Genomic DNA, 123,241 nt, shown 5'->3' on the forward strand with positions numbered 1-123,241 from the left:
CATCTGTATCCAGGATAGATGTATACAGCTTTCTTATTTCTGCAGCCTGAGTTCTCTGGTGCAGAACAGGCAACCATTCACCAGTACTACAGGACTCAGCATCTGATCACATCAAATTCCTAATGCAGAGCTTTGTTTATTTCAACCATTCAACTTCAACAATTTTACAAAGTACAGACAAAATTCTAGCATCTATAGACGTGCATTTTTCAAGGGGCTTAAAATTTTGTGCCTATTTTTGACTAGAACCATTCATAAAGCTTCCCTATTGCTATTATTTGTAATGAAAAGGGGACTCAGGATAACAACAAATCTGCAAATGAGCCCTAACACTTTACAATGATATTACAGAAGATTGGCCTCTATCTGAAAATAAAGAGACAGCTTTCCATGAACCACTGGCAGTACCTGATGCTCTCTGAACTCGGATCAGCACCCAAAAGTTTGCACTGTTTGGTAGGCCATGCTGTATGACTCAGCCTCTTCATAAGAAGAGACAAAGGTAGGACTACAACCAAACCAGGGCATGAGAGGAAAGCTTGCCCTGAGGTCCAACCATCCCAGTGAGTTAGTTTGTGACTTTACCTGCAGCTGATACACCAGTTCACTCTGGAGACATGACACTTCAGGTGACAGGTTTTCTCAACAGTTATAAAACAGGCTTATTTCAAGCACCAAAAATCTCCTAGAAGGTTTTGCTATTACCCACTCTATTGCAGGTTTTCACTGAGATACTCAGAGGGAGAAGACACATCACAGACAGAAGTGATGCTTTTACTCTATACTTACTTTGACTGCATATTCTTTCCCAGTTTGGAGACTGACAGCACCCTGAACTTTAGCATATGCTCCCTCACCAAGCAGCTCAGCAGTCAGCTTGTACAAGTCTGCCAAAGAAATCCAGAAGAAAGGACACATCCATCAAAGTGAATTTTGAAAGTTATTTTAGTGAATAACATCAAGACAAGCTCTTCATCTGATAAGCATCCCTCAGATTTATGCAGTATTAAAGCAGACATGCCAGTCTTAACTATACTTCATTTCTCACCTCCCTCTTTCAAGTACCAGAAAAATTAAACTTCATTACAGCATCAAAATGACACATTTGTTCACACTAGAAATGTTTTGTATGTCAGCAATATCTAGGACCTCAGCCACCTTCCCTGTCTTCGTGTAAAACTCAGGAACAATTTTTTCAGGTGGAAAACAATTCTCTCCTTGCTCAGAAACTGCCTACCACACATAATCTACTTGCACAGATAGTGCTTTAAGTGTAACAAACTTGAGCATTTAAACCTAGAAGGCTACTACCACCTCTATTTGCACTTGCCCACTAAGAAGTTTTGTACTGCTCCGTTTTCTCACTGAACTATATTTCACTTACAAAGCTTCACAGTGTTTATGCTCACATCTATTCAGTCAAAACATTTTGACATCAGCACTGTTCCTACCAAAAAAAAAAGCAATGTTTAGCTAAGAAAACTGAGAAAAACCGCAGAAGCAAAGCAGACTGTAACAATTAAAAGCTTTTAAATTGTCACCAACCTTCAAACTTCCCAGGGACCTGATCTGTGGCTCTGGTTCTTTTTTTCTTTTTCCTTTTCCCACTGTCTGCTATGGGGACAGGCTGACTGCTGACCATCTCTGTGTGGCAGAACATAGAGGTGACTTTAACAACCAATTACTTTAGGAGGAAATGCACATGCTCTTGTGTGTTTAGTTTCTCATCCATCCAAAAGTTTCTCTGCTTTTCTTCATCACAGGCTGCCACCTCTTTTCCAAATATCAGAGGAAACCCAAAAAGGCAATTCTTGGATGCCAATTAATAGTTATGGGGAGACTTGATAAACAAATGTAAAAACAGGAGGAAACAATAATGCATCTATACTGAATCCTTACCTCACAGCCAAAGCACAGAAATAACCCACAACAGAACACGTACCCTGATACCAGACAGCACTAACAGCCCTCACAAGGGCACTCTTCTCTGAGCTGTTCTTCTGTTTTGCAAATAGATTTTTTTCAAATCAGCTCAAGAAAATGAGCCTCCAAAACAGCAGGAAGGTGTGGGGAAGTTTCAAACCACTCAGTGAAACAAAGCAACCACAGGAGTTAAGAGAGCAGAGGAGCAATCTAGGTCAGTTTATTCTGCCATAAGGCCAGAAAGAAAACCATTTCTCACAGAACCATAATGTACCTTTCTAAACCACAGATCAGTGGGTAGTTTATGCTCCAAAGCAAGAAGTATTTATGGCATTTAGATTTTTTCCTACATTACTAGCTGCAGATACTACAAGAGCTTAGTCAGAGATAACAATTCACTGATGCCAGATAATATGGCAGAAAAAACCACCTGCATATTGTTACTGAAGGCCTAAAGAAAAAGACTGCCATATTTGTACAGCTAACCTATCTCCAAAAAGGTTAAATGATTCCACACTGAGGTTTTAGGAGGGAGCACTTCACACCAGTCACATCCAGTCAAGTTTGCCTTAACAGTTTAAAATCTCAGCTCAAAGTCTTCAGGGCAGCAGCAAAGTACAGCTAAGACATTTTACAGCCAGGAGGAATTCTGATAAAATTAACTTTTAAAGATCTTGTACTAGAGAAATAGCTAAATCCACAGAAAAAATGTAATTATGACAACACTGATAATGAAAGAGCAAGTCCCAAAAATTCCATCAATTCTCTTTTAACAGAGATTGTGAATAGCAGTTTCTCTGCCTTTCACTGTTTCTAAAGTACTCAAAACATGGGAGAAGCTCCAAGGCAGAAAACATTCCACAACAATCTACCAATACATGAAATGCTTTTTCTTTGCTCCATTACATTTTTCTTGTTCATATCTGTCAGTAATAGCTGACTGTGAATGTCACTTAGAACCCACATGTCTGAAAATTTAGGACGTGTTATTTTGAAAGTCCTTTCTCCTTAACAACTTAGTAAAACACTTAAAAATGTATCACCGAAAGCTTCAAGACAAGAGTAAATCCTCATTTTCAAGTCTTAGGCAGAATGTGTTCAGAAATCATCATGATGGATGACATATGTGCCTTCTTAAATACAGTAATATAAAGCACATTTTACCAACTTCTGAAGAAACAGCTTCTTTTGAACTCAAACTGACACACATACAGCTTCAAATTTTAACATAAAGGGAAGGTGAGCCTTTGATAGCTAATTCCAGCTCTCCTCTTTTTCAATTCCATCTGCATCAGGAATTATTCAGAACTGGGACTGAAATGACACACATGAAACTGCTCAGAGAGAGGGCTGCTCTGCTTGAAGGAGGTCCTTGATTTCCACAAGGTGTTGAACGAGTAACTTTAATGCCCTGACCTCCTACAAGTCACAGCTAGATAGGTTCTATTCTATTTCAAATATCACAGTTTCAGAGCTTGTAATAGACTAAAAATCAGCAAAAAACCCAGGATGTGAACCCCCTATCTTAGCACAGCTGATGTATGTCTTCACAACCAGCTCCTGCACTCTACCAGCTGACTCTGATATTTACAGTCGGCTGTTTAATAACTCACTACATTATTTAAATTCCCTTTAGTCTGACTCAATTCCTAAATTACAAAGAATTGTTTCCCTGAAAACAGGAAGTTCACTAGTCATGTATACAGAAACCAAATGGCTGAAAAGTTGGTATTTTTAACCTGTAATCTTGACTAAATTTACCATCAGACTAAAGCATGAAACGTTTGCTGTATTAAGATTCTTATTACTGCTCTGGTCTGCTATTTCACATCATTGTGTAGCTCATTTCTGTCAACACAGCTTATCCTTTAAAGGTATCCCAGCTTCACTCTCATTACTCACTTTGTTATAATGAACAACACTTAAGTAACAGCTGGTACTACAAGCAAATACCTTTAGTCCAGCCAAAGAGACTTTTCAAGCTTTCAAAGAAATGCTTTTTTTCTGCAACTGTATAACCAAAGAGTTTCTGGTGACACTGAAGGACAGTGTGCCTCAACCATTCAAGCAGTGCTGAGGTGTTCTGCATACTGCAGGAGTGCTTCTGGTGACAGGGACACTGTGGGCTCTGAGGCAGCTCACCCTGCCAGACACAGAGCTCAGGGACAGGACAGACTGCTCTGGAGGGAAATGGCCCATGGACACATCAGGGCCAAGACTGATATCTTCAAATTCTGATCTGTCCTTCTTCAGTCAGGTTAGGATTATTACTCACAGGGTAATGGAACCAGTAGAATCCACATGGTAAGTAAAATGAGAGCAAGTTTCTGTCTTAGCTGTGGTTTTGTTGAAGCCCCTGAATTTTATTATCATCATCATAACTCTGCGTTGAGGCAATATTTAACACACACATTATTCAGAGCCTGTGTGGGATGGTAGTTACAGCCTTTCCCTTTTGCTGTAAAGAAAACTTGTGAACAAAGCCAAGAGAAGAAGAAAGGGAACAATTACCACAAGTTTCACTTCATTCAGACCTTAAGTTGTCTTTCGTCTCACTTCCTAACACTCCATATATGAACATGCCAAAATCCACTACCCAGACCTAACTCCCCTCTCATTCTAATCTGCTTCCCAAAGGAAGGAAGGGTATATTTGGAAAACAAGCACATGTGTGTAACAGGAAGCACTTGGAGAACACAGCAGAGATGCCTTTTTCTATCAAGAAGAAAATACCTTGTTTGTGTGTTTGAACTCAGTGGAAGAAAGCAGAGTCCAGGTACTACCACTGCTTCAAAACTGACTCTTGCTTGAGCCAAGTTGTTCTGGAGCTGAAAAGAAACACCACCACGTTACCAGTCAGAAATCATGAAAACACTGCTACACATATTCAGCGTGCCCAGAGCCTAAAGGCATTGCAAGGACCTGTTGTGGTGGGCTTCACATGAACGCACAGCGAAAGCACACCCCTACAATTTCAATGGAACAAAATGAAAACAGCCTTCAGTCCAGTTTTCCTCCCAGCTCAGTGTCTCCCATTGTTCCTGGACCCTCCCTTCTCCATCAACTCTGATTCCTGTAGATGTGGCTTATAATGAAACTGGATGCACTCAGCAGGTGCTGATTCTACAAAAACCATGTGGTTGCAGGAAGCTCAGAACAACCCAAGCTACCCTTATAAAGCAACTACATAGTGATTAATTGTGTTTGCAACGTTACACATCAAGGGAGATACAATTTGAAGAGGACAAATGTGCAGTGTTGTATGACAGTCCTGTGTCAAATCAGAGACATTATTTTATACTCATTCTGTATTAAGTATACTAATTTCAAATTCTAAGAAGTGAATATTCATACTTGATTTTTGCACTGGTTTGCCACAATTCGTTCTCAGCTGTCAAAAGTTACCTTCTCATTCCACTTACAATAAAACCTTTAATTTCATTTAATTTGAGTTATCCATGAAGGGAGAGGAACTTAAAAACATTCCAACATCTTCTCAATATACAGGAGCATTAGCATTTTCAAACGAACACCTGAAAGTTCAGAGGAAGCCCAAGCAATCCAATTTCAGGAAAGAGCAAATCTGACAAAATTATTGATCCAGCCTTATCACAGCATTACTGTGACAACTCACAGTGTCACAGCTGCCACCACCTGTCTGAAACCCTTCATGCTGGGGAAAAGGTTACAGCAACCTTTCTCTTTAGCTCCATACTTCCCTCTGCCATTCCCTCTGCCACACTTCCAGGAGATCAGTGTCGCATCATCCCCGGCTTGCGTAATTTGCAGAGTAACTTTTCGGTACTCCCAGCTAACACTTCCCTCACAAACTAAGGGGGTTTTCTGAAGTTCCAAGTCAAACCCTCCAGCAGTGAGTGGATCTCACTTTTCAGGACAGCACATCAAGTTATTCCAAATAGATTCCTCCCACCCCAGTTTCTTACTTCACCAGGGTTACTGCTGGGGAAGCAGGGAGAACCTTAATGGAGAGGAGAGCACACAGCATTCCTTTCCCTCTCTGTTGGAGAAAACAGCTCATTTTGACACACATGCTGCAGACATGAGATCTCCTGAAATCAGCCTGTGTTGCCCCAGGCACACATGCATTTCTTTAAAAGCATTAGTTATCATTCGGAATGACAGCAAAAGAACTATTATCATCCCCACTGCAAAGCCAAAGGCAAACAAAAGAAGTATCCTGACCCAGCCAGGAGTTAACAAGTAAGTACTACAAATTAGCCTGAAGGTGGCTTAAAAACACACTGTAATCTTTTTTATTTCTTATTCAAGGACAACGTGTCACCAAGGCAGCCACATGGATGGGAGGATATAACAGGGTGTACTTCACAGGGCTAACAAATAGTTGTGAACAGTGAGCCCTGTGGGGAACAGCATGGCACACACACTGGTTACTGCACTAAAGAACATCTTCTCTCCTTCCACACCCAGCAGAACAGTCAAACAGGATATTTAGTGCTACTGACCACTGGCAGACAGTTCATATTTAAGACTTACCATCACAGGGCAGTAAGAACTTAGCAACAAAGTTATTTTAAACTCCATCACGCATATTCTAAATGAGAAAACTCCTAGCAATAGCACATTGGCTCAACTACTTCAACTTCTCCAACCCCTAGAGCAGTTTTAAATTAAGGAGATATACAATGTAAGTAGGTTCTGAGGGCCAATTACTAAACAGCAAGCTGTTTACTCTCTTCTACAACTGATGGCATCAACAACTCTCAGAAGACTGTCTCTGCATCACCAATTAGCTCCTGTAATTCTCCTCAACTCCTTTGCTACTGTAAAACAAAGAGAAAAACTTCTCAGAAGACAACTTTTCATTTCCTACAGATACAAGATAAACATTTCCTGTTCTTGCTCCACACCCCACCAACGGTCAATGAGATCTGATCAATGACATCTGTCACTGGAAAAAAAAACCTACAGAACACACACCCTTAGCAGAAAGCAGCCTTGTTAGGAGAAGTTAATCTAACTTAATGGTTTTTTAAACTTTGAAGGAAGACTGATTTTTCTTTATTTTCCCCTCCTCTGTGCTTCCAACTGTAAAATTAAGTCATTAACCTCCACTGCATTGTCACATTTGATGTCACCTAAGATTTGTACCAGTGTTTTAACATTTGTTACCAGGAAGGTACTGGAAGGAGAGAGGAAATTCCTCATAGCAATAAATACTTTTTTTGAAGTACAGAGTACTGGTATAGCAATCATACCATGAAATAATGTCATAGAAGCATTTTGGTTGAAAAACACCTTTAAAGAACCAAGGAAGGTTCAAACGTACAAGGCACCCCACTTTACCTGGAAGGCTGCCAAACCCAAACACCTTTAGAACTGCAGTGAAAGAGGTTCAGCTCTGCGGGAGTGTTTTGCCTTGCTTCCATCCAGCACCTGGGAGGCATGAAGAGGAGCTCTGTTTAGTTTAAAAAAAAGGCAAACTACAGTTCTTTGAAGTTATCAGAATATACACCAATCTTCCCAAGCCAATTGTGAGGCGTAACATTTTATGATAAAGAGGCTTTTAGAAGCCACCAGCCTGTAAATGATTAAAAAAAAAAAAAAAAAAGCAGTGGCTTATTTCTAAACAAACCTGACACTTCACAGCCAAGTGCCAGTGGTGTCAGGGAATGGGCTGATTTTTGGCTATCACAAGTCCTGCTGATGCCAGCAGCCGAGCTGTCACCCAGGGCTGTCCCGCTGCTTCTCCTGCCTCAGAAGGTCATCCTGCTCAAACTAACTCCACAGAGCACACATTAGGCAGTTTTTCAGTGTTCCTCGGGGTTCACAACTCTCCCCGACTGATGCCAGCTGAACAACACAAGAACTAAAAGATTTCTCGTGATCACACCTACGAACCGGTTCATTCGCCTTTGCCTGCTCTTCTCCCACTCCAGCAATATCCTCAATAGAAAGCAGCTGCCGTAGGAGTGTAGAGACTTACCACCCTTTACTGAAAAACCCACTATGTACCAAACGCAGCACTTTAAAGCTTCGGCGAATAAAATTTCCAGCTCCAGACACGAGGAAACTCCCGCACTCCTTGGGCAGGGCCCCCAGACCCAAAGCTGCCGGCCGGAGGGCTGAGGCACCTTCCGGCCGTCCCGCAGCAGCCGGGGCTGCCGCCGCTCCCGGCGTCCGAGCGCTCTGCCCGCCACACTCCCGAACGAGCCGCGGGAGCCCAGCGTTTCCTGCGGGCACGGATCGCGCCCCTGAGGGCTCCCCTCCCTCGCCTCCCCTCAGCTGACCGAGCCGGGGAGCGCCCTGACCACAACCCCCCCCCTCACCTCCATGGCGGCCGCGGGTCCCTCCTCGGCGGGGCGGCACCGCCCGCCCCCACCCTGTGTGCGCCTGAGGAGCGGCGGGAGCGCGCGTGCGCGCGGCACCGCCCCCTCCGCACCCCCTGCCGGGAGCGCGCCCGGCCGCCCGCGCGGCCCGCTGGGCGCGTGCGCGCGAGGCGGGGCCGCGGCTCCTCTGAGGGGACGGGACGGGACGGGGAGCGTCGGTGGGGGACAGCGGGGAGCGGGACCTGCTCCCCAGGCTGGGCTGGCTGCTTGCAACCTTCTCCTTCCCCCGTGAGCGATATCACAGAATCACTTCGGTTGGAGAATGGAAGATCGAGTCCGGTCTATGACCAAACACCGCTGTGTCAACGGAGTGCCACGTCCAGTCTTTCCTTAAGCACCTCACATTCAGTAAGCCAGGTGTACGTTCAGGCAGGACAGACTAAGAACGGAAAGGAAAAATAACAACAACCAAGAGCTTGGATAAACGTCGGGAGGCAGAACATGGAAAGCCTGCTGTTGGACAAAGTGTCCACAGGACTCTGGAGGGTGGTGCTGAAAACCTCCTCAGCAGCAACTCTGTATCCCAGCCTCACTTGCTCGTAGCCCCTTTGGGATAATCACAGTCCTTCTGTATTTTTCCTACTCTTCCTTGAATAATTTAGATGCGGCCTATTTTCCTCCAGCTAATTCCTTACCTCCCCGGAACTGATCCCTCTTTTTACATTAGCAGGAAAGCTTATGTCCCCTTTGTGGCCAATACAGCTACAGAAGAGAGGCAGCAGTGTAAGAGAAGTGGGGAAAAGACAAACATGCCACTCAGGTACTATTAAAAATATTTTTTAACAATTGCGATTGAATTAGGCTTTTAATTTGTCAGTTTTATCCCTTTTCAGGTTGGTTATATTGCCTGAAAATATATTTGATTGGAAAAACTATCAGGTTTTCTTCTCAGCAGAGACCCAAGGCACCTGCTTTGTACAAGATCTCCAAGAGATAAAATAATAGCAGAAATCTTGCTTTGGAGTTTGCAGATGAGTCCCTTCTTTCAGTTTTACAAAGAAAAGTTCTGATCTACTTCACAGGTGTTAAAAAGGCTCAGGAAGAGACAGCTGCCAGTGCTATTTCCTACTGTAAGGCTGAACAAGAAGGTGGATTCATTTGTGGAGAGGGTGGCAAGAAACAGCTCTTTCCCATGTTAACTCAGATTGGCATTTTATGAGGTTATTCTCAGTTTGGGTGACATTTCAGCTCTCTCATTTTAGTAGAATAAATGAAAATATATAAAGTTGGTAAATTTAGAGTTTGTATTAAGGCAAAACGAATGGATGAACTCCTGTGAGATACTGCTCCCTGCCTCGTTTGTGATATAGTATCTTTTCTGTAAGGATTTCAAACATCCATGGAGATGCTGGCTTTGCTGGGAAGTGGGAGATGTTGATGCCTAGGGACTGCAAGCATTGCACTGTGTGGCTGCAGGTATCAGAATGATAATGGGAGACTTTGAAGCAGAACCTGATCATGCCTGGGAAAAAATCAAAGTCAATTGCAAGTTAGCAAGCTATCAGGACTTCAGAAATCACGTAGAGATGTTCTAGTTCATTTTAGTTTGCATTTGTGAAGATCTGGGAATTTTCAAACAGTGTTACCCCATTTCACCTGGGAGATGGAAACTGCCAAATGGCAAAAAGCCTTTAGGACAATGCATGGCAAAAACCCTTTCCACCTACAGAGCACCAGAAACCATCTTCAAGCTGCCATGAAGTGAGAACAACCTCTTTTAGCTCTACTGGCCCAAACCTTTCAACTCTGCTGCCACATATAGGGTCAGTAACTTGTTGATAACAGTATTTTTCACCCAAAGCTGTTCAATTCCAGCAGTGTTTGCTGTTGTTGAAATGGCTCAGGTTGAAACACAAAATTCAGCTTAGTTAATGAATTACAGCTTTAACCCATGAGCATCCCAGCACTGTACAGTTTCGGTTTGGACACGCAGCATGATATCCACAACTCTCAATGCCACAAGCTCAGCAAATCCAAGGCAAGTCAAGATGTATTTTACCTACTCTTGGTGCCTTCTCTGCCCAGGGGCCAGGAAGATGCACCACAGTTAGAGAGAGCTGCCAGTTCCTTGCCTGGGTTCAAAGGACACAGCTCAGAAGTAGAGCAATGCCCGAGACAGCCGAAGGCCCCAGGACCTGGAATGGGATGGGGTTACTGAACATCAGTGGTTTCTCTGTGGTATCCTCTCCCAGGATGAAAGCATCCTTTGTTCTTGCCACCAAGCTGGCAGTATAAACAGCAGAAGCATTGAAGCCTGTTTTCTGAGGGATGCACTCGTGCAAGTTGGTGCAGCATCTGATCTCTAACAAGGTGCAAGCCCAGGAATATTTCTCCACAGCAAAGCCTGTCCCAGCAGCTGTCCCCCACAGGAATCTCTGGTAGCCCATCCAGGTTGAGGATGCTCCCGTTTCCCTCTCTCCCCTCAGGGAAGGTATTAGTAGTCTTTGCTCTCCACTAGCTGCCCACCTATTTCCACAACACATCAAAACCTTTTATCCTTGAACGTTTCGGGGCTCAAGTCTGTAAAACTTCCCATGTAAATCTCCACTTGAACAGAAGTAAAGGGTAAACTGTGTGAGTAGCCCAAATCCACACAGCCACATTCAGACTCTCTGCATTCTTGAACAGTATAGATTCAGGGGAGGTCATGCCAAACTTCGGTAGAGTGTTTTCAAATTGAATTCATTTTGGCTTTTAATTCCCATCCATTGCTTTTTCTTCCACCTTTTTCTGCTGGGTTAAAGGGCTCTTACTCAAAACAGCATCTTCTTACTGTGGGAGCAGATGTCTGGTCTCAAAGCAAGGTGTATATACTTGAGTTGTTGTTTTTCTGCCCCTTTTGTTCCATGCAAGATAACCCAGCTGCACAACACACTTAACCAGAGGGCAAGTCTTGTTTCAGTCTAGTCTGTTATGAAGCAAGAGGGCAAAATAAAACAAATTTTAAAAACCTGTATTTTGATTTTCATTTTGTTGTTTTTAATAGAATAGGCATGGTATTTCTGGGAAATGTTTATGCTAATATTTCAGGGGTAAGTCCCATGTAAAGTGAAGACGAAAGCACCTCCTCAAACAGTATAATTAGCTTTTTAGCTACAATAAATTGTTCTTCCACATTACTTCTCCTTTTATTTTTAATAGCTTTTCAAGTGCATGGATGCTTTTTACCCATGCAGCATGCAGCAGAGAAGAGAAGGAGCCATCTGTGTTGGCTGTTAGGCAAAATAAGAAGTAATTACCAAAGCTAGTTTTGATTTAGCAGTGTTGCAAATGGATCACAGTACTTTGGCCTATGTTTTACTGCTGAAATTATTTCAAGCCTTGACTAGAATTACTCTGCTCTTATCTGCCCACAGCCAAGCACCTGAATCTATATTTAAGCACCTGCAATCTATTCTGATTTTCAGGACACACAGCATGTACCGTTCCCTCTGCTGTTCAAGGAATCTGTACAGGCTCAGCTTCTCTGAAAATTTAGGCAGTTAAACCCAGAGAGGGGCTTAGGCAATCACATTTGCCAGGATCAAGCTTCTGTGTCATTCCTTTGTTGTCAATGTCCCTTCTTCACCCCCACCCCACCTCCTAAAACACACCAGAAAAAAGAGAGAAAGCACTGTTTCTTGCAGGAAACCTTACAATTCCCATGTAGTGTTATCAGTAGCATGGGATAGCTCTACCCCTAGGGACCATGTTTCAGTGTTCCATCTGGCAAAGCTGTTCCCATCAGGGAACTGGGAAAAATTCTCAAAATGGGCATTAAAATATCTGTGTAGATGTGAATGCCAGGCTGAAACTTGCTTTTCCAAGGAGCCAAATGCATGAGGAGTACTCACAGCTTCACACAGTGCCACCCCTCTGGGACAGAGATCCTGAACTGACTCTGTTTAACAGAGAGTAACGTGGGACCTGGAAAATGTGGCCTTCTGGAGAGCAACAGACCAAACCTTCTGGAAACAAGCAGCAAAATGCTTGTGTCCACTGTTCAAGCTGGTCATTGGAGGCTGTTACTGTGCAGCTGTGAACTGCCCCATCTACCCCCAGCAGCTTCTCAGCTGCAGCAGTGACTTCTACTAGTCCAGACTGCATTTCATCTTCAACAGTTCCTCACTGGACAAAAGGGCTGAGACCTGGTGATGTTACACATGGTGTTTTGATGATATATTCCTATTAGAATGAACAGGGCTAAGCTGTCTCATGCCCTTGGGTTCCCTGGGATATTACCCAGATGAGTAAAAACCTCTTTGGCCAATTTTTTGGAGGCTGCAGTTTTATCCCATGACACTGTACATGCCACATCTCTCTGAGCTTCCCAGAGGTTTAGGCAGTATTTGCACATAGATAAAAGTCTTGGGGCCAGGGATGACCAACAGTCCAGAAAGTCCATTTGATGAGTGAGGGTTGATAACTTCATCCTAGCCAAGGGGTTCCTCAGACATGAGACATGCTGCTGTACAAGTGATCAGCACCAAACAAGGAGGCTCTCAGAGTCTTCTTTTTTGAGGTTTTGCAGGAGAAGGAGCTTCTTTAATCCTCCTATTGCTGTGGGCTTGTTACAAGACAGTGTAATATAAAAGTGTCTGTGAGCTTTAAGGAATTTGTAAGTCATAGCACAAAAAGGGTGTCTTGGGGAGAATACTGTTGTCACTGCTGGAAACAGAAGTGGGAAGATGATTTTCTCTCTGAGTGGTGACATTTTCAAATGCAAAATCCCAGTTTCATCTCATATTCCCGATCTATTTAGGTATTTGTTTTTGCATCAGAAAGCAGTAATACCCAGCAGATTGCTGCTGCAGGATTACCCAAATGGCAGTGAAGCTTCACCTTCTAACACAGGCTGAAGAGTTGTACACGTTGAAGAATCCTGAAAATTTGCATCCTCTTTCCTCATGATTATTTTTCCTGGCAGCAGATTGTTAAATGCATTCCACCACTTGCTAAATATGGAGTAACCTGTGTCAAACAGACAGTACCTGGACTCAGCTGCTCTGTTAGAAAAGCCCTACAATCCAGGATTCCTACAAAGTCCCAAAATTCCTTCAAGTTTTCCACAAAATACATGATGTGGGAGAACAAGTGCCAAATACATTTAAAAGCAGCAATTGTGGAGCTGCTGTACTCACTTAGTGTCCAGTGGGTATTGCCTGAACAGTGCTATCCTTGTTATCCTTGTTGCTGCTGAGAAACCTGTGGCTGGCCCCATTGGTGAGCCAGCCTGGATGGGTGAAAGGTTGGGTGAGCTCAGGCATTGGGAGAGACCAGACATGATGGGGCAGTCAAAGTGTGGCCAGCACTGAGTGACTACACAGGCAGTGAGTCCTGCCCTGTGGGCGTCAGTAGCAGATGGCATCACCTGGAATCCCCAGTGCATAACGTAAAGTGCCTCATTAGAGATGAATGGATTGTGTTCCACTGAAATCTTCAAGAAATTTGCAGGCAGACCATGCTTTTGTTTCCCTCACAGCCACCTCTACAGCAAGAAATTCTGTTGTGTGAAAGACCTCATGGTGCTCTGTTCTCCATGAAGACATGGCATTTCAGGGTCTCTTTACAAAAGGCACCTGGATGTTCCACTCTTGCTTTGGGGTTTTCTTGACATTTGTGAGTCATTTGTCCTTCTCTGACCTGCATGAGGGAACCTGGCTGACCAGGCTGTGTTAACAAAGCCATCGCTCCTCAGAAAGTAAAAGTTGCACACGTTCAAGAGAAACACTCTTGTTGCTAGTTGTGGAAGTCTTTTGAGTCATGTTAGCTCAGTTCCAAAAGAGTGAACAAAGAATTGTCAGTGTTGTAAGTGGTATTAACCTTACCGAGTGTTACTAACCCATCTCATCCCATTCTGATCCTGAGTGGATTCATGGTCATCTTCCAGCATGGACAGATTTTGAACCCTTGGAAACAACATATTCTAATTGTCTCCTTTTTTGCTCTTCCCAAGCCTTCTCTTACATTTTACAAACTTTTACCAGGAGAGGAAGAATATCTCAGCCCAGATTGTGTCATGGTTTTTGTGAGCATTTATCCACAGCTGTCCAGCCCTAGCTTGGGCAGGTTTAAATCCAGGAGCTGCCACTCAGAACAGCAAACCCTCCACCACCACTCCATGTCCTAACCCCACTGGGCTGCCAGTGGGGCTTCTGCCAGGGTAGGTCAGCCTTGACCCCTGCCTATGCCTGGCCAAAGGCACCTTGCTTCACTGAGCCCAAGCACTTCACTGAGCCCTCTCCATGTCACATCCCTGTGGCACTGGGACAGCAGCCATTACGTTCCACAAAGCCCTTTTTTTCCCATCCAAATGTATTCCTAAATTCCTCAGTGTCTGCAGATATTGCCTAGCACAGTCAGTCCCATGCCAGCCTCTATGTGACCTGGTGACCAGCACCACAGCCTTTTGTTCAGTCCCAAAGGAAATGCTGGCTGCAGAGACGAGAAACAAAATCCTGGCAGTAGCACATCTGCCCTTTATCAGAAGAACCAAGGAATTCTGCATAGGGACAAATGAGTCCCAAGCACCTGGCAGGCAGCTGAGCAGATGAGTCACTGGAGGAGCTGGGGCTACCAATTGATATGCGCATATTTAATGTAACCCAGGATTCCTGTCTGCGTTCAAATTGCTCGGGGATGTTTGTTGAAGCTCTGGGGATGTTGGAGCCTCACAGACACACTTGAGCCTCCTAAAAGGAGAAGTCTGACTCAGAAACTTATTTCAGCACTTTCTGCTTCATAAGTATCTCAGGCATGAAAGTCTTCAGGCTGGGAGGCACTCGGATGAGGACCTGGGGAATAGCTCAGTTGTCTTGGAGAGAAACAGAAAGACCTTTCTGCCAGTGAATGATCTCCCTGTCTCCTTTCTAAACTGCTTCAAGAATTAATAAAGAGAATTGTCACAGCACAGTCATGAGCTTTATTTCCTTGGGTAAACTAGATTAAAAAGGGAGAGACATGAAAAAAAAACCAAACCCCAAGACGTTTGAAATTCTTTGTAAATTGGTGCTTGAGGTAAGCCTGTGAGTTGATCTTTTAAAAACTGTGTTTTCTGTTCCACAGGAATCTATAGGAGATCCATGGTGTGGAGGAGATAAACAGGAAGCACTCCCAAAGCAGCAGGGTTGAAATCCTTAGACCCCCCCTGTTGGGGCAGCTTCCCCATAATTCCCAATCTTCCCAGCTCCCAGAGGGTGCTGTGCACTGTGTTCAGCCAGGCTTCACTCCTCAAAAGTAGCTGGAAAGAAGTTTCTTGACAGAGCTGTTGTCAACTCCTTCCTCTGCTCCACAAACAATTTGTGCCTGTGGTTCTGATTTATGAGAAGAGGCAGGAACACAGATCCCAGGACCTACATGCCTTTGCAAAAAATAATGAGTAAAGCTCACCACCATGAATTGCTGGGAAAATGCCTTCAGGGGGAATTCTGGTGGAAAGCCTGCAGGGGGAGGATGCGGACCAGCAACGCTGGCCTCCGTAAGCCGCTCTCTGAGATGCAAGCTGAGGTCTCAGCATGGCATCGGGATCCATCAGTTCTGCAGCTCTCAGGGGAAAGCCACTCTTCTATCCCTGTTCATTGGGCCTGTCTTAATACAGATGAATCAGGGAAGAATGAAGTACACCAAGCTTATTAATATTTCTTTAATTAGTAACAGAGCAAGTATGTCCGGACTTTGATTATTTTACACAGAGAGTATTGGAATGATGTATCTGGTGGTTTTATGTCCATTTTGCTCTGTTTTATTTCCATGTAAAAATATACATCTGGTATACAAGATTTTAAAAAAAAATAGATTTTCACAACAAAACAAGTGCTTTGAGCACTAAAAATTCACTTGTGCACTTTAATGTTGGCCTAAACATTTACATTTTCTAGCCACATCCCCTCCCTACCCCAAAAGTGGGCAAACCCCAGACTATAAATAGTATCTGTGTCAGATACAGAAAACTTTCCTAGAAAAAGAGCAGGAAACACAAACATAACAATTCTGTGGCTCAGACAAATTGATTTTCACTCCCTCAAAAGAGTAAAAAAGGAAAAATAAAAATATTTTTGTCCAAATTAAAATGGCACAGGGAACACAACACTAATTATCAGGCACTGCAAGCAGAAGGGGAGGAAATTTTGAGACATTATACCTTTCAGGAGAGTAGTGGCACAGACCAGGTAGCAATAGTATGCTTGCAGATGGTCAAAAAGGTTTAAGAATCACAGAATAATACTGGATTGGAAGTGGACCTCAAGAACAGAGTAGAGGAGATGTCTCTTGTGAGTCCTTCTTCACCTGCTGTAAGGTTGGGTGATGGAAAACCAACAATTTCTACAGCCAGCATCTGCCCATCTTGAGCCAAGACAACACATCAGGAAATGCTGACATGTTGAAAATGTTGTTTTCTGGCAACCATTTCTTTTCACCATCTTCTGAGACTTTCTCAGGTAGACTGTGCTGATCACACTGAATAGTGACCTCGTTCACCTCCTCGGTCATGGGGCCACCTTGCCATTAGTCCAAGCAGTGTTGGATGCATCTTAGAAGATCATCAAGTCCCCTCTTCCAAATGTGAAAAATCCCTTGAAGGGAAAAATGGTCCCTTTGGTAAAGCATGAATTAGGGCAGAAGGAGACATTCATAGCTCATGGTTAAAAACAGCACATCAACAACTAGGCACGTGAAGGCAGTGGGATGAAATGCCACCAGCTTTGCAGAGTTGATCTCAGGTGTTGTCACAAACCCACTGCATGGGTGGGAAAGGTAACAGGCACTACTTGGTAGCCAAGGCCAGACCTGATCAAGGGCAGGAATTGCTAATAATATATTTGGAGAGCACTACAGCTGAGGACAAAACAAGAGGGAAGGTCTCTGAAAATTTGACGTCAGACACGGGATCGAGTCTTAGAAATCAGAATGTGCAAAAGTAAACCAGCCTTGCCTCATTCTCCAGTAAGTCAGTGGCTTTCTAAAACAGGAACCATACAACAGAGATTGGGAACTATTAAAAGAAGAAAAATCTGTCCAGAGTTTCTTGGAAAACTTAGGATTCAGCCTTGGCCTGAAGAGGCTCTTCTGCAGTGTTCACAGGTCAGTGAGTTGGAATGCCCAGAGCAAGTCCTTGGGAAGAGGTCTTCCACCACCGGGTGTGTTGTCCCACCAGACTCTGAGTGAGCCAGCTGAGTTCACCGGCCAGAAGACTTCAGTGGCAAATTCGTTCTGTCATTTCTTTCTGCATTGAAGGGGGAGAGAAAAGAAAGGAACAGTAAGTGCAAAAGGCAGGTTTGAGTAGCATGGCGTGTCAGGCAGTTTGGGAGGTGTCCAAAACCAACCCAGGGAAGCAATTGTGGGAGTCTCAGGAAGCCTTTTTCTATTTCCCATGGCAGCCCTCCTGGGAACTCAGCTGCCTCAGCAGCTCCATGCTGGCACTCTCCCCAGTCTCTGTGGCACAAGGTTATTCTGGCTGTGCCCTAGCCTTGAGAGCAGTCCAAGGAAAGAGCTTTGGCTGTGATGTTGAAAGATGAAGGTCCCGCTCCTGGCTCAGCTGCAGAGCAGCCAGACAAGGTGATGCCACTCTCAGAGCCTCTCTTTGCAGCTGTCTTGGGAGATGGGACATGGAGCTGCTCCCAGTTCTCACTTCAGGAGCTGACCACAGCTCACACAGAGGACCTGTGGTTTCAGCAAGGGATCCCACAGTCACACTGCAATGCAAATGAGTGCTAATAACAGAGGCCACAGGAAACTTCCAGTGAGACCAAGCTCTGTTTAGGATGACAGACTTTTCTTCAGCCAGAATGGCATCATGCCAGCTACATTAGGAAGGTGTCCAGCTTTCAACTGGTGGAAGATGGTATTTGTCCTTGCCTTAGAAAGCTCAACTAATATCTTGTAAATCCTGCAGTGAGGAAAGTGTGATTCTGGCTCATAAGGTTTGTGGCTTGTGAATCTGTGTGTGCCCACGGGTCCCCTCATGCACCCCAGAGGAAAGTTTGCACATTAAAATCTACTCCTAAAATAGACTGGAAGTAGAACTGGTCCATGGAGAATGAAAAATGCTACTCTGAAAAAAAGAAGAACTAGGAAAAGAGGATGACCCTTTAATAACCCTGTAAAAGTCCCTTTTGTTATAAAACCAAGGGAGACAGAACCAGCAATCTCTGATCTTCAGTGCTGAGAACTTTGTTTTTCAAATCCATCAGGGACAGTGGCAAAGAGAGGGTTTTCCTGTAGGAGTAACATGCAAAATCACTCAAGTGCAGAACCTGGCCATCAAATGACAAGTTGATGCTTTGCCACAAAATCACATTGCAAACAGGAAATGTTTGCAACATCTTGGAAGGAAGAGGGTGAGAGGACTGTGAACATCCTCTTGCAACAGCATTGAGCCCACCCCACCAGCACAACACCAGGCACAAAAGCAGCCATGAACAGGAGGGATTGCAGTGACTAGTGGGCTGGTAAGTCATAAGTGAGCTCCTCAGACCGGCCCCAAATGTCCAAGGCATTCCTCACATTCAGGAAATCCCCACAGCTCTGCCTTAGTGCATAAGCAGCTGGACCCCTGCCAGTGCTGCAGCCCAGCACCACGAGCCGCCCTCATCAAGGAAGCAAGTGCATGGCTTCTCTCTGCCCCTGTGTTCCTTGATTTACTGAGAGAGTGAATCACTGCCTTTTGCTAGTACTGCTGTACAAAGGATCTTATTCTCAGCTCCCAAGATCTGCTGCTAAGAAATCACATCCCACAGAAGCTTGACAAAAGGGAAATTGAAGCAGCAAAGGGAGATTCAGCCAGAGGAAAGCTTAGAAGTCTGTCATGGGATTCATGGGGACTAACTAAATGCAAAGTTAGGACAGTGGTCTGGGCTCATGAGGCAGCCTGGTTGCAGGACAGTCTCATATACACCTAAAGCAACTCACTGCCTGAGGGAAGGAGGCCCTTCCTCCTCCCTGGTCCTTCCTCTCAACCCTGTAGTTGGGTCTGCTTGAGGCTTGGATGGCAGGCAATGAGACACAGATAGACCAAGGGCAAATGTGCCTCATTTCCTTGTAGTTTAACAGTGGTCGCATCACATGGAAAGAATCTGTTCACCTGAGATTTATGCAGACCCATCAATCATCTCATGCTGCATGTGAGTCACTGGCACTGAAAGCCCATTTAGCAATGTCAGCCTCTGCTTTGGCTACCAGGTGTTAATTATTGACATGAGCAAGCAGCAGTCCAAGGGGATGACACTTTCATGGACTGTACAGCCATGTTGAAGAAGTTTGTCATGAGGAACACTGATGGAGGACACACTGATGCTGAGCTGCCATTTTCAGGAGCTGAGGGCCATTGTGATAATATATGTCACAATCGAATTCTACAAAATAATTAAAGTCGATACTGCTGTCATTCAAGTCTCCCCTGATTAGATCATCATCTCTCCATCCCCCAAAATCATGATTAGAGGAGACAGGCAGCAAACTAAGACAAATGAAAGCAGAGGAGTAAAGTGCTTAGCACTTAGGCGCAGGGGCATCTCCCCCACCTCCAGATTCTAAGCAAGCAGTTGGGACTCTTCTCAGCTCTTTCTTGGATATCCTCTTGGTCTTCTCTGACTCTCTGCTGCTGGGTATGGACTTTTTTTCAGCCCAGCCCTTACCACAGCATGCAGACTACTGGGTTTCCTATTAATTCTTCTCCCCACTGCAACATGTCCTCCATAGGTCAGACTACACTCAACCTTGTCTGTGACAAACCTGCTTCTCTTACAAAACTTACTGTGTATTTTCTAGTTTATGTGTCCTGGGCTGTCTGGCCTCTGCTTCCCACCAATCCTGCTGTTCTCAAGGACTGTCACCTTCTGCCTGGCTAATTGCTTCCTAAGGAAGGTTGTTGGGAAACTGGGAGCTCCAGTGAGGCCTCTCCAGAGTGGCCTTGATAGCTGTTGTCTGAAGCTGTGTGTCCTATCAGGGCTTGCCTTTCCTGCAGCCTCAGTGTAATTCACACTAGGATCTCAAGCAGGGAATGCTAAAAGAAAAACTGTGGAGAAGAGACTTTGGCTCAAATCTGACTCCTGAAAGCCATGTGGGCAGAACTGGCTGGAAACACTTTGATGTGCAAATTGAATTAGAGCTACCAAGTCAGTAAGGGGACACCACCCTGTGGAGGCCCCGAGGGTACTGAAGAGGGATTCACAGACATGACAGCAGAGTCAAAGGTTAAGAAAGGGTCAATGGTTTCCTGGGTGCTGCTGGGAATTTCTCTCTTAGACCACTAAGGCTGACAGTCCCAGGACAGAAAACATGACTGTGTGTCTGAGGTAGGGTGGCCAAAAGAGTCCAGAGAGGGTCAGCACTGCTTAGAGTCCAGCCCCAACCTGAGTGCTGTGTCCAGCCCACGCCACTCTCACCCTCCGCCTCCCCACCCGTGGCCATCCTTACCAAAGGCTCCAGCTCCCGGTGGTCAATGAGGCTGAACTCCCTGATGAAGTAGTAAAAGTGCTTGTAGCAGGTGTTGACGTGAGCCTCAGCACCCATGTTGATGATGCTGTCAAAGTGGTGGATGTAGACATGGACAAAGACACGGAAGAGGCGGGTGAGGATCTTGGTGCAAACTTGCTGGAACTGCTTGGGGAAGGGAACACCTGCAAAGCAGAAGCAAATTGGAAGCCATTTGAATGTTTCCAAAAAAATCCCAGTTAGCGTTTAAATGCCTCTGTTATTCTTGACAGGCAGTCACAGATGACATGGAAGGACACCCTTGGCTAATGCCAAGAGTGACACTGGAGCAGTGTGTCATCGAGCTCTTCCCACATATTCCCTCATTGCCCAACTAGCAATTTCACACAGTGTAGTGGTTTGGTCCAAAATACTCATCACTTACTTATTTACCTTCTGTGAGATAAGAATTAGGAGAAAGCAAAGCAGGCACAAAACTTAAAAGAATATAAATAAGTTTATTAACAGACCTAAAAGGAAGGAAAAAAAAATCAGACCACACCTTCAGAACACTTCTCCTCCCCTTACCTTTCTCCCTTCTCCCACTGACAATGTAAAAAGACAACCCTTGAGATGTTCAGTCTGTTTACCACTTCTATAATTACCTTGTTCAGTTCACTTAGGGAGAGGAGTCTCTCTTGCTCATGCTATGGAGACATCTCCACAAGAAGTTCTCTCATGGCTTCAATGTCACAACAAGACAGCTGCCCGGGTTGGTTCTCTGCTCGCATGTGAGAGTCCCTTCCCCCGACTTACAGCTTTCCCCACAACTGCTTTTGAGGGTCCAGTCTTGAGCTACTGGGGTACCATTTTAAGGATGAGCTGTTCAGAAACAAAGGTTCTCTTCACCCATCTCTGGGAGCATCTTCATCTCTAGGAACAGAGGTCTTCTCCTTCCGATTTGGAGCAAGAGTCCTCATCACTTCCATCTCTTCCTTTTCAAACTTCTCATCAAATTACAGCTGCTTCAGCCTTTGCTTATTTCAGCACAGGTACTTTTGCTCACAATTACAGCCATTTGCTTGTTTCAGCACAGGTACTTTTGCTCACAATTGTGACTTGAACGCTCCACCCCCCCATGCTTTCATGAAATTACAACTGGTACTGATGTATCATAGTCTATCACCACCATAGCTTTACAACAGAATTTCAGCTTCTAAGCATCTCCTCTTTCTCCTCCCTCAGGGTTTCAGCTCTTCCTTCTTTACTGACTTTGGTGTCTCTATGGTGTTTTCCTCACCTTCCCTCTTCCTCAGACTCGGAAGAGGATTAATGTCTGCAGGCTTCATCTCTTCTGGAGGAAACTTACAGCACTAAAAAAGGGTTAATCTCACCCGGCCCCACAGCTGGAGTTTGCTTATTGCTGTTGGTCACACGATCTTTGCTGGACATCGGGGCAGCGGTCTCGGACGGAGCAGGGCTGTGGGGGCCGCCTGCACACAGCAGGGCTGGCGGGGGCCATGGGTGGAACAGGGCCACATGGCTCCAGGGTGGCTGTGTCCCAGCCTGGCCCTGCTGGGCTGCATGGGCCCCCCACCAGTTACCTGTCCCAAGGCCAGAAGCAAGAGAGAGCTTTCCCGGGGTTTGTTCATTCTTACATGTGGACCACAGAGGCGTGTCAAGCTCTTTAAGAGGCTTAAAAAGTTGTCAGTATTCAAACTAGCCAGTTGATCGGTTCTGTCAGGTCATAGAGGAAGCTGTAAGCACCTCTTTGCAAGAGAATCACTTCTGGAGCTATGCTAACCCATGACACACAGGCATGGGCTTAGGATTTGGAGGGTTGCCCTAGAAGACAAAATTTCTCATCCATTTGAGGAGGCCACAACTCTCCACATCTAGCTCAATCCAGAGCAATCTGGCAGAAGATCCTTCTGCTCTCTCTGCCTGCCTTTTCCCTACAAGCCTTTGCAGGCACAGCCAAAGTCGAATTGTATTTACCCAGGTCCATGAACAAAGCCAAACCATCTCCCAGAAGAAAAGATACCTTCCTCTGAACCCAAAAGCACAGCTCATACTGTTTTCCTTCCTCTTCACACCCTCAAACATCACTCCTGATGCATCAACAGAAATGGATGGGGTTTCTCCCTTTTTCCTGATCCTTATTTCAATAAAATGTCTCATTAAATCAGGAAGAAAACCGCCCATCTTAATGATCTTTGGGTTGCAATTTCATTGTGTCTGTATGAACCTGAGATGTCCTCACAGGATGGGACCCACCACACCTGGCTCTATACTTCCAGCTTTGTTCCACACAAGGACACAGAGTGGGGTATTTCCATCCTTGTTAAAATATGCCGCTGTCACAGTGAAAATCTCTGGGCGTGATACCATCACTGCCAGCAACCTTGGGGTAAATCTCTAAAGGAAACATGGCTTTGAAACACTAAACTTTTTGGTTGTTGCTTCTTTTTAGTGAGGAGGAGAATGAAACAACTGATATTTGTTTTCCTGAAGCTTCTTCCTCTCCCCAGAGCAATTCAATGCAAATACACAAAGAACAAAATAAAAACCTCCCTTCCCACGGTTGTACCAGCCTCCTCCCTGAGCTTCTTATTAATGCAGCACATAACCTCTTGAAAATCCTTCCAAACAAACTCTGCTCAACCATGGCCAGCTCACACATTTTGCACCCGGGAAAGCATCAGCAAATCTCTTAGCTAAAAAATTTCAAATGGTAATTTTATCTTTTAATCTTTCTCATCAGCCTTGCTAGGCAATTAAAACTGTTTTTTCCCAAAGGCTTCTGGCAGTTTTGTTTCCCAGCAGCAGTGCCGAGCCCCTCTCCTCCGTGGGTGGCAAATGCAAATGTTCCGTCCTTCCGACATCACGTGTGGAGCCTGTTTTCAATCGCCAGGCTTGGGCAGGTTTTGGGTTTGGAACTCATAAAAGAAAATTATTTTGGTGTAAAGCAGAGTCACCCTGAGCACAGCCCAGTCTCCCTTCCCTGCATGCACAGTGTTGGAGCAGCAGGCAGGGCTGAAGCATCTGTGCTCATGCCACATCTGGATGTCCCAGCCACCACTTAGAGAAGGACACAGATCTTGGCTCAGCGTCACACAGAGAGGTGGTTTTGAGACTGATTCGTGCCTACTGCTCTGCATAACCATGAGCACACCGCAGCCTCAGGGCTGTTCTGCAGCAGGGACCTCAGCATGACCTGTTTCACTGCCAGCTCTGACAGATCCCATTAGAACTTCCCAGAAAAGGTGTTCACATCTGGTAAAGTACAACCAGGCTGTCCCTATGCCAACACCTTAGAGATGTGACTGGAAATCTGCTTCTGCCCAGCACCCTTGGCTACAGAGCTCTCCTTGCCTGCTAGTCTGACACAGGCAGGGATCAGAGAGATCTCTGAGTTCCCCTGCAGTCAGGCGCTTTACAATGGCTTCATTTGAGCCTCCTGTGCTGACTGAGGATTCGCTGAGCAAATCAAAGCTGGAATCACCCAGCTGGGGACTCAGACATGCCATTAGGGTGGCCCCTGCAGACCAGCTTTGAAGAACTGGTCAAGAACTTTTTTTTTAATGAAGCTCATCACAGCAAATAATTTCTGCTGTATGCACATTTCTGGGATGTGGCTGGGGAATATCTACTGTTCTGGACAGCCTGACATTTCCCTGGGACCAGAGGAGAGCAGCTGGGATCTCAGCAAGTGCCCAGGAGCAGGCACAAATGCATTTGCTGCCTCCAGTTTGTCACACGTCCCAGTCACCAACTGTCTTCCTGGTCAAAGCAGGCAGTGAGGGAGAAATCAGACCTGATCATCACCAGGAATTTATTGCAAAACTGCAAAGAGTGATAGTGAAGGAAAGCAGCAATCCTCAACCCAGTCCTGAGCTGAGAAGGAAATAAGATCAGAGAGTGAACAGCAGATCAAACAGATTCAGTGTCCCAGGGCTGACAGCATCTATGGTGCAGATCCTGCTGTCAGATGAGCCACCTCCAGACATGGCAGATGGTGACAAGTGGCTTTCCACGGCTTTTGTCCTGAGGTTAGCCAGAAATTCTCTTTTCTTATACTTCTGTCACCAGCAAGTCCTCATGGACATGCTGGCAGCTGAGAGGCTTAGAGGGGAGACACCTCCAGCTACATTCTGAGTTCCCAAAAGTAGCTTTGGCATCAGGGAACAGAGGTTTAGCATAAACCACAGAATCAAAGAATAGTTTGAGTTACAAAGAATCTTGAAAGGTTATCTAATTAAAATCTCATGGTCATCAGCAACCACGGGACTCCTGAACTCCTATGCTTAATGACGTGTGGAAAGATACCATCAGGCTGCCAGGACCTCCAAGCACACTTCTGGACTACTCGACCCCTGTGTTTAACGTGAACCAGGAACATCGGAAGCCCCGGGGAGCTGAAGCTGAGCTGCCCGTCTTTGTGTCCATCACCAGGTGTCAGTGTGTGGCCGTCCCCTCCAGACATGGCCAGGCTGTAGTGGTGGCTGCCTGTCACTAATGAATTTCTACAGGTCCCATGTCAGGACACACCCCTCACTATGGTCCTTGGGGACCAGGGATCACTTGGATCCGGCTCTGACTCTTTCTCCCTGCAACACTCTCACTTGCACACCTGCCCAGGGAGGCACAGCAGGGTCCTGCTTCCTCCCCCTGTGCTGCCGCCGTGTCTGTCTCCTGTTCCAGCACCCTCGATACAGGCTAGAGATGCTTGACTGGACCCTGCATCTGGCACAGGGCTCTGTGCCAGCTGATCAAAGCACTTCCCCTCGGGAAGGAAGCAGGGCGGATATCTGATATGCAGATTGCCCCTGCCAGCAGTGGTGCCTCGATGCTGATCTCCAGTGACTTGGAAAGCAACCCACAGCAGCCCCAGCAGGCACTGGCCATGCTGGTGGGGAGCATTCCCCATCTCCTTGCCCAGAGCTGAAAGAAAAGGGCTCTGCAGTAAAGGCTGCATCTGAGAGCAGCAGAAGGATCCGGCATAAATCCGGCTTGCCCTGGGTCAGTGCTGCTGGTGCAGCGGATGTCCAGCAGACAACACATGTGACATCCTCTCCAGCACGTGAGGGGACCCAGCCAGGGCAGGCTGTGCCTCCTCCCTGCAGCCAGGCACACACTGCAGCCAGCACGTCCCAGCCAGGGGAAGGCCATGGGACAGGGATCTCTGGCCTGTCCTGCCCTTGCAGGTGTTCAGCTCTACGCCGAGCAGCCCAGCTCGCTGCCCTTCCCACCGGAGCTGTTCTGGCTGCTGGGAGGGGTCACTGCCACAGCGAGTGTGGAGCGATGGGGAGCATTCCCCACGCATGGAGGGGGGCAGCTGCTCCCCTCAGGGCTCCCACCTCCCTGCCGGGCTGGGCCAGGCAGATCAGCCTTATGGCCAGCACAGAGAGACCCCATCAGTGGCCAATGCACCAATAAATGGCATTTGAGAGTGGGGCAGTGGTGGCCCTTGCTTAGGGGACTTGCTCCATCTCGAACGTGGCACATCATGGTACAAACCAGGGACAGTAGCAGATGGATGAGACAGAGGGATGAGGCTAGTGGACAGACCCTGCATGGCTGAGATGTCCTCTTAGCAGAAATACAGCAGGCCAGGGGAAAGCCAGGATGGAGCCCCAAGCTTTGACAAACCACCTCAACAGGGTGATGCTGCTTGGGTTTGCTTGGCCGTCCCCAGTCCTACACACCTGCAGGGACCAATAAACACCATCCTAGTTCATCCCATTCTAACTTCCCCATGGGGACAGCAGAACACCACCAAACCCACCTGGGCTGATTTAAAAGCATTGAAATTACCTTTACATTTAATTCCCTGTTGCTCACCATCCAGCAACCTCAGAGAAAGCAACAGCAACCCCACAGTCTGGCAGGCAGTAGCCACCCTCTGACCCTTCTTGCATGAAGTTTAGTTTAGACATTAGAAAAAATCTCTTCACTGGAAGGGTGGTCAGGCATTGGAAGAGACTGCCCAGGGAAGTGGCGGAATCACCATCCCTGGGAGTGTTCCGAAGTCATGTGGATATAGGACTTGTGGATATGTTTTAGTACTGGACTCAATGATCTTAGAGGTCTTTTCCAAACTTAATGATTCTGTGGTTCTGTGAGTGATGAGCAGGGGACCACAGGATGCAATGTGAGCTTGCTCAAATGCCTGGAAAAAGATTTATACACAAGGTCAGCTCTTCTCTTCCATCTGTGATCACGGGTAGCACACAGACCAGCCCACATCTGGGAGCATCACCTGTCCCAGAGCAGAGACAGCCAGTCCCAGCAGGAGTGGGAGCAGAGCAACCATCCACAGCAGAGGAAAAGGGAGAACTTTACTCCTGCTCCAAGCCAAGGCAAAAGCTGTAAGTACAGCAGGTACAATTTCACTCCAAGCAGAGTGACTCACAGCCCTGAAATGAATTGGCACCTTTAGTTTGTCTTGGACGTTTTGCGTGAAAATCCCAAGATACGATTTAAAGCTCCAAGGAATCTGTTTTCCCCACTCTGTGCTGATTGCTTCAAAACATAAGGAAACCATGTGTAGAAAGGAAATGAAAATAAGAAGTAACAAAGTTACAGTAAGGGACTGCCAATGGGTCCTGGATCCTTCCTGCCATCTCCTATGCTTGACACTCATTCACCAGCCAATTTAAATTTTTCATGGTGAATCAGTGCTGGGAAGCTATTTTGCTTCTTGGCAATTGTATTTTTTTTCCTCTTCAAATGCAGTAATTCAGTGAACTTCATGATGAATTGTTGTTGTTATTTCTCAATTTCATTTTGGCCACTGTGGTGTTCGGTGATTCATTTTTCCTAAAAATAAGTCTTTAAAGCCCTGTTTAAAACTAATGGCATGATGGCAGCTGCAAGCTGGTGTGGTATTAATTTTGGAAGAAAAAAAACAGGGAAAAAAAACCCCGAATTATGTAAAAAAGAGCCAGCTGAGAGAACACCAATAATTAGCTGAATTCTGAACATTCTTCTCCTGTTGTTATGGCGAGAAAGTATCGGATAATTTCGCACCAGGTTTTCTCTGGTTTTTATAATTGTTTTGGGACTGTGCTTGAATGACAGGCTTGAGTTTTGAAAAGCTTTCCAAGAACTGTTACAAAACCTCCTGTGGCCGGTGCTCTCTGTCGAGCCACAGGCAAATCTGGCAGAGAGTGCGGGGTGTTTCCAGCGCTGGGGCTGCTCCAAACCCTGCGTCTGCACTCCTTTAACAACGGGGAGGTTTCAGCAGCCACGATGGGGCTGAGAGAGGACACCTGGCCCTGTGCAACCAGCAGCCTGATGCTGGGCTGACCAGTGCAGACACAGCCACGGGCCCTGGAAACCCCATCCAGCCAACCTTCTCCTCAGCACAGCACTGCCCAGCAGCAGCTCTCTAAGACCAGGCACCACAGGGCAGAACGATTACTGGGAGGAGATGATATTTTCCAGGTGATAATTTGTTCATGTGGCCACTCGCTGAATAAATCTACTGATATAGTTTTACCAGCTGGTGAAAGTACACCTGTAGAATCATTTATTCATCTCCCTGCATGGGAAAAATGCTTACTCTCCTTTTAAATGTATTTTTCAGGAATGCTACATTGGTTGGAAGAGTGGAAACAAAGCACTAGCACACACCAAATGATATGGGTTGTCTGGGAAAGCTGCTGCTTCTGTAGATTTATAGCCATCAGGTTGGCATAGCTCACCCCATGGAGGGATTTGTGTCATCTTAACTGGCTGACAAACAGGTTCCCACTCCAGAGAAAGGATTAGACAGTGGGACGGAGCCCTGGAGGTGGATTTCCCTGGGCATGGGGAAGACACAGTATCTCCCCCAACCCTTGCTGTGCAGGGGGCTTGGCAGCCCCCCCAGACCTGTTAATAATCACCATCGGGATTTTCCACTGGTGCCATCCAAGGGCTGTGGTCCTGCTGGTTAACTCTGCCAGGTCACAAACTGTCTGCTGGTGTCGGGCTCCCTTCCTGCCATGTCGGATGCCAGCTGTCCCTCTGGCCTCACTGCAGAGCTGGAAGGAGCTCTGCATCACAAAGACTGGCTAAACCAAAGGTGTTTGTCAGTCTGCTCCCCTCCCACCTCTGACATGTACTGAAGGAGCAGATGCTTTAATGTACAAATCAGCCCAGCTCTGCTCTGGTCACTGGAGCTGTGACCATTTACCCCAGCCAAGGCCTCCCCTGTGATGCCTAAGGACCCTGTGAGCCCACAAGCCAGTGAACCATCTCTGCTCATTTCCAGCTGAGCCTCTCACCCTGGGGTGAACCATTTCCCCCCTCTGACCCATGAGATGCCTCTCAACTGTCAGGAGACTACGAGCAAGCCCTGCTGAATCATGTGCTGCTTCAGGCTGTGTAGCTCTTGGATGGAGGAGGATGCTGAGGTTAGCCTCAGACAATGTTTGTGAGTTTGGGGAACACTTGCTGTGTCTAAGAAAAACAAATTTAGAAAAGAGAAAAGTCTGTTTTGTCTACGGTCAGGTGGCCTTAGCCAGGGAAATCTTTGTGCTGGGGCAGCTTTACTGCACATGGCAAAAAGGGGCCAGGAGGGAAAGCTGAGATGCACGAAGCTCATGAAACACCCGCTGAGGTGGTGGGCAGCTGTGCCCAGGGACCTCTCCAGCACAAGCAGGAGTGAAACAAACCTTCATGCTAAATCCCATCTCTGCTGCTAACATCCAAAAGTCTCACCACAACTCCAAAGCATGACATTTGTAATTTCCCCTCATCACCTCATCAAGCTCCTTTCTCCTCCTTAAAACAGCTCACATCTCCTCTGTATCCTCTCAGTGCCTTATTCCCCTTGCCCTGGGTCTTTTCCCAAGGGCTTGCTCTTTAGCAGAGTGGTAAAGCACCTCCGTTTGGTCACCCTGGCCACTGTCCCTGAGCCCCACATCCTGCCCAGCCTCCTCTGTCATCCAGTGCATTTCCCTTCAGCCAAACACTCCATCTTCTGAAATGCCAGAGCTGCCAAGCAATTACCCACGGAACAAGACAGGCCAGTGAAAGGCAGACAATTGGGGACACACTGATGACAAAGTGCCACCAGCTCCCTCCTCCCCCTGGCTCCCCCAGCAGCCTTTCATGTGTTTTAGAGTGCAACCTCAGCCTGAGCTCCCTTTCACATGTGTGGGGCCAAAACCACCAAGACATGCTGACACGGGGACTGAAGTCATTCAAGGGTCCCCACAACAAAGGGGCTTGGAAAAGGAATGCCAGGAACAGCCTTGGAAGGGAAAAAAAATGGATTTGACCCATGTTCACCTACAGTCAGCCTGGATCTCACCCAGCACTGCCCCCACACTGAAATGAAAGGAGAAGTGGAAACCAGAGGCATCCCTACCCACATCAGGATGTGCTCCAATTCAGAGGGAGAAGTGCCAGAAATGAGTTGAAAACCACCAGGGCCATGACTGTATTAGGCTTTTGTACCTCAGAGAGAGATGTGGGAGAGCAGAGGGTGCTGCAGTGTCCCCCCCATGGCTGCCTGCTTTCTGCAGAGCTAAGACTCCCTGTATACCTTCACTCCCCAGAGCAGTGTCAAGCAGCATCACATGCTAAATCCCACCTGAAAGCATGGAATTGGATCAGGACACTCTCCTTTCTGTCTGGAGGGAAAACAGAGTAAATCCACAGCTGTGCCTCTGCTTTTAATGGCATGCAGATCTTTTCCTTGGGGACAAGCCACATCACACACTCCCCAAAGGCATCCTGCCTGTCCTCCAGCATGAGGATCTGGCACTGTGCTACCCTCCCTGCCTGTCCCAGACTATCATCGAGGGGAAGAAGGCATGGAGTGCCTGCAGGTCTTGGTTTCAGAGAGTTGTCCCACCCAAACTCCAGGCAAAGCCAGAACAGCCAGATGAGATCAGTGGTCTGAGGGGGTCACTCCATCCCAAAGCCAAAATAGTTTGGCACAACCAGGCTGCAGGCACTGCCTCCCCTCTTGCTTCCAGAGCCCCACGACCCCTCTCAGACTCCAAGGGCCAGAGACTTTCCTTTAAAAGACACACAGCTACACGTACAGCACAGCCAAATGGGGCTACAACAGTGAGTAATGCCAGCAATCCCACACAGAACAGTTCCTTCAATGTTTCCCAGCACATTAATGAAAATCTTGATCATAAGCTGCACTGATTTCATACAGCTCTGTCTCCTTGGCAAACAAAAAAGGTCAAGCAGACTTGCAAAGCTATGCCTTTTTCCCCCCAAACCCCTTAAATCCTTTTTCACTTTCAAGTAGCTTCATGTTCCATCTGAAAAACAACCACTCCAAGGCACGACCTGAGATTCTGGAAGCCACATCAGCTCCAACCCTTGAACTCATCTCCCCAAATGACAAAAAACCAGCCAAGTAGCAGCTAATATCAGCCTTGGCAGCTGCTGAGCACTGCAGGTCAGCAGCAGAGGGGTTAGTTTGCAAGCTCTGTTGCCTTTGGCAGTAGCTGAGAGCTACTAAGGCCAAACGTTTTGAAGAGGTGTATTACACACCCTGGGCCTTGGCAGTGGAAAGGCCACATCCTGGGGATGGGCATCTCTGCTCAAGCGGTGCCTCAGCTACATAGCAAGATGTGATGTATTATCAGGGGTGAGATGGAAAGCATCTGAGGAGTGAAGCAGCAAGACTGGACAAGGGTTGGACCTTGGGACCATGAACCTACATGGAAAACCAGAAAGAAATTGAGTTGATTAGCTGAGAGAAGAGCAGGCATGTGATGACCACCTCTAACCAGCTCTGCAGCTCAACTTCTTGAGGAAAGGCAAGGAAGCTAATGACCTACCAGCCTTTATTTCTCACAAACACAGAATAAGTTCAAGCCCAGAAAAGGAGAACATTGTGCTCCACATCCCCTAGTAGCAGGATGAGAAATCCCAAATTCAGTTTGCAGCAAAAGGGTGTGGGACAGACACCGAGGAACACCTGGAACAGGAAAGGCCACAATACTTGGAATTGCAAAGTTCATCAAATACCAGCACTGAGGTGCACCAGCAGTTTGGGAACCTGCACCAGTTACAACCCAGCCTTCCTGCAGGGAACCAGAGCACACTCACCTATCCTGGTGGGGAAGATGTCCTCGTTGTTAATGAGCATCTCGATCCAGTCCATCAGCATGCACATGTACTGTGGAGCCGACAGCTTGGTCGGCTTCTTGTACTTGCTGTCATCCTGCCACCTGTACTCGTACTTGAGCCCCCCGGACATGATGGGGCAGCTCCTCTCCGTGCAGTATTCCGACATGGTGCCGTAGATGAGGTTGATGCGGTTGAAGAAGTCCACCACGTGCACGGCGATCCAGTCGTTGATGCTCTCGCCAGGAGGGAGCTGCACCACTGCCTTCAGGTCCAGCCCGGACTTGAGCGAGGCCTGGGCTTTCTTGTACAGCTCAAAGCGCTGCGTGCCCGGCTCAAACTTCTTTCGGGGACGGAACGTTTTGTCTTTGTTGAAGACTTGCTTGAGACACAGGGCCATTGCGGGCAGGGCCAGACAGGGTGAGGGCAGAGGCTCAGAGCGACATGAAACCCAAGGCTGGGGTCTTCAGGGGTGGAGGCTTCTGGGAGGAGAAAGAGACACATTTCAGTCACACATGAAGACAGCTGCATGTGCAGGGCTTCCCACCAGAATGCTGGCTGACCCCATTGCTCTGACAGGACATGGGGGCAGAGATTTGGAGTGAGCTTCTGGCCCCTCCACACCCACCAAGGTGAGCTGGAGCAGCTGCTGCCACCTCACAGAGCAGCTCCTGGCACTGGAGAGGGTGAGCCCTGCCACGTGTGCCCCACGCAAGGCTTGATGGCAGACAGAGCCCTTGCTCCCTCCTGAGCACCTGAGGATCTCACCAGGCTCCAGCGATCCTCTTCCCTCCAGGCTTTTACCTGGAGGTAAAAGCTACTGCAATAAAGTGAGAGCCGTGATATCAGCAGAGTTCACCAGCCCAGGCAGTCCCACCCTGGTGGCCTTCTCCCTTTCTGGCAAAGAGGAAGCATCTTTTTCCCAGGGACTTCTCAGTACAAATAACCCCTGACCCTGCAGCAGTGGCTGGCAGGCGACGCCCCGGGGACCACGCTGCGACTGCAGCTGGCTGCTGGTTCACACAGCCCCAGAGCCAGGATCAGTGGGAAAGGGGGGGATTATTTTTGTTGTTCTGCCCGGTGTGTTTGTCCAAAAGAACAAAACCCACATCCGAAGAAGGGAAACGCAGGCCAGCACAGCAGAACAACATTGCCAGGATGCCGCCAGCTCTCCAGGCATGCACACAATGCACACGGCAGCCCTCGGGGTGGTGGAGCTGATGCTCTGGGTGACTCCAGAGCTCAGCAAAGTGCTGAGCTCACCCCTTCCTGCCCAAGATTAGCAGCACAGATGAGGGCTGAAGTATTTTCCTTTTCCTCTCTCAAGTCCAGTGGAAATCCCATCCGCCCCAGGCTGTCCTGGACAGGCTGGAATTGTGCATTTCGTTACCTGCACTAATCGCCAGTGATGTTAATGTGAGACCAAGGCCTCCTTGTGCTAAATGCTTTGCTGAGGCTTAGGGAAGAGAAAGTCTCCTCCAACAGCCTCCCCCTGATGGGAGGAGATGGAGAAGCAGTTAAGAAAAAGGAAGGAAAATATTTATGGAAAAGGGAAGTGACTGACCCAAAGTCACAGTAGGAGGGAATGTTGCAAACCTTGGATGAACCTTCATCATTAAAAGACAACTTTAGCCAAAATCTTCTATTTAAACTCTGTTTTCTAAACTCAGTCCCGAAAATGTGTGGTTTTAGGTGCTTTCTGCCCCACGGAGAGGGTCACAGCCATCACACAGTGTTACGCAGTATGGCTTCAAAACCAGGGTATTGGCAGACCTTCCCCATCTCATGTGGTTGGGTTCGACTTTAATGGCCACATCCCTGTCACCCTCATGTATTGCCTCAGGGGGATTTTTATTGGATGCTTTTTTCTTGCCCTGCTCCAAGCAACTGGCTCCACCCATGGCAAAGAGCTTCAAAAAAAGAGCACAATCTCTCCAAAATGCCAACCAATGAAGCCAGCATGATGTCATGACTCCTATCTGTCCCTAGGGAATGTGCTACAGCAGTCCTTATGGATCCCACGGGAGGCCAGGGGTCTCTGGGCACAGTGAGGCTGTAAAGAAAAGCCCTTATCCAGGACTTCCTGGATTCCACATATTCAAGCACATCCTGTTGATAACACCTCTAAAAAAAGCCTTCTGGGGAGTTTGCTAACACGTAACACTTTCAAAAATATGTATGCATACATATATATTGATATATAACTACTGCAACAGGGATCCTAATCTAGTAATGTAGGAAGTGCTGGGATACCCTCGGGATGAGGCACTCAGCAGGCTTTGCCTGTAGTGCAAAGTAGGAATGATGGGGCTGAGCAGTGCCTGGCCCTGGAGCCAGGTTTCCCTGGAATTTCAACAAGGGAAGTCATGCCAACAGACATTTCTCTGTGTCACCATTCCTGCTGGCCTCGGCTCCATCTGCTCTGCTTCAGGAGCTGCTCCTGTTTGCAGACTCTTCCATGCAGAGACTGGGTTGTTCCATGGTGATGAGCAGCCACCCTGGCAGATGACAACCCATCAAACATGTCACTTGCAGGGGCTGACAGCAGTGAAATCAGTTCTCTTTGAGTGCCTCACACTGCAAGTCCTCTGCAAATATTGAGACACTGACTGGGAAATAAACACCTCATCTGCTGAAGCCAGACCTGTAACTCATCTACAACTGCATCCCTGCATCATCCACAGCTGGGTGTCTGTGTTACCCTGCAAGCTGCTCTCACTCATCAGGCAGGTGGGAATGCGCTTCGTGGTTCAGCACCATCAGAATAAAAAAAAAGAGCAACAAACCCGCTAAACATCTGCCAGATGTTTTCCTACCATGCGTCTGTTAGAGTGGGAATGGGGACTAAAACCCATTGCTACCCAAGTGCTGGGAGCTGACCTGTCCCTGAGCCTGCAGGATGCCAGCATGGCACTGCAGCCTCTCTGCTTCCCAGGCAGCAGTTTTCCTTTCAGGATCCTCGTCATCACCACTACCAAATCATCAAGTCATTAAAAGGCCTTGTTAATCTTTACCGGAGAAAAATGTTCTCCAGAAATTACATTTAATACAAAGCCAAAAATACATCCTGGGATTTATGACCTGAAGAAGCAGAGAGAGGCAGATTTGTTCTCTGCCTCGCTCCAGAGCTTTCAGTGCCCAGAGAGATTGATGTAGAGGGAAGGATGGGAGCAGTGGTGGCCAGGACCAGGACATGAAATCCCAGCTCTGGCCCTTGGAGCTGGGGCACTGAGATGGGATGCACCAGCTCGGAGCAAACAGGCTTTGCAAAGTCACCAATGCCTCAAATTCCCCTCAGGCAGAGACTCAGCACCCACCTGTTTTCTGGGAAGAAAAGAAAAATCCTCTCTGAATGGACCCGGACACATCCTGAGTCTAACTGGTGGAGAAGGGCCTCAGCCAATGCAAAATCAGATTTTCCCAGTTTCCACCTTTATGCATCCGACCTGACCGGTGCTCTTCCATCACTGACCAAGTATTTGGGGCAGATCCATGTAAAGAGACGGAAAATGGGAGATCTTCCAACATCAGCTGAGTCTGATGTTCAGAGCTGTTGTGTTCCTGGAAATCATGCTGTGGTCCACTGGGGCTTGGGGTGGGGCAGGAGACCCGTCCAAGTCCTAATTGCTACTCACACTGCCTGTTTTGGGAAATCCTAAGCGTGAGCTACCATCCAACAAGCTTAGACAGCAGCTTCCTACAACATGACCATACAGATCCCGCCCCAGCCGGCGTGGGCAGGGCCTGGGCCAGCGCCACAGCAGCAGCCTGCAGGTCTCTGCCTTCAGTTCCCACATCCAAAATCAAAGCTTTTCCAAGAGGAACCTTGGCAATGGCTGCAAATCCCCTTCCCCATGCCACAGCTCTCATTATGGGGTGGTGCTAGCACTCCAGGGGTCCACAAATCCCTTTCTGAAGTATCTGCAAACCCCCAAATCAAACCTCATCCTATGCTTGGGAGTGGACAAGGGGTGAAGTAGGTGGAGCTGGAGACCTTCCCTGCTGTCAGCCTGTGTCCCCACAGAGGATGGCTGGAAGAGGATGAGCGAAGCTTCTGGGAGGAAAGAGACTGCCATTTCCCATGGGACATCCACACCATGGCATCCTTAGTGCTTAACCCCATCCACACTCCAAAAATAGCCTTGGCTTTGAGGAGCTTGGCTACAAACCCAGCTGAGTGGCCACAAAATCCCATCCCTGCCCATGAAGGCTGCTGGGCTTCAGTCCTGCCCCTGTTTTTGCTGCTGGGTGCAGTCCTGCTGGTTTTAAAAGCAGCAGCAGAATCAAAACTCAGTGGGGTTTAGCAAGAACCAAACGAGCACAGGGTTAAGCTGTGCAAGGACAAGGCAGAGCTGCTGCTGGGGAGGTAGCAGGCACAGACATGTGAAAAACTGATGTCCTAGATCGCTGGCAAGTCCAGAGACGAAAGGAAATTAACTGGATGAGCGGGATGCAAGTTCAGGGTCAGACTGAGCCGCTAATTTCAGATTTGAGGGTTGGTTTTGTTTTTTATCTAAACTAGCTTTCTTTCTTTCTTTCTTATCATTTGAAAACCACAGAGGAACACATCAAGGCAATGGCTTTGTTGCAAATTAAAAACAACTCTGAAAGGTCTCTTTAGAAACTACAAAACAAAAGGGGAGGGCAGGCAGAGCTGTGGGAGAGGGGTTCCTCCCCCCAGTGCTGCAGGCGTGGGGGCAAGGTCACCAAAGAAAACCTCTGGTTTTGGCCCCAAATAAGCTTTGGTCAGAAACCCAGCAGGAAGGATCAGACAGATGCACTGCCAGACTGCTGGATGATGGTCACACTGATGATCCCTGGCTCCCTGCCTCGGTGTCCCCAATTTCAAAACTTCTCTCCCTCCCCAGGCTCCCTTTGTATTCAGGGCTGCAAAAGCAAAGACTTCAGGGAACAGGGAAAAGTGCTTTGCAAGTGTCCCTGGGAAGCACTAATGACCGTGAAGGGTAAGGAGAGAGGAAAGCTCCAACACCAGTACCTCCCATGGCTCCAGTGCCAAGTGCATCCTCCCTGGACCCATCCTGAGACAGTGCCATGCTTGCAGGAGCATCTGCCTGGAAGCTGCAGCATTAGCAGCACGCTCCAACCCTCGTGGGCAGTGCGACCACTGGGGAGCACAACGAGGGGTCCAGCGCTGTGGGCAGCCTGCAGGGAGACTCCAGCTCCCACGCCTTGGGAAGAGGCCAAGGAGGCAGAGCACAGCCCTGTCCAGCTCCAGGCGCCTTAGAGCAAAGTGTAAGTTAATTACCACCGGCTCTGCACTTCCCCTCGGGCTTCCCTGGGGGACCTTGCCTTTGGGGCACCCACATATCTACTGCTTCTCTGCTTTATGGGATTCCCTTCCCAGCCCCATCGCAGATGGAGGAGCAGGACAGTGTCAGCTCAGCCACCATGTGCCAGAGCCCTGAGACAGACAGACAGACAGACACAGCCTCCAGATGGACAGTCTGCCCAGAAACCTGCTGGCCCCAGCTGGCTTTTCACTCCTCTAGGAAGCCCCACCGCCTGGCTGAGGAGTCAGCAGCAAGCAGCCCTCTGAGCTTCCCTTCAAGCCCCAAAGAAGTCCAGATGCAGTTTGGTCTTCAGCCTGTCCTAGAGCATCTCTGCAACCAGAGCTACTTCTTGGGACTCATGCCCCAAAGACCAAGGCTGCTTCTCCCAAGCAACCCTTGAACTGCAGCCACTGCAGCCCTGACCCAGGGAGGGACTGTGGGCAAATGGTGCTTCCAGGGAAGGGAGCGCATTCCCTCTTTTCCAGCCTTTCCAGCCTTGTAATTGTCGAAGGAAGGGAGGGCTGCAGAAGGAGGGTGCTGGGGAGCAGAGTGCTGGGGCATTGGCCCCACTCTCTCTGTGCTTCCCGCTGGAGCCAAGGCCCAGCTGGGCTGTCCGTGAGAAACGGGGTTATTGGCTGCTGATCCCAAATATAACCCAAACGATAGAAAATTCCAGGAAATGAGCCAAGACAAGATGCAAGGAGGGGGATCAAGGCCCAGCACACGGGCTGGGGGAGCTTCAGAGAAGCCCTGGGCTCTCAGCAGCATCTCCCTGCTGCCAAACCCTCCTTGTGCAAACTCCCCTGGTGCCGCAGAGACCCATGAGAGCATCCATGAGCACAAATCCCTGGAGCAGAGCAGACTCAGACCCCCACACTCCAGCTGGGGACAGCTGCCAGCGGGAAGCTGTGCTGGTGCTTCCCCTAACTCACATGGTGCTTGGAAATCCCCAGCTCGTGAAAAACGGACCTGAATGGCTTCCAGGAACGGGACCGCTGACACCCACCCCACAGCTGTCCCCACTGTCCCTCTGCTCTGTCCTGCTCCTTGCCCTGCCTCCCTGCCACACCACTGGCAGAACAGCAGCTCTCTGGCCCAAAGGCACCAAAAAAGTTCTTCCCGAGTCACACAAGACACCTCCAAGCAGAAGAGCAAAGCACCATCTCTCCAGGATCGAGGCAGCATGTCCCGCTCATTTTAGGCGTGATACCCACTGGGGCTGGGGGCTTTTTGGGGTACCTCATTCCCGGGGGCTGAGATCTCGCTGCTGCTACCAGTAACTTGCTGCGAGCCCTGCAAGGAAGTGTCCAATGGCCTCAGTGGTGTCCAACAGCTCCGATTCAGTCCCGAGGGTGATTACTCTGCTGTCAGAGCCGTAATTCCAAACACCGGGAGCTCCAGGCCTGCAAGCTCAGGGAAGAAGAGAGGAGATAAGCCAGCTGCTGAAAACCCATCTCCGCCACTTGCTCTCACCCAGTTTCTCCACCCACAACTTTCCACCCTCCCTCCGACACCGGCAAAGCTGCTGCCGGGGCTGTCCCGTTCGGGAAGCGCGTGTGCTGCCTTCCCCTGCCTGTCCCCCTTCCCCTGCCTGTCCCCCTTTCTCTGCCGGCCGTTTGCATGGACCCCTGCCCAGCATCCCCAAACAGGCTCCCTGGTATTTACACACTGGCAGCTGAGCTGGGACACCCCAGAGGAAGGGGAAGAGCCTTCTGCAGGCGTCCATGGCCCGCCTGGGTGAAAAATTGCTCTTTCCCAGGCTAATGCCAAGCCAGGTCTTGCCTATCTCGTGCTTAAAAGCACCCCAGGAGCATCCTCAGGGGTGCGGCGCTGGCTTTTTACATCCCCAGGACTCACCTCATCCCCCGGCACGGCGGCTTCCAGTCTCAAATCCCTCCGCTGCACTTTCTGCTCTTATTCGGGGAAAATGAAAAAAAAAAAAAAAAATTAAAAAGATAAAAGTCCAAGCCAGGCTCTCTTTCGGGACTGCTGGCAGTTCGGGGATCGCAGCAGCAGCAGCAGGGAGAACTGCCTCGCTCCAGCGCTCACGGGGGTTTCGTTAGAGAAACCGGGGGCCGAGGGTTTTTCTCCGGTCAGTGATGTCACATCCTGACCCTGCCGGCAGCTCCAGCTGTCCCTGGAAAACCCGCTTGGAAGCGGGCCCGCCAGCCCCCACCATCCGCCGCCGTGGGCTCGCAGGCTCATGGGTGGGCACTCACACACACCCACACCCCCGCACCATTCCTGGATGCTGAGATCCTTCTTGGCGTGCAGTCCCGTGCCGCTGGCTGGCTCCGGCTTTCACAGGACAGCAGGGAGCTGGGGAAAGGAGATGAAATCCCGGAGTGTTTTCCCCTCCTCCCCCCATCTTTTCACAGTCCCTCTCCCTTCATCCTTCCCCGCTCTGCACGCACACAAAAAACCGCCGGGGGTTTCCATGCCAGGCCAAGCTGGATGCCATCCAAAACAGAAAAGCCGGAGAGAGGGGAAGAGAAAGAAAGAGGAAAACTTTCTCTGCACAGAGCACTTACTTTCCGTCTCTGTCGGAGGTGGGGTGAGTTCTGAAGCGCGTTGCGGTATTTAAATCCTGCTCAGCAAAGGCAAGCCTGAGCCAGCACGCTCGGCGCCGGCAGGAGCGGCCAGCCAGCGTGGGATGGCTTGGCAGGAGCCGGGCTCTGCTTTGGGGTCAGCCCCCTGGGTGGGGGTGTAACACCGGTGTGCACCCCGCGGGTGATGCTGGTGGCTGTCGCAGCAGGGGGAGGCAGAGCATGGCCCTGGCATTCACCGTTCCCTTCCTGGCACGGTGATGTGTCGCTCCCTGGGGATGAGATGTGATGCTCTGGCCTCACTAAAACGTCTGCAAATTATTTGGCACCGGGACAGTTCTAGCGAGGGAAATGTTTCTGGGCTTTCTTACATGTGTGTTAAACTCCGGTCCAGCCACGCGTTTGCAGGTGATGGGGATAGCTGGGGAGTGGGGCACAGGGCAAGGTGGGGTAAGGAGCAGCAGCAGTGTGAGAAAGGAAACCACAAGCCCAGCAGCCTGAGACGGCAGAAACATGTGGCTGCTGGGCACGTTTGCATAAAGCTGGAGGGTTTAGGGTGAGGGTTTGGTTCTCTGAACCCTGCCTGGCATCCCCTACTGCTGCAGCTGGGGATTTATCTCGTGACCCCGTGCAGCCTGTGCATCCAGCAGAATGTGTCTCTGCAGGATCCAGATTCCTTCCCCCCTTCCTTCCCACCCCCAGCTTCTCAGCTGCAGGTGATGCCAGGGTTTGATCTCAAGGCACAATGTTCAGAGGCAGTCTTTAAAAATAAGTTCATCCAACAGCCTCCTGGACCAAACAGCCATGAGGGAGCTCAGCCCAGCCCTGCAAGGAATTTGCTCTCCTTTCCTCCCTCTCTCTTTGAAGTTTGTTTGGTGCAGGTGCAATAGAAACTCTTTGGCACCTGCAGCAGCATCTTATTAGAAGTGAAGAAGAAAATTAGGGCCCATTTCATTGGGCAGCAGCCACTGGTGGATCACTTTTGACTGGAGCTGAAGGGAATCGGAGCTTGCACACCCCAGACGCCCCTTGCTTTTCTGCCTATCCCCATCTGGGACATGGCTGAAGGGCAGGTCCTGAAGCAGGTGATGGGAGAAGGACACACGAAGGACATGCAGGATTCACCTGTGCTCTGCATCCACTACAGCATGAGATGGCTGAGGTGCCTCACACCTTCAGAAAAGGTAAAACCTTGAGGTGAAGTGTCCTGCACAGCTCCTGAGGCAGGAGGGAAGTACAAGCTGTCAAATTCATCTGCCCAGCTGCTTCCCACCACCACCATCATCAGCTAACCCAGTACCACAGCCATAACCTCAGAGCTCGACTCTGTATGTGCATCCTCCCCAGGACCTGCTGAGAAGGCGGAGCCTTTTCCGCGTCAGCCTTGCCCTGCTCATGAGTGAATCTCTCACAGTCATTGCAGGTATTCTCAGGCCAAAGTAACAACCCTAAACTCAGGATCAAGCTCAAGTAATCCAGCAGACTCTTCCTGGTCACTGTCAAATCAGCCCCATTCCTAGCTCCAGCAGGTTCAGGCGAAGCCTTTCTTCATCCCAAATGCTGGATGCTCCCTGCTTGCACATTACAGCCACCCCAAGTCCCAGCAAGGGCTGAGCAACTCTGCTGTCCTCCATCCTGGGGACTCGTGCCCATGCTCCTCTCCAAGGGAAGCAGCAAACAACAGAATGTCCTCAGATCTTGTGAGCTGGAGGTGGAGCTCTGTGGAGCAGATGTAACTCCCAACAGCAAATGCCAAACTAGGAGGAAACTTTCAACTGAAATCTCAGCAAAAAATGGGCAGAAATCCAAAAGTGAAGAGGCTTGGCCAAATAGTAAAGATCCCAAAGGCAACTCATAGCCAGGATTTACATCCAGGCGAGATGGAGCCAAAATACTTGGAGGAGAGATGGGGTCCTCCCACCCTCAGCAGTCTGGAGCCACGGCAGAGGGGCCGGGAGAACAGCACAAGGGCTGGGGTCACATCAGCTGCAGCCCCACAAGTCCACAGAGGTGAGCAGCACCTCCTGCTCAGGAGTTACCCCCTTGCATGAGGTTTTGGAAACGTCACAGAGCAAAGAGCCCACGGTCCCAGAGCTAGCCGGTGCCCCAGCTGTGGGGAGGGAAGCAGGAATCTGTTGGGAGAGAGGAAAAGCTCCGAGGGACAGGTTTGGGGAAGGAGGGATGTGTTATTGTGAAGAGGGCATTTGTCTGCCCTGGAGGAAGGAAGAGGGGAATGCTGGCCTCGCTCCCGAAGGCAGGTGCATGGCTGAATTTATCGCGGGGAAGGAAGCAGGGACGGAAGCGAGTCCAGAGCACTGGGCGGCTCCATCGGAGCTCACGGGCAGTCACAGGAAGAGGCCCAGGGCAGCGAAGCAGCTTCGCAAGACTTGTCAGGACACGGCTGCACTGGGGGGAGGGTGGGGGAGCCCCCTGCCAGCCCCCACCACTAGGCTGGGCTCTCACACAATGCCCTGCACGGCACCGCACCGGCACAGCCCCTGCCGCAGCCGGGGAGATGCTTGTTCCCAGGCAGGGCTTGAAGGCTCTGAATGCCTGTGCACACCAGCAGACACTGCAAAGGGAGCAGTGGGTTTGCTCTGGTTGTTCCCAGAGGGGACAAGGACGTGCCCAGAAAAGCTGGCCTCAGCTAATGCAGGAACAGTCAGTTCCCCTGCTCTGCTCCACCATGTCCTGCATAAACTCACGAGTCAGGGAGTGAGAATTTCTTCAGCCGTGGATCAGAGGGCACTGGAGTCTTGCCATTTTCTACGGCACAGGGAAAAAAGCCAGGTGCCGATGAAAAAGCACTGGAGTCATCATTTTAAGTGAGGGTAAGAACGTCGCCTGTCAATGTGCACTTCCTTGATTGCCACCTTTCTCCCCGGGGAGCAGGACGGGCTCTGGGTTTGTCTCCCAGGGTATCAGGGGCGGGTGGGCAAGCCAGAGGTTTGAGATGCTGGTAACAATGGGCCTCTGCCTGCAAAGCTTGCTCCAGCACTCCTAGCGGGAATTCCTGCCACATCCCGGCCCTGGGCTCTCCTCCAGCTGGAGGCAAAGCACAGCCAGCACTGAGGGGGCTCCTACAGTACCTGCTTCTGCCAGCAAGTCCTTGCTGCAGGATGCTGCAGGGGCTGAAGTTTTACATGGGGCCACTGGGAGTCTTGGGCTTCTCTCTGAAAGTGCCCATTTGAGGGCTAAAAACCAGACACGTCCATCTTGGGAAGATCCTGGCCCAAAAATGACTGGCAATCAGCAAAACATGCTGGGAAATTACTGCAGGATGTTTGCCCTCCCCGAAGCAGCTCAGGTGGGATCTAGGACAGGGGGCTGGCAGAACTGTGGGCTGAACTCAGCGCAGCCCAGCTCTTTATGGACCATACAGGAGCAGCCTGGGCATTTAAAGGGTTCTCAGCACGCAACTCACGAAGTTCACAGAGCTGAGCAGACAGGCTCAGGCAAGCTGTGTGTGTGCCCAGAGCTCAGAATCAGGAGACAAACCTTCCCTCTAGTGGCTGGATGGCACATGAGTCCCACAGCCACCTTCTCTCTCTCTTACATCTCCCCCCATGCCAAGCCTAACAGCGTTATTTTTCACCAGCCCTCAGGCACAGGGCAGATCCTAAGGGCATCAAATCTTACAAATTCTATGTGAGTTTTTAGTGACTTAAAACTGGCGCAGCTCTGATTTGCACAAAGCCAGACAGTTCCGGGGGTCTGCGTCCACTCTGCAGCTTGCAATGCCCATCCATGCCCGTGGTCAGCCCATGCTGAGGCTGTGCCAGGCAGCACAGTTCACGCACAAGTGCATCCCAGGCACTGGAGAAGCCACACAGCCACGATTGCCGCTGGTTTCTGCAGCATGGGTGGTTTGTAGGGCCAGTTGGGTTTCTCCCCCTTGCAGCAGTCATTCACTGGGGCAGAGGATCAGACCTAGAGATTCTGTTGGACCTTTTTATTATGGGTCTTCATCCCAGTTTCAGGCTCACCACTGGCCATTTCTGTCTTTTTAAAAGCCCCAGAGAAGTTCTTATTTTAGGAAAAATCACATGATGAGTTGAAAAAAACACCACTCAAAATGGCAGCTAGTGATCACTAGAGCCTTATACATGAGAATTTGGTATTTTATGCTCAGAAAGAGGCTGAGGTGTAGATTTGGAAGCCCTGGATTTCACTCCCAGGGATGTTACATTATAGCTACATTAAAAATGAATGCAGCAACTTCGACTTCTTCAAAGCAGGAAGTGAATAATTAATCAAAACAGCTCTTCTATCAGCTAAGGAAAAATGATAAATGGAGCATGAACACTAAACCAGAAGTAGAAATGCTTTTTAATAAAAGTGATTTGCTGTTCAGAATATCACAGCTATCCACACCTGCTCTGATTGATGATTCCCCTGCTATGCAGACTGCTCTGAACACACTTAATGAACAGAAACCAAAAGGCATTACCAGAGAGCCAGACCATCTCCTTTCAGCAAAGCCCCAAAAGATGTGCCTCTTCTAGAAACATCCTGCAATTTCCTGGAGGGACAGGAGTTCACACCCAACACCTAGGAGCTGATGATAAAAGAGACCCTAACATAAAACTGCACTGTGTAGCCGTAATGCTCAGCTGAAGTGTTCATATCATAAAATCAGAGAATGGGCTGGGTGGGAAGGGACCTTTCAAAGGCCACGTAGTGCAAAGAATGGGCTGAGAAAGTACAGAGTGACAGTGGGCATTACAGCAACGGGGTCCTGCATCTACACAGCAAACAGATGGTGCAAGAAACCTTCATAACTCATCACAGCTCCGTATCAGCTTGTGGTTAATGAAGAGAATTGGTATCAGCCATGCCCTCCAACAGAGACAAACTTCTTGCCCCCATTTTTTGGCAAAGGAGGGAATGCTTGCCAGCTCCAGCAGGCTGTCAGGGTGCAATGTGGCCCAGATGCAGACATGGGAAGTATTTCAGTGTTGCTCCTGGAAGCTCCTGGCTGTCCTGTGTTTACTTGTCCCCCTGTGCAGTGGTGGCAGTGCTGGTAACCCCCACAGGCTGCACATCACTGCTGCAGTGTGTCCTTGTCCGTGGACGTGCTGCCTGCCTCTGCTGGGAATGAACACAAGAGAAGCTCAAAGTGTGAATCTTTTGGGATTCTTTAGCTGGGGGCAGGTTTAAAACCCCCAACCTGCTGCAGTCTGTAATGCCAGGCTCCTACCAACACTGCTGTATTAAAGCAGCTCTGCATGTTCATAGCAACATATTTTTTTCATGAGCTGTCACTTGACAAACAAGAAGCTAGCTGGTGACTCTCTCTCTCTCTCTCTCTCTCTGTCACTGTGCCAGTCCATCTTTCCTTTATTATGGATAGTGCCTTTCCTGAAGTGGGAACAAGAGTTATTTTTTGTCCCTTCAAATACCATTTGTGAGCTGGCTGACTAGATGCCAGTCTGAGAAAAAATAATCCCGTAAAACAGGCAATGATTCCTCTACAGTATTAAAAATATACTAAAAAAATAAAACCATGTTCATACTGCTCAAAAATAGCATCTCAAAGACAGAAGCATAGCAACAGGATACAATTAATATATCAATTAAGAAGCAGAAAATTCCCAGAACAAAACTAGTGACTCTGTATTTTTAATCCTGAGAAAAACTTAGACCACAATACATATCTGTGTAAGACACCTCACAAAGGAACAAAGAGGTGTCTGTCTTAGAGCATTGCTCCTATTCTTTCCTCTCGATGGACAAGCCTGTATGAATTCCACACAGATTAAAAAGCACTGAACCATGCAATTATAATGGTGGAGGGCATTCAAAATGCGTTTACTGAGAAGAAACACTGGTTGTCATCTCTGTCCTGATGTCAGTACAGCCCGTTACATAGTTCCCCTTCTGTCACTTTATTTCCAATTTCCACAATCCAGCAGGCAGCAGGAAGTCACAGGACAGGGAAAATGGCTCTTTCTGATGAAGTTACACTGAAGTACTGGGCTCCATTTGTTGGCAATTAGTTACTGTTGTTCAAATGGCCCACGTCCTCATCTTGCATCAGTGCCAGACAGGCTTGACTGTCACTCTCCCAGGATGTCTGCAGAGTTTCTGTGGCCAAATCCAAGCTGTAAAACAGAAGACACAGGACCACCCCTCCTAGGACCCCCTGCCTGCTGCTGGCTCCTTTCACCACAGGCCAGCCTCTATGACTTGTCAGGAACGTGCCCAGGTCTCAGTTCTCTTCCAAGCCCGCTTTGCTCCAGCTCTGCTATAACTGACATGTATTTAAATTCACTGGATCTGTGGTTGAAGGTCTCCACTAATCCATAGGTCTCAGAGCGATCCGTGGCATAGAACAGCTGCACCTGGTTGGCCAAGCACTGGGCATCATGGACCACCTGGGAGTGAGAACAGAGCTGTTACCATCAGGGTGGGACTGTGCCAGTGTCCCCCTGCAAAAGGAAGGCCACAGTCCTGCTCACCACATGGCTCAAGTCCAAGCCACGTTAGTTTAGCAAATCTCTTAACAAACCACCTCTCTCTTGTTCCTGACCTACTTAAACACTTCAGCACCACATGTTTTAGCAACTCTCCTGCTGTGCATCTGCCTCAGAGGTCAAGTGTGTCTTTTGTGATCACTGCCCACTCTAAGATGCACCAAGTCCTCGTTTTTCCCTTCTTACAGCTGACCTACTTGCAAAGTTTCATTGTTTGCTCTGAGATCCAACAGGGCAAAAGAAAAGCATTACCAATTACTCCAGTTATTGTTTCAGAAGGAGTGTCAGGAGGTCAGTTAGAGGAGGGATATCTTAATCATTTTGTTCCACCACTACAGTGCCCAGTGCCACCAGTCCAGGCACTGGTACAGATGTGCCAATAATGGTGTGCCCACACAGAGGGAAAGAGCACAGGTGTGCACAAACTGAACACGCAACTCTGGAGCCTCCTGCTTTGACAAATAGGATTAAGCTTCAAAATACTGTTTTAACTTGTTTGTAGGTACCAACAGCTTTTATTTAAATTTACTTCTGTTAGTAAGAAAAACAGAAGCTTTGTTCTTTTACAACAATCAACTATTATACCCAAATTAAAAAAAAAAATGCATGAACTGAAATCACCAAAGACTGATGATTCCTTTCTAGCTTTCCCTAGCCTTAAGTACATTAGGTTAAAGAAAGACAGTAAGACCATTCTTTGGCAAAGGGTCTTTGAAAGGCTTCACTGTAATTTGGTTTTAATGCAAAACTGTAAGAGGAGTTGCAGCATAAAATGAAGGAAGCCAATGAGCAGACTTCTCTTACCAAGAACTTGGAGTCCATTTCTGCTGTCATTAGTACTATCCCTTTCTCCTTCTGCAGATCAGGATAATGGTACAAGACCAACTGGCTTGGAGCAGTTTCACCTTGGGTCTGAAAGAGAGAAAGAAACCTGTCAGCATCCCATAAAAAACTTCCCTCCACTGCCGATTTGGGTGCTTGATTACAAAATTTGAACATTAACTGCCACAGAGGCAGTTACTTCCCAGGGCTTAAGGGTCAGCTCTAATTAGAAGTTCATTATTCTTGGTATTTATAGAAAATAAGGGATTTGTAGAGTTAGGTTGGTTTTTTTCCTTGACTAAAGACCATTTTGCATTTAAAAGAACCCACGATTTTTAGAAAGACATTTAATCTCACAACATCTACTGCTATTTTAAGTAGATTGCACAAACCATTCTAAAAAGCTTGGCTCTTGCTCCTGTTTTGAGACTACTGAATTTCTACCTCATTCTCTTCTACACTAGAGAGACACTTAACACCAATAATTTTACTATTTTACCTGTAACTAATGTACAATTAAACCATAATTAATAACAGCTTTTGTAATGATAATTCTTTTCAAGTTAAGCTAGACAACCTGTTGATTAAACTATTTAGCAAATACCACATACTGCAATATGCTGATATTATCTATTTCTGGATCCTAAGCCAATTTTGAACTTTTATCTCAAACACTCACCTGAACGTTTATCAGGGAAGTGAAGTGTAATTCTGTTCCAGACCACTGCCCCACGAAGAACTCATAGCCTTCTTTCCTTGGCAAAGCATACAGAAACTGCAGAGACATGATAAAAAAACCAAACCAATTTTCCCTTCCATAGAACAAAATGAGGCCTGTGTCACACTGGCCTCCAGCATTAATGCTTTAGTAACAGAACCACAGCAGAAAAAAGGGTTTCTTTGCCCCACCAGGAGTGAGAGAACAGCAAGAACCAGACTTCAAAGCACACAATAAAGCAGAATTAGCCTATCACTATTATTTCATTACAAAATATGTTGGGAAATACTTTTATCAGTATTTTGAGACATAAAAAGGAAAGTGGAGAACATTCAGACCCTGACTTTTTTGTTCTCACCCTGAAAACTAACAGCAGAAATGGTCAAATAAAAGGTAAGGAGCATTCAGAGCATTTAATCCTGTCATTTTATCAGCTGCTCCAGAACAGGCAGCAAGCATCTTCTCTCTAGAGATTTACAGCCTATCCAGCTCCAGAGGCTACAGACTTGCTTGTTCTCCCACACCAAGGGAAGGACAACATGGGAGCAGAAAATCATGCAGGATACCTGACCGAATGCCAGTGCACTGTGCAGAAGTGCACTTCAGGCTATAAATAACTTCCCCATCTCCAAGTAGCTCAGGAAGCCAGATACATTTGATCTTGCTCTTGGCAAGTGAAGTAGGTAGGACTAATCCATCAACCCAGTAAAGTCTCCATTCCCTGGGAGATTCTGTGCTGCTGTTCTCTCAACCCTCCATCTCTTCTATCTAGATCAAACTGTTCAACACATAGGAATAGCCATTGCTTTATCTGAGCACTAGACAAGTGTTTGAACACCCGGATTTTACTAATCAGGCTGATACAATGGGTATGAACACAGGAGGACCAAAAGTTTATGGGTTAGGTTTGAAGAGGAGAGGCATTTCAGCTCTACAACCACGCACTGCTGTACGTACCGATGGACATTTCTGGGCTCTCTTCCAGATCAAATCAAACTTGTCTGCCTTTGGGGAAGGAGAAAGAGAAGTTCAATTTTCATAACACAAACGTGGATGCAGAGTTGTTCACAATCACCTCATTAACCTTTAGTGGGTACAACTTCCATCTGGAGAAGGTCCCACTGCGGGGACAGATGGCAATGAGTGCGTGGAAAGCCAAATTTTGTTCTTATTTACCTGAAAGTCATCAGTATCCCAATTTAACAAGGCTGTCTCTAAGATGCAACAGCAAACTCCCTGGATCCAGAGCTTTATTCCTTGGATGTGGGGGCTCCAAGCCTGAGGCTTACATTACATCCTCTTTCAGTAATTGCTCCACTGCATCATGTAGTGTCAACAGCTGAGCGAGACAACACAACCCTGGCTCCAAATTGTGGATTTACATCATTGTCATCTGTTCTTCAGTATAAAAGTGCAGCCCATATATATACACACAATAACATACTTACTGCTTATGTTTAAATTGAAACCACAACCCTATTTGGTCAGCCCTGATGAAACCTGGCAATCTCATTCACATGTTCTCCGTGTTTCCCCAAATCTTTTGCCTAATTTTTTTTTGCTTCCCAGCACTATATTAATATCTACTCTCAGGTGTTCAGGAAAGAAAACATATGCCATTCATCAACAAGAAATTCCTTCGTGTGTACTTTTGAGCACTGGAGAATTATGCAAGGCCTTTCTTCCAGCCAATGGAAAGCTTCTGGCAAAAGACAAAGGGTTTTTTTCCCCTCGATGACACCATGAACTGCTTCCTCATGTGCCTGGGATCTGGTTTGCATTGAAGTCTTAAAAAGCTTCCAACACTCCTCCTAAAACAGTGCACCAAAGCACAGTGCCAGCCCCATTAATGAAAGACCTACATCTTTTTAACTGGAGTCCCTGGCTCTGGCCCTCTGCTACAGTAAATGTGCAAGTCAAACTATTTTCACAACATCCACATGTTGGGAAAACTGAAACAAGAACCTGCTTGACTTCAAATCCCACACTTCCACTTTCAGAGCATACAGCACATCACACATTTAGAATACTGCCTCCCACTGAATTCAGTTGCAGCTCAAAGGGCCAAATACAATTACAAATCAGACCCCAGATCTAAATGAGGTTTCAAGAACTCAAGAAACACAGTTGTGGAAAGATAGATTTAAGAGATTGCAATCACAGAATGATCCTGAAGAAAAGAATAAAGAGAAATCCCCAAAGTGAAAAAAGCCTCCTTCAGCCTAATGCAAACTAAAAACCATTAACATCTGGAAAAGTTATCAGGAGTAAGAAATATGATCTTATCTCAGGAAACACCCTGCAATCTCAACGAAAGGCAGTGCTGCCAATAACTGTAAATATATGAAAGTAAGTCAAAAGTGATTAGCCACATGCAAGTTACCAGCCAAGTGCTCTAGGACTGCCACATTAACCTTGAGGCAGCTGCCTGTGCTGCAGGGAAGAGGGCAAAGAAACAAGCAACTCTGAGAAAAAGTAAATAAAAATATAAACGCTGCTTCTAAACACTAGGGCCATGCGAAGAGTATTGGATGCTTGCATTAAAATAAACCTGGCAATTCCAGCCAGGTGTGCAGAAAAAGGCCCTTGATTTATTGAAACTCCTCTGAGTGAGAAAAAAAGGGATATGCATTTCTGGAAACAACAGCCTTTGTTTGGGGCAATAAAATCACTCAACCCAGAAAATAAATTTTTTCTTGAAACCTCATTTTCCTTTAATGACTGATTTTAAAAGCAGCAGAATCACCACTGGAAAGCTTTGCATGCTGGCTTTTCAAGTGCAGAACTACAGGGGAACTACTTACAGGAATAACAGCATAAACCGTGTCTTTTGCAGAAAAATACTGATTCCAAATCTGTAGAAAACAAAGATGAGATACAGTTAAAGTTCAGCATTTAGCAGCAGTGTTAAATGCTTTGAAATGTCAACTAACCTTTGTAAGCACTTTGAGAAGTCATTTTTCAATCAAGCCTGACTTTCCTGCTAATGCAACACACTTCTCCTAAGGTTCCAGAGTACTTGTGCCAAATGACAGATTCCAACCAGGTAAAAGAAATCTGCAGTGGGCTCAGAGGTGGCTCAGTATTTATTAACCATCAGAAGTGCTTCTTGCATCACACTAATGACTTTTGGTTGGGTTTTTTTGGTGGTGGTGGTGATGTTTTTTTTAATAAAGAACATATAAAACATTTTCAACAGAAGACAAGTCTTTGCATAATGCTCCTCTGTGTTGACAGTCTTTTTCTTCACCACAGCAGGACAGCAATACCCTAGTGTACCTGTACCTCCTAGTACCTCCTAGAAGGACTCACCTAGATGGAGAAAACTTTATCTTCTCCAATGGATATCCATGTGAACGTGCTTCTTATAAACATACATCCACAGTTGCGTTTTATTTTTCAGTCTAAGTAAGATTTCCATCCTTACACATAGATTACTGTTAAGCACAGATGTGAAGCAAAGTTTATTAAATTTAAATCCATCACCTGTGTTATCTCCCCTGCTGATTTTTCTTTCACCATCTCAACATTAAGAATTGAATCAAGTGTCTGCAAGAGAAAGCATAAAGAATCTGGCATGATGGCAGTTCTGTGATCATGTAGGAATCCAGAATGAATGGATGCAATTACAGAGAAAAAAAATCAACCTAAAGGAACTTAATTCAATTTATAGTGTTAATTAGTTCCTTTAATTGCCAAGTAAAATACAGCAGCAACACACTGAGACGTGAATTCACACAGAGGCAGAGTAGATTCTTTCAGGACACAGCACATGCTTTGCTCCACTTGTGCAGATCCCTGCTGAAGCTGCAAGAGGAGCTGCAGCCTTTTGCCTTCAGCCACCTCAAACGCGTGCTCTTTGGCAGATTTACACTGAGACTTTACCAAAATAAAAAAATGTGAAAGGGAATTCCCCTGTCCCTGGGCTGGCTGATCACTGCAAATGTATTTCCATGCTGTAAAAGCAGCTTAACCCTTTCCATTTATTGTTCAGAACAGATCCCCCAACTGGAAGGAACTTCCAGCGTGTCACAGAGAAAGGACAGGATAATAAAAACCCAGAATGCCAGGAGTTTTGAGGTTGAACATGATCCCAACAGTAAACTAAAATTTTACACTGAAATGCAGCATAAGGAACAGCAGGATTATATCAAAGTGTTCTTGACTGAAGCACCAACTGTGGCAATACAGTCAATCCACACCCTTGCCTTGCCACAATGCCCCCTCCTAACACTTAGGTTCATTTCCCTTACCTTATCCCTTGTGAATCCTCCCTTTGATGTCTTGCTGCCCAAGCCTTCTGCCTGCAAGAAAACATCCTTCTTTAGTTTTACAGCTAATGCTTTAATACCATTTATTTGCCTTCCCTGCCACACCTAACCTACCTGCTGCCAGAAACTCCTGAGTGGGAGCTCAAGATACTTGAAGATCACTGCAGTGTATTTTTAATAAAATAAGTGATTGATGAGGTGAAGTAAATAAGATTAGTGTGAATTATGAATTTCAAGGCCAGAAAGGATTAGTCAAAAGGAAACTATTATGCATTTTGGATACAATATAATTGAACAATTTTCTTGCATTCACTAAAAAATGATGAATGCAGGATTGTGTCACTCCTCTGGCCAAACTAATCTGGAGCTAATTAAACTTGAACAACGTTTCAAGCAGGGAATTTACAGTCTAAAAAATAATACAGAGGAATACAGAACAATGCCTTTAGCCATCAGACAGTGAAATTCCAGGACTCCTACTGATACGGATGCTTCAAGTTTGTAACATTATGCTGATCCCATATAAATAACATTATAGCTTTAATGTATGTGATTTACAAAGAAAACTGGCCTTGCCTTTTCCTCCATGCATCTGATAAACTCTCCTTGTTTGGAATGTCCCACAGGCTGCTTTTTCACTTCACTTCTTTTTTCCATACGGGATTCAAACACATCTGGATTGGACCTGAATTGGAAAAGGGACTATTAACAGTACAACAGAACAATAGAACAGCTCGAGTTGGAAGGGACCCATAAGGAACATCCAAGTCTAACTCCCTGCTCCTTGTCCAACTGGACATAAATTCATATAACTAAAACATTCCAGTTTGCTTTTAAATAATCTTAAGGTTTTAATTATGACAATAAACAGGAAAAATCAATGCAAAGTTAAGAAACAGTGAAAGCTGTTTCACAATATCTCCTATGACCCAAGGCTTTGGATTTGTTTTTGGCACTGGATTCCAACAAGACCAGGTTAGATGGGGCTCTGAGCAACCTGTCACAATGGAAATTGTCCCTGCCTATAGCAGAGGGTTGGAACCAGTTGATCTCTAAGGTGTTTTCCAACCCAAGGCATTCCATGGTTCTGTGAGTGCCTATGAAGTCTTTTGCTTCATTTATTTCTATTGCTAAGTAAGGTGACCCACCTTTTTCAGGATAATTCAACCCCATGATTCCTCTCTGGGCTGTTCCCTTTGTGGCCTTGCCAGCAGATGGACTTACACCTAAAATAAGACCAACTTCTGCCTACTCCTTTTCTATTCAAATCCTCCTTTACAATACAACAAAAGACTAGAAGTTGGAATACTCTTCGCCGGCTCCAGTGGTTTCCAAAGGTGGAGAGCAGTGCTGGGTGATTAACATTATTTGGCCTTTTAAAATGTTTACTATGATACTGATTCATGCTCTTAACTTAAAATTTTAATTTCATCTTCGCAAAACTATTTCTTATCAAGCTGACCACGTTGGGAGACGACCCTCACCGAGCTGGTGCCGACCACATGTGAATTTCAGGGCAACTGGCCTAAACTAATCGAGTTTCTCATGAGGGCGAAAAGCTAAAATAGAACGACACCTCTCCTCGAAGGAAGAGCTCCCCCAGCACTCCCTTTTCCCAAAACACAGCCCGCCCACCCCCTTCCTGCGCCGCCTCCCTCAGGGCCCACCTCCGCAGCTCCTGGATCTTGTGCCGGTACTTCCCGTAGAAGGGGTTCTCCTCCAGCGCCGCCTCTCCCGCTCCCGCTCCCGCTCCCGTTCCCGCTGCCGGTCCCAGCACCCCCCGTGCCGGCGGTGCCAGCAGCCCGAGCGGCCGGAGCGCGGCGCGGCTCCGCAGGGCCGCCCCCAGGCCCCAGCCCTGGCACAGCGACCCCGCCATAGCTCCCGCTCCCCTCAGCCCGCCCCGCGCCCCGCCCGCTCCCCTCAGCCCGCCCCGCGCTCCGCCCGCTCGCCTCAGCCCGCCCCGCGCTCCGCCCGCTCCCCTCAGCCCGCCCCGCCATGGCTCCTGCTCCCCTCAGCCCGCCCCGCGCTCCGCCCGCTCCCCTCGTTTCCCTGCCAGGCACCAGCCGGAGCCCGCCCCGTTTCCTTGCCAGGCACCAGCCGGAGCCGCAGGCTGGAAAGGAGCTTTTATTGAGACACGTAAAAGTCGCATTACATGATAGAGCGCCGCGGAGCGAACAAGCGCGGTGGGCACGGCCCCGCTCCCCGCGCAGGTCGGTAACCGCAGGGGGAGGTACACAGTGGTCACCCAAACCCACAGGTACAGCCCGAAAGCTGTACGAGGAATCACGGCACAACAGCAAGGCTCGGCGGGTCATAGCTCTGTTCCTGCTACAGCTCGCTCTCAGCGCTTCATTGCTTTTGATTTCACACAAACATAGCTTTTTTCTGAAGGACTCGCTGCCCAGAGCATCCAGCCGCCCCTCTCGTACCCCACCAGCAGCTGCACGAGTTAGGGGAGGGAACTGATTTGGATGATTTATTACACTCACGGCTTTTCATCAAACACCGGAGAGTAACCCTGCCCACACCTGGCGTCAGGGCTTCGGGAAGCATGCGGGGTGGAGAGCGGTGGCGTAGCAGAAACCTCGCAGGGATGGGACCGGTGCTCCCAGCCTGCAGCACAGAAGAGACCACTGTATCACTTGGATTTTGTCTAATTGACAGCAGCACAAGCCCATCCTACCAGTGTCCACAGCAATTAGCCATCGACTGTGCCCTCGACATGCAAGTGAAGAAGCAGCCATGGGCTGAGCTCCCTGGGCACAGGCAGAGGACACGGGCAGTGGAACACCACACATCAGGTCTAGCTGGCATTTTCACTACTGCTGCTGAAGAGCCTTCTAAAAGTAAAGCAGACTGCAACAAAACAAAACACTGAAAGATTCACAAGGCAGTACCATAATCTTTTAAATTCTAAGGTAAAGTTAAATTTCATACAAATAAACTTCCAAAAATATTTTGCAAACTCTGGCATATGGCTATGATACAGTATGTACAAATAAAATATCAGAATGGTTACATTTTATTGCTTTTTTTCTTTATTTGGTTAAGGAATCATACAGTAGTGTATAAAAGGGTATGGGAAGTGGCAAGAAGCACGTGTGGGCTTCTTGTCCTCTCTAAAGCCCAGGCTGGTTGGTTTTGTTTTGTTTTGTTTTGAAATACGGCATTTTCAAACGTCACATTAAAAGCATTTTGGTACTGGGTGGCATCTGCATTACCCAAACAGGATAGAAGAGCAACAGTGGAAGAAGCCTAGGAAATGGGTAACAGGGCTCCATTTTGTACATTCCTTTGCTGATTCATACTTCCAAAATACAATTAATGATAAAACATCCAGTCTAAAGTTACATAAAAGTCAACAATTATGAACTGACTTCCTCATAAACTGATGTTTCAGCGAGCTGGGCAACTCACTAATCATGCAAAAAACTCTTAACAAGATCAGTGATATTTGTGAGCAAAATCACCCAACTTGGCCCTGATCTAGCATGCAAGAGAGAATCCCCTCTGCAAAAGTCATTTTTCTATGTTCCAGAACATAATAAATACACTGTGTTTAGATCCACTACTATAAACAGATCTTTAAGTTCCTCTGTAGTAAGGAAACCTCACCTACAAACCACGTGGCAGTACAGAATGATGATGCTGTTGCACATGCCTACACAGCTTTTCACATCCTTCTGTTGGAAAGAAGACAAAAAATAAAGGTACCAAGAAGGGATCACGGTCACAAGAGTCAGGAAAGAGCTCACAAGTCTCCTCTGGGGCTTCCCACCCACTCACACTCCCGGAGTGTATCAGAGCACTGCTGAGGCATGAACTGCTCAGGTGCTGCTCAGCAGGCTGCACTGTAGCCTTTTACCTCTTAAGCATCTATTAAAGCTATTCAATATGTTCGTTTAAAAAAAATAAATAGACAGGCTCATCTCACAAAATATAATCTGAATGCAACACAGCGAAGCCTAAAGAACGCTGAAGTGAAAACCCAAGCACTTGGCAAGTTAATTGCTCCTGTAGGCTCACGATATAAAAACATTTTCAACCCTTCCCTTTAAAAATACATCCTGCTGTAGATGGGCATGACTTACCCCTCCAGCTTTCCTCTGACTGAGGCCCAATTTATTCATGGATATACTTAGTCAAAATCAGAAATTTAGCTGAAGCTCTTAACCCTGCATTCCAGGCTCAGTCTCTCATTATAAACAGCTTACTACCAACACAGCCCCTGACACAACTTCTTCTTAAATATGCATAATTTACTCTATCTCAAATATTTACAAGCAGAAGCAGCCCATCTTCACAAGACAGATTTTCCTTCTGCTCTACATAAAGTGCAGCTCTCTAATTTAAGGCAAATTTCAGTGAAATATAAAACCATAGTTTTATTTTAGTATGTACACATTTTAAGTTATAACCAATAACTCCCTTGAAAAGGAAATAATGAGAGGAAAATGTTTCCAAGTTTGGGAATTTCCTGGATTTTAACAAAGTCCCAATATTATGTCCTATCGACATAGAAGTTTGTAAATTTCTTTTCAATAAATGCAACTGAAAAAAAGAGGTGACTATGTGTACAGTAATTTAGCTCCAAAGATCAGTAAAACACTGGGAAAGTGCAGCCATAGCTTTTCATGTCCTGTAGCTTCCTTTAGCTACAGTAACATCCACCAATATCACTTTTCTAAACATACACCCTATACACCTAATGCTAATCTCAGTTCTGTTAGCGTGTATTTCTCATCTCCATCTGTGTCAAACTCCTTAAAGCTCTGGGATTCTTGGGCTGTGGAGCCAAGCAGCTTTTGAAGATCTTGGTATGAGAGTTTTCCATCAGCATCGGCAGGTGCTTTTTTAAACAGCTTCTGAAGATCTGCAAAGAGAACAAGGATTGAGAAACAGCTCCTTTAAGTACACAGGAATATCCTATAAGCTGCTTTCCCAGTTTTACAGCCCTGTCTCTTACTACCCAGTAACTACATATGGCATTCCTGAGTGAGGAGTTTGCCTCCTATGTTGTCATAAGCTGCTGATAACAGTTTAGGAGAAAAAAGCATGAACATTTCTGGATTAAATTACACTAAATCTGAAGAAAGTAATCCCTATTTCTGGCCACAGCTAACAGCCCATTTTACAGCCACTAACTGCATGCAGATGCAGTTGTCCCCCACAAAAGCAAGCTCTGAATGACAGTTGCTATACCAACAGGACAGATGATATAAAGGGAAAAGTGTCTATTCACTTCCTGATGCAAAGAGCTGCCCTTTCAGGAACTGAAGAGACTGAACAGCAAGATCCAGAAACCATTCATCTGACCAGGCAGAGTTCTCTTGCAAAAAAAAAAAAAATACAGAAAAGAAAATGCCCCAGAACATACACATTCATAGCTACTTCTTTTTCCTTCAGCATGTTAATTCTGCCCTTGACTTCTCTCCCACTCTCTGGGGCACTCGACGTAATACTTTGGGTACTCAAAACAATTATAATTCACTAACAATGCACACTCCTGCTTAAATCTCACTTTCTTTTCTTTTACATGCTATTTTTTCTTTTCAGTTTTTTTCTTAATTGCTGGGATTTTTTTAAAGCCCATAGTCCTCAAGCTGTTAAAATTGACCTCGTATCTCCCAGAATGTTTATACTTATCCTCTCCTAAACATTTACATGAAATACTCAGAAGAAAAGGTCAGCCTGAAAAGGACATACCTTCAATGCTGGAAATTCCTGGTAAGGACAGATGGCTCAGATGCCCGTTCCTCTCTGTGTTGTCACCAGCTGACCTTGAAGCCACCCTTGATAGCTCTGTGGGCTTTGCTGTAGTACTCTGACTACTTTCAACTGTTACAGAACAAATTCTCTTAGTCTTACTAATTCCACAGAATTACAGCTAGCAAAACCAAACAAAAATCCAATAAAACTGATTAATTTTTAATTTTTTTTATCACAGTAGCTGTATGGGATAAGAATGCTGCAGTATTTCAGAAGGGAGTGGTGTTGTCCCCTTTTATCAATAATTGAAAGGACAGTCACACAGCTTTCATCTTCCATTCTGGACTAGGAGGTGTGTATTTGTAAACTCCCATACAAAGAATGACTTGACAGTGTCTTCTGCTTCCCCCTTCTGAGGGTGCTGAAGAAGCTTCATTGAGCAAATTACATCTGCCCACCTGGGTTGCTTTCACCTCATCAATATCAACATTCCCTAACAGCAAGATCTAAACTTCCAAACTCCTGCTTGGAATGAACAAGCAGCACAGTTCTATTGTAATGAAATATTTAAAAATCTGATGCTCAGCAGAAGTGCAGAATCGAAGTCAGCACAGAGGCAGAGACCTTTCCTCTATGATACATTTACATTTTGAAAAAGCAAAGCCAGATGTTCCTGGGTATAAAGTTCTATAGTTAATCACTGCATGCCAAACACCAGCTATTGATCCACAGGAATCCTGCCATACACATTTTAGGTCACCTTCCAACTTTTGGAGTCATATACAGCTTTCTGTTTTAGAAACACCTGTTTCTTACTGCTTTAACTAAAAAGCCCTCATCAAAATCTTAAGGAAGAGTCTGAATTATCCACCTTAATTAGTTATTCTTTGAATTACAAAGGGAACATCCAGGTTTACAGATTACTGTTAAAAGACATTCTTACCATTCTTTGATGCCTCAATGGGTCTGTCATTTTCTGGCTTGCCTGTGAGAGCACTCATCCGTTGAAGAGTCTCTTTTAGTTTTGATACCTGAGAATCTCTAGTTTCTGTTTCCTGCATATGTACAGAAAAAAATATCTTAAAATGCACCCCTTCAGTAAATGTAGCAGATCAGCAAAAGTAGTAATTTAAAATGTGTAAGCAGTTTTGACTGACTTAGAGGTATCCAGGCTGATCAAGTTTAAAATTATAAACAAGATTTAAAAACAAACAAATACAAGAATCTATGGGATGATGTAAAGAATAAATTCACATGGTCCTGTATTTCCTACAGAAAAGAGCAAGACACTGAAAAACTGTAATATGAAACAGTTAAGCCCACTTGGAGTGAGCATTTATACATTACTTAAACTGCTTAGCTGTTCCAAAGGTTTGTCTGCAAGTAGTGGCAACTCTCATGTAGGAGCCACTGTATCCCTGTTCAAGTAAAAGGCCCACATTTTTTAATCTGCAGCTCCCTTACTCTTTTCATTGGTACATTCCAGATGACAGGTTGAGTTCACATCAATGCAAGCCCAGAACTGACAGTGCAGCCTGTTCACTCACCCACCTTCTTTCCAGCAGGTGGAAACTAAACTCAGCAGCATCCCCTGCTATCCCCAGCCCACAATTTGGCCATTCAGTTAAACTCACTCCCAGCCAGTGAAAGACCATCACTGAGAGGGGCTTCCAGCACATCCTTGACTCTTTGCAGTGTCTTTTTGCAGAACTTTGCTCAATTAAGGTCCATTTAAAACACCTTTAGAAAGACAATTACATGCTCTACTAATCCAGTGTTATTTGTATTTCCTTACTTTACCTTCAGATCTTTACTTGACTCAGTTTCACTATCTAGTTGATCTTCATTTTCCACTTTTAGAGAGGTAGTTGCATCATTCCCCTTCAGAAAAAAAAAGAGCAGAGTTTATTCATGTGCTTTTTATTTTCTACAACAGAGTTTATTTCCTTCAAATTTGGCAGACATGAAGCAGAGACAGACCAGGGCAGATACATTGTAGAATAAACATGAAGTCATAAAAATGGGTTATATAATTTACCACAGCAATGCCATCATGTTCCTTTATTGCTAAACGTACAGAACACGTTCTCACAGACTGGCCCCAGTGTGGCAAACAGAAAACACTGGAAGAACTTACCAACTTATTTAGGAGGTTTTTTTATTATTGTTTTTCCTTTAGAATTTAAGCACTGTTGAACAAATGCAGAGGCCCACTTAGCTCCTCAGGGTGGCTTAACAGGTCTATGCCAGAGTGATTCCTAAAACATAGCTCAGTTTGTGATCCTGCCTCATAAAGCAACCACCCAACTCTTAAATGTCACAGTGTTTTGGACATTTTCCTGTAGATACTGCAGAAAATAAATACAATTCTGCTTCTGAGACACTCTTAATCTGTTCAGAAACAAATTCCAGCCTTTTATAATGAACTCCTAAGTATCTCAAGTTTCACTCTGATATTTTCTTTAGTTAGGTCTGAAAAGCTGTATCTGCAGTGCAAGGGAAGTAGCAGCCTGAGTAGACACCCTGAGCCACCTCTTACCACGATGGTAGACAAGTTCTCTCTTTTGTCCAGATTTTTCATAACAAGGGGGGAGTTTTCCAACAGCGTCACTTTCCGGCTGAGGTTGCCAAGGGCTGAATCCACATTTAGAAGTTTGATGTCATTCAACTTTTGGTACACCACTACAGTATTATTTAGCTGTTCCAAAGCTGCATGCAGTGCCTGGCTTTCCTGAAATATGGACACAGCAGGTGTCAGTTTACCCAACCTGTGCAGCAACTCCTGCTATTAACAACATAACTGACCCAGTTTAACTCTCCACTGACACTACTGAAAACATCCAGCTGGAAGGTTCCAGAAAGTTATTCCAAGTTTCTAAACGTTTGAAAACTGAGATTCTTCCCCAGGGCTAACCTCTTTGTTGCTAATGTAATCACTTCAGCTGTGCCAGTGAACACAGAAAGCCTATTCATCTCATTTTCCAGGTCAAGCTTTGTAAGCACAACGATTCTCCCCAAGAAAGCATGTACTGGGCATATTTATATACAGGATTCATTTTTGAGGAAGATATTGACTGCATTAGATGTAAGTTAAGTGCAGTCATTCTGTTCCAACCCATTCAGCTAAACACCTACACATTAACCTTTTTTTTGTTGTTGCTGAATTACTGCTTTCCACACCTCATTACATTGAGGGTGACTCAGTACAGGCCACTCCCAAGTTTGCTCAGATTAGCACGTACCTGCTATAAAATCCACTCTATTAAAAGCTTTTAACTTATTTTCATTTACTTTAGTAAAGCACACCTATAATTTGTCAGATACTGGTTTCACTCTTTTTACTCCTCACCCCGTCAGAACACAAAAGAAATCCACTCTCAGAACAGGGCATTCTCCTGTTTGCACATACACAGGAACAAACTACAGCAAAATACCCTTATGATTTGCTTTAAAGCATGCTATCTGCATTGTATTGATAAAAACCATACTTTTTGCACACTACAGTACTGCAAAACACATGGCTAAGTTACATATCCATGACACTTGTACCAAAATCCCTTATGCAAGGAAGAAAAATACCTTTTTGCAGTATTCTGTCTCATTTCCCTCAGTCCTTGGCACAACAGTGGAGGGAAGTGAAGGCAGCTGTTTTAATTCCTTCTAAGGAAAGAAGTAGAAAATTGTGTTACAAAATCCCTGTGAATAAGTGCTTAATAAGTGGCAGACTGGAGCTAAGGATGTTTTGCTACAATTACAGTCACTCAGGGCTGCTGTGCATGCAGTATTTTAACTAGGCTAATAGTTTTCTCTTTCAAACACATAAGGTCCAAATTTATTTTCATTAAACCCTCCTAATTAACTATTCTCCATTTAATGAAGTGTTATGATACACATTTCACTGCTACCATACACACTGCCATATCTGCAATGTTTTCAGAGCACCCACTGACTGAATCAAGCCTTATTACGTGTCTAATTTAGATTTTATCTGCACGAATTCTTGAATTGCAGTTTAGCTGAAAAACTGTAATTACCAGCTCAGTTTGTCAACCCCAAGTGAGCGGTCAGGATAAATACAGTGAGTAGTGTCTGGTAAAGAGAGTCACTAATTTCATCCTGATATGGATTCTTAATTCAACCAACAAACTATCTCAATTTCCTCACACCCCCAAACCTAAAACAGTGCAGACAGCTACCATAAGCAGTACCCTGCATCACACAGAAGCATCTCTCAAGCCCCCGTATCTGTGGAGTAGGAAGCAAAAATATGCAGGATAAGAAGAGTAGAAAGGAACAATTCTGGCTCCGGAGAAATACAAACTTGGTACCATATAGGAGATGTCACACAGGGATTAGAAGATTAACTAATTAATGTATCAACCTACAGAAACCTCAAAAGTATTTCAAAGGCAAAAGGCACAACTCCAAGCATTTCTTTAACTTGCTTCATATTAGGCAGTGTTAAAGCATTTTTCTTACCACATCATTCTGGAGTATTTCTATGGATTTCTTGTATTCCTCAATAGCAGTCTGTATATTTTCAACATCATGAGCCACACTGGTAAGGGTGCTACCTATGTTGGCTACAGTCTGCAATAAAAAAAGATGACAGAAATCTCAGCCTTCCTTCAACTGCACTGTCTCAAAGTACCAATCAGCTGAACACAATGTTTTGTTAGTGAAACTGCATGCAGGCTGCCACAAAAATATGCACAGGAGTTTGAAGAATTTGGAACTTTCTTTGCACTCTAAACTGCAAATTATACCCAAAGCAACCTCTGCCCTGGAGGACCTCAGGACACCTTCAGCACCCTTCACCAGTATGAACCAGTCTGAGAGGAACTCCCTCAGTAATCCTTCAGGATTTAACACCAGCAGGCATCTGTATTTTCAGGAATGGTACCTACAAGGAAAAAGGCTCAAGAAAACCAAATCCCACATAAGAAACACAGCCTTGTCATAGGATCACTTAGGTTGGCAAGGACCTCTAACACTGAGTCCAGCTGTTAACTCAGCACTGCCAAGTCCACCCTTAATCCATGTCCCCAAGCTCCTATCCACATCCTTTCAATACCTCCAGTGACAGCAACTCCAGCACCTCCCTGTACAGCTTGCTCCACTCTCTGAAAACCCCTTCAGTGAAGAAATTTTTCCTATTATCCCATCTAAACCTCCACTGGCACAGCTTTAGGTCATTTCCTGTTGTCCTACCACTTGCCACTTGAGAGAACAGCCTGACTCCCCACCTGGATCCAACCTCCTTTCAGGGAGTTATAGAGAGTGGTAAGGTCCCCCCTGAACCTCCTTTTCTCCAATCTAAACACTCCCAGCTGCTCCTCATCAGACTTGTGCTCCAGACCCTTCCCCAGCTCCACTGCCTGTCTCTGGACACGCTCCAGCACCTCAGTGTCCTTCCTGAATTGAGGGGCCCAAAACCGGACACAGGATTTGAGGTGTAGCCTCACAAGTGTCCAGTACAGGGGGACAATCAATGCCCTGGTCCTGCTGCCCCACTACTCCTGATAAACAACACGCCTTAAGACAGCTTCTGACAGGACACTCTGAAAATCCAGCCTGCTTGCAGTAGCAAATAAGGAGCTTAGGAAACAGCTTTGTACTCCTCCCAGAAAAATAAATCCTGGCAGCCCCATCAGCCAAACCACTCATTGCTTTGCATATCACTAGCTTGTTGATTACACATTAATTTTGTAGGGATAGGAAATGAGATGTGGAAACCCATAATGCCACAAAGACTGGACTAACATTAGGTGTTAGCCCAATAAATGTTTATTGCTAACATTAGGTGTTAGCCCAATATAAATGTTCATTGCTAAATAAACAGAACTGCCGTGGAAGAGCTCTGCAAGTCTCAACAAGCCACTCTTTTTACCAAAATAAATGGGACAGTTCTTTGGTAAAAGATGCTCAGCTAAGGCACACAGTAAGATACTGTATTAACAGAAAGCAATGCATTTCCTTTTCCAGTTAAAAAAGCTACACAAACCACCTATTTGCATGCAGTTATAAAACTGCAGACATACTTTTTCCAAGTGTCTTACATGATATTAAGATTAGCAATTTGAAGGAAAGTAACCAGAAAGATCAGCTCCAGGGTACACATGGGACAGTATAATACAAACAAATACATCTCCAAAAGGGATAAACAAAGGCCTTTAAATTTTTTACCTGCCACACATTATCACAGCACCATACAATAAATAAAGTCAAATTTTAAAGACAAGAGAAGCAAATATTCCTTGCAACTCAGGCAGCTCCCATTGTCACTGCTGTCTGCAAGAGCCCAGCTGCAGCTTAACACACAGAACACATTTAGTGATAGCCACATTTACAGTACTCACCTTCTGAAGTTTCTCTACTGTGAGGGGAAGAGAAATCAGGTCAGCAGCAGATTTTATATTGTTTTTGAGATGATTTACTGTTGAGGTCAATAGTGATATCTAAAACCAAAAAAGAACACTTAGAATTAGGTGACATAATCCTGATTCTGACCTTCCCCAATACTGATGTGTAATATTAAAACATAAGGCAATACAAAATTAGATGTACACACCCCTGTCACTAGGTAAGAAGTCCTGTGTAGGCTGCATTAAAAATATTCTGCCTCTTGCAAAAGAGCAGGTTTTTATTTATATTTTTTTAAATGAGAGCCTTCTTTTCAAGAAGGTACCCTCTTCCAGTTTGACATTCATCCTCAGAGAGAGGTTGTTGCCCAAGAAAGACTTAAAAAATTGTGCAAGAAGTCCTCACATGGAGGAAACCATCACCCACTTTTGTATTTAGCAATGAAACCCACCTGGCAAAACCCAGCAAAGCCATGCAACCTCTCCAGCTGAGTGATGGGAAAAGAAGTTGCACCTACCACCCCAACTCTCTACTACACAACTGGAACAGAGACTAAAATTCACTTTCTTCTGGTTAAAAAACAAAGTTGTTTCGCAAGTTGAGGAAAAGATCCTCATTTTACATCAGGTCAATGCTGATCATCTGGCATGCAGACTCCCTAGCTCCACAGCTGTGAACACTGGCTGAGATTATTCCCAGCAGCACATCCCAACAATTCAGGGATAAAAAAACAGAGAAAATTCTGATCCCCAGAAGATCTGGCTCAGACTGTAACCAGATCCTGAGGTAACTTGAGGGCCTGCAAGAACCACGTGCAAGTATCTTTAACACCCAGGTGCAGATAAGAGCATTTTAAAAGTCTCATGAAGAGCCTAAATAACTGGCTAAAACAGTGAGATGTTAAAGAAAGCAAATCAAACTCTTAGATGTGCCCCAGTAAGCACTTCACCACCACATGGGACTGAAGAAAAATCAATCTGAGCATGCACCTCAGTACTCTAACAAATTAAACCAGAGCACCTGTGTCAAGCAGAGTTCCCCACACACACCTCTCAATACCATTCACTGTGAGTAGCTCTGAACTTTTACCCTCCAGGGCAGAAATTTCAGTAAAAGCCTTGCTGGATGCTTCATTTGAAGTGTGTTTTAATAGAGCAGCTGAGCAAAGAGCTCTCTGGTAAGTGGTTTTGTTCTGGCCCCATCAACAGTGCCAAGATTTACACCAGCTCAGAGGCCGAGTATGTGTTAGCAGGTTTTATATTCACAGGACATCCGGCCTTTGTTTGCAGCAACAGGAGCTTGCTCTGAGTCAGGTAACTCTTTTTCCACACTTACAAAACAGTCTCAGAAATTTGAAATGTCAAATCTCTCATCATAAACATCACAACTATTTGGCAGGAAAATTAAGAACTGCACAGTCCTCGGGTTCTTTTAAATTCTGCCTGAACTCTTTCCACCAGTTATGCAATTTCTCATCTTGTCATCAATCTCCAGCCCAGCTGGATGCTCAAGCTGGGTTTTGCTCGTTTAAAGTGAGGTTTATATTCTATTTTAACTTTAAAAATAAGAGCTACGTATATGGTCACAGAAGTCCTTAGATAAAATTAATTTCCATTAAAAAAATTGAATGGAATATTTTATTACCTTTCAAAACCAAGGACTGATCCCCTCTCACCTGTTTATTGATCTCTGTGATATTTATCCAAATTTTACTCAGCCCCAGTTCTCCAGTCTCAATTTGTTCTAGCTGCTTTTGGTTCTGCACCAAATCTTCATTCAGTTTAGGAATTTCTTGGAATGATGTTTTTTGATTAGATTCCACTAAAAGAATGAAAAAATAATTAAGTATGTTTAAAAGTCAAACCAAAACAAAAATTCAAGTAAACAACAGTGAAAGGCAGAAAACAAATTACAAACAGCAACATTTACAGCAGTGAAAGAAGGCAATAACAGTTTCTTCATACAGGTTTATTGCCAATTCTGGATTCAGTGTTTGCTCAGAATGACAGCTCTTTTTTGTTTTAAGAGTACCAATATCTGCAGAGAGAACCCAGAGAGACTGTACTAAATTTAACACTTTGCATAGTCCTGTCATTCTGGCACCCTCAGTAGGTCTTTATTTAGTGCAGTTATTTTGCATTACCTCCACAGGGGAACATGAAATAGTAATGGGCCTGTGAATAAGAATTGCCAACAGTCCCAGGGCAAAGGAGGCAGGTGAAATGAACCTCAGTGCCCTTTTCAAGCCTGCAGAGGGGCTGCTGACAATGAAGCCAATTCCAGGGAGATTAATGTAATTAGTTGCTCTGCGTGACAGAAAGACAACTGAAAAAATAATGTATAAGCTTATACATTAATGCCTGTTGGTAAACAAATCAATAAACAAGGTCCTTGGAAATAAAGTCAGTTATTACTACCATTAATACTAGAAGGGGGAAACGTGCAGCTCAAAGCAATTCCAGTGAGCCTCAGAAATGCAGCTCTTCCAGATCTGCAGTGACTAAGCTGTTTAGCTGTGCTGTGAGGCAATCCTAAATCCCTAGGTCTGAGAAACAAATAAGCAAAGGTTTTGAGACGGAGATGACAGAGTTCTCCAAAATCTGCACCTCCAACCTGTAAGGCATCACTGGAAAGCTCCACAACAAACTGCCATCGTTCAGACAAGACTGCCAAGAGCAGTGGGACCTCTGTGTATTGTAGCTAGCAGAACAAATTTCCATGTGTGACCCCTCCAGTCAAAAGGAGAAGCCTGTGGAGTGGATAACCTAAACACACAAAACTGGAAAGCTGTGCATTTTCAAAAACCCACCTCACTTCTCTTGAAGCAAGTGCTAAAAGTACTTTTTAGGTGCAAAGTAATCTGCATTGCTTCACTCAAGGTACAAACAACACTTTGGGGTAAGACCTTGAAAGGTGTGTTTTAGCCAAAACAGACTGAGAGCTAATAGTGCATTTCACACAAGCAGTTCACACTAAATCTCATTTTCATAGGCTCTCACAGACAAATTATTTTCTGTTTTGCCTCTCTCACTGTGTACAGTGAGACTCTGCTTGAAGAGTTTTTTGCAGCACAAGGAAGGTTAAATGCCACATGTGTTCTTAGCATCATTACTGACAGCTGAAGGGAAAACACGACATGACTTCCTCCTATTCCAAACACACTTGATGCAAAGATGTCTTGTTTATCAAAAGCACTCATACCATACTCACTTCGTGCAAAGGATGGCAGAACATAACAAATACTGCCACAAACATCTGTTCTTATGGGGAAAAAAGTCTGGATGAAGATTCAGAGAAAGGTTCCTTTTCCAAACTTGTTGTATGACAGATGGGTCACCTGCCTTTGTTTCTCTGTTCACCCACACATTTCACCAAGGCAAGATGTTACCTTTTGGAACCAGGTTGTTCTTGCTGCCTGCTTTTTTTGTTGTAGTATTTAAATGCTGTGCCTCATTATGAGGCTGCCATCCAGCTCCTAAGCATGCTATTATGTTGGCAAGGAAATCTGACACGTTTATTACCAGACAAAGCATTAAATGCACAGCTTTTCTGTCAGAGCTATTAAGAAGAAAACATGCCCATCTGTAATTGCCAGACAGGGAGAACGCGCTCAGGGAGAACAGCTGCTTTAACAAAGAGGTCTGTGTTGAACAGGAATGATGAAACTTAACTACACCAAAGCCAACAAATGTCGTCCTCGTGCAAAACTTTTACCACCAGCACACCCTTAAAGGGGAGCAGTCCACGAAGAGCAGCAGTTGCTGACCCAGAACACAGAAACAGCCACTGCAGAGCTGCTGGGAACACTCACAGCCACAAAGCAGCACCTGGAACTGAAGGTATCCTCCAGGACTGGTGGACAGCAACTACAGCCAACTTTTAGAGTCCAGTATCAGTTAATACAAAAGCACATCTATCAGCAATTCTCTCACACCCTGCCAGCCTGTTCCACCTTGGCAGACAACTCCCCACCTCCCATGCCTGAACAGGAACACCTAAACACCAACAACAATTAATTTCTACATGCACTTTCTCAATGCCTCTTTTACCACAAGCAAAACAACACCTTTGCTGACATTTTTCAATATACATAGGATTTTAAACACTACTAACATAAGGCCCCAAAACACATCTTGTGCCCAGAGGTGAGGTACAGAGAACCAAGAGCATACCATACATGCATTCCATCAGCATTTGTGATACCCCAGCTCTACAGAAGTTATTATATTGAAATCTTGGCATGGCAATCTTGACATGGAGAGAGAAAACATGAGCCCTACAAGCAAAACACTTCACCTTAACTCCACACCTCGAAGTATTAAACATATTAACTCTACACTATTCGTAACCTGACGTAAAAGTTGAACAAGAACAGGTCAATGCAAGCAAGATGAACATTCAGAGGATACAGAGAGAAAATATAGTACTGAAGCAACATTCGAATTGCAGTAACTCCATAGCAAGTATCAGAGGTTTTTAAAAGAGTTCAAGACAAGAATTTTTCTTTTTTTTTTTTTTCTTTTTTTTTTCAGAATTCCCTAGACTGCTTTGACAGGGCTGATCAGAATTTTTTTAAGAGGGTTTTTCCTTGGAAGAGAGCACTTTAAAGACCAAAGTCAGGAATTTTAGAAATGTATATGCAAGCAACTACAGGCCCACCCAGTCCAGTGTGCCTGCTCCTCAGAAGCTAGAGAGCAGGCAAGAATATCTAACATTCACCTTAGATTCACCAACTCTCAGTGTTCTTGGCTCAGAGCATTCCTCAATTCAGAAGTGATTTGTCTACTCAGTACTTCCAGACTTTGACTGAGCAGGCAAGCAACTAGAGCTCCTCATACTGCCCAAAGAAAATGTGAAACAGTAGCTACATTCATACTTACTAGTTCGAAACTTCTCCTTTATTGCATCCAAATCCTCTTTGAGAGCCACCTGCATCCAGACTAAGCCAACACACGCGACCACGCAAGCAGCAAGAATGACAAACGCACATAAAGGGTAACAGAACCTGCAGCATCGCAGGTAGTCTCCCCTGCAGAAAACAAAATAACAGCTTGTGAATATACAGCAGTGCCTAGAAAAGTTTTATTTTAAATGCTGTTCTAGCAAAGTATGGGACAGTGCTGTAACAGCACACATTTTGGCTGAAAGGACTAACAAAGAGTGTTTGCAGGAATAAATAACGCTATGAAGTCAGGTCAGGGCTGTTACTCTCTATTCGGTTTATCCTCAGGAGGCACAGCTAGCATATTTAAAAGCAGCTGTCAGGTTTCTGTTACTAAAATATCCTGCTCTGCTGACATAAACTTATGTCAGGCATATCCGCTTGATAGCTTGGAAAACACGCTTTAAGACAAGGTATTACCACAATGTTACAACGAGTACTTCTAGAGCGTTCTAAATTGTGAAAGCCCAAGGTTCCCTGAGACATGCCTCCTTTCAGGTATGCAGAGAGGCCCATTATTAATGCTGTTACTTAACTGAAAAGCTTATTTACTGGCAAAAGCACACCACGTCCCCGAGAAAGCCAGCACTGCGCCAGCTCGCAGGACTGTGCCACGCTGAGCACACACACTGGTAATTGCGCCCAGCATCCCCAGGAGCTTGCCCCCGAGTTTAGCCCACAAGGACTTGCGCTGCGGTGAACACAGAACAGGAGAAAAAGACAAAAGCCAGGAGATGGTCCAGTAGGAGCCGTCCCTGGCCATGGCTGGGGGTTGGAACTAATGATCTTTACGGTCCCTTCCAACCCAAGCTATTCTGTCACTCGATGATACTTCTATCCCCAGACAGGCAACCTACGGGGTCGGACACGCTCAGTGCAGCTCCGAGTGTCCCCTGGCAGTCCCCAGCCTCGCACACCCCCTTCAGCCCCCCAGCCGCGAACCCGACCCGCTGAAGGCAGCGCAGCCCCGCCGCGGAGCCGGGGCAGGACCTGTCCGAGCAGGGGCCCCGCGCAGTGCCTGGGACTCACTTTCCGCAGCGGCCCCGCGCCCCTGCGAACTCGTCCTCGTCGGAGCTGGACTCGGAGTCGGAGGCGGGCGGCTCGGTGCGCAGCAGCCGGTGGCCCGAGCCCTTCTTGGCGGGCTTCTTCCTGCGGCCGTCGGCGGCCAGGCCGATGAGGGCGTTCAGCTCCTTCCGCTTCTTCATCCTCTTGTGGGGGGGCGGCGGCGCGGCCGACGGCTGGCTCCCGCCTGCCTCCTCCTCCTTCTCCTCGGCCACCGCCGCCGCCAGCGCGCCCCGGCTCGCCAGCCTGCGGCCCGGCGGCGGCTACAGGCGCTCCGCGGGGCCGCGGCTGCTGCTCCCCCGCCGGCCCCGCGGCGGCTCGCCCGGCCCCACGGCCGCCGCCCGCCCCGCCCGCGCCATGGCCGCTCCGGCCGCGCCGCGCCCGCCTGCCAGCAAGCCGCGCTCCCACTGGCCGCCGCGGGACCGCCCCGCGCGGGCCGCCGAGAGCGGGCAGGGCCGCGGGTTCGAGTCCCGCCCCCGGCGGGTGGGACGGGCGGGGAAAGGGGCGGTGAGGTGCGGCGGGGCATGGCCCGGTTGGTGCCGCCCGCCGCGGACCCGCTCTGTCCGCTCGCCCGCCAGGCTCGGAGGGGGCTGCTGCTGGCAGACATAGCGGTGACAAGGAAGCGGTGTGGCCCGGCAGCTGCCTGCCCTCTACCTGCCAAAGCCGTGCCAAAGCTGCCACGGTACCCGGCCCTCGGCTGACACCCGGCATCGCCAGCCCGGCGCGGTGCGGGATTCCCCGCGCTCCTGCTGGGGAGATGCTGTCCCGGTCGGCGCTGGGATGCGGCTCACAGTGCCGGCAGCGGGGAGGCAGACAGGGAAGGAGGGCGGGAGCCGTCAGCCGGGATGCGGGATGGGAAAGGGTGGAGATGAGGGTGAAACGTCGTGAGGCAGGAACATGTGATGAAGACCTCGGGAGGAGGAATCCCAGGGTACGGTCTTTCCCTCTCTCTTTGGCCTGCGGTCCCGGCGCGGAGCCAGCCGGTGCCGGCGGTGGGGGACTCGGGGCGGGCAGTAGCTCCCAGCCGGTGCGGCAGCGAGCGGAGCGTTCCCGCGGGATGCTCCCGTTCCCTTCCTCTCCTTTCCCTTCCCTCCCAACAAGCGCTGCCGTGATTTGGCAGCCGCTCGGACTCTGGACCTGCCTCTCCGCCCCGCATTGGCTGCCGCGGCCGGTGCCGCCGGGGCGCTGGGGGACACCGGAGGCAGCTACCGGCGGCTCTCAGCGGGACGATGAAGCTCCTGTGGCTGGGCGTGGATGTCTCCAGGGTGCTGCACCTGGCCGCCGTGTTCTGCCTAACCTGCGTGCTGCTGAAAGCCATCCAGCTGTTCCACCGGCGGCGTGAGCTGCTCCGGGCGCTCGCCGACTTCCCCGGGCACCCGACCCACTGGCTCCTTGGCCACGTCCACGAGGTGGGGGAGAGCCGGGTCTGCGCTGCCGGGAGCGAGGGGGAGTGCGGGGAGCAGCTTTCCCGAGGGGCGTGTGGAAATGATGCTAGTGGGACTTGGTCCCGTGGTCCGGGAGAACTGCTGCTCCCAGTCCGCGGGGTAGGTGAGAGGTGGGCATCCCTTTCCTCAGCCAGAGCAGTGTGCTTTCGCTGCCCGTGAGGCTTAGAGAGAGCATGGCTCACGCAGAGCTCCCGCAGGCTGCTGCAGACTGCACGGTGGAAAAGGGTGGTGGCTGGCTCGCACGTAAAGGGAGTGGTAATACAGTGTGGCATAGGCAAGGTCATCTCGGGATGTGAGCCGGCATCGGTGCTGGAGGCAGCAGAGCCGCACTGCTTTGTCCGGGGCAGGCTCCACTGTCACCTCTCTGCTCCTCTGACAGCCAGGGCAGGGCCGCAGAAGCTCTCCTGCGGCGCTGAGCTGATGAGATGCTGACCAGATGCTCGCTGCTCCTGGCATCCAGGAGTACATTCTCTCCCCTGCCAGCTTGCATCGGCCTCACGGCCAGGTGAACCAGACAACTGATCATTCTGAGCCACGTTGAAGCCACAAAACACACCACAGGCATTGCATCTAGCACAGGGACTGTGGATCTTCTTACAGTTGCATTAAAGCCGTGAGCAACTAAACTCACGTACATAGGTGAGCCTTGTTCTGCTCACTGGTGGCAGGGATGACTCTTCCCCGAGGTATGCACTTGCCCACACAGATCACCGCGGCTGCCTTGACAAGCAGATTTTCACAACTCATCAGCAGCCTCACGAGGCGTAACTAGGCTTGCCTGATGCAAAAGGCTTTTCTGTACGTGCTAAAGGCTGCTTAAAATCACCTTGCCCTCTGCTGGGCTCTGCTCTTGTCTTGTCGTGGCCAAATCTGTGGCACATTAAATAATTGGCACCCTGAAAAGTGTCTGGGAAGTCAGGAGACCTTCCAGGGCTTGTCTCTGTGCTGTGGCAGCACCAGTTTTGCTGTGCTGGATGGGACAAGCAGTCTTTTGGCAATGTAAGCATGAAGATGGGCCAGTTCAGGGCTTTGTTACACTGCCAGTTAGACTTTAAAACTGCAATTAAATAAAGTATGTTCTTCTGTTTGTTAGTTGTGACTATTTGTCCTGGACGGGAATTTGTGCCAATCACTTGCTGTCATCATGGCTAGGTTGTTCGTGGCTCAACTTCTACCTCAGACAATGTTTGTTTGAGAATTCCTTTTTGAAGATTTAATAATTTGCTGATTAATGCTGCTGAATTCCCAAAGCCTAACAGTTCGTCGAGCCAGCAAAGAAACCGGCAATGCTCTGGGCACACGCTGAATACAAAGTTTGCACACACCTCGAGGAGGACCTTCGAGCTGTATTCAGGGAGAGCACTGACATTCCCTGTTCTGTTGATTTAACTGATTATTTGCCAGTTTGGATCCAGGCCAGTTTAGAATCTTAAATGTATTTGTCATGCTCTGGGTGGATCTCCTGGGAATACATCACTTTGTTTTAAGGCATTCTCTGGGTATTAGTCTCTGCTTATCCAAATCCCTCAGTAGAAATGACATTAAAATATCAGGAAGAGGTTGTGTGGAGCTGTTCAGTCTCACTGCAGCAGCACGACTTAGCTAAAACCCAGAGTGCCAGCCCTGAGCTGACCAAAGTGGCTCCCCATGGCCGGGGTTGGTGGGAAGCAAAGGACAGCAGGGTCACTGCCCCACTGGCACAAGGTGTCAGGTCCTCAGCAGCCCTTTGCCCACTTCTGCCCTGTGTGGGGAGGAGCCAGCCCGGCTCTGGCTGCACGAAGGACAGCCTCATGCTCAGATTTCAGCTCCTGTGTTTTGTCTATCATTTGCTATCAGTGTGTAGTCATTAAAAGTGCCCTCAAGCCTCTTCCTTAGATGCTTTTAGTGTTGGATCCATTTCAAAACTTGCATTTCAGCATGAGATCAGGCAATTACCTTTCTTTCTTAGACCCAAGTGGGGTTTATGCTTTTCTTTTGAAGCCCCCAGGGGAGAAAGAAGTAGAAGTAATGGTCTTTCATGCAGAGCCGGGTAGCTGGAGCCCTGATTAAGGAGTGGGAGCTTTCTATTCCTCTGCAGCTCACAGAACTTTACACTCTCTGCTCCAGGAGTGCTCGGTGCAGCAGGTTACTCACCTTGAGGGTAACCTCTCCTCTCAAATAAACCCATTCAACCCTCTGGCCAGCACAGGAATGGTTCTTGACAGCACAAACCAAGGCTGGTGCTCCAAAACAAGGCTGGATGCAAAAGTTTCTAGGACTAGGACTTCTGCCAGTGAGACTTGCTCAGCATGTCCCAGTTACTTCCATTATGCTTTCTGTGATTCATGACAGGAGAAGCACAAGCAGCTGTATCAAAGGGACTTTCACATGTTCAAGTGTCACTTAGCTAAAGGCACTGTGCCAAGCCCTGCTTCTGCTGGCATTGCTGAAGAGGTGGGCACTGAAGAGGGCTTCCTCCTTTTGCCCAAAACTTGATCCCTGAAATCAGAGAAATTGATGGTTCTGTTTATTAAGTTCACGATCTTGAACCTGAGTAAGTGAAGTTGAAGCTGAGCTTTCTGTAATGAGTAATAAAGGGGTACAGTTCATAATTCTGCTGCGTGTGGGAGACACACGGGCTGTGCTGCAGGGACTCCCCCAGCTCGTGAGGAAGGGGGTGCTCAGCCTTGGAGCTGAACCTGGACATGCCCCCCCACAGCCTGTGCAGGCCCTGGCAGATGCACCTTGACTCCTGAGTATCCTGTCCAAGATAAGCCACACGTGGCTGATAATTTGATGTGCGTGATTATTTGAGTACGAGCCATATCCTGGGTTGAGAAACACCAGCCAGACTAAAGACTGAGCTGAGCTAACTCAGCACGAAAGCGCCTGAGCAAATATTCACTTGATACAGTCAATAGGGTGACTTTGTGGCTGATTTCTGCACCAGTACGCTGATTTAATTAATCTTCAAACTTCAAGTCAAAGCAGCAGCAGCAGCTCTGTCAGACCTAGCTTACCAAAATCCTTCCCTTTGCATATTGGCCCAGAGTAGTTTCTGTTCAAAGAAAAAAAGAATCTTACAAGGTTTTGTCTCTGTGATTTTTTTCCTTTGCCTGTGACTGTGGAGCTTTCCATGGGTCTTTCCACTTGTTCTTTGTCTATTGCCTGAACATAACAGCACAGGCTATAAAAGCAATAAAGCAGTGATCACTTTGGAGTGAACCTGCCACTGCTGCTGATATGAACGCTGGTGCTCATGCTGCTCCTCAGATTGCAGCTTCCAAGGACAGGAGGTAAATCTTTCTAGGAGCACCAGCTCTTCGTTGCCTATGAAATTCAATTCACAGAAATAAATGAATCCTTATTGTAATGATATTAACCAGTGTTCTCTTCACTCCATTGGTGACTTTGGACTCATTCTGTTGAATTTTGCCTGGACACTGGCCTTCTCCACCCAAATGTCTGGAGGAAGCTGCGATTTCCCAGTCAGGAGGCACTGCTGGGGCAGACCCAGCAGTGATGCTGTTGGCTGCTGTAAAAGTGCTGCTGTATTTTTTCCCAGCTGCAGGGTGTTAATTGCTCAGCCATGTGCAAGTGAGAATGTATTTGCTTGCCACAAGTGCAGATGCTGTCTGGGACAAATCTGAGTCTTCTATGGAGTGGCCATGGAAAAAGAGCAGGTAACATATATGAGCTGATAGGCACCGCCTCGTTGCCTAAGAATGTTCTCTATCTCAAGGTCAAGTGATAAGAAGAATTATTTTATATGAGCTTTAAAAGTAGCAAACGTCTCTACTATCCATGCTCTGCAAACACAGAGGAACAACACCTTGTTTGCCCTTATCTGGTTTTGTGATCAGAAAGACCTTGAACTTTTAAGACAGAGTATTGAGAGATTATTTAATTTTTTTTTTCTCTGAATCTATGTATTCTTTCTCTTTTTTCTTTTCCACAACTAGTTTCTCAAGGAGGAAGATATGCTGGACAAGTCAGAGATCTGGGCACAGAAGTACTCGTATGCTCACCCTGTCTGGTTTGGGAGTTTCTCAGCATTCCTGGTTGTTGCTGATCCCGACTATGCCAAGGTTCTGTTGGCCAGAGGAGGTGAGAGATTATGGCTTCAGCTGTGGAGCAGCAACCCCAGCCTGCAGATTTCCCATGCCAGCGTCAAAATTTACAGCAGGGCAGGGTTTCACAGAGAGGTTTTCTTGCAGAAATCATCTCAAGGCATGGAGAGATACCCCTCCTTCATGCTGTGCCCTGGGTGCTTCAGGCACAGGGCTGCAGGGCTGACCTGACTCCAAGTGCATTGCTGGAAAATCAGACTTCCTCAAATGCTCCTTGAAAGTTAAGTACTCAGTGCCTGATCCCAGCAAGGAGAAGACACCTGGGAGCTTTTTTCTAGGCTCAGAGATCTGGCTCCTACTGCAGAGGAAGATCTTTAGTGCATTGAGAAGAAAAGGTTCTGAACAGCGGTGTCTGAGAGGGTTAACCATTTATCACATTGCACAGGCTTTGGACTACCAGTATTCTTGTTTTTTCCAGTGTGGGCATCTGCTTTTATATGTGCTTATTGCCAAAGTTGTTTTGTTGTGAAATACAGGGAGTTCTGCAGGGATGCCACTGATTTTGCTTCATACCCAACCAAAAGTGAGAGCCCAGAGGGAGCTTTCAGCTGCAAACCAGTGGGTTCATGCTATTGAAAATACCATTTTATTTTCTCTTTTTTATGTTTTTTTTTTTTCCACAGATCCCAAGGATAACATCAGCTATAAACACCTTGTCCCATGGATTGGTATGTATTCCCAGGGCTTTGCCTGCCAGGAATGATTCTGAAGTTAGACAAAAGCATGTTATAAATAAACAACATTGTACTTGCTCCTTGATGGAGTTATACCTAAAAGCTTCCTGCGATTATTGCATTTATTGATAAAGGTGCTGAGTAATTCTATTTATTTGCAAGGAAGGAAAGTTCAGACATAACATATGTACAAATTCTTACATGTCCACAGATAGCAAAGGCTGGTGGTGGAAGAAGCTTAGATTCAGTGGAGGACTGGTGAAAAATATATCTGCTTTTCTGAACTTCTCTATTCCAGCAGTGTTGGTGTTTCTTTTCAGAGACACTGTTGTGCCATTTCAATGGGCAGGTCTTTCCTCAGCTCCAGGAACCCTGGAGCTGATGGCAACATTTGGAAAGACTCTCTCACAGCAGTTCAGACACGAGATTTAATGGTGCTCCTTGCTGACACTGTGTCTGCAGGCAGGTGAGAGCAGCCTGCTGCTTGTTCCCAGCAAAACGTGCCTTGCCTGTGTTTCCCCAGGGAATGGGTTGCTGATCTTACACGGGCCCAAGTGGCACCAACACCGAAAACTCCTGACTCCAGGGTTTCATTACGACGTCTTGAAACCGTACGTGGGCCTGATGGCAGAGTCTACGAATGTGATGCTGGTAGGACTCACAGTGCTCCTCTCTCTGCCCTGTTTTCTTTTCCCCATCCTGTCTGGGTAGGAGGTAAATGCTGGAGCAGAGTTTTCTTTACCTGGTAATTGTAAGGACACACTGTGTCCTGGTGGTCAGTCTTTCTGAGTCATCCCCAAATCCCTGCCCTTGAGCTGGAAAGGATGAGCAGGTTGAGCCTGTCTGCAGTGATGATATCTCTGGTACTGCCTTGGGATCTGTGGCTGAGATTTCAGGATGAATGTTACTGCCATCCCCAAACCCTGCATGATCTCAGTTCCAACAGCAACTTCTTACGAGGTGTTTGTCTAAATGAAGATTTGAAGTAAATAAAGGTTCATAATAAATCCCCCAAAAATAAAGGTTGTAGCAGAGCTACACTGTAACCTAAAGGGTATCATTTGCTGTTGGCATACCCGTGACTGAACTGCAATCCCTGCCATGCCTCATAAACAGTGAAAATGCATTGTTCTTCAATCCACTGGTGCTGGGCAGGATGGAAACCAGTAGGAATTCCAGGCAAAGGGCACCAGGCTTTGTGCACATGAACTGGAGGAGTCTGGGTGCTGGATCTATTCCTTCTCCTTCACCACCCTCATTTCAACCTCCCCAGCAGCTTCAAACGGATCCTGGCTGGATTCCTCCTGCAGGCCCAGGGAGCAGCCAGGAGCCGAGGGCTGGAGAGCCAGGAAGACTTTTGCAAGGCTCACAAGTGCCTGGGAGTTTGGAATTCCGTGTGCACAACGCCAGCGCCAATTGTGTGAGCCCGTGCCACCAGGTGGCAATCGTTGTATGTGCTACGGACGTGCATCTGTCCCTGTAAGCCTGGTTTGGACCGCGCTCCTCCCTCTCCTCTCTTTCCCAGCTTTTAAGTCAACTCATTCCTTGCCACTGTGAGGGGACAGAGGATTCATCATCACTTCATGTCTGCTGGGGAAGAGAGACAGGATTTATAGTTTCTCTAGGGATCAGAGTGGGGCACGAGCTCCTGTATTACATGCTGGGAAAACGCACTGGCACAGAGATCGTGTGACAGAGAAAAGAACCTTGCTCCGAAGTTTGCATCCTGAGCACCAAGCTCATATGTGCTCACCAACAGACCCAGTGAAGCCCAATGCCAGCATATGCTGCTCCTACACAGAGAACACACTGCGTCCTAAGGGGGACTTAGATAACTCCCCATCATCCAGAAATGCACCTGTCCTGGGCTTCTCCAGGGTGCTCTTGCCTCAGGATAAGGTGTAGCAGGGCTCACCACCACCAGGATCCAAGAGTAGCAGCTGCCTGAGGCAAATCTTGTATTAACCATCCCACTCTTGGCTTCTCTTCTCTTGGATTTTGATGGTGTCTAAGAGATCCCCTTTTTTTTTTCCATTTCTCAGGGATGTATCCCTATCTGAGCACTCATTTACCCAGGGTATGACTGCAGATCCATGCAGAACTGACCTTTGCCTTCTCATTTCTGTCTCCTTTGTGCCCTAGGATAAGTGGGAAAAGCTAACAGCAGACGGGAAGCCAGTGGAGCTCTTTGAGCACGTCAGCTTGATGACTCTTGATAGCATCATGAAATGTGCCTTCAGTTGTCATAGCAACTGCCAGACCAACAGGTCAGTGCTGGCTGCCCCAAACCCTGGCAGGAAGTTTGCAGCTCAGAAGGGAAATGGGCAAATTACTTGTCACTGTGCTCCCAAATTTACAAGCTTCCTATTTCCCACTCTCCAGGAAAAACACCTACATCCAGGCTGTCTACGACCTCTGCCACATGGTGCACCAGCGCCTCCGCATCTTCCCCTACCACAATGACATCATTTACTGGCTCAGCCCCCATGGATTTCAGTTCAGGAAGGCCTGCAGGATTGCTCATGACCACACAGGTATTCCCTGCTGTCATCCTCTCCCAAAACTTTGGAAGGAGGCAGTCAGTCCCTCCTTGCCTGTGCAGTGATCCTGCCCAGAGGCTCAGAGCTGAGATCCAAGCAGAGCATCAGCTTGCAGTAGTGGTCTGATCTAGGCATGAAGCAAAGGGGTCCCACAACTACCTGGTTATTAAACTGGACTAATGGAGGAATTGCCCTCAGGAAATGCTCCTTTAAAATGGCCAGAGACTGGTGAAACAAGGGATGGGCACTGCAGGCAACACTAATGCAAGGAATGCTTTTATTTTCCAAGCCAGGTGTGATTTTAATGCATGAGGGGTGTGTAAAACAGGCTGAAAAGTCGGTGGTGGACTAAGAAGTTTGCAGAAAAGGATGGCAATATCCATGGCATTTGTTGCTGTGCTGCTGAAGAGCTGAAGTGCCTGGCGTGCAGAAGCACAGATCAAATGCATCATGGACTGAGCAGTGCTCACCCCCTTGGGTGAGCTTTGCATTCAAAGGCAGGACAGTTTTGCAGCTTGGCATCTCCTGGTCCTGCTGAACCTTTAACCCTTTCTCCCCCAGACAAAGTGATCCATGAGCGAAAGGAATCCCTTAAAGATGAAAGGGAATTTGAAAAGATCCAGAAGAAGAGACATTTGGACTTCTTGGACATTCTGCTGTGTGCCAAAGTGAGTGGTGAGGAGTGTGTGTGTGGCAGGGCACATGCCAGTCAGTTTTTGCAAGGGTGCCACAAACCCCCAGAGACCCTCAGGGTCCATTAAAAGAAATTCAATCCATAAAGAAAAAGAAAAATTAGCCCTGTCCCACCCAGTTGAAGAGAGACCAAGGTGATCCAATTTTCCATTGTTGAAATGTTGGCAGTGTCTTTTTGGGTATACAACCTGCAGAGGGATTTCATAGTCCTGGTGGTTTAATATGGGGGGATAAAGAGATTTAAAAGTGAAGGGAAAAGGGCCCTGAATTCAGTGTAAACAGACATTGATTTTGTTTATATGTATCCCACAGGCAGCATCACACCCCTTTTGCAACAGCTGAAAGTATATAAGGATATTTATATATTTATATATGTGCGTGTGTGTACTGTAATATATATATATAAATTTTACATATATGGTCCACTGAGAGTGTTTCTGGACTTTTAGGATGAGAATGGAGCTGCACTGTCTGATGAGGACCTGCGTGCCGAGGTGGACACATTCATGTTTGAGGGCCACGACACAACAGCCAGCGGCATCTCCTGGCTCTTGTACTGCCTGGCAATACACCCTGAGCACCAGCAACGGTGCAGGGAGGAGATCCAGAGCATCCTGGGGGACCGGGACACAATCCAGTGGTAAGGCTGCACCTTTTCCTCTGCTGGTAACTCTTTTCCTATCGCTGCCGTTTCTAAGTGAGCAATGTCTTCAAGGCTCAAAAGCTGGGGTGCTAAAGGTTGCTGCATGCCCAGGGACTTCACAGGATGGAGCAGATCCTTCAGCTAAGTCTGCTACCCTGGAAGGGACATTCTGCATGCCATACAAGTTCTGGGCTACCAGCATTGCTCTTTGCTCTCTCCTGTTTTCTCACCACAGGACATCATAGATGTGTTTTTCACCTTTTGCTGTCACTCTGCACTTGAGATTGTTCAGTGGTTGTCCAGGTTGTTCAGAGGTGTCCTGGCATCCCCAGCCTCCAGCAGCCTGTGACTGGACATTGTGGGTGCCTCTGTTCTGTTGCAGGGGGATCTGCTCAGGGGGTGGATGTCTGTGGGTGAAGGGACCTCCCAGCACAGGCAGTGGGGGTGTGTGGGGCTCAGCCTGCCTGTCCCAACAGGGAGGACCTGGGCAAGATGACTTACAGCACCATGTGCATCAAGGAGAGCCTGCGCCTTTACCCCCCAGTGCCTGGAGTGTCCCGGCAGCTCAGCAAGCCCATCACCTTCCCTGACGGACGCACTTTGCCAGAAGGTCTGTAAATCCCATTCCTGCTGCACAAAACTCTGCTCTCAGGCACCAGCTGCATCCTCGCTGGCACAGATGTTCAGGCTGGGCTGTGCAGATGTTCGCTTGTTTCTTTGTCAGTGAGCCCTCTTCTCCTCCTCAATTGTTTTCCAGGCAGCATCACTGCAATAAGCATTTACCTCATTCACAGAAACCCTGAAGTATGGAAAGATCCTTTGGTGAGTTTTCTTTTGATCTCCTAATAATTTTTTCCCTTTATGATGTGCCACTTCCCATGTGCCCTTCACCCATTAGCAGGAGAGAAGAATTCTCTCTCTCCTGTGGGGTTCTTCATAAATTAAGGGGTGTCACATTTCTCAAGATACCAGTCAGTACTGTGTTCTTTAAATAATTGCTTCTCCTTGCTGCATATTCTTCATTTCCAGGTGTTTGACCCTTTGCGTTTTTCCCCGGAGAATCTCTCTGGCAGGCACTCTCACGCCTTTCTGCCTTTTTCTGCTGGAATGAGGTAAGGGGAATTGAACACTGAAGGTGTAGTGGGCAGAAACAACCACCTGCAGTCCTGGCCCTGCAGCACTGAATAGTTAAATGAGGATATAAGTGTTTGTGTAACAGAGGGGTTCTGATACCAGCAGGCAGAATGGGAAGGCAGCATTGCCAAGCCCCTTCTGGGGACAGGGAACTGGGTCCCAAAGTTGTGGAACATTCTGTTGGCATCCTGCAGGGAGCCTGCTATCCTCTTCTTGATGCAAAGATCCCATCCCACCCTCCTGCCCTTTCATTCCCCCTTCTCCCCTCCCCTCAATCCTTCCCTTTGCCCTGTGCTCACTCCTTCAAGGCAAACACCTTGCAGACCTTCCCTGCTTGGAGACCCACCACCTCATCCCTGCTGGCCTCTCCTTTGGCTTCCCCATCTCCCTCCTTCTCCATGCTCATTGAACACACATTTATGAGCTCCCAATATTCCTCTAAATTCCTCCTGCTCAGCCCGTGCCTCTGGTTTCACTGCCCAAAGCACTGCCTGGAGCCCCTGAGCTGCAGAGGAGAGGATGTGTGCTGGTGTGGGAGGGCTGGGATGGGCTGTGGGTGTTTGCTGTGCCCAGCACTGCGGTGGAGGTGGCTGAGCTGCTCTGTTTCTCCACAGGAATTGCATTGGGCAGCAATTTGCCATGAACGAGATGAAGGTGGCACTGGCTCTGACCCTGCTGCGCTTCGAGCTCTTGCCTGACCCTGCCAAGCCTCCCCGCAAAATAACTCGGCTCATCCTTCGCTCCAAGAATGGGATTCACCTGTACTTAAAGAAAATCCGCTGATGCTGGAAACCTTCCTGCCTTTACCAGAGGGAGGGACCAAGCAGATGACGGACAATGTTTCTTTCTCTGGGGCAGAAGTGCAGGGCAGGATTTGGGGATGAGGATTCCTGATTTCTGTGCTTTGTCTACTAGCTGAAAGCCCTTTTCAGGCTAGGCCCAGGTAGCTGGGATGACATTGCACAGACCACTGCCATCTGCTCCAGGGCACTGATCTCAGAGCAGCCAGGCATGGCCATGCTGTCTGTCCCCTTGCACTGCCATAAGGACTGGCCTGGCCTGGGAACATCTGCAGGTCCCACCAGCTTCCTTCTTACCAAATCCTGCCTTCACACTCGTGTCCTGGCCAAATCTGTGACCATTTCCAGCCCTGCTCTGTTGTCAGCACCTTCCTCAGTGCCTAGAGGTCAGCCCTCCTCTCCTGCAGTGGGGACAGCCTGTGGCAGGCCTCTATCTCACTTCTCACACTCAGTGGGTCTCTATTTTGTTGAAAGCACTGATTCCAGTTTGGGCTCTGAAATTCTGCCCAAACTGCAAAATATTCTGTAATTTTTGTCTTAATAAACCAATAATTTTTCCTGCAACAGCAACTGTGTTGTTTATATTGCTGGTGCTTGTCTGCTTCATCACAAATGCAGTGTAAAACCCATTTAGAAATGGAAGATGGAGAGGAAGCCCATGAGCAGCAAGAGATGACCCTGGACAGGCCAGGAAACTGCCTGTGGGTCTCCAGGCACAGCCAACACAGCATCTCCTTCCATGGGCAACTCTAACAGGGGTCCAATAAGCAATCTTCAGTCAAAGTTCTGATAGTTAGAAGGTGTGTGGGGGAGGGGGGGGATGTCCCTGTTTTTTTTAGTATTATTTTATTTTCTTAAGCTGATAAAGTTATGGGAGTTGGTACACTGGAGGACACTAGTGAGCTGTCCTCCTCCCCTGCAGGGATCATTATTGGGATAGAATATCACACATCAAATGTGGAATCCCAAAGGCTGCTGTTGCAATTATCATCACAGTGATGTCAGCTGTGGTTCCAGGATTGTGAGAAGGCTGCTGTGCAGTAAGACAGCAGCTGACTTCATACAGCTCCCCCCTGCAGAGGCTGGTTTGCAAGGATATGCTGGGGCAGCCCAGGAGAAAATCCACTTTCTGCAGCTGCCTGTCCCCTCTTGAGACATGAGGTGCAGCTCTTGCGCTGGAATCACAACTGCACAATGGAGAGAGACAGAGTATGCTTAACAAAATGTAAAAAGTTACAAAACTATGAGACACCACAAGCTCTTTGGAGGGCCATATCAGGATGCAAAATTATCTCGATAAATTGAAAAACTGAGGCAGCGAATGGGATGCAAGTCCGAAACACAAGAGCAGGCACAGACATTGCACAAAGACAAGAGAGGAAATGACTGACAGGCAGCAATCTCTCCAGTGGGTATTCAGAGAGACAGAAAAGGTAATAATAATCAATAATATCCTGCTGTTGCAATCACAGCAAACATCATACTTGGATGCATAAACACAAATATTTCTCAAAAATTTTTCACTTGCTTCTCTTTCAGCAAATGAAATGAGACAGTGTCCTTCAACCCTGTTTGGAGATTTAAGTATAAAAGCAACAGCATCTACTCCAAGCTTGCATACTCTAAAGTGCAAAATGAGAAAATTTTTAATCAAAATAACTGAAATTACCAGAATAAATTACATATATCTCTGTATTGGATGCAATTTTCTTTTAAAGACAAGATTTGAAAAAAATGCCATCTAAAGAGGAGTGGATGGACCTTGGCATTCCAATGTGAAAGATTAAAGCACGAGCACCTAATGAGCAAGAGCAAAGGCTGAAATCATGGTGTACCCACTGAAGGAGAGTAGGTTAAAGGGGATAAAACTAGGGGAGCTTGACATAACAGTCCTCGTCTAAATAAATGGCAGCTGCTAAATTGCATTTGGGTAGATACAGATTACGTAACATCAAGCACTCCCTAAGATTTCTAAAGCCCTGACATAGGTTATCTGGGGAATCTGCAGAGGTTTTAGAAGATGGTGACTGGTTTTACTGGGTACTCCAGAAGCCCAAAGGAGGTAATGGATGTGGTGTAAGGCTGGGGCAGGTTACCTCTGGCTTGGTTTTTGTGAGTGGACTGAACTGGGGGTACAGGAAAAGCTGCACTGCTGCTTTCCCAACTGGAAACACACAAATGTTCCGGGCCCTGGGATGGAAAAGCCTGACTGCTCCTGTCTTCATCCTGTTCAGCCATTGTCCCCCTTGTGACTTTTAGGATTCACTAAAAATCTGCCTCTTCAAATGTGAAGAGGGAAAGGGAAGATGCTCTGCAGCATTCTCACCATCCTCTCTGTGTTGTGCTTGCGGCTTCTTTGCATGAGAAGGGAGCAGAGCCTGGTTCCCCTTGTAGCCACCCAAACCCAGCACAAGACCTGTTCACAAATCTCTCCTTGGTGCTGTCACCCCCCGAGGCTAGGAACTGGAAACACTCTTCCAAATAACCCCACACATGGCAGCCCAGCTCCCAACTTCCCTGAGCCACATGGGCCAGCACCTCATGCCAGGCCAGCCCTCCATGCCAGGCCAGCCAGCCTGCATCCCATATCCTGCATCCCACATCCCATATCCTGCATCCTGCATCATCCCACATCCTGCACCGTCTCACATCACAGGTCTTCCATGTCTGCTCTGCTTCTGAACTGGAGAGTGGGCCTGAGGCTGCAACAGGGGCTACTGTGCCCCAGGGCCAGAGTGAGCCAGATCTTTCCAGAATGTGATTCCTGAGAGCAATTCCCCCCAGTTGCCTTTCCCCTCCTGGGTATTAGAGACAAGGTAATAATAAAAAGACTTAGTCACGTGGGATGTACTGCTCACAGCATTAAGGACAGTCAAGGACCAGCTGCAGAGAGCTTACCTCATTCTTTAATCCTTCCCTACTTTCTGCAGAAAGGGTAATTGCAAAGATGATGGGCTGACCTTGGACTGTCTGAAGGATTCAGACCTTCAGGTAACTATTTTAACAAAAACTCACGGGAGGGGCTGTGTGAGGTGCAGCAAGGGTTAAGTCTTTGTTTCAGTTAAAACCAGCCTGGATTTCTCTCATTGCAGCTTGGTTTTTCAACAGCAGCAGGGCAAAGATGCCACCTACTCCCTCACAATTACTCCTTTCCCCACAGACTGTCTCCAGCACTGTGCAGCTGCATCCCTGTCACGTGAAAGGTGTCCGTCCATCTCAGTTTGGTGGTGGCACTTTTTCAGATGCTTCCAGGCATGTTGGAAGCAGCAGGACCAGCAGGGAGAGCAGCTGGCTTGCAGCACCGGGAATGCTGTCCCTGCACAGGACCCACGCTGCTCTCCAGGAAAATTCACTGTCAGACGGCACCAGCAATTTCCATCTAAACTCCGCTGGGATTTTACACTGGAAGCAGCCTGTAAATTAAGTAAATATTGCAACATATTTGTAAGACAGCTGTATTAAATGCTTCCAGATATACATTCATCCTTGAGACGTGTGGTCAGATGGGATCCAGGCAGCTTGCATTACTCTGCAGCACTTGCTGGGCTCTTGCCATGATTTTCTCATCTATCATGTGTTTGGAAGCTTGAAATGTTATTATTTTTTTTGGCATTACTGTTACATTTCATCTGTCATCACTGAGTGCTGCAGGAACACACAGGGACAGATGGGCCTGGACTCTTCCTCCTATCTGAACAAACACAGGCACAACCAGGGAAAGCAGCTGCTGCAAGATCACGCTCTGGGGCAAAGTACCCAATTGCCACCTAAATTTCACCTGCTCAGCAAACCAGTTCTTCTGCAATGAATTCCAACAGTGTGAGTTAAATCAGTGAGGAAGAGCCTCTCCTTCTTCTGCTTAGGTGTCTAAAGTAAGCAGAGAAATTCACAAGACCCAGAAAGAAAAAAAATTCCCAAATTTCACAGCCTGCTGTGTCCATGGTTGGGGTATGGGATGGAAATTTTTCAGTGTAAGTGGGTTGTTTTATGTTGGTGGCCTGACCTGTCGTGGCTCCACTGCCATCACGTGAACATCTGCAGCATTGAGCCAACCCTCCAGAGGCTCTCTGCAAACGTTTGACAACCTTCCAAGTGTCCTTTAACACCCAACTGCAGTTTCACCAGTCTCAAATGTCCCAAAGGTCAAGCCAAGCTTCTGCTCCCCCTGCCAGCGCCCCCAGACTGCTGTGGCTATCAGAAGACCCTTGTACCTGCTTTTTCATGCTGGGATCTTCTTCTGGATTCCTCCAGAGCTGTAGATTCTTCTGGTGCTAACAGATCGTTCTGGCCTTGTCCCAGGCCCTTATAATGACGTTCCGGTTTGGCCAAATTTAGAAATATATATCCTCTGAGAGAAGGCACAACCACCCCTCCCCCCACCAGGTTCGGGAAAAAAAATGAATTTTCCTCGAAGGAAAGTGAGGAAGATAAAACTATTTATTTAACAAACACACGGGAAAGGAAAATAATGTTAAATGGTAAAATCTTTCGCTGTAGAGGAAAAACCTGGGAAAGTGTTCGAGTCCTCCCTTTGGTCTCCTCGGAGCTGGGGCTTGGCCCAGGGCCAGGCCCTCTGTGCCCGGTGGAAAGTCCTCCCAATGTGCTCTGATGTTACAGCAATCAAGCAGTCCAGTAGAAAAGGGAGAAAATCCGAAATTCCAGAGAAGGAAAAGTTCAACTCTCAGCCTCTCTCCAGAGAACAAGAAACTGGAAAAACTGGCCAAAAGCTGACTGGAAAAGCTGCAAACCGGGTGCTTCCTCGCTCCCCCTGCCCCCAGCTGGGGAAAAAAACCCTGCTATCTTTATGTGACCTTGAACAAGTTTCAAACTGCTTTGAGAAAGTTTTGCTCAGTTTTTTCTTCCCCCTCTCAGGCTCAGTTCAGAGGCATAGAAAGGCCAATAATTAATTTCTGGGCATAGGCAGCGATATGGGATACACATCATAAGGTCACCCCAAGACAAATGATCAAACCAGTACTGTCCCTTTTCACTTTTCTCCGCTTGCAGCTCTGCAGCAACTTCACTTTTCCTTTTGAACTTTCATGATTTCTTTCCCTGCAAAACCCCCTGAGTTATCTTCCCCAGGCTGTGGGTGTTCATGGCCCCTCTTGCTGTGAAACCTCTGAAATACAGGAGAAAGGCTTTTCTCTCCCCTCCACCAGTGAAACACAGAATGCAGAGGCTGGAGGCTGGGTTAAGCACCCAGTTTTGCTGTCACCCAAGCTCAGATTCTTGCTCCAAATCCCCATAAATGTGCGTTTAACCACTCTGTCCCTTATGTTCCCTCTGTATTGGCTCAGCACTTGACATCTCACTTGACCTTCACGACAACCCATATGCTTTGGCTTCGTGCTCAACAGTTGTTATTGGTTATTTTATAACTATAAGGGAGCCAGTTTGGTAAAAATTGACCTTGTTCATGGTCAAACCAACTGTCCAGGGACTTTGTCACCACTGAGAATTTCTGGGTTGTTATAAAAGTTTCATCTGTGGCTGCACCAGAAACTCCATCCACTGGCCTGTCGCCTCCACTTGTGGGTTTGAGGGTATTTATGACTTATTTTTTACATCATTACTGAAAGGTGCCAGCCAAATCCAGATTGGTCAGTCTGGCAATGGGATAGGTGCCACAGCAAATTCCAGATGGCTCCATTGGCAATGAACAAAGGCTCAAACATCAGACCTCCCTGTTTTCCTTGTGCAGACCTTGCGAGAGATCCAACTACACAACATCATTAGATTTAGGAATTTGCTGCAGGTCTTCACGTGAGAGTTTGTCATGGCAAACTGGGTCCCTCATGCTCTGGCTACCACCAAAGCCCTCCCTAAGAAATGCCTAACCCGACAGATTGCAGCTTTCTGCCTCTTAAAGATCAACCTTTAACTCTCCCCTGAACTTTCACACAGATCCAGCTGGCTCAGTATAACAAGAAACACTAATTTTCATGAAGATGGCCAATTGTGTGAAAAGGTAATGCTGCTCAGTGTAATGCCTACCAGGGATGTTCTCCAAGGCAGTGACATTGAACATCAGATAAACAGTACGTTTTATCAACAAAATGACTCTACAGGCAGAAAAAGTGGGACATGGCATATTTTAGACTAAAAACTAAAGGGAAGTGGCCAAACATCAGAAGTCCTGGGTCTCATAGATGTGTTACATTGAAGAGAAGCACTCACAAAGTTCAGCAGCCCCTATGTTGTATCCTATCAGACTATCAACCTCCACAAATGATAACCCATTTATCCTCATAATATCCCAAGACACAAATGGGACATTACTTCAGCCCATCTGGGGATCCTCCTTTTCACAATATGCCTGGAAGTCACCCACACACATATGCTTCCAGTCCCAATTCTCCACCAGCTCCACATTGCCATTTCAGGTTTCTGGGCTTATGGGATGTGAGTCCAGGTAACCAGCAGGATCTGCACAGGGATTCCTAGGAGGGTCCTACCTGGGCCCTAACCAATCACTGCAATAGAGAGGTAAATGCAGTGATACAGAGCCTTTTTGGGAGAAGGTGAGATGCCATGTGGACAGAGGAAGGAGGGCTCACCAGCACTGTAGAGGGAACGTGACCTTCCATCACACCTCCCCATCATGTGCTCTCCACCTTGATGCCGCTCACTTCACTGCTCTGCAGCATTTCCTCTCCTTGTCTCATCTACTGGCCATGGTAATTCTTCTGGACTGCAGTTTTGTCTCCTGCCTTGTCTGTGGCAGGAGCCCTCGGGGAGCAGGGCCACATCCCTTGTGAGCTGCTGGAGTTATGTCCATTCTCTCGATTACAGCCCAGCAGTGCTGGGTGATGCTGCAGTCACCCAGAGCGCTGCTTTTACAGATGAAGGTGGCTGAATCCATGCAGCTCACTCATTGGGAAGAGGTGGCCTTTGTGTTCCTCACCTCATGCGGGCAGATGGATGGCTTCTATACCTGAACTGGCTGAGGAGAGCACAGAGCTCAACTGGAGCCCCAGCCTGCCTACATCTCACCTCCTTCCTCCTCTGTCTTTGTCCACCTGGGCATGGAGGACTGTGAGTGTGTGACAGCGCTGCTGGGACTTCAGAGAAAGCAGGAAAGATTCAGAGGCGGTCTGTTATCCAGGTTGCAGGGGCAGGCTGCAGAAAGCAGGTCAAAGGGCGAGTGGGAGCACAGGCTGCTGGCTGAGCTGACGCAGTGTTTGCCATGATGTTCCAGCAGCTATAAATTGCTGTCAGCTCCATTTCGCCAGACTCCGCTCCTGCAGAGGAGGAGGGAGAGGATTTTTACCTGCACTGAGCTCCCCACCTGGCTCAGGTGTGAGAGCAGCAGGTGAGAAACAGGCAGGAGAAGGCAGTGTCCCAGACCAGCATGGCATCTCTGCTGGACAACATAGCCAGACCTTCTGCCGTCATCCTGCAGCTGTCTGTGCTGCTTGGTGTAATCTTTGTGCTGCTGAAGGTGCTGCAGTTCTACCGGGAGAGGAAGAAACTCACCAAAGCTCTGGAGGCATTCCCTGGCCCCCCAAAACACTGGCTCTATGGCCACAATCACCTGGTAAGGAGTGAGCTGGGCTCAGCCAGGGTGGGTTTGTCCCAACTGTGCAAGGTATCAGCCAGGGTGAGAAGGACTGCATGGGGTGTGTGTGTCCCCTGCTCCTGTGTCTTCCTTCAGGAGAGGACCTCTGCAGAGGGAGTGCCAAGACTTCTGCAGGGCAAGAGGAAAGGGTGCTGGATATGAGGTGTACATCATTTAGCAAAAAAGAGTCGTGTTCTTTTCAATCATGTCCTCAAACACAGAGTTATGGGACTTCTGTGAAGTTCTTTGAGTATGAGCAACCATAAAACGTCTCTTTGTTACATGAAACCTTCTACCAGTAGGAGTGTCTTGCCCTATAGCCACTGAAGAAGACATGGCCACAAAAGCAGGGCATTTTAATGCAGCCATTTCCATCATTCTATGGTGAAGATGTTTTGCTTTCACACTGCATGCCCAGCTTGCACTGCTGAAACTAGGAACAGGGGTGTGACAGCCTTGGTCTGCCTGGCCTGTCCACCAGGCATCCTGGCATTGCCCATGCCAGCTGTAGACTCCCAAGTGCAACACGGAGCTGCTCCGAGCCTGGGCCGTCCTAAGGTGGCTCAGCTGCAGCCAGCCCAGAAGAGACTCTCAGTGGAGCTGTCTTGTGCTGCAGGCATTTGGTGGCTCAGGCAGCTTTTCCTCTTGTGCACAGTCCCCTTGCAATGCTCATCCTGTCCTCCACCTGCAGCACAAAAGCCCCTGTGTGGCGAGTCCACCCACTCTTCCTTCATTTCCCAAGAGAGAATGTCTTGCACATGCTTTTCATGAGAGTGCAAGTTTAACCTCTGCTCTCCCTTCCATGTCCCTCTTTTTTTTTGCCTTTATTAATCCCTGATTAATTCTCATTGCAGATATATTCTGAAAATTTTTTACATCAGATAGTGTCATGGGGAGAAGAATATCCCTATGCCTTTCCCAGATGGTTTGGACCAGTCTTGCCTTCTCTTGTTGTCCATCATCCTGAATATGCCAAAAGCATACTTGGCCGAACAGGTAAGTCTCTACATTTGGTTTTGAGAAGTCTTTGATGCTTTCCTACCAAGAAAATACTGGGAAACTTACCTGGAATCATCCCCTCTGCCAGCTTCCTTCACAGCTATTGCAATTCTTTTGCTCCTCTTCATGAACTCCCAGCCTGCCACAGGTTTTATGGAGCAGTTTATATTCTTGTGCAAAACAGTGACCAGGTTCCTGGGCACTGTTCCTTCCAGTTTCCTGTCAGTTCCCAGTTTGAGGGTCATTTGTCTTATTGTCTTCTATGGATTCTACCGCTGCAATATTTGTGCTTCCCAGTAAACCCAGTAAAAAGGGTGAGCTGGCATGGCAATGGCTCTCAGAAAGCATCTTAAGTCTTCTCCTCTGCTCCCTTCTGTGGAGCATGTGAATGTTAAATACGGGGCCATCCCCAGTAACTCCCATCCATTGTTCTCAGTTTTAAAATTTGCCGTGGCTGTTTCTTTTCCACACACATTTTTTTGTTCTTTCTCTGTTTTTTCAAGTCCACTGCCATCATAATTGTAGATGACCACTTTTAAACGCTACCTCTGGTGGTACAATATTTTATGTCTTGAAATGAGATTAATCCCATCTTGTGATTTAGAGGGTGAAATACGTTGCAAACTTATCCTGAATTTCCTCTTTTGTTGTGTTGAATTCATTATTCATATATTTCTGATACCTGCTCTGTTTTACAGATCCCAAGGCTAGTGTACCCTACAGATTCCTAATTCCTTGGATTGGTAAGTCAGAAGAAGAGTAAGGATGTCAGAGCTATGATCAGAGCCTGAAGGAGCTGATTGTCCCTTTGCTGTTTGTGCCTTCAGGGAAGGGGCTGCTGATCTTGGAAGGAAGCAAATGGTTCCAGCACCGGAAGATGCTCACCCCAGCTTTTCATTATGATGTTCTGAAATCTTATGTGACCCTGATGTCAGACTCCGTCAAAGTGATGCTGGTAAGAATCCCCACTCCTGCTACTTTTACCTTTCAGCTGTGAAACAGTGAAAATAATCAGATCTGTGAATGAGTGAGAGAAAGAGACTGCACGTAGATAATTTCTAGAGTTTCACTGAACTTTTGGAGTAGTTTGGAAGTTCTGAAATTTCTCCCTTCACCTTCAGTGTCCCTCTGGACTCTCCACTTATTCTTTCTTTTTTTGCCAATAAAATCAACCACTGCAAGAATATCCTTTCATACCTTGACGTGATACACATGGAAAAAGAAATGCACAGAAGAGTTAGACTAGATTAACGGAATATGTAATGAACTACGGCCTCTGCTTCCAGAAAAGAAAGCAATTAGCGCTGTGGATCTGGGAAGAGGGACAGGAAAACATGACCTGACCACAGATGGTAGTCTGTCTCTCCTTACCTCTGTCTCTCCCTCTAGGATAAATGGGACAAGCATATCAAGGAGAGGAAGTCAGTGGAGCTCTTTCAAGATGTCAGCTTGATGACACTAGACAGCATCATGAAATGTGCCTTCAGCTTTAATTCCAACTGTCAGACTCAGAGGTCAGTGCCTGAATTTCCAAACCCTGGCAAAGCAAGTGCTCCTGTTTCACCACTCATTTTGCTAACACCAGCTTTAACCTCGGCCTCCTTACAGCAACTCCCACTATTACATTAGAGCTGTTTATGACCTGAGCTGCCTCCTGAACAAAAGAATCCAGACTTTTTCTTTCAAGGATATCTTCTATGACCTGACTCGCAAAGGCCGTGAGTTTCAGGATGCCTGCAAGCTGGCCCATACCCACACAGGTATTCCCGCCCCTTTCTCCCCAGTCCTGTCCCCCAGCTGAACCTCTCCCCCACTTGTCTCTGGAGTGGCTCAGAGCAGGGTTGCAGCATGGGTTGTCCAGAGGGTTACACATTAAACAAGAGCCCAAGCTGATGACCGAGCAGGTCAGATACATGAGGGTACTCTGAAGAGGCAGGATGCACCGAACTGATCTCTCTTCTGTGCAGATCAGGTAATACAAGAAAGAAAGATGTTGCTCTCCAATGAGAGGGAACTTGAAAAGATCCAGAAGAAGAGACACCTGGATTTTCTGGACATTCTGCTTTGTAGCAAGGTGAATGTTTTAAATCATTGTACCAAATGCCAAAGAACAGAACCGTGTGGCACCGAGGGTGCATCAGCACAAGAAAGGAAGCACAAGAGACACCAAATCCTTCAAACCCTTTGGGTATAAAAATAAAAGGCCTGTGTGCTTAGGCATTATATCCTCTTCATTAGGATGCAAATGGAGTTGGATTGTCCGATGAGGACCTGCGTGCTGAGGTGGACACCTTCATGTTTGAGGGTCACGATACCACGGCCAGTGGGATCTCCTGGCTCTTCTACTGCATGTCATTGCACCCTGAGCACCAGCAACGGTGCAGGGAGGAGATCCAGGGAATCCTGGGAGATCGAGATACCATTGAGTGGTGAGCTAGGAGTGCTTATTCTGTTATCTTGAACTCTTTTTCTTACCCTTTAAGGCTTTTGACATGGTCTCCTACAACATCCTTCTCTCTAAATTGGAGAGATATGGGTGGACTGTTCAGAGGTTGAGGAATTGTTTGGAAGGTGGCATCCAGCAGGCAGTGGTCAATGTCTCAATGTCCAGATCAGTGACAAGTGGTATCCCTCAGGGGTCCATACTGGGGCCAGTACTGTTTATTATCTTCATCAGTGACATAGACAAAGGGATTGAGTGCACCCTCAGCAAGTCTGCTTTCAGGGAGGACCTTGGGAAGATGACCTACACCACGATGTGCATCAAGGAGAGCTTGCGCCTGTTCCCACCAGTTCCTGGTGTGTCCCGACAGCTCTCCAAACCCGTCACATTTCCTGATGGACGCAGCTTGCCAGCAGGTCTGTTGAGTTTGTTCATCCTTCTTGCGGCTGTCCGTGACAAGCGAGGCTTCCTTGCTGTGTGTGGAGAGGCTGAAGGGTCTTCCAGACTCCCTTCTTTCTCCCAAGGGCTGTATGGAGCTACCACAGCTTTGCCACCACAGCGAGCCCATAAAGGGTGGCCAGACAGAGTCCAATGACATGCTCCAGGGAGATGGGGTGTTCACAGAGCTCAGAGGGGACTTGTGGAGTGTAGTTCCTGGCCAAATCAAAGTGATACACTGATGAGAGAAAGGGGCCTAGCTCTAAGGCCATTCTTTTTTCCATATGAGGTTTCCAGGAGATCCCTGCCAGATCTCCTGCAACAGCCGCTGCAGAGCTCAGGGAGGGAGAGAATCCCAAAAACACCTCTCCTGCCTCTTCACTCTGAGGTGTCATCAGCTTTTTCTCCCTTTTCTTTCACAGGCTGCCAGATTGGACTGAACATATTTGCTATTCACAGGAACCGGGATGTCTGGGAGGACCCCGAGGTATTTCACCTTTATAAGAGGAAAGGGAAGATGATCTCTGAGCCCAGACATCCATTCCCCTTGGACCAGGCAGCCTGTGCCTCCCTGCTATGTTTTTTTTTCCCTTGTCATTCCAACAGTCCACATCCAAATGCAAAGTTCAGTTGAGTTACCAAACACCCCAAAGGCTTTGAATATGACAAAGTGCTGGGAATGGGTGTTCAATAGTCTCTTTGTGCATGGTGACACAGAGATATCCAGACTGCTTTCAGCTGCCCACTTAGAATGGTTTGAGAAGTCCCCAAGCCCTTCAGGCAGGGTGTGATTTGAAGATGATATTTTAGAGGCTTCAAGAAATACCTGGAAAGTTTGAGGCAGGGTGCATAGCTGTCTCTCTGTCTGGAGAACAAGGATCAGGCATCTCTGGAACAGAGGGATCCTGACTTGGTCATTACTGCCATGGATAAGGAAACACCTGCAGGCATCTTGGGCATTGTGGTGGGTGACCTGGATATCTCCAAGGGGAAGATCCACTCGGTGGCTTTGTAGAGAGATGACTGTCATCTGCAGCTCTCCCAGGAAGAGCAGAGGCCATGTCCAGCCCTAACTTGGGGACCAGGGAAGACCTTGGTGCTGCTCAGATCAGACCAAACAGAACAAATGGTCTTTGTTTCCCCCACAGGTTTATGATCCCCTGAGGTTTTCTCCAGAGAACTCAACACAGAGGCACTCCCATGCTTTCCTGCCTTTCTCTGCTGGATCCAGGTGGGAGATCCTTCAGCCCTCTCCTTCCTATCAGGCTGCCTTGCATGTGAGACCTAGCTCAGAGTCAAGCCCCTGAAGCTAATCCTCCCTCAGTCTCCACAAGCAAAGTTGGCCTGGCCAACTCAAGCAGGCTTTCTGTAACAGGATTTCCTATTACAGCATCTCCTGTAATGGGATTCCCATGCTCTTGTCAGCTCCAGAGCACTTCCCACACCCCAAGCTCTGTGGTCACAGTAGGATTTCACACATTTTTTGTGTGGCTTTGTGGAGATGTTTACATTTTCTCTTGCCTGCAGTGGGAACACAGCTCCCTTGTTTAGGGGTGAATCCGAGTGCGCCTCCAAGCCAAGCTGGGCCCACCTCTCTGTGGTTCCAATGCTGTATCGATAGACAGATGCAGGATACTGAGGTCTCAGTAACTTGCAAGAGGATCACCACACAGAGCCAGAAATAACCTTTTAGAGGTGTCTGGATCCTGGCTGCACTTCTTAGTGAAATAAGCCCCTGTTCTCTCAATCTTGTATCTTTTTCCAATGCCTATTAATAAGAAAAATAGCAATTCCCCACCACAGAATTGAGTTCATCAGGGGCTTACTAGATAAGCTGTGGTGTCATCCTCGCAGCAGCTGGAAGTCCCCCAGCTCACACATGGGGTGAGTCCAGCTTGGGGGTGGGTCAGGGACGAAGGCAGCAATCGGAGCATTTGTCACCCCCTCCCCAGGAACTGCATCGGGCAGCAGTTTGCCATGAATGAGATGAAGGTGGCGCTGGCCTTGACCCTCCTCCACTTCGAGCTCCGCCCAGACCCATCCAAGCTTCCCATAATGGTACCACAGATCATCCTCAGGTCCAGCAATGGGATACACCTGCTTTTGAAGAAGATTTTCTGATCCTGTGGGGTACCATGGCAGGGGGGCAAGAGCTCTCCCAGGGGAGACCCTCCACCCAGAGGTTTAAGAGGGGAGTACCAAACAGACCCAGTGTGGCCACATTGGACCTCTCCCATATTAACCCTTGTCCTGCCGCTGTCCAGAGGGGCTCTTTGCAAACACCAAACCCAGCAGGTGCAGGTCCCCTCCTTGCAGGGGGAGCAGCACTGCTAAGGGTGTTCCACAGCATGGCTGTGGCTCATCCTTCACCTCCACGGGTGTCCTCCATATCCTGCTCATCTCCTCACCTCCAACCTGCCCTCATATGCTCCCTGACAGGACTCCTGTCACCCATCTGTGGATTTGTCCCATTGTCAGTTCCCTGCTTGGGCTTGGCAGTGAACAACGCCCGGCATGGTTTGCACGGGTGCCTAAAGCCTGGGCGCTGCCCCAGCACAGTCCCTGCCCTGCCTCCAGCCCGGGTGTGCCAGGGCAGGAGGGCTCCTCCCGGCAGCCTCACTGCAACCCCACACAACACCCTCCAAAAGATTCCTGCTCTGGGGCTGGCACTGTGCCCACCATTATGGAGATGAATGCCTGTGGTTGTTTTCTGCCCCAGCTCTGAAATTCCTTGGGCTGAGGGTAGTCAGGAGCCAGCGCAGAAACCTGTCACCAGCTAACCTGGAGGAAGCACTTGGCACACTGGAAACAGCATGTGATCAGCCTTGTTCTCCTCTCTGAAATGAGAATAAAGCCTTGTGGGGATGATCTCCAAGCATGGCTTTGGCTTCCTTTGTATTTGGGGGTGCAGCAGGCCAGAGGCAAGGCTGTGCCCGAGGGTGCAGCCCTGTCAGTGTTTTGTCAAGCCACAAGCACTGTTTGCACGCACCCTGTTGAGCTTAAGGAGCCTGTTTCCACACATCCCACCCATCCATCACCTCACCTTTGACTCCAGGAGTTCCCATGGTAAGGAAACAACTGAAATGATATGTGGTCAAACAAAGCAAAACAGAAATACACACTGCACACACAAGAGTGCTGGTGGTAAGAACAACATCAGCTTGCAAAATAAAACTGGAGGAAACATGAGTCTGCCTCCAACCCTGTCCTGCAGAGGCTGAGAGGTGACAGCTCAGTTCATGAATGGCCTGCCCAAGGGGTGCAGGTGAGCACTGGCCCTGGGATTGGGCTTGTTCTGGGGGCACAGGGAGCCTTTCCCCAGCACCAGTCAAGGTGGACCATCTGGATGAGCTGCAAGTCCGGAGTGTGAAATGGATCACTAGGTGGCAGTGGGAGACCCAGAAAAAGCCCTCCTTGGTCCCTGGCAAAACCCCCTGGGCTGGGCAGGCAGCACGGCCCGGCCCAGCAAGGCAGCTGATGTACCCTATCCCTGGGGACATCCCTGTGCCCACCCTCAGCTGAGCAGCCACTGCTCTGTCACAGTCCTTGGCGTGTCGATGGCATTACCCACAGCCCGGGGGAAGTTTGTCACTGCGAGTGCCTGGGCACCCAGCGGGCATCAGGGGAAACTAAGGCATGAAGGCCTGCATATGTGCCATGCCACAGTGACAGACTGTGCAGCTTTCACCCACAGCAATGGCATCACCAGAATCACTGCAGGCACCAACATATCCAAACCATGTCTGTCTGTCTGTCTCTCTGGGCAGCTCTCTGCTGATGGTCAGATCAGGACAGCCAATCTGACCATCTCCCCATCTGACTGAACCCCTGCAGCCCTCCTGCTCCCCATCTCTGCTGCCTGCTGTATCCTCAGTTGGAGAAACAAAACTCTCCTCAGGCTGGATCCAGACCTTTGTTTTGGCTTCTGGATACCAAAAGGGACAGGGATGCTGAGATTAACCAGCAAGGTGCAGCTTGTGTTTATTTTGCAAGGCAGCTGGAGACCAAGTTCCTCTTCTCCCAGCCCTCCCCTTCCCATCCACAGAAGGAGACTGGATGCAGGTCGTGTAGATGCCAGTGCCACCACCCTGGCACTGCTGTTGGGCTCAGGACTGAAAGGTCAGGCTCCTGCTGTCCTCCTCCCCAGCTCCAGCACAGTGAGGCCTTCAGAGGGCAGTAGTTTGGTAACACCTTTTCATTACCGAAAAATCCTATTTGTCAGACACTTCAGCCACTCATGTGGGAACAGACAAACCACCTTGAAGCTCTGCCCATCTACTCTCCAGCAGGTGGTCCAAGAAACGAGCTTTGGGTGCGCTTGGCCACAAAGACCCATCCCAGTCTCCTTGGTGGTGGGCTGTGAAGGAAACCAGGTGCCACTTAAAGGTGTGACCACAGCATCTTCTGGTTTGGGAATGGGAGGGATAGGACCCCCAGCTGCTGCCCACCCCATGGCCTGTATGGTGCCCTGTGTTTTGGGGCCATCACCCTATTCACTGCTATGACCAGTGCTGCCCATTTGGTTTCCAAGAGTCCTTCTGATTGCTAGATTGTTATGAATGGCCAAACCTCAACCACTTCCAGTGGAGACTTTCTCCAGGGAAACTGCTCTTGGAAATCTGCTTGGGAAAGAGAGGAGAAGCTGCTGCCATTTCTGATGCAAAAAACGGATTGTTATTCCAGGCAGCTCTGACAGTAATTGAGGTACCCTGAGCCAAACACTAAAATCTCTTCCTGTTAAGAATCACGCTTAAACCAGGTTTGCAGTTTGAAGGGCCAAAGCTTTTGAGGAAAGATCTCCCGATGCACCGTGGAGCCCCAATGCAGCAGCAACCAGCAGAAAATTCTTCCAGTTTTCAGCTCAGCCAGGTCAAACTGAGCAGCACAAACATCCCCCCACCTTCAAACGGTGGCAGTTTCTGGACAGCAGCCTGTACAAGATAACCTCCTCTGCCAAGCCACCACCAAACGGCCGGGAGGGCAGCAAAGGAGCTGCGCGAGGAGCCGGGCAGCAGCCAGCGACACAGATCTAATCACCCACACATTTGCCCCAAATGTCTCCCTGCCAGGCAGTGACATTTCTGTGCTGTCTCAGCTCGCTCCTCCATCACCATGGCTACAGCAGCCGCCAATCCACGGGCGAGTCCTTCCTGAGTACCAGCAAACCCTCTGGGAGATGCTACGAGAGCCAGCCCCTTTGGCAGGGAGACACTTTGGGGACCCCGGGACAACACACAGCACCAAAAATTCCCCTTTTTCTTCTTTCCCCACTCCTTTTTATTTTCTCTTTTTTTTCCTTTTATTTTTTTTTTCTTTTTGAAGCGCAAACAATGGAGCTAAAAGGTTGGGTATCAGGCCGATAATCATGAATGACGTGTCGTTATTACACACCACACATTCATTATCTCCCACTCCAGCCATGTCACAGGCGGCTGGAGGAGGGCAGATAACGGGGTGCCTTCATGCAGATGGCTTATTATCAGGATGTTCCAGGAGGGGCTTTAAGACAGTTAGTGATGCTGTTTGCCAGTTAAAGATTAGAGACCCCAGAGAATAATTAACAATCCCAAAACCCAGTTTTTCTGCTGGATTCTTCAGCTTTCTCCCTCCTCCCCCACCCTCTTTAATCTATTCACTCTAGCAGGTGTAATAAAGTGATAAGGACAGGCTCCGGGGATGTTTGTTTGGCTACTACGGGTGTATAAACCAACAATGGATGGTATTTTACTCCTGGCTTTCAGTGGCTTGAATCAAGACCAAAAACTTTGCAGCCCCCTTGCCCACACACAGCCACCCCTCCAAGTGGTGCTCCTGGCTTCTACTTGGGAGGCTGGGCTTCTTCCCCACCCAAAGGGCCACAATGGTGGGACAGGCTCCTTTTTTTCCTCTGGAGGTCCAAATCACACCTTTTGGGTGTCAAGGTGCCCAGTGCCAGGCTACAAACCCCAGGCTACACTGCTCAGGTGCAGGGATAGAGCTGGTGCTGCTTCCAGCAGCAGTTTACCTGAATACAGCAAGTCTTTAATTAAACTACCTTGGATAATTTATATGGTAAGTGTCCACCTGCCCAAACTGCTCCAGGGTTGCAGTTACAGCTGGAACAGAAACACCCCAAACCCTCATAGCTAAAGAGCCTCAGGAGAGATCGGGGGAACATCAGAGTAAAGGTGGCTTTCAACAAGATACCCCATTATATGGGGGTCCAAAAGATGGGTTCCAAAGAAAAGCTGTGATACACCTTGTAACAAGGTGGAAATGCAAAAAACCCCACCCTGAATATCTTCTGCTCAAAAGAAAACTATCCTTTCTGCAGCAGAGCCCAACCCTGGACATCTTCCTGAAGCCCAAAGCTTCAGAGATAATGGCATTATGGAGTGGGGAGGTAGGATGGAGCCCCCATGGTGTCCTTCCCCTTCACTGGTGGGCATGGGGAGGCTTGTGAAGGACAGCTTCGTCCCCCTGTGCTGTGTGGAGAGAGGCGTTGGGGACGATTTAGCCCCCAGGCAAGGTGGCTTAGGACCCTTCAGAGAGGTCAACAAGGCTGTGGGAGGTGCCCCTCACCTGGAGGCTCTCAGGTAGAGCCCTGACTCTGGAGGACATTCCCCAGCTCACAGGGGCGGTGTGGAAGGCACGAGCAGTGGCACGCCAGAAGTTGTCTTCCCAATCACGCTCATCCTGCCAGGGAGGGATGAGACATTAAAGCATTGTGCTTTAAAGAGCATCCCAACCCTATCAGCAAGAGATGAGATATCCTAATTATGGCAGTACAGGCGAGGATCTGGGCCGTATCAGCCAGTACAGAAAGGTAAACAAGAAATATAACAATGGACCCTTAACACTCATTAGCTGTGTCAGATAATACCTCACTTTTCTCCCTTTGGGGCTTAAAATCTAATTAAGATTTTCCAACAATAAATTTCATTTATACTCGCTCCCTTTTGTTCTTTTTAGGATCACACCGAGAAGAGTCTGCGAGCAGCTGCGCAGCTCGTGGGAAGGCAGCTTCAGTCAGCCTCGGCTTGTGCTTCACAGGCAAGGGAAACTGAGGCAGGACAGCACCCTGGACAGTGCAGAGGTGAGATCCTGCTGGGACATAGCGCTGGCTCCTGCGTAAGGTGCTTTCCCCAGGGAAGTGAACTCCAAAGGGGCACTGGTGGTGATAAGACCAAGCACGGAAGCTCCTGGGCAAGCCCAGCAGTAAAGCCTCATCCTTGTCCTTGCTCAGACCCACAGCCATGGCAGGGCTCCGTGGGGAAAGGGACACTGAGACCCACTGAGCCCTCAGCACAGCTCCACTCCAAACCCAAATGAAGGCATTGCAGGGTGAACAGCTCGGACATCTGTCACACATTCACCCTGCGCACAGGGCAGGGAATAAACTCCTGTTGTTACGCATTATAAGGGTGTCTTTGCTAACTTCTTTTGCAACTGAGAGGTAAAAAATTAATGGGTTCCCTTCTTCTTGCCACACCCCCAGCTCAGGTGCTGACACAGCAGGAACAGGCAATGACTAACACTTAAACCTTGCTGAGTGCAGCAGCACTGCTGAACTTTGGGGAGCTTGTTTTTCCAAACCCATGTGACGTTTGGCACCTGCCAGAGGGAAGTCGGGGAGCAGCCTCCATCAGGGGCATGGGTGCAGTGGTCCAGGACCCAGCCTGGGGCTGGCTCAGCCTCCAGCTGCCCAAGGGAGGGTGGTAGATGGAAACAGCTCTGATGTGATGCTGGGGATGCAGCCATCCTGCCTCCACAGCCGAGGGCTTGACCCCTCTAACCCTTCTGCCTGTTTTCTTCTACTCCCATGCAATTTCTCAACGGCAGCTGTGATTTCTCAATGCCAAGTCTTTGAAGGCATTTTTGAAATACTATCCTACCTCAGGCTCTAGGGAAAATGTCTTTCGAGGTGGGTCTATTACTGGAAGGCTTCTGTCTGACTTTTTGGGTCACCACCTACTAGGGACATCAGCAGCTTCACCTGTGGGAAGTGCACAGCAGAACCCTAAAAACACCCTGCTCCCCTTAAAACCAGGGAAAACCTGCCAAAAATGCCCCTCTTATAAACCTCCCATCCCAGCGCTGCTCCAGGTGGGCTGCCCTTGACTGCAGAGTCCCTTAATCCTTTCCTCACTGGTCAGGAAGAGGACCCTGTGTGCCACAGAAGTAATTCATGTTCCAGGAATGGTCAGGGCATCAGAGGTCTCTCACTTCAATCTGCAGATGCCGCAGCTTAGAAACACTCATTGATCCCGTGGTGACCCTGGCGCTGTCCCCACCACAGCAAAAGACAGACCTTGGTTAATGAACAGCCTGGCAGGAGCAGGTTGCACTATGGCCAGCTGTCCCAGGACAGCCAGCACTGCCCGGAGCAGCCCCCGGCCACTTCCGGGCAGCATTGATAAGCGACTGCCATTCCCAGCCTCCAGCCCTGGAAATGGCCCCCAGTTGGCTGTAGGGCTGCACGTTGTGGTCAGTGGGATTCAGGGAGTGCTGCCTTTCACCCATTAAGCAGGGCTGGGAAGTGCTGGATTGTTTCTGTGGCTCAGTAACCCCACCTGGCACATGGAGGGGAATGATGCTCTCACCTCCCTATACATCCCTTTGAGGCTCTGGGGTGGTCCAAATGCTGAGCATTCCCTGATATCCTTCATTCTCCCAACTGCCTGAAGGCTGGGAGAGCTGTGAGATGCCAGAAAGTCCTTTGGCTGATTAGCAGAACGACCCTCTTTGCTGTCATAGGCAACAATTCTCTTTATTGCTCACCGGGAAGATATGTACAGAGGGGGAGGTTTGTTCTGACATTAAAATGCACGGTGTAGGTCATAAAAAGGAGGGTGAACTGGGGAGAAAAGAGCAGGTTTTCCACCAGCAGCTCCCTGGAGGGCAGCTGGGGGCGTGGGGAGGTCCCTGGTACCCAGTGGGATCCCCTCTGTGTCTTGAACAGGTCAACACCCTCCTGGGACTTGGGACATCAACCTCACCAACCAGGTGGGGTGACCACCAGGCAGGAGCGGCAGCACTTCCAGACCTCTCCTGGGGGCCGATGCCCATGTGGACACCAGCCCCGGGGCAGAAGAGCATGTCCCATGGGTGGGAAAGGAAAAGATGAGGAGGTGGTGGTGCTGTGGAGAGGTCAGGGCCCCATCACTCACAGGAGGTGCCAGTGCAGAGGGTCTCTGTGAAACTGCCCATCGCAATAGCGGGAAGCGAATCGAGAGGAAGAGGAGGGCAGCTGGTGGGTGCTGCTACATGGCCGTGGTGATCACCTTCTCCTCGGGCTCCACCGTGTTCTCGTAGGCATGCTGGTTCTCTTTGGACCTGCATCAAGAGGGACAAACGCAGTGCTGAGCTCAGTCCCAGCAAGACCAGCGTGCCCAAAGCCACCACTGAGGTCCTGACCTTGCTGGTGCCAGCTGTGCACTGAGTGAGGGGTGAGGTGGGGACCACAGGGGTCACCCTGACAGGAGGGAAGCCAAGTGTGGCGTGGGAATTGCTCTAATTTTTAGTGAGGGCTGTTTTGACTGTCACCATCTACGTGGTGACCCAAGGTCACTTTTGGTGATTTCCTCTGTTGAGAAAGGTGTGATATGGCATAAGAAAAATGTGGCATAGCAGGTTGTGAGGTGGTGGATGGATTGTGGGGCTCAGCTGCACGGACGGGGAGAGATGAGGGAGAAGGGGATACTCCCTCACTGCCTTCTGCTTAGCTCCTGGAAAGGTTAAAAGCCTCAAAAGCAGGTGCATGGGACGTGTAAGACCCTGAGTGGGCAAGAGCTCTGCGTGTCTGAGCTGTCCCCAAGAGGGCCAGAATAGAGCCTGGGAGCCATGGGGAAGAGGTCTGAGCAGGTCCTTCACCTGAAGTCAGCTGCAGCTGATACATATCTCCCTTCACGGCCATTGGATGTGACAGCATCTGGCTTGTCCTCCACACTCACCACGTTCTCGACATTTTCCCTGGAGGGAGAGAAGAAAGGAGCTGAGATAGAGCAACAAAGGAGCCTGCAGGGGAGTGGCCTCTTAGTGGTGATGACACTAGAGACACAATAAGGGACCTGAATGTGATTCTGTCCTCGGACACCCTGCTCAGCCCCCTTCCCGGCAGGACAAGGAGAAACACCCTCACTGCAGGTTTGCAGAGGCTGTGCCAAGTGCCAGCCCCTGTCTCCATAGCTGTGACTCCCAGCACCGTGCTGGCAGTCAGCAGGACTCATTGTCAACACGTGGGATTGTTTTCTCCCACTAACTGGTTTTTCCAGTCTACTTCTATGTAATCTGTTGCAAAATAGTCCCCTGCGGATCCGGATGGACACAGAGAGAGCAGTCAAGGCTCTGCTGGTGCTGCAGCCCTGGCGCAGGAGGGCTGTCCTTGTGCACGTCCATGGGAGCACAGCCGAGCTGCTCTCTCTCAAAAGCGAGTCTGGATTGCTTGCAGAAGGAACCACCGGGCAGGGATGGGGTGTTCAACATCAGCCAGGCTCCAAAAGCTCAGCTCTGGAGCAAGCCTGTGGCCTGAGCAGCACCAGGGCCATTGAGCTGCAGAGGGTGGGTGCAGGTCCACCCTGCATGCATGTCCCTGCCTCCTCCAGCACTTGCCCAAGGGCAATTTCAGAGGCTTCTGCAAGGAACAGCCTGGCATAAACAGGCTCGAGCTGATAGCTGCTGTCACAGTGACAGTGCAGAGCTGGCAGGGCTCCAGGCTGCCAAGCCTCGCTCCCACTCTTCTGAAGGAAGGCCAGATTAATTAAAACAAGGCACCATCCCTCCTCAAGCCCTCCTCAGCATCCTCTGCCTCCAGGCTGGGAAAAGGCAACCAGGCACGGGCAGCAGTGGGAAACACCATCCCTGCCTTCCACTCTGTGGGCTGGGGGTTCCTTCAGTTTGAAGACAAAGGTTCCTCTTTGGGAAACAAAGACTACAGTGGCAAATGAGACCATATAAATATATATATATATGCACATTGTATTATGCATTGGCCTGGAATGCATCCCAAAGGGACCTGTTTTAAATACATTTGGGGCTAAAGCCGACCTGCTGAGCATCAGAGTACACCTGAACTCCCCAATTCCTCAGCCTGGAGAGGCTGCAGGAATGCACAGACACAAGAAGACTACAGCACCTTAGGGTGCAAAGCCCAAAGTGACCACACAAGTGCAGAGGAACCATTAAACAGGTATGGGGTGCTTTTGGTCTTTGTCCCCTGCTGCCTTAGGGCTCAGATTCATTATCAGGTTACTGCAACTTAGCCAGTTGGCCTTGCTTGGCTGAGCAGGAGCAGCAGCCTGTGACTCTGCTTGGCTGGCATCAGGCAAGACGAGACCCATCTCACAGAGCCTTTTTTAGATGAATAAAGACACCACATCTGCCTGTGCCGTGGGCTCCAGGTGGAGAGCACTGCCACGGCTTGGCTACCTCCCTCTTCTCCCAGCTCCTCTCAGTGTGTTCTCGTGACTTGGCTCCATTTGCTTTGCAAGCAAAGCTGGTTTGGGCTTATTATCCCATGGATATATGGCTCATGGGAACTGCACCCCCAAAGCCATAGAAAACCAGGCTGGGCCAACCCCCTGAACAAGTGCCCATGTAATCCAGCCACAATGCTGTGGCTTTCCCATTCCCAGCCCAGCGCTTTCTCATGGCAGCCTTTGCACAGTGTAAGCTCACACCTGGCAATCAGTAACAGGGATCAGAGACCAGGACAGGGAGAAGAGGACAGGGAGTCTTTGCTCTCCCCGCCCACCTCCCAGCACAGCAAGCACAGTGTTCCCAGCCCTGGCACGAGCACAGAGGCTGCTGGAAGTGACACGTGCCGAGGCAGTTAAACCCAACCCAAAGCGACCTCCCACACTTACACTTTATCCTTACACCAGAACCTGTTGACCACAAAAGCAATGGCCACCAGGACTAGAAATACAACCACTGCGATGACACCCTGTGACCATGGCTGGAGGCTGCCCCGAGCTGCAGGGAAAGAAGAATACACATTAGAAATTCATCCTCAGGTTTGTCTGCCAAGTTTCTCCCGTCCACCTCCAGTAAGGTCCAGATGAGAGCTTGGTCCTGCAGAGCTGAGCAGAATGTGTTGCTGTCAGTTCAGGCAGGTTTTTCACAGCAATGAAATCAAGTGCAAATAACAGTGGTTTTGCTGGTGTTTGCATGTGGAATGTTGTGCCTTGCAGCTTTGGGGCCCCATATACCCTGACATATACATACAAATACATCTACATGCACCTTGAGGGGCTGGTAACTCTGTGATGGGGAAAAAAAAAGGGCTGGGGGACATGGAGGTAGGGAGGGAAGGAGATGTTTGCCAAAGGAAAGAAGACAGAGGGGTTTCGGCAAACTGCTTATTCTTCATCCCCAGATGCCACAGACAGCATTCCCAGGATATTTTCCAAATACTGACTGGTAAAATAAGGACTCCATAACAGGGAGAGTGTAAAATTTGGTTGCCGCTCTCACAGCAAAAAGTTGTCATTGTGGATTTTGGTAAAATGCACCATTCAACAAGTTTCCAGGGCAGCTAATGATTTACGAAAGAAGCTGAAGGCTGATGCATTCAGAGGAATAACCTTGGTGCATTCAGAGGGATAACCTCAGCACAAAGGCCAGGCAGGGCTGGCAGGGTGCCCAAGCAGCACTGGGATGGTGGTGGGGCACTGGGAACTGACTGGGATATCCCCATCTCCCCCAGGGATGGAATGGACTCACAAGTTCATTTTTCCCTATCCAGACCTAAGCTGGAATCTGGCCATGGGTGGGAAGGCTGTGAGACACATTCCTGGATGTGGAAAGAATGCAAAGGCAGGGCAGTGACAAGAGGAAACCTTGTCCCAGCATGGCTGCTCCTTGCCTCCCGCTGGATTTTGGACGATGGACCATTCAGATATAGTCAAACACATCCTTACGTGCTGCCACATGAGCACCAAAGGACACCTTGTTCATACAGCCACAGCCCTTTGAGATTTAATTACTGTTTACTCAGACCCAGCTTTTCCTCATCTGCTGATAAAAACACCAGCCTTTGCACACAACGTGGTCCCTCTGCATGGGCAGGTGGGGCAGGTGGAGGGTGACTCCTGCCAGCCCAGCATCAGCCTCAGGATGCTCAGACCCAGACCCAGCCAGGGACACCTGCAGGGCTGAGCTGCCCCAGGATGAGCAGTTGCTACTTCAGTCTCCCTCAGCAACTTTACTTCCTCTGTCTCACAGGAGACAAACCTCTGCTGTAAACAGAAATTATCTTTACTAGCAGTAGTAAGAGTAGGCTGCGTGCTCCACACGTGCAAACTCCGAACCCGCTGCCAGCGTCACACTGGCTCTGCTGCTGACAGCTCTCCCCTCCTCCCTCTGATTTTGGGGAGGGGGACTGTCCTGTGGTAACACTCCCAGTTCCTTGAGTCTTTACTATAAGAGACTTTTATTCAAAAAATAATAAAACAACAACAACAAAAGCTCAAACCCCAAAACAGAGCTCTTTTTTCCTCTTGGAAGGGAAATCACCTTGGCCAGCTGACTCACCAGCAGTGCCAGTCTAGAAAGCAGTAGTACTCCAGGGCAAGGGGCTGTGAGAGCAGCCCTGAGTAGCATCTCTCAGCCCCCTCTCCCCCACAGAGGCATTTGCCGTGTTTACTGCAAGGTCCCGGGGCAGAAACTCAAGCAGGAGGAATTCAGATGGAAATTCCCTCTCGTATCAGCGTGTTTCGACTGAAATACCACCGTATCAGCAGGCTGCTGGCCATGGTAGCAGGCGGTGATGGACCCGGGGGTGGTGACAGTGGGCAAGAGCAGGTGTTGGTCCCCTCCTGCCCTACTGGTGGGCAAGGATGCTCGTGCCCTGCTGCCCACCACCCCTGTGAGTGCAGCCCCAAACACACCTATTGCCTCCTGGCTGAATTTTGGCTCACTTTGCATCCTCCCTTGGCTGCTGGCCACATTTATTTATTTATTAGTTGTAGTTTATTTTTCCTGCCAGACCCAGGGTTTCCAGCCTAAGCTTAGAGGGGGGTGGTCAAGTCCAGACCTTCTTGAGGTTTCTGCTGGGGTTAAGGGAGTTCAAGGCCGAGTGGGGAATGAAGTCAGCAAAGACTTAAACTGCCAGATTCGCATCTCGTGATCTTCCAGGAAAGGAGGGGGGGGGGGGAAGAAAAGTGGTAGGAAACCTCCTTGGAGCAACCATGCTCAGGAGGCACTGGATGTTTTTGCAAGTGAATTCTCACTCTTGTGGCTGTTTCCACCAGATTCCAGAGCATCCAAAGCCAAAAGGGAAAACACCAAACCAAAATCAAGAGGTTCTGGTTTTGAGAGACCATGTAGAGCCTGGCTGCAAGGGCAGATAAGAGTGCTAGGGGAATGGCAAATGCCTCTGCATTGGGCTGAAACACCCACTGGGAAACTTGCATGGGCCAAGAAAGGAGGACTGGGGGTCAGGCAGAAGCAAGAGCTTGGTAGGATCTATCCAGGGAGTAAATATTTGGGTCCCAGCCCTCAGGGGCACTGCCTGGCTGGAGTCCCACCGAGCACGCCTTGCTGTCCTGCCAGGAGGGATGGCTGACAGGATGAGCCTCACCTGTGGAAACAGGACTGTGTTCCTGGAAAAATGCTTCACTGGGGATGCTCCTCCTGGGTCAGCCTGCGCCTCAGGCTCTGCCACCTCCTCTCTGTTTCGCCCCATGGTAACGATGGGGCTTTCCCTCACAAACAAGATCTCCTTGCCATGTGGAATCTGCAGCCCTGGCAGATGTGTCTCCACACATCTGCAGCTACCAACCAGACCAAGGGAAGAGCCAGTGCCAAAATAAGCCTGTGCACTTGTTGTAATTCCACTGCCATACTCAACAGCCGATTTGAAGACACAGACCTGCTTTTTAACACCTCTTCCCTGAGTGTTTGGACAACTTTGGCTGGCCTGTCTTTTCCACTCTCTAAGGAAGTTGTGCCAGGCTTTGAATCTTCATTAAAGGATTTCTTTTTTTTTTTACTCTTTCCAAGCAACAGCGAAACTTTTAACCTTGCTGACAATGGACACCCCAGACTGTTAAATCCTCAGCAAGCTGGTAAACAAACACAGGAAGAGCGGTCAGGGCTGGGGCATCAGGAGGAGAAAGGGGGAGGGAATTTTCCGGGACTTTGGCAGCACCAGATGAGTTTTAATTACTCCTCGTTATTTCTAGCATTAGAGAAGCCCTTCAGTGAATTTCCTAAAAATAATACCCTAGCCATAGGAAGTTTCTCTGTTAAATCTTTGGGAAGAGGAGGGCAATTTGCTGAGGAAAATATTTGCTTCCTCTCCTCAGCAATGGTCAAAATTATAGATTAACAGGAGGATCTGAGTGCTCAGAGAGCAACCCAGAACAACACTTGCTCAAGGATAAGAGTGACAAAAAAGAAAGAAAAAAAAAAGCCTTAAGAAAACAGATTACTCATCTGAGTGCACAGTCCTGCCAGAGGTAAATCAGAGCAGTTTATGTCTGTGCAAGCAGCTCAGATAAACCTCAGGTGGCAGTTTCAGCCTTCAGCAAAACAGGTAGAAAGTTTCTATGTCCTGGCTCTGGCAAAACCTCTCAACCCACAGGACACCCACTCATCCCGATGTGAAGCCAGAGCTAAAGCTTAGGCAGGATCTGGGATGTATTTTCCTTTCCCAAGAGGCTTTTCCACAGTTGTCCCTTGTCCCCCACCAGCAGCTCCCACGTGCCCGGGGCTCGGCGCACCTTCCTGCCTCGATCTCCCTGGGATGTCAGGCAGCTACCAGCACTTACCTTCCTGGCAGAAGGCAGGTTCCAGCTGGAGGAGCAGTCCCAGGAGGAGCAGGCAGTGGGCAGGCATGGTGGCAGCGAGACTGGGACTCCCGGGGCGCGGAGGAAGAGCCGCACGCTGCACTTGGGCACGGCGCCCTCCTGCAGGAATGAGCGCCTGGTCAATTATCAAACACCTTAACGAGGGAGGCTCTTACCTGGTTATTCAAATCCTGCTGGGAAGGGGCGGGAGGTGCCTCTCTGCCTTCTTCCGTGGAAGCTTTCGGGAAATTTGGAGCACGGTGACTTGAACCTGACAGTCCCCTTAGGCAGGGTGTGGAAGGGAGCTCAGGCACAAAATATTTGCATCGGCCCAGGAGGGAAAAATGACACCCAGATGGGTAAAACTCTTCCCCAGTGAATCTGTGGTGCTTGGGGAGCGTGGTGTCCCCCAAGTCCCCTCCCCACAGGGGGAGTCCAGCAATGCCCCAGCTCTGACATCCCTTCCCACCCTCTGGGACCCCCACCCACTTCCTTGCCCTTTTCTTTTCAGCAAGTGTCACTAACAACCCAGCAAAACACATCTGTGACTTGAAAACATCCAATTAATGAACCAGACTCGCTGCTGGATGCTGCCTCTCACCTCCCACACCTTGTTTAATGGTGACACTATTAAACAGAGCAAACCCAGCCCTCATTTTACTGAGTCTTCAGGACTATCTCCAAAATTTCTTCAATACCAGAAGAGGTAGAAACAGCCAAAGAGCTGCAGCAGGCAGCAAGGCTTGCCCTTCACAAAAGCTGCACAGATGCTGCGGGACAGAGAATGTTGCAGGCCCCGAGTTAAGTAGTTTTCCAGCCCATGTCAGGTTTGGATGACTGGCAAACCACCCCCCACAGGAAGAATAAAAGTTACTTGGCTTCACAGCTGAGAAACCTCAGCTGCTCCTGAAGGAAATTATAAAATTGTGAGGCACAGTTTTCATTGTCACTCTTCTTGTGGTGTGTCACAGAATCTCTGTAAGCCCTCAGCAGCATCTGAGCCCCCAGCCTTTGGGTCTGGTGATTCCCCCTCCAGGGACCCTGCATAGTTCTCCGTCCTGAGGAGCAAATAACACTTTATCCACATGGGACCCATGTTCAGGAATGTACAGCACCCTCAGGAATACACACACACTGGAGGACTGCCCTCCTTCATCTCAACTCTTTACCCTGCATTTACAATAATATCATTTATCCTGAAGACAAGCCAGATCTGACTTGAGCTGTGCAAGATTGAAGGCCAGTTCCCAGCTCTTTCCCAGATTCCTTTCCATGGCCAGGTCCCCAGCTGCAATGTGGGATAACCCCATTTCCAACCCCACTAAGTTTTGCTTGCGAACTCTGTGGGGCAGGGACTTTCCTGCTGCACCCAGCAAGGAAGTGTCACAACAGGGGCTGGCCCGTAATTAGGCCCTGTAAAATAATCTGATCATATTACAGAGGAAAAAAAATGGCTTGTAAATAAGTAAAAGTGAGAGTGAACTTTGGGTTCCCATGACCTGCTTCCACATTATCTGGGAAAGAGTGCAGAGCCGGCCATTGTCGCTGCCTGCCTGTTGCTTGTCTCTTTGCAAAAGCCAGGCAAAAGCAGCCTGGTGTTCGGAGCAGAAGGCTTTATCAGCAGATCAGAAGTCCTGGAGAAGCCGGTCTTGCTGCTGCCCCTGGGAAATTCAAGGTCTGAGACATTCTGCTACTGCTGTCCACTCCCCTGTCACGCCTGGGGCTGGGTTCTGAGGTTTCTTGTCCTCCACTGTACTCTGGGTTGTGTTATCACCCCAGGGCTCTGCTCAGCACAGCTCCAGGGACTTTGGGCTGATTTTCCGAAGACAGGGATGTCTCAAGGATCCACTCACGTGCCATGGTGTGTTGTGGTGATAGGACATGACACATCAGACCCTGGGATGAGGGCAGGGCTCTGCGCCTTCCGGACAGCGGTCTTGCTGTCAGCTCCATCCTGAGGAGCAAATAACACTTTACCAAGTGCTTATTCTCACATTTATATGAAATTTAAGACAAATCAGTGGTTTAATCGTTTTGGGCTCCCTGATGAGGCCGGGGAATCACTCAGTGCTTATCTCAAAGTTCCCCTGTGCTCCAAAGCATGTTTAGCCCCCCCGCAGCTATTCGGAAGGTACGTGCCTTTGTGACAAAGCTCCCGTGGCACCTCCCTGGTTGCATGTCCCTGGGTCTGGCCTGGGGGGAAGAGAAGCTGCAAGTCACTGTAGCAGCCTCACTGCAGGGGAAAAGTCTGAAATTTCAACAAATTATTTGCCAGCAAGGCTTTGCTTTGGTCATCCTGGCCATGGCTTGGGACCTGGAATGACAAATAACTCTGTGTTTGTGCTGCAGTGTGCTGGAAATCTTGTTGTTTCTCTGATTTAAGCCTTCAGCATCACCCAGCTATAGTGAGTCAAAGCCCTACAGGCCCATTTTAGAGCTGAGGGAAATCGAGGCACAGCAGGACAGATCACCCTGGCAGCATTTAGTCAACGCCAAGTGGAGCCAGAGCCAGCTCAATGCTCTTTCAAGGACCCATGTGAGCAGTTGCCTGTACAATAGAACTTGCACAAAGCAGGGATTGGAATTTCAGGCTTTACACTGATATCTTCCAATTCGTGGTGATTATTTCCTCTAAAAAATACATAACTTTTAGGAAAAATTAGTATTTGCTCAAAGCAACATTCCTGGATGATACATCTCAAAGCACAGATGCCAGTTCCTCTTTGAAAAACATTGTGGGACTCTGTGTTTTAATGGAAATTGTTTTTCTTTCTCCTTCACTTCCTTCCTTCCTCCCTCCTTCCTTCCCTCTTTCATCCTCTCCATTTCCTCCCTGTCTCCCAGAGAGAGCCATAAAAATAAAAAAATACTCTATGAGAGCAAACCTGAACATTTCCTAAAGAAGAGATTGTATTTTTCCTAGAAAAGTAGTTATAAACTTAGTACATTTTATTAGCTGCTACATAAAAACATAAAAAACCCCCACAAAAAAAACCCATATCCAAAAAAACCCAACAAAACACCCTCCCCCACAAACCCAATTTATAATTTCTTGTTTCTTTTGACATTTACCATCCAAACCAAATATTTCTTGCTTCTGCATGAGTTCTCATTTCCCATTGACACTTGTCTTTCAAATCCTGCCTGCTATGGATGCTGCCAGGAGAGAACCAGGAGCTACAACCACAGTGAAAAGGGCATTTTCTTGGCTCAGTGTGCCAGTGTGGGCAAAAGGCAGCAGAAAAAGGCAGCTCCTGCTTGGGGTTTCCATCTATCACAGTGCTGTGCCCCACTTCTCCTCTTTAAAAATGCCTTTAAACTGCAATGTCTTTTCTTATTTATGTGCTGTTGAAAACCCCAGTGTCAATGGTGTGGCAAAAGGGCATCATCCCAGACCGGCCTCAGCCTGGTATGGCCTTCATTTGCCCTCAAGATCTGCTCAGCAGCACCACTGTGGTCCATGAGTATTTCATGGGACGTTCTGGATGATATTTTTTACACCAGTTGATTTTGGGACAGATCTCTAGGCAGCATTCACGCCCTCCACTGTCTGTGCTGGGGCCTGATGCTGCTGCTCCCTACCTCTAAGGGCAGCACTGGGCTCTCTCCTCTATCCATTGTCCCCTCTGAGCTCCCTGCTCCTCTGTCCCTAACATCAAGAGCTGCCAGGGCTCTGACAGCACGTTCACATCAGCCTCAGGGCCCACAGCCTTGGAAAATTAAGGTTGAGAAAAGCCTGTAAGGCTACCTGCTCTGCCCTGCCTTGCCCTGGGCTGGGAAGAATCAAACTAAAAATCCCTGGAACAAGAAGAAACCCCACCTGCCTCTGCTCTGCCTTATTGTTGGGGATGAGCCTGTATCTGGGATTCCCCCTGGCTTTTCCACCTGTTCAGAGGGAATATTGCACCCCTAATTACCTCTGAGTGTGGGGGAAAGCACTGCTGCATTGCTGGAGTGGCAGACAGGAAGGATCCCAATGTGCGATGCTCAGAAAGGGAGAAAGGAGCTGACTTTGCTCTGGATATTCCCTCCTGCCCAGGGATATCGAATGGAATGAATAATTTGCTATCCGATCATCTCTAATCTTCATCCCATAAAATCAGCAGCAAGCTGGGAGGGTTTTTGAAGCCTCCAGCTGCATTTGCTGATAAGACATGAGGCAGGAAAGATTGGAAGCCCATAAAAATGATAATCTCAGGCTTCAGTGTAACTTGGTGGAAGGGTTTTCTCCTGCCCTTTCATTAAGGATGGATTTCATGATCTTCCTTAAATAACAACAAGCCTTCTCACGAGGAATCTCCCACCCGAAAACTGATTGCATCGTCATTAGGAAATAGGAGACCAAGAAGCCGGGAAAAAATAAATGGAGCACAGCTGAGCTCAAGGCTAAGGCCAAGGGGTGGGAGGAAAAGAGAGAATTGGAAGTAATTTCTGAGCACAGAGAGAATCTTTAGGCATAGGGGCTCTGCCTGGGAGAGTCAGGCACTGGCACTGTGTCAAGCTGCTGGGCACAAGCCTGACCATGAGCCTGGATGTGGAGCAAAGCCTCCTCCTCCTCATCTTTCACCTCCTTGGCGGGAAGAGAAATATCATGTCCCATTTCAGTGTGATTTTGATGCAGCGTCCTCTACACCAGCCCCAAATTCAGTGAATCTGGAGAGAAGGGAAAGGAAAAAACCCAAGTCACCAACCATTTACATGTGAATCTCAACCACAACGGACAAAATAGGGAGGAGAAGGGAAAGGTGGCTGGCTTGGTCAGGGTGGAAAGTTTCAGGAAATAATTATCTCGGATGCCAGAACAGGAGAAAATTAGAAGTGTAAACTATAATCAGATGTTAAGTTGCTTTTCTTCAGCTAATTGAAATAATGTTTTCTCTGCTACCTGCCACTCTACCCCTTTCAGATGCTAATCCCTATCAAACATGGACTTATGATTACAAATTCATAGGCATTTTTCCCAGGAGCAGGAATTGCCTTGCCCTGTAACCTCTAAGATGAGGTCTTAATAGGAATTCACAAGCAGCCTCTGGTAAAGCTTCATTAGCCGGAGAGAATAGACAAGGGCAAGTTGCAGTGCTCCCTAACCACTCTAGGGAAAAATTAATTTAAAGTACTTTGTAAAGTAACAAGGCTGGATAATGTGTTTCCTTCTTGGATTATTGTTTTCCAACACCTTAATGTGTGGGCAGATTAGGTTACTTTGCCTGTCTTGATGGTGGTCCAGGCTAAGTTGTGATTTATGGAGTGCAGAAGCCTTTGGAAACACTGACCCCTTGGGCCAGAGCTGGATGGAGTTGGGGCGAGGACCAGGCTGGATCTCACCAGGCTGGGTTGCTTGGAGGCTGTTGGGGAGGTGGGGGAATCCACCCCCAGCACAGCTTCAACACAGCCTAGAAGAGAATCTCAGCTTTGGAAAGCACCACTTCAGTGTTTCCCTGGTGGAAAACGGATCCAAGAGTCCTGCTGCGTTGGGGCAGATTTGTTTCATGGAGGCAAGATCCTAAGAGATGCTGATTTCTGTGTTTCCAAGGGCTGGAACAGTATGGAAAACCTCTCCCAGAAGTCTCTCAGCAAAGCCACTGCATGGGACTGATTCCCAACCAGCTAAAACCCAAAATGCACTAAAATATGCAGAAAATCAAGCCTTCAGCCCCAGGAGGGGCAGGCTGTGATTTCATACACCCCCTCCAGCCCTTGCCAAGCCTTCCCAAAAATAGCTATAATTCTCTTCCCCTGGCACCAGGCTGGGTGCTCTTCATGCCGGTGTGGGTTTATGGAGCTTTGCAGAGAGCCAAGTGAGAGGCCATGGGAAGATGTGGTGATAAAGCCTTGGCAGAGGGGCTGTGACTCTTCTCAGCACCCTGGGCTCGCAGCTGGACTTCGCTGGGCACTGCCAGCTCCTGGCATTATTCACCTGAGACTTGTCACACAGAATGGGCCAGTCTGGCTAAACCCTCACGGGATTCGAGCATCATTCAGCGAGGAGACAAAGAGTTCAAAGGGCCTTTGGGCAACAAACAGCACCGATCATCTCAGCTGATTAAATATGTTCCCAACTGATCTGGGAGTCCCAGGAGACCAGTCTGAAGCTGGGAAGATTTATGGACAGCTACCTGAATTGGAGAGGGAATGTATTGATTTTATTCCTGGCTGCTGAAGGGGATCGCTGCTGTTTCTCAGAGCAAAGAGGGCTGGTGAGGGATTCATCGAGACAGAGGGATAGAAAGGTAGGTAGAGGGAACCAGGGACAGAATTCCAAGCCATCGAATCATTTTCTTGTCCCCACTTACCTGGGGGAAGATAAAAACCCCATGGCTCTATTTTCTGTCATTCTTCCATCCAAAACTGCAACACCTCAAAACGAGACTATAACCCAAAACCATGCAGGTTTATGTCATCCCAGCTTCTGTAGTCACTTGAATTTCTTTCCTCCCCATTAATGCCTTAAGGCATCACCATCAGCAACCCACTGCTGTCCAAGCTCTGACAGATTCTGCACTTCCTTTGCTGGTGACAAGCCCTGTGTTTTGATAGCTCCAAGCACAATTAAGTGTGCCCTTGAGTCTTCTTAACTTTGCTGTCTCACAACAGGCAGGACCGAGCACCCTGGAAGGTAGAGGAGCATCATGAAAGGCCATGTCCTGCCAGGAGGATACCCCTGCATGGCTGCCTAGGTCCCCAATGGGTAGAGAAGAGCCTGTATTCAGTAGGGCACCCCTGCTCAGCACCATCTGAGGAAGGTGATTTCCTTCCTCCAGCCCTGCAGCCTTACTGGGGCAAAGGAAGGGCCCTGGGCAGAGTGAGGCGCATCCCCAGTACAGGAGACCAGCCTGAGCATCCTTGAACTCTGGGCTCCAATCAACCAGAACCCTGCCAGCAGGCACCAGCCCTGTCTACGTCCATGGTCAGCAGCAGAGGCAGCAGGTTTTCAGGTGGCATCTCTCTCCTCCTGCTTCTCAGCACCAGGGGTTTTTCTGGAATATGAAGGGAAAAAAATCACAGGGCCATCGGCAGCAAGCGAAATGAATCTAATAACCTCCACTTCTTTTCAACGAGCTCTAGTTGTTGCTTTACAAGTGTACTCCAGCCCTGGCGAGTGCCAAACAAAAGCTCCCCTCTCCTTCTCCGTGCCTGTTAAACAGCTTTTTTTATTTCAGCGAGCTGCATCTGCTGGGTGGCAGCCGCGATTACCATAACACAGCGGCAGGATTTGGCCGGGATGCTTCCCCCTCGACTCTACAACAGGCGGGAGCCTCGGGCTGGTGGAAAAATAAAATGAAAAATAAAGGGCAGGGAAAAAAAAGATTGAATGCATGAAGTCACTGTTCTGGCTGCCACCCAAGCAAACAGATGCAGGTAACGGGGGAGATGGGCAAAACCACGTTGTCATCTCCTCAGAACAGTGGCTTCTGTTGCTGGGGAAGGGAGTGGGAGGGACATGGAAAAGCCAGAGGGATTTCATGTGAGTCCAAGACCTGAAAAAGGCGTTTCTCAGGGCATATTAAACTTAGGAGAGCTTTTTGGGAAGCTTAACCCATTCCTGAAGCTTTAGAGGCTGCCGGGCCCCCCAGCATGCTGCTGCAGACAAACTAAACACCGTGAGATGGGGACAGGGGTCCAGGGCACCTGCAGGAGGGACAGGATTGGTAGGAAAGGACTGAACAATCCCAAAGTGTGCCGTTGTGCCACAGCAGCTCAGAACAGGCTGCTCCTGGATCCAGCCCTGAACAGGTTTTGAGGACAAAAGGTGAAGACCCCTGAGAGATGCCTTTGCCTGGGACCGAGGAGGAGAGGCTGTTTCCAGGACTGGGCGGGACATTAATTAGAACTCAGTAAATAGCAGGGCATTGGCACAGCCACCGGCGCTGCACTGGGAAGTGTGAGTCTTCACAGGGTCACCCCACCTCTGCTGAAATCCCAGGAGACTCGGCTGCCTGCGCTTCTCTGGCAGAGCCAGCAGGGAGCTGGTGACCACAGGCACAGAACCCACTGTGCTCACGTTCCGGGGAGTGGGGACCTGCAGGCAGCACTGAGACCTCCAGAGCCTGGCTGAGCTGGGGGGAACACCAGCTGCCCCAAACTGCCTCTCTACCTTTCTACTCCAGAATACAGAATTCTGCAGGAAAACAGCCGCAGTGTTCAAATAGAGTGGGTTTAACATAGCGATTATCTGTCTGCGGTAACCCCAGGAAAACCTGTAGAGGGTGGAAGAAGGGAAAAGGAGAGGGGGGAATGGAGAAGGGGAGAAGGAGAGAAAGGGAGAATGGGAATGGGAGAGAGTAGAGAAGAAAGGAGAAGGAGAAGGGAAAAGGAAGAGGGGAAAGGACAGACTTTAGCACACTTTATTTGGAAAACACCGAGGGAACACGAAACGCCGTCGCTGTCAGACCGGGGCGGGCGCTGCGCTCCCGCGGGGCCGCTCGGGGCGGGGGGCGGCGCCCTCTGGCGGCCGCGGCCGGGCTGGGTCCGCTCCGGCTCCGCTTCCGCTCCGGCTCTGCTCCGCTTTGGCTCTGCTCCGCTCCGGCTCCGCTTCCGAACTGCTCCGGCTCTGCTCCGCTTTGGCTCTGCTCCGCTCCGGCTCCGCTTCCGAACTGCTCCGGCTCTGCTCCGCTTTGGCTCTGCTCCGCTCCGGCTCCGCTTCCGCTCCGGCTCCGTTTCCGAGCTGCTCCGGCTCTGCTCCCCTTTGGCTCTGCTCCGCTCCGGCTCCGGTTCCGCCCCGGCTCGGCCTCGGCCCGCGGGCAGGAAGCGCTGGTGCTGCGGTGGGTTTGATGTGCTGTTTATCTGCGAGCGGGGCTTCCCCCAGACCTGTTCAAAGGAGGCGCCCGCCCGGAGGCGGCGGCCCGGGGAGAGCAGCGCCCGCCCGGGCTCGGGGAGGCGATCGGGTGGGACCCCGCGTGGGACAGCCCCGCTGCGACCCCCCGGGACACGGCACTGGGATGGCGTCGACTGCGAGCTCCTGCTGGAGAGCGGAGCAGCGGGCGGTGGCGTTGGCATTGCCAGCGAGGGGACGGTGTCCCCGCTGGAGGGGACAGACACGCTCCCGCTCACACCACCCGTCCCTTGGGGTGTGTGGATGGATGCAGGGCCTTATCCCCATCCCGCGGCACCTGCACGCAGCGATAGAGGGGAGCGGCTCGGAGCAGGATGGAAGCAGGGACGGGCAGAGAGCCGAGATAGGAGCAACGGCTCAGCTCAGCCTTCGTGCCGCCCTGGAAACACCCCGGGAAAAACATCCAGTACCTGCTCGGGATGGTTTGGTGCCACCTGATCCAGAAGGGAAAAAGCAGCTCAGGGTTTGCTAGGATGAGGCAGGGAGCAGCTTGTGAGTGATTTCTGCTGATGACAGCCAAAAGCAAAACCACCCTGGTGTTTTGTCTGGTGGGGACAGGCAGCAGGGCAGCATGCAAGGAGCAGGGGCCACATGTGTGAGCGTGTCATGGGCTTGTGTGGCTTGAAGACACATGCAGAACTGCATGTCCACACCCATCCAAACGTGTGTTTAGGACTGTCTGCAGACGGGCATCCATGGACATGCCCACAGGAGTGGGACGGGCAAAAGGAGTGTTTGTGCTTGTGCACCATTGCAGTGCAAGAGCCCACAGACTGTGCATGTGGGAGCAAGTCAGTGCACACTCACCTGCCGTGTGCATGGACAGCTATTTGTGGAGTGTATGTTTGTGACTCCTTGTCACACAGGCGGCTCTGCCGATGTGTCACCACTAACACACCCCAATGATGTCCCACCCAGGCTTGTTCCTCGCCTGCTCCCTGGCCCAGCATGCACAGGGCACCAGTTCACCAGCTGCACACCCGGCAAGCACAGAGCCTTCCCCACGCCGAGCAGGCACTTCCCACCCACAGCATCCACAATGGCACACTGCTGACTGACCCCCCCAGGACACCCCCACCGGCCTCCAGCTCCTGTTTCAATGCTATTCCTAGGGATGGAGCAGGCTGGGTGCTCAGAGCTGTGGTTCTGTGATGCTGGATGGTTGCAAGACACACAACTGGGACGGTGTTGATGTGTTTTGTTTCAGCTACAGCAGCGTGTGAAGGGATGTATCACAGCAAGCAAAGTGCTCTGGAGATGGGACAGCTGCTGTAAAGCATCCCCTTGCTCCCAATCCCCCCCAGGCAGCCTTGGATGGGCAGTGGGTGAGACCATGGCTGGACCCTTCAGACATGCAGGATGACCTTACCTCTGGTTTCTGTGGGCTCTGGGCAAGCTCTGGGCAGCAGGGACCTATTCCTACCTCAGGGGCTGTGCTGCAGGTGGTGACAGTGGTGGAAGCAGAACAGCTGCAGGACTGGACACATTCCCTTCCTTTCCCTGGCCTTTGGCCATCTGCCCAGATATACATCTGGAGTGGGACTCTTGTCCCCTGCCACAAACACGGGGTGAACAGGGCGTGCAGGCAGCCACACTTCCCTAGTCAATCTAGGCTGTGATGCTTGGCATTTTTAGAGCCATTCACTCCTGGCTGGCCTGGCTGCAGGTCCCACATCAGGAAGGACCACAACTTGAAAGCACCTCACATAAAAGACCTGCCACTTCCAGCCTGCTCATTTCACATGATGCAAGCCAGGATGTTCTGCCATACCTTCCTGGACACCCTTGGGCATGTTCCCAAACTTCTCCTAGCCCAGTCAGCAAATCACCCCCTTCCCTTCTTTCCAGCATTCCTTGCGCTACACAATGCCAGCCGAAAGCTGCCTTTCTTTTTGCGGTGCCTGCACTGAGCAAGGTACCACCGCGGCTTTGCCAGCCCTTTGCTGCAGGACCCATTCCCACCTTGGCACGGCCAGATTAAGCTGGTGCCATGCGGGGTTTGCCAGAGGCATGGTCAGGGAGAGAAGCCCCCGGCCCCACCACGCGCTGCCGGACGGGTTCGGCCACGGCACATCAAAGCGCCGGGGCAGTTCTAACCATGCTCCAGACGCTCCCTCCCATTTCCTGCTGGATTCCCGTCTCGCTCCCTGCGCCCGCATCAGCAAAACAGAGTGTAAAAATAGAGGCTGGGCTTCACCAAAACACAATAGTAAATTGTTCCCCGGAAAGGTCACTGGGGCGGCTGAGAATAGCTCCAAGAGCAGGGGAAAAGGAATGTCTACAGGGGGGAGAAGTTTGGAAGTGCCTGTTGGACGCACCCCCCAGAGGTTTCCTGCATCTCCATCAGTGGTGCAGGTCCCCCCTCATGAGCCCCTGCGGTCTCAAAGCATCCCCATCCTCTCCCATCCACCCCTAGCCCTGATCTCCCATCCCAATTTTGGGATGGAAACTAAAAAAAAAAAAAAAAGCGGGAGTGAGAAATAAGGTGAAAGGAGAGGCAGGAAGACCAGAGAGAAAGAATAAGGCTGGGAGGGGAGAGAGGATCCTGCTCGGTGCTCATCTCCTTGCTGCGTGTGACAGCGCGGTGTCCCCTGGGCACCACTGGCCGGCTGCAGCCTTTGTGTGGCGGTGGGAATGTCAGGGATAAGCCCCGGGATGCAGAGCAGATCGAGCAGTCCCAGGAGCCATAAATTACTCCTGCTGCTGTCACTGGCCTGTCACAGCGAAGAGGAGAAGCTTTCTCATCGGCTGCCGGGGTGGGAATGTTTGGGTCCTGTCGTTTCCGTGATCATGTTTCATTCAATTACGTGGGAATGCCCTTAATGAAGCAGGTCCTTGCTCCTGGCTTCAGCGGTGTTCCCAGGCAGGGCTGCCAGTGCAGGCTGCCCTCAACGTCGCTTGGCCAAAAAGGCTGTAATTAAAAATATATAATGAGGCTTGAAAATAGAAGCTGCCCAGTTTTGGGGTGATTTGGGGGTTTTGTGTTTCTTGTTTTGCTGTCTTGGACATATGCATTCCTCCCACCTTCTCTCTGGTTTTTAAGTCAATTTTATCTCAATGTCAAGTCCCCTCTGTTCTCACTCCCCAGTGTCATCCATGCACTGGTAAGGGAAATTTTCTGCCACTGGAAGCCTGAATGTCACCGAGTTCCTGGCACACATTAGAAAACTGGATAAACAAAACACCTTGACATGCACCTGTTTCAAGTTTGTGAAGAGCCCACTACTTCCCAGAAAATTTCCTGCCCTACAGACCAGAACACCCATCACATTGTGGTGCCACCACTGAGAAATGAAGCCCAGCACTGTCCCTGCTGAGGGCAGTGCCACCCACGAAACCCACGCCATTGCCCTCCTGCCCTTCTGTGCTGAGGAAACCTTAGGGCGTTTTTCCCCACTTGCTTTCCTGTTTTGCATAAACAGAGAAAAACCAGCTTGGGTTGACGTTTTTTCCCCATCTATTCGAATCCACAGAGCAGTGCACATCACCATTTGCAACACAACATGACTGTAAAAAGAAATTACCATTTGATGAGAAATTAATTAAACTTTCCATTGGAAGACAAGAATGGGAAGGGCTTTAGAAAATTACTTTTTAAAAAGAAACACAAAGGCAGGTGAATGTCTGATACCTTCTGTGGCATTTCATCTTGGTGGCCAAGGAGCATCAAGGTCCAGATGCCCTGAAGAAGAAGATGCTGGAAGAAGGATGCTCTTTACAGCATGGCCAACATGAAGCCACTACCTGGGGACACAACCCTGGAGCCTGTCCTGTCACATCAGCACCCAGGATCTCCCCACCAGCAAGATCAGTCAGGAGTGAAGCACATTGACCCTCCCACCATGGAGCAGGTGGCATTGGAAACCTCTCAGCCCTTTCCATAGGTTATAGAACCTCTAAATATACACGGAGTGGTTTGAAGCCTTCACCCTGCAGGTGCTTCTCCCTTAAGGATGTTTCTTCCTTTGCTGGCTGCAAAAGACTTGTGGCCATTAAGGACATTTTGTTTGTAGAAAGCAAAAAAAGCAGAAGGGGGGGGGTGAAAGGAGAATTGTCCTGGCAATGGAAGGAGGGAGGGAGAGAGTCAGGAGGTGGGAGGCAGAGATAACCGGTGGGTGAGCTATCAGCTCTTGCTGGGCTGGCAGAGGATGGGCGACAGGACTTAAAACAGATGTACAGCCATGATCTCCCAGCTCCAGATAAACTCCAGGAGCCACACACTGCCCCACACCTGCCCCACGCCTTGTCCCAGTGCCTGGGGTGGAACCAGCCCAGTCCTGGCTGTGGAGGCTTTGCTCAGTCTGGCTGTGGAGGGGACCCCCATGTCCCTCATCTGGGGCTGTGCCTGGACAGGGCTCCCTACACCCCCAGGCTGGAGCCTGAGGAAGGGTCTTCTCTCCCATCTGGGGGGAAATTTCACTCAGAAACCTTAAAAGCAAGTGTTAGCTACCAGGCAGCTGGGGAGGAAGGGTTAGCAGCTAAGCTTTTGGGGGACAGGCTTTAAAAATGCAAGGGATACTCTAAAGGGTTTGTTTAAATAGGCAACTCTGTAATTCATGGAAATTAAAGACAATAAAACATTTGTGGTACCATTCCTGCTCATCTGCTCCATGCTCAGTACAGTGTCAGCCACCATCAGCAGCATGGTGCTGTAGGTATGGATATTAAAAATATATATATATATGTGAGAGAGAGATATATACATAAACACACACATGTTCAATGGACCACTTAGCCTGTAAACACTCCCTAATTAATGCTGTATATTTTTAAAAGCACTTGTGCACGTGGCTGTGATAATTTCTCTCCAAAAAAAAAAAAAAAAAAAAAAAAAGAGGAATTACTCTCACTGCCCGTTAAATCATGGCTGAACGCCTGCCATGGTGCGAAGGGAAGTAGCATGGCCCCCAGCAGCCCCTTCCTCGCACAGTCAGCCTCGCCAAAAGACGGGAAAAGGCCACTGGAAGCTTTGGGGGACCTGCAAATAACACGCTGGGGGTAAGGTGGGGGTGGCTGGTAACGCTCGCCTGCGGCGGGGCATTGCTTCATCGCCCGCCTTCCTTCCTGCCGGCCCCGCGCGCTCTTCCTCCCGCCTGCTCTCTTTGCAGAAGCCCAGCCCAGGCTGGACGGTGTGAGTCAAGCAAGAAAAAAAAAAAAAAAATAGCAGATCCTTTTGCAACGTTTTCTGCT

General features: G+C 48.4%; 7 protein-coding genes across 12 annotated transcripts in view; 2 read left to right on the forward strand and 5 right to left on the reverse strand.

The window, feature by feature from the left end:
- MKNK1 (MAPK interacting serine/threonine kinase 1) overlaps positions 1 to 8,342 on the reverse strand; it is a gene marked incomplete at both ends in the record, with an annotated part of 22,638 nt that extends 14,296 nt beyond the window's left edge. For 4 of the 6 annotated variants that reach the window (XM_082287388.1, XM_082287387.1, XM_082287385.1 and 1 more), the window contains 5 exons: positions 790 to 887; positions 1,546 to 1,644; positions 4,657 to 4,751; positions 7,249 to 7,338; positions 8,232 to 8,342. In XM_082287388.1, coding sequence (XP_082143514.1) covers positions 790 to 887; positions 1,546 to 1,642 — 195 coding nt within the window. Of the gene's footprint in view, positions 1 to 789; positions 888 to 1,545; positions 1,661 to 4,656; positions 4,752 to 7,248; positions 7,339 to 8,231 lie in introns of those variants that run through there. The other 2 variants (XM_082287386.1, XM_082287384.1) reach the window with 2 other exon arrangements.
- A 9,050-nt stretch (positions 8,343 to 17,392) lies between these two features.
- Positions 17,393 to 32,184, reverse strand: MOB3C (MOB kinase activator 3C). The gene is made up of 3 exons (XM_082287666.1): positions 31,752 to 32,184; positions 20,685 to 20,887; positions 17,393 to 17,493 (listed from the first exon to the last, which is right to left on the reverse strand). The coding sequence occupies exons 1-3, from the start codon at positions 32,167 to 32,169 to the stop codon at positions 17,464 to 17,466; spliced, it is 651 nt and encodes a 216-aa protein (XP_082143792.1). The 5' UTR covers positions 32,170 to 32,184; the 3' UTR covers positions 17,393 to 17,463.
- A 13,028-nt stretch (positions 32,185 to 45,212) lies between these two features.
- ATPAF1 (ATP synthase mitochondrial F1 complex assembly factor 1) lies at positions 45,213 to 53,793 on the reverse strand. The gene is made up of 9 exons (XM_082287476.1): positions 53,561 to 53,793; positions 52,470 to 52,578; positions 51,876 to 51,926; positions 51,109 to 51,171; positions 50,427 to 50,477; positions 48,580 to 48,627; positions 47,584 to 47,679; positions 46,887 to 46,994; positions 45,213 to 45,983 (listed from the first exon to the last, which is right to left on the reverse strand). The coding sequence occupies exons 1-9, from the start codon at positions 53,767 to 53,769 to the stop codon at positions 45,789 to 45,791; spliced, it is 930 nt and encodes a 309-aa protein (XP_082143602.1). The 5' UTR covers positions 53,770 to 53,793; the 3' UTR covers positions 45,213 to 45,788.
- A 208-nt stretch (positions 53,794 to 54,001) lies between these two features.
- EFCAB14 (EF-hand calcium binding domain 14) lies at positions 54,002 to 70,318 on the reverse strand. Its single transcript, XM_082286922.1, has 11 exons — positions 69,937 to 70,318; positions 68,846 to 68,994; positions 65,641 to 65,786; positions 63,962 to 64,060; positions 62,082 to 62,192; positions 61,182 to 61,262; positions 60,142 to 60,333; positions 59,403 to 59,483; positions 58,546 to 58,657; positions 57,600 to 57,731; positions 54,002 to 56,766 (listed from the first exon to the last, which is right to left on the reverse strand). The coding sequence occupies exons 1-11, from the start codon at positions 70,110 to 70,112 to the stop codon at positions 56,591 to 56,593; spliced, it is 1,455 nt and encodes a 484-aa protein (XP_082143048.1). The 5' UTR covers positions 70,113 to 70,318; the 3' UTR covers positions 54,002 to 56,590.
- Positions 70,319 to 71,198: 880 nt separating this feature from the next.
- LOC309575962 (cytochrome P450 4B1-like) lies at positions 71,199 to 81,990 on the forward strand (the record flags this gene model as incomplete). Its single annotated transcript, XM_082286860.1, has 12 exons — positions 71,199 to 71,378; positions 75,356 to 75,500; positions 76,147 to 76,191; positions 76,721 to 76,848; positions 78,340 to 78,464; positions 78,580 to 78,731; positions 79,299 to 79,405; positions 79,880 to 80,070; positions 80,550 to 80,687; positions 80,835 to 80,895; positions 81,103 to 81,185; positions 81,822 to 81,990. The coding sequence occupies 12 exons, from the start codon at positions 71,199 to 71,201 to the stop codon at positions 81,988 to 81,990; spliced, it is 1,524 nt and encodes a 507-aa protein (XP_082142986.1).
- Positions 81,991 to 89,361: 7,371 nt separating this feature from the next.
- On the forward strand, positions 89,362 to 95,569 carry LOC309575961 (cytochrome P450 4B1-like; the record flags this gene model as incomplete). The annotated part of the gene is made up of 12 exons (XM_082286859.1): positions 89,362 to 89,547; positions 90,423 to 90,564; positions 91,266 to 91,310; positions 91,395 to 91,522; positions 91,957 to 92,081; positions 92,176 to 92,327; positions 92,535 to 92,641; positions 92,806 to 92,996; positions 93,293 to 93,426; positions 93,871 to 93,935; positions 94,597 to 94,679; positions 95,401 to 95,569. The coding sequence occupies 12 exons, from the start codon at positions 89,362 to 89,364 to the stop codon at positions 95,567 to 95,569; spliced, it is 1,527 nt and encodes a 508-aa protein (XP_082142985.1).
- Positions 95,570 to 102,690: 7,121 nt separating this feature from the next.
- Positions 102,691 to 109,267, reverse strand: PDZK1IP1 (PDZK1 interacting protein 1; the record flags this gene model as incomplete). Its single annotated transcript, XM_082286946.1, has 4 exons — positions 102,691 to 102,763; positions 103,301 to 103,399; positions 105,292 to 105,400; positions 109,201 to 109,267. 4 exons carry the CDS (start codon positions 109,265 to 109,267, stop codon positions 102,691 to 102,693), a joined length of 348 nt encoding a protein of 115 aa, XP_082143072.1.
- Between the last annotated feature and the right edge of the window lie 13,974 nt (positions 109,268 to 123,241).

The sequence above is a fragment of the Coloeus monedula genome (genome assembly GCF_965178545.1).
Source record: "Coloeus monedula genome assembly, chromosome: 9".
In the NCBI taxonomy this organism is placed as follows: Eukaryota; Metazoa; Chordata; class Aves; order Passeriformes; family Corvidae; genus Coloeus; species Coloeus monedula.

Coding starts and splice junctions, on each gene's coding strand:
- MOB3C (XM_082287666.1), bottom strand. CDS start 32,169: ATGGCCCTGTGTCTCAAGCAAGTCTTCAACAAAGACAAAACGTTCCGT. Junction 20,888..31,751: donor CATCTTCCCCACCAGGATAG/GTGAGTGTGCTC, acceptor TCTGCTTTGCAG/GTGTTCCCTTCCCCAAGCAG. Junction 17,494..20,684: donor ACCGGGAGCTGGAGCCTTTG/GTAAGGATGGCC, acceptor CCTTCAATGCAG/AAAGAAATGACAGAACGAAT.
- EFCAB14 (XM_082286922.1), bottom strand. CDS start 70,112: ATGAAGAAGCGGAAGGAGCTGAACGCCCTCATCGGCCTGGCCGCCGAC. Junction 68,995..69,936: donor GCGCGGGGCCGCTGCGGAAA/GTGAGTCCCAGG, acceptor TGTTTTCTGCAG/GGGAGACTACCTGCGATGCT. Junction 59,484..60,141: donor AGAACTTGTCTACCATCGTG/GTAAGAGGTGGC, acceptor TTTTTTCTGAAG/GGGAATGATGCAACTACCTC.
- ATPAF1 (XM_082287476.1), bottom strand. CDS start 53,769: ATGGCGGGGTCGCTGTGCCAGGGCTGGGGCCTGGGGGCGGCCCTGCGG. Junction 47,680..48,579: donor GAGCCCAGAAATGTCCATCG/GTACGTACAGCA, acceptor ATGTCTCTGCAG/TTTCTGTATGCTTTGCCAAG. Junction 45,984..46,886: donor AAATGGACTCCAAGTTCTTG/GTAAGAGAAGTC, acceptor TCTCACTCCCAG/GTGGTCCATGATGCCCAGTG.